Source organism: Chamaea fasciata, unplaced genomic scaffold (assembly GCF_029207755.1).
Source record: "Chamaea fasciata isolate MVZ Bird 193981 ecotype frontalis unplaced genomic scaffold, bChaFas1.0.hap1 SCAF_4, whole genome shotgun sequence".
Taxonomy (NCBI): Eukaryota; Metazoa; Chordata; class Aves; order Passeriformes; family Sylviidae; genus Chamaea; species Chamaea fasciata.
In genome coordinates, this window is record NW_027094089.1 from 61,650,879 (window position 1) to 61,795,057 (window position 144,179).

Sequence of the window (144,179 nt, forward strand, 5' to 3'; positions counted from 1 at the left end):
ACCTTCAACACCTATGGAACCCTATACTTAATTTACGAACTACAGACTTCTTTTTGAACTAAAAGGACAGGTCTTTTAGCATGGAGCTGTAGCTGGATTTTTAAGTTCTTACTGAACTGAGAAGAATCACTAGACACAAAATCAGCCCTATCCGCAGTGACAGAACCCGCTAGTCCTTCAGACACTTCAGATAAAAGGTTGGGTTTACAAATAGCAGAGAAATGACTGAGCCCAACTTACTTGCAACAAAACAATAACTCCACTCTACTAAACCCTTTTTCTTAAAATACCTCTGCCACATGAATATTCAGCAGATTTATGTAAAAGATTAGTTTTAAGTAGGAACACAACAACAGACACTCTGATCTAGACTGACTGAAACAAAATTTTGAATTAGAATATTTTTAATACACCAAGAAATTATTTGACTAATTTATTCTTTGCTTCACAGACACATTCTGACTTCCCTTTAAAGTAAATGGCATAGACATCAAGCCAGCCCTTTTTTTTTCCAATCTGGAATTACAAGACTGGATGAAACAAGGTTTCATATTTGTGGCTATTTTTACCCTGAAACCTGAGGGTATTACTTTGTATGTTAAAAAAAGAAGCCAACCAGTAATTGTTTTGTGGGACCAAATCAGCACCACTATACACGTGAAGGTGGTGTAGGAATATCTGAATTTATTGGCTCTGGTGTTCTTTCATAAAACCTGAGGACTACATCACACCGGAAGTTTTGGATTCCCTTAGTGAACCACTGACTCTTTTATTTTGTTGTGCATCAGCTGAAAAGCAGGATGTAACTTCTGAGTATGTCCTGCCATGATTCTCTGCAGCCTTGAAAGACATATCTTTTCCCCCTCTCACCAGTAAATAGGCAGCAGGAGTAATTGAAATGGGAAAAGAGAGAATGGTGTGTGGAAAAGAATATTTTGTATTCTAAAAACACTAATGCAGAGTTTTATATTAAAATAGAAAATACAGACTTATCACCATCCTATATGAGCTCCAACACTGTACAAAAATCTTAGTCTGCTACTGGGTACAGTTTTGTTCTATGTGACTAGAGCCAGTGTGAACCACACATAAGATATCTCTACATGGTCTCACAGTTTGCCCTTTATACCTTGACAAAGATTCAATCTATTCTCATGCTCTCCTTTAACCAGACTCAAGGATGAAAATAATTTCACAGCTTGTTTGCTTCCTATTTATAAGCATAAAACATCATGTCTTCCCATCTAATAAGCTAAAGGATCGAGTATATATATCAACTAGAGAATCCTTTTCACAAAAACACAACCAAATTTTTTTGTAATTTCTTCGATACTACATAAATTGATCACAAATCCCAGTGGCTTTGTATCTCCATATTCATGAAGCATCTTTTGATTTGTGATGTATTTGTTTTTGTGAATGCATGTGATTGTGCAGACTTGTGTATACAGAGGAAGAGAAAAAGTGGAACAACAGAGTCTCATATTTAAAAACATGGGTGTTCAATCCCACCTGGCTGAATCATATAGCCCCAGAAATGGACAGAGAGACTTGTAAGAAAGAAAATACACAAAATGGCTAAAGCACAACTTTGAATCAGAAAATATGGTGTCAATTTTACAACTAAGTTTGCATTTAATAAAATCAAACTGTTTAATAAAAGGAAGAAATATATGTTGCCTTATTTTTGTATAAAATTTTGGAACAAAAAGGAACTCAATCTGCAAGAAGAATGTTCCACCATTCCCTTATAATATGATTAAAAATTAAGGTCTTTTGGACTCTTAATTACAGAATTATCTCCAGGAGCATTTTTCTTTTTAAGAAATCAACAGAAATTTATTATTTAATTTAAATTTTTCTCCATGTCTTTACTTTGGGGTAAAAGCTACATTAATACATCTGTTTTCACAGATATACACATTTTCAAGCAGATGATCTAAATGAAGGTGATATTCCTTCCAGCAAGCTGTTTGCATTTATCAATGTCATGCCAATATTGCAGTGCATTTTAACACTATTTTTCAGACGCCAGTTGCAGTTTGCCATTTATACTAAGGAACAGAAGATATAAAATGCTGAAAGCAGAAGACAACAGCATTTCCTAGCATCTGATGCCCTTAAAGGTAACAGTTTAACCAGGCTGTTAACATGCATTTTGAATAATCATTTGGAACAGGGGAAAAAAATGAGGTTACTTTGGTTTGACTTCAATGGATCATGGCACAAACTGAAAATTTAACACCTCTGGATCAGGTTGTCTTCCCAACTCTTCAGGTTCACTGAATGTCCTGCCTGGGACAGTAGTTCTTATCTCATGCTGTTGGATATGTACATGTCTGTGTTTGGATGTAATTACATGTGTGCGTGTGTATAGATAGATAGATAGATAGATAGATAGATAGATAAAAAATTATATATTAATATAAATAAGTGAACGGGACCTGTTGAATGCATAGAGCCCTATAGTTAGCCCTGTACCTCATTCATTGAAAGTCTTTCATGTTTTCTGACTCAGGGAATGGGGACACACATCAGCTTGACTTATGCTATTAAACAAGGTAGGATAATGTGGCAGAGAAAGGTGATGAGGTTTATGGCTGTGCTGCAGCTGGCAGCCCACATTCAAGGAAAACCATTAGAAGACAACCATCCATTTATGGAGTCCAATACTCCATAAATGACCTGTTGCACTCCTAGGGCCTTCTGTGAATTGTCCGACAGCTTGGGATGGAAATAAATTGGAATAGAAGTAAACATGCTTCTCTCTCCTATTGTTTTCAAATGCAAGGGCAAAATACACCAGGCTTTGTTGAGCAATTTGCTTGTGGGGAGTTTCACTCAATTGAGAATTCTGAAGTTGTCTTGTGGTTTGGCTGGCTAGTTCAGAAAGAGACAACCAATACTCAAAACTTATTTAAAGATGTGTGGGACCTTGTCTGGACCATCTGACTGGTTCAACAGGAGCCCTATGTGAACCACTTAAAGAAAAATTATTTAGAACACATTCTTCTCTCTTCCCATAATATCTCAGACTAAGACAGACTTAAAGTTCAACAATCTGTGATTTTTTTTCTCCCTACTTTTGCTTGCCTTCTTTTTCCTCTCAGTGAAATTGATAGTTTAAGAAAAGAAAATGTACAACACTTTAATTTAAACTCCGCATTATTTCAAAATAAAAAATCTATTTACATAAATGGAGACTTGAGATAGGCATTCAGGGGACTTTATACATTCAGACACATCAGAATTTTTAACAAACACAGGCAAAATCAAACCCCTAATAAATAAAACCAAAACTGACAAAGCTTTACTACATTAATGAAATTAATTAAATACCTCTGCTCTTTTAGAGGAGCTGCACAGAAGTAACTGCTCTTCACTGCAGGTAGTACATTTCTCTGAAAATTAAATGCCATATTCTGAACTGATCTGCAAGACTTTAGAATTTGCCGTGCTAAATGCATGTAGGAAATACCTTAAATGTTTACCCACAACTTCCTTTTCTTAGAGAAGTGTTTCTCAGCTTTGTTGAGCTCAAGAAGGATCTGGAGAAAAGAATTGTGGTGAAGAGGAGAGGAGAGGAGAGGAGAGGAGAGGAGAGGAGAGGAGAGGAGAGGAGAGGAGAGGAGAGGAGAGGAGAGGAGAGGAGAGGAGAGGAGAGGAGAGGAGAGGAGAGGAGAGGAGAGGAGAGGAGAGGAGAGGAGAGGAGAGGAGAGGAGAGGAGAGGAGAGGAGAGGAGAGGAGAGGAGAGGAGAGGAGAGGAGAGGAGAGGAGAGGAGAGGAGAGGAGAGGAGAGGAGAGGAGAGGAGAGGAGAGGAGAGGAGAGGAGAGGAGAGGAGAGGAGAGGAGAGGAGAGGAGAGGAGAGGAGAGGAGAGGAGAGGAGAGGAGAGGAGAGGAGAGGAGAGGAGAGGAGAGGAGAGGAGAGGAGAGAGATGTCACTTGTAGATGTGAAAAGAATTGATAAAAGTCCTCTTGTATTGTCCCACTTTCAGAAGACTAATAATGTATCCCTTTCATCTATATGAAACACCTTATTCAAAAACAAAATATGGGAAATATAAGAATACTTACTTCAATGTATAATAATGCTAAATGCTGCATGTGCACCTCTATTCCTGTATGCCTTATGCTGCTTACTCTATGCTTTTTGGGGTTTATATGGGTGAGATTTGCAAACTATTTTATTGCAAAATCATTTAAGATATAATGGTTTCACTAATGAGATTCAGTCTGTTCCCAAAGTACAATCTACTGCCAGTTTTAGGGCATAGACACTCCTGAGTTATGCTCTAGGGTCATGTTGCATTGAGATTTTCTTCTGCATGGATGCTACTTAACTTGGATAGCTGAGCACCTGAGCATGCATAAGCACATTAACAGACAGTAAAACTACAGCAGAAAATGTGAGAGGTTGGGTAGAAAATGTCTTACTACCAAGTATTGAATTTATAATAGTAACTTATGAGTACCTGCGTACTTTTCATTGCTTTTGAACTCAGGCAGATTGATGGAAAATCCTTCTCGTGCAAAAGACATACACAAACCCAACCCAACAACAACAACAACAACAACAAAAAACAACAGAGACCCGAAACAATGAAACACAATCCCTCCCTGCCCGCACCATCCCTTCCACACCCAAGCAATGTACAATATTGTTCATTATTTCTCGTTTTCAAAAGGTATTGTCTAAGTGATGCTGGCTGCTCTCTCCCCAACAAGCAGAATTAACACTTTACCATGCTTTCTTACTGCTAAGTATTCATATACTTGAACTGTTAACCATGATTATTCTACTGTCTGTGTAATTATGATGTGGTTTTCTGCAATAGAAGGTATATCAGTATTTTAAAGGCAGTAATATGCAAGTGGAATTGAACAGGATAGATCTAATTCTTCCCTACCTTCATAACAACTTTTTACTAGGTGATGTCAATGATTATGAGCATACCAGTGTATCAGAATAGATGGATAGTTCCAAGACATGCCTTTTTGATTGGATGCTTCACGTGGACATCCACTTGAGGACTGAGTAGCTGATACATATTAGTGATAATTCTATGTTCATGTCAAATGGTGGAATTTATTATTTCATATTTTGGAAAATGGATATACTCTATTAAGAATCACAGTCATTACATGTTAGCTCCTCAGAATATAAACTGAGATTCCTGCATTGAATGTAGTAGAAGAGCAGTGTAAGTAGAAAAACAGAGAGGTGGACAACGCTGGGTGATCCAGACAGTTAATTAGTTTCTTCTTATACCGTGAGCAACTTTTAGTGTTTACAATCTTGCCTGATTACCCTCCACAGTTCTCCTCCCTATCATTACCATCACCATCCTTGCGCAGCAACTTCTTTCACATAATTTCTCCACTTCTCATTGAGTCCTAAAAGACGTATTTGTTAATTTCATTCCCACAAGAATATGCGACCCCAGAGTTTTCAGAGCATGGGGAAAGTTGGAAACAGTTGGAAACTTAATGCCTTTTTGCCACCGGTGCTGGAAGAGCATCTCCACAGATTTGCAGCTGTAGCACCCCAATGTATTACAGCATCTGCATTATAAAGAGACAGCAGGACAGGACAATCTGCTCCCATCTAGACTCCACCAGACTGAAACCTGAGGTCTGGAGTAGAAGGTTGATACAAGAGTAGCTCATACAATGTTTATAACCTCAGTAGGCAAGAACCTCTTCTAAAGGACTGAGAGGCAGAGGTATTACAGGGAACAGCTGCCAAACTCCAGCCAATTTTCATCTGAATCTGCTTCCTATGAGAGCCATGCTTTCACACACAATATTTCTGTACCACATCTGTACTTTAAAGATTCCTAAAGGCTGCTGCTTTCATACGTGGCGAACGGCTACAAGAGGGTAAAGGATAGGGCTTCATGCACCTTAGGAGCAGCAAGTTGCTGTGCCTAATCCTGAAATGCCAGAGCACTTGAAGCCATCTCTCCCTCTTAGACAATTCCTTTCTTTGTATAATGAAACTTCCATCAGCCATTTCAACGAAGGTTTTGAAAGCATCATCTCCACAAAAGCATTTGCCTCAATGCTTTTTCCCCTGTGATTTTAAGTCTAAGGGTCTTTGATGATCTGTAGATTCTTTCTAATGTTATTGACAGCTTAGGGGGGAAAAACCCTCCTATTAATCCTGTCAAAAGACTATACATATGGAATCAAATGAGGATAGAAAAGTTCTAATATTTTGCCAGGCAAGCAAAAATAGTATACTACAACTAGTCCACTGAAGTGCAGTGATTAACTCAACTAGTCCACTGAAATGCAGTGATTAACTACACATTTGTGGCAACCTTCCCTTTCAGGAAGCTCCAGAAAAGGGGCATAAAAATTCTACACTTGCATGGCATCACTGGTAAAAACGCATGTGTTTTGCACATGTATGTCACACACAACCTACTATTCTGTATGCATGGCCCTGATCTGGTGAAGTCTACACAAAGACATCTTTTTTTCAAGCAAGTATTGTCATGGATTTCAAAGGGACTATTTCCAGGAGTAAAACTTTGTCATGTGTGTTGTGACAGGATCAGGGAGCTGGTATGATCATGCACTCTCATATACTGTACAAAATATACACACACTGCTCCTTTAGTTTTCACCTCCTGCAATGGAGGCCTCATTCTGCTATGGGCTGAAGTGTGATACACTAGCAAGTGGTCTTTATTAAAAAGGTCATTGACACTGTCAAGCATCCTTTGAAAGGTGACATTGCACCTAGAAGGTTATCAGGCCAGAGCCACTAAGTCTACAACATTTTCTCTGTCAATATTGTAAACAGGTAATACATCTGACCTCTTTTTGGACTTAACAAAACACAGATGATTAAAGTTCTTCTGCTTCTCTTTTACCCTTCTGTCATCCATGTATACACTTTTCCCAAGCTTTGTCTTGAAGTACCCTGCAGAAGTAGAGAAGTTGAGAAAGAGCTACTTTAAGTACCACAGTAATGAATTCAAGTACACTTATTTATCATAAAGGGCTTCCCCATCTGTCTCTAAAGTATGCTCAAAAATGCTGTGTATTTGATAACATGAAAGCTGAGAATTTAACACATTTTAGTTTTAAGCACTCCATCTTGGCTAACTTTCTGTAAGATTGTACAACTGAATTTTGACTAAAGGAGCAGATTGGGGGCAGAGGGGGAAGTGCGTGTGGGGAGCGTGTGTGTGTGTGTGTGTGTGTGTGTGTGTGTGCGTGTGTGTGTGTGTGTGTGTGCGCATGCATGCATACATGCGTGTGTGTGGTCTCTTCCTAATTTATTTGCACTTCAACCCACTGGGATCAAGCTGCAATCCCTGTAGGCAAAAGAAGATTAGGGAAAGAGACTGACTGTTTTTTCCCAGACACAGAAGGGAAAGCAACTTCTCAAGTACCGCAAGTTTTTCTGGCCACTGTACAAATTGTTCCTTAGTATGGAGACTTTCCAAAAGACCTAATTAGCAACTCGCTACAAACATTTCTTTGCATTAGTTAATGATCCGGCTACACTTGTAAGCAAACAGTACCAACATATCTAATCAATGCAGAAAACCAACAGAATGCCTATTAAACATCTGGATGTAATTTTCTAGTTAGACTTAGAACAAAATGAAAACATATGCAGGTTTCTTTGATCTATGCCTCAACAAAGAAATTGCTGATAAAAAAAACCCCACACTGGCCAGTCAACGTGTCATTTTCATAAAGCCCGGTCATGTCTTTTCAAATGTTCCCAGTTTAATTTTTTTGGTTTCCTGCAATCTCTAATTTTACCATATTGTGTGAAGCCAAAAGGGATTCTTTGGATCTGATCCTATTTGAGGTTTTACTGCTGCATGATCTGCTACTGACTTGTTTTTCGCTGTGTTTTTTTTTGTTTGGTGTTTGTTTGTTTGGTGTTTTTTTTTTTAATTCAGCTCAGGGACTTTTTAAGGGTGAAGGAATGGGGGAAGTGAATACAGTCATGATGGTAAAATGACCTAGTGCAATTTTTTGAACATTCTTGCCTACAAAGAAAGCCACTAATTAAAAAGAAATCAAATTACTTAGAGGGTATGCAATGGCTATTAGCCAAAAGACAGCAAATAATTAGAAATGTAATTGCTTTACCCTGCTCACATCATCTGCACTTCACAAATAAATGAGTATTTTAGAAGTGATATTGTTTTGCATGCCCTTGTAATAATTATTATTCTTTCAACTGTATAGACAGTCACTAGAATACCACATGTACTGTATGACTCAGGGTTGTTTTTTTTTTTTTTGCTATTTCACCTGCACCACACTGGCATTAAGAACAAGCAAACCAAACCCCAAAACAAACAAATGAAATAGAACAACCCTTATGCGCAATAACACATGCATGTTTCTTTTTCAGTTGAAAATCCAGTGATCTATCTAAAACTTTCTAAGTATAAACTCTATTGTATTCTAGAATTGCTTTCTCCATTGACTAGCTCTCACTATATAGAGAGTAGAAGAGTGAAACAAATCACACTAAATTGTTTACTGCCCACCTGCAGCTAACACCTAGTGATTAATATCATCAACATCTTTATGTGCCAGTCTGCACAAACTTAAATATTGCTTGTATTGCACTGTGAACAGTGAAGGAAAAAAATTAACAGTGCATTAAACAGAACATCATACAATACATAGTTTCACTAAAGAATGGATTCTACAGCTGAAACCCTTTCAGTATATTTAACCTACATTTTGGACCCAAGAGTGGGTTTTTTTGGTTTGTGGGGTTTTTTTGTGTGTGTGGGGGTGGTTTTTTTTTTTTTTTTTTTTTTTTTTTTTTTTTTTTTTTTTCACTCAAAGCTCCAACTGCTTTCAGTGTGAATTTTCAGTACATAGCCAGTGTAGGATTAGGCCCCTTGCTTTATGAGGTAGGAAGATGACACTATAATTTTTACAGTAAAAAACAACTGATTTCAAACAACAGAGTAAAACAGATGACAACAGAACAGTTGAGGGGATTAATACTGAAAGAAATATATTTAATTTTGAAACATGAGACAGACATTTAAAAACAATTATTTTTAATCTAGTTGGAGAATTGTTTAGAGTATATACAGCATTGTAGCAAAATTAACTGGGGTATGAAATGCTACCTACTAGAATGCAACATGCTTAGCCATATTGTGCTGCCTTTCTGTGGTGTAAATAGTGAATATTGCCATGGAATAAGAATTTTCAGTTTCCTGGAATAAATCCAGATTTATACCCATTCAATAAAAAGAAATTTTTTAATGCTTTAGTGAGTCAATGATGATGCACTATAAATTAGTTAAACATCAGATCATGTTGGTTATTATTCCTGCTATGTAATGTCAGTAGGTCTCGTTTGAAAAAAATCCAGCACATTTGATTCTGCTTCTGCTTGTACAGCTCTTCTATCTCAAATATAATTGATAAGATTCAAAATGCCCTTAAGTGTTGAATTCTAGAATCAAAGAAGGTTAAAAGCACTTGCTAATAAGAACCAGGAAACCAGAGCTTTTCTCTTTCTGTTAAAACATGCCTTGGACGTCTTAACGTTGACAAACACAGGTAACGAGACATTTCAACTTTCATGTAGGTGAGCAATTAAGAAAAAACCAACCCCCTTTTGTTTATGTTCCAAAACACAGTGTTGTTTTAATGTCCTATCTATCAATATCTCATTAACAGCTTGTGCCAGCAAGTTAAGCAAAGTACCACATGAGTTAGGTAAGGGTTACATTATTATAGACTCCATAGCTACTAGGTACACACACAAAATATAAAATCATGGTTTGCATTTTTATGGCACCTTTCATCTGAAGATCTAAGTACTTTAATAAGCATTAAGTAATTAAGCTTTCCATTGCCATGAACAGAGCAGCAAGTTGGCTTGACCAAGACAACAAGAGAAGAGCTGGAAACAGAACACAAGATTTTTTGCTCTGCCTATGCAGGTGGAACACCAGATAAATTTTCACTCCTGTCCTGGGAGCCACAACCTATTAAAGCTCACTATCAAGGGTATTCTGCCTCATCTCTTAAAAAACCATTAAAAGCCCCCGTATTTATTTGTTTGTTCCCCAGGATGTATGCACATATGCACCATATACATAAACACACACATAAATGTACACACATAGGTACAGAAACCATGACATGCAGACATATGCATGGACACAGACAGGCACGGAGCCATAGATGTATCAGTGCTCACTGACAAAACTCCATAGTCATGAAGTCCAAACTTTTCACTGCAGAAGACTGAGACAGTTTCACTCCCTTTTGTGTCGGATCTTTATTAAGTAAAACTGGGAATACAGAATATTCTGAGAATAAAAATGGAAAATTATCACTGTCAGAGTAAAGCTTTACCTTGATATTGCAAACCATTGAATTTCCTACAAAATTTTTAACACAGACTGCTTTCTTTAGGATACAAGATAAAGCACAACACAATTCTAAGAAGCAATCTAGTAAAGGTTAGTGGAATTTTAAGTTAGAATTTTAAGAAAATGCAGACTACAACATTACCCTTACCATGTTTAAATAATGCGATTCAACATTCTAAGACCTCTTTTTACGTAGCACACAACTGAACACCAACAGCAAAACTGTGTTTAAAGGCACGGTTTTAAGCCCAAAGGTATTTCACAGTTCATTGTGGAATTCTGCTTTGAATAAGGTGCTTGCTAATAAAGAATATGCTTTGAGGTTTACTTCCCACTGCAAGCTATGTCACCATTTGTCATCTCCTCAGCAAGAACACATAGTCAGTGGAGTTTGTTTGACCCTCATCTATCTCAAGTGGGCCTATAGACCAAAGTTTTGACAGCTTTCCTCTACAGTTTTCCCCAAAGGACAACTTCCGTCTGATCAGAGGGTCATTCCAAACGACACAGCAGCCGGCCTGCCCTGAGCCCCGCAAGGATAAGCCGCGGGAGGGCTTATCCTTCCTCTCGACGTTTTCTGTGGCGCAGTGTCAGCAGGTGCCACGGCCCCGCCGCTGTCGTTTGGCCAAAGAGGCGAGGCCGTGCGCCCGACCTGCCCGGCGCGGTGCTACCGCGCGTCGCCGGGCGGTGCGGGGCTGGGCGGTGCGGGGCAGAGCGGACCGCGGTGCGGACAGTGCCAGGGCGCGGCGCGGAGAGCAACCCACACGGGACGACCGAACCCACCCCGCATCCGCGGTTCCGGCGGAGGCGGGGCGCGCGCAGGCGCCGCGCGTCCACTGTCGCAGCCCGCCCACCGGCTCAGCAGCCCCACGTTACTTTGATGGACAGCTCGGTCTCCCCGCTCTCCTTCTCGTCGACCTTCCCCGCCCCCCCGCGGCGCCGCGCGCCCCGCGCCCTCCCATTGGCCAGCTCCGAGCGCTCTCGCCGCTCCTCCACAAAAACCCTTCCCAGCGAAAGTCGAGAGGCGGCGCGACTGCGGCTCTCGCCATTGGCCCGCTGGGGTGCGGCGCGTCACGGGCCCACGTTGGCTGTGGAGCCGGCAATTGGGCCGCCGCCCCCCCTCGCGGCGGCGTAGGCGGGGCCGCACGGCTGGTTAGCCGGCGGAGTGTGAAACCGCGTGCTAATGTAAGCGGTGCGGGCGAGCTCGGTGTGTCCAGCTCGGCCACGGCCGCCCTCAAGTCCCACCGAGCGCCGCCTCGGCTTCCCCCTGCCCTTGGCGAACGCGGAGGGGACGAGGCAAAGGAAGCCAGCAGAGTTCCCGTCCGCTCGGGTTCGGATTTTTCAGCTGGGGAGAACTTTATTCCGGGTCGGCGAGGAGCGGCGGGCCACCGCGGAGCAGAGCGAGGATAAGGATGATGCAGTTGCTGATGTCGCCGCGATGTATCGCGCTCGGGGGGCTCTGGTGACACGCGCAGCTCCCAGATACGCGCCCGCCTGTTGGAGGCTGTAGTGGTGCCGCTGCACGAAGGAGCTTCCCGTCTGATTTAAACTTAAAACGGACGCTTTCATTTTTATTTTTTTTAAGCCTTCCCCAAGGGGGCTGGCTGCTTGGACGCTAAGGCCAGCGAACAGCTTGAGGGGTTTACTTTCTTTTTGTCCTAGGGACTTCTCTGCAACTAACGGAAGAGTCTGTGCTGCGTTTGTGGTACCCTTTCCCTCTGCCCTCCAGCGTTTCGTGCATATGCTATTGGAGCTGCTCCGATCGGGGACGGCTGTGCAAGAGCCCCCGCCCGCCTCCTTCCTCCTTCTCTTGCTCTCCTCCCTTGTTCATCGCTCTGTGTCTTGCTGGTGGTTTGACCCCTGCGCCGACGCCTGTGAGCAACGCGTCCCTCCCTGGAGACTTTCTTTCATCCCGTCGGCTTGCGACGGTCCCACCGCGGACACTACGACCTGCTCGCTCAGGCTGGATTTTCCCCTTTCGACAAGGCGCAGAAGTGGAGAGGATTCACCTCCGCTCGGGGTTTCCGGCCTTACAATCGCATCGATCACTTGCGAGTCCGTGAAGGGGATTATTCGCTCCCGCTCAGGGGCGGCTGTTGCCTCCCCCACGCGCCCCGTCCGATCCCGTCCCGCCGCGCCCGGGCGTTGCGGGCGCCGCACGCCGGTCGAAGCGCCGGCGAAGGAGCGCTGGTGATCGTCCCAAGAGCGGCCCGTCCGCCTTTCCCGGCCACCTTCAGCCCTCCTTGGAACGACAGCAACAAAGGACGCCGCGGTTGGGGGATGTCCCCACGGCGGGGTCACTGAGTCGCGCCTCGCCCCGCTGCTGCCCGCGGCGGCGGAGGGAAGGCGGCTGGCGGGTGTCGCCGCTCCTGTCCCCTTGGCGCACCGGGTGTGAAGCCGGGGCAGGGCGGAGAGTCTCGCTGCGAGAACTGCGCTGCGAGAGAGACACGCCGCGCCTGGAGCCATGTTCCCCCAGAGCCGGCACCCCGTAAGTACGGCTTGAACCGCGGATTCGGGGTGCGGGGCGAGGGCTGGGCGAGCCGGAGCGCACCTCCGGCTCGCTTGGTCGGCTGGAGCTGGGGGGAGGGAGAGGAAGGCACCCTCAAGTTCATTCCCTCCGCGGTGGAGCGGCTGATCCTGCCGGCCGGAGCGGCCTCCTGTACTTTTTGTCGCGTGGGCAACTTACTTGCCTTGGGAAGGACGGCGAGGCGTCGCCGCCGGGCCAGGCAGCATCCGCCTAACACAGCTCCCGGAATGGAGCAGGCTGTGCCTCCGCGACGGGGGTCGGCGGGGAGGAGCCGGCACGCCCCGCTTTCGTGTAGACGGCGGCGGCAGGAGCGGGTGGGTCGGAGCCGTAGCGCGGTCAACCTGGGCCCCGCCGCAGATGAGGGACGGAAAGGTGGGTAACAAGTGCTCAGCGACCCGGGGCGGGGCCGCTCTCTTCATCCCTCTGGCCCGGCCGCGATGGGCAGCGCCGTCTCCTTTTCCCCGCGGGGCGGCCGCGCAGTGTCTAAATGTGCATCTCTCTCCCGTGCCGCCACCGCGCCAGACTCCGCACCAGGCTGCGGGCCAGCCTTTCAAATTCACCATCCCGGAGTCGCTGGACCGCATCAAAGAAGAGTTCCAGTTCCTCCAGGCGCAGTACCACAGGTGAGGGCCGGCGGGTCGCCCCGGGACCGAGGACTAGCGCCCGGTCCCCGGTCGGGCACGGGGGGCTGCACCGAACGGGCGCGTCCAGGCGGTGGCGTGTGCCGTCGCGGCAGAGCCCCGCCGACGGACCCCGACGGGCCGGCGGCGGCAGCGCGGGCAGCCCCGGTCCGCGGTCGGGTACGGGCTTCCGGGGGGACTGGGCGCGTACAGGGAGACAGCTCTGCCCTGCCCTGCGCGGGCCCGTACTCCCCGGGCAGCTGCGAAAGCTGAACTATCGAAACTGGAGCGTTCAGCACCTCTGTGCGTTTGAAAAAACACCGTGTGTCTGGGGAACCCGTATGTGGAGGGGTCGTTTCAGTATATCAAGAGAAGACCTGCGCCAGTTCTGTGGCACAGTGCGTTAAGGAGGCTACTTCTCATGTTTGCTCATTTCTGTGTGGTGTTAATGCAAAAGTTAATAAAACTCTAGCGTCCTGTGATTAAGAGCCAGGGAGCACGGTTAAAACACACAAGTGCTTAGAGTAGCAACACAAAGTTTAGCAGAATCCAGTGAAATTGTGGGACGTGCTCCTCGTTGCCACTCTGCCCCTCAGACGTTCTTTGCGGATGTGTGCTTGCTCTTGAGGTTCCTTCAGAGATTTAGGGTACAGGTTCTTTCTGACCCTGGACATCTGGTGTTAAGGAGCATTAATCTTCCTTGATTTTGTACTTATGTACACCTGGAATATTTGGAGGGAAGTAAAAGCTTTACAGGTTTCCCAGTCAGAAATCGCTTGGGTTTAGTTATGCTTCCTCTTCCTTTACCTATAATTTAGTAGTTTTACAAAAAATCATTCACTTGCTTAAGCTATTTATTGCTTAATAAATACAATGTAAACATCCGGTTTTGTAGTTGTAAGTGAAAAATACCGTTTGCACTCTTAACTGTTCCAGAGGATGCTCACAAGTATCGTTAAAAAAATCGGTTTGATAGAAAACCAAGGAGACATTGAAGCTCTTCCTAAAAGTAGTCAGAATTATATCATTGTGATGCAAGTTTGTGCAAGTGCCAAATGCAGTTTATTTTTGTTTATGAAAACAAAAATGGAAGTTTGCTAGTAAGTGTTTGTCAGAATTACCAGTTTTCAAGCACTGGGCAAGGTAACATTTGTTTGAATATATTTAAGGTAAGAATTATACTCAAGTTTTAACTGTAAAAGTCAGTGATACTACTTGGCTGTCATTTACTAAATGCTGTATAGGAAGAAATGCCTCTATTTTTTCTTTTTTGCTCCTGAGAAGTACTTCAGGAAAATTCAGATCCTATTCTAACTTGTAAGTTGTAGCACTTAATAGCCGTTCTTTGTCAAAGTATGAAGAGTTGATATGTTTAGGTTCTGTAGACAGTTCAGGCCTCATAGAGCACCCGTGAAATGTTCTGTAAATTTCTTCTTTGGCCTTTTTATTTCAGGTATGAAATAAGTCTTTCTGTGTTGCAAGTTAGTTTTTGAGGTTTTTTTTTTTTTTAATTGGCAGCTTCTGTCAAAATACAAATAGGGAGGGTAGATGTCAAAAAAATGATATGTTACATTAAAACGTGATCTGTTTTGCAGCCTTAAATTGGAATGTGAGAAACTGGCAAGTGAAAAGACAGAAATGCAGAGGCATTATGTGATGGTAAGTATATTTGTTTTTATCTTTATTTCAATAAATATCTCCTAATACGGTGTAAGTCAGCATAAGAAAATAATGTATGCTCATTTTTTTGCAGTACTATGAAATGTCGTATGGATTAAACATTGAAATGCACAAACAGGTAAGACATTTTGTTTTCTAAGCCACAAAAATCTGCGGTCTGTCTGGTGCATTTAAATGTAACTGTGCTGTTTATACTCGGATGACTGTATCGTGTCTGAATCAATACCCTGATTTGTAGCCTGATTAGAAGACCTTTGCCTACCTCCTGTCAGATGAGGTGTAGATTAGGTTAAACAGCAATGCTTTTTTTGGTATTGGTCCTGAAAGACTGTGGCATAAATAGGAAAGGTCTTGTTATCTGTGGTTTTAAAAATGCAGTTCAGTACTTTACAAGTTTGGGTGTTTTTGCATTGGGTTTTTTTGTTTGTTTTGTTACTGATAGGGGCTCTGACATGTAGAACTGATCCTATGTCTGTGTAGCATGTGTAGTCATAGTTACTCAAATCCCTGCTTTATAAAGGTATGAGGAGATTAGTGATTTGGAAAGCTCTAGTTATGACTATGAGTTTGCAAGTTCCCATAAAATTCACACTTATGGCCAGTATAATGGTGAATAAAAAGAGTATTGAACTGGAACAAGACACTAAGGACCTCATGAGAGAAGAAAAGATAAATGATTGCACAGCCCAGAGGACCCTCAATTGAGTAGTCATTGTCTGCCAAATAAAGCATTAATGGCAGGGTGTAAGTATTCTGTAGATATGCTGACATTCACTTTTTCATCAAGATGCTAGTACAATAAGTCTTTCAGAAATCGATGGCCTCTTAAAAAAATTATCATTAGATGAAGTTGCACAGTTGGACACATTTCAAAGTGCAACAATACAATTCTTTCTTGATGTGTATGTGCTATTTCATCTAAAACTCTTGTTTCATTAAATTGAAGAGCATGGCTGACCGGCTAGGGCACAGTGAAGAAATTGATTAGTTCAGGCTTCAGATCTTCAGTATATTCAAAGACATTCATTAAGCGAGTGAATTACGGAGTTGAATTTTGCTTTTGTAACTCTGAACCCTTTGAATTTTTTTGTTGTTTTTGTTTTCCCCCAAAAATATCATAGTTGGTAAGGTGGCTTTGTAATTCTGTGATGGCTTTCTATCTGCAAAATGGGTAGGTATTCTTTAGAGCTTTGGAGGAATGCTTGTTTCAATTCAAAATGCCATTAAAAGCAGTTGTATTATGACCACCTTTTTTTAAAAATTATTTTTAAAATAATGCACCAAATAACCAGATGGAACAGCAAGCTTACTATTTGACTTGGTTCTGTACTGTAGCTTAACTAATTTTCTTGTGGCTTGTGTTTTAGAAGTTTTTCTGTGAGGTGACTTTTCATAGCTTTATGATTTTGAGATTTTTTTTCTTGTGTTTTTTCTCTTCAACTACTTCTTGGCATACTGTAACCTGTGATTAAGCCAGTATCTGTATAGGAAGCTCATTTGCTGCAAAGTAGATGATATTTTCAGGAGGTCTTTAAAGAGAATGTATGATTTCAGTTAGTGTACCAGGAATTAACTTTATCTAAAGTCAATTAAACCCACAGGATTTAAGTGGGTGAGAACTAAGGTTTCCACTTTGACCTTAACATATGTCTAAAAGGTTTAGTGTTCTGTATGTATGGCAATTAGAATTATGTACCCAGTAGGCAGTGATACTTCAGAAGCTTTTAAGATTTATGACCAAGCATTATATCTGCGTTAGTTGTAGTTGGGGAGGGTAGTGCACACTTGCTCTCTCTGTGTGCTGTTAAGAAAAGAATAGGCTTTTGAAGGTATAAATACCTTTCTCTGTATGTGAGTCTCAGATACTATGCTTTTAGATATTAAGTAATTCTAATTTCTGGTAAAAGTAGCACCTTCATGTTCAAGGCTATTGATTCAGATGCCTGCAGTGAGGGTGCCAAATGGTATTGCCGTTCAGTATGTAGGTGGCCTTAGATTACAGGAAGAAAAAAAAAAAAAGCCTAATAATAACATTGTTCTGAATTTCTACTGCTAACAATAAGTTAGGAGGAGGCTTTTGACAGATAGTAATCATAATTCTTATTAACTGGTGACGTCTACCCCCAAGGGTGTAGCCAGGCTCAAATTGATGCTTTTTGCTGGCTGATCACCAGCATGGCCTAAGTGCTCATTATGTTGTAGAAAGGGCCTTTGGAGCTCTCATTACGTTTGACAGGAATTCTCTCTAGGGGGAAACTGGGCATTAGCTAGACTCCTGACAGGCTGAAATTATTCCTGCTTTATGGCTTATAACCAAATGCTAGCAAGGCATCATCAGGGGACACGAAAAATTGTCATTTCTGACAACATCTTTGTAACTGGAAAACGCAGTGATGGGGAAACTTTCCAGTGAACAAGCTTTAACATTTTTAAGGTCTTCCTTCTATTTGGATCCTGTACTTGCTCTGTGTGAAACTCTTCAGACTGCTTGGGCTGCTGTTAGAAAAACAGAATGACACTGCAGCAGAGCTTACTTATGGAGTGTGATGTGTACATCACTGTTAAGGTACAGTCACTTAGATAAAATTAAGTACTTGCAGTTAGCCCGAATGTAAATGAATTTGAGTTCTTGTACGGATGGATTTGTGTCAGCAGTTCTGTCTTCATGTAATTTAGTAATCTGTTATAATTTAACTAAAATAAAGTTAATCAAGACTTGAATGTTATTATAAACAGACTTAAATGAAGTGAACTTTGCATACACAAACAGCTGTACTGGTAGAGCTTTTCGCTTGATTATGTTGCATTTGAGTCCAGAAAGGGCCATGGTAAGGCTTCCCTTCCCAAATCTAGCTTTGGCTCTTTGCAGTGTTGAACTGCATCATGTGTGCTTAAATCAAGGTGCTGCTGTGTTTCAACCTGCTGGCTGAATAGTGATCAGGAAATAATCTTTTTGACACATTTTTGTCCGGTTCAGATTTGGTTTTGTTTGTTTCCTTTTTTTTTTCTTTTTTTTTGGCGTTTTTAAACTTCTCTAAGTTGAGAATTCCAAATATTTTTTTTAGAGCATGTTTTATGTAAACACTTATACCATATTCTTAGAAACTATTTTAAGGTGAATAGTTACTGACCAAGTTTTGTATTCCTGAAACAGAAACAACCACCTGAGGATTTGTTTAGGTAGATGTGGGTTGATTTAGATGTTGTTTTCATATGTGTCAAAAGAGAATGAATAAGAACATTGTGTGGTCTTCAGTTTCTTTTCTGCGTTATACTGTCCAAGTGAGATTTTCCCCAGTGTGACATCTGTGGCTGGCAAGGCAGATGAATCAACTGCTAGTGCCAAGATGAAGAGTTGGTTGGCTGTTAAAAATCCTGTTGTACTTAGAATTGCTGCCTTTGGCTCCTAGGGCACTGTGTCTTTATTTTTGCCAGCTCTGCTTGTCATCTTCATAAGTCAGAAAATAAGGTTTCCTGTGCATTTAATGTCTAGATTGGTGAGGTGCAAGATTATCTTTTGTTCGTTGGCAGGCAGCTATCGGAAAAAAAAATGCATCAGTGCTGAACCAAGTGCTAGATTTATATACTACTACAGTGTCTGGGTTTCTGCTATCCCAACAGTTATGACAAGGTTTCCTTCTCTTTTGCATGGGTGTTTTTGATCTCTGTGACCTGCCTGGAGGCAGACCTGTCATTCAGTAGATTTCCTGTTGTGGAAAAGTATACAAACTCCAAAGCTGCATTATGTTAACCAGTTGTACAGGAGTTACATGTCTGTTTTATCCTGGACTGTTCTGTGGAATCATTTCTAATGCTCTGTGGCAAAGGACAAAGTCTTCTAATGATATCTCATTAGAACATCAATCTTCAGGAGAGGGTTAAACAGGAGGGAATTAAGGAGCTTAGTTAGCTCTCTGCAGCTCTTGAGTAGGATGGCTTTGCTGTTGAAAGGGATTTAAAGATAAATTAATTTTCTTCTTTTTTTCCTACATTTTAATTATTGGAATGAAAAACTCCTTAAGGTTTTGGTGGTGTGCAATGAATATTTCAAGAGCATTTCACAGCTGGCACAGCCACAAAAGACATGCAAAAATTGTTTTTTCTTTAAAAGAGAAAATGGTATGATTTTTGATTGTTACAGTATTTTTCTGGGAAAAAAGTGTACTTATTCTACAAATACTTGGTTTCTAAATGAGTACAATTGTGTCAGCAGCCTAGCCATTTCAACCACAAATAGAGTTGCCAGTTTGAAAGAGGGGAAAAGACTAGGGTAATTACCGACTTTTGAACCATGTTTCAAGCTCGAGGCCAACATTATTGTGAAGGAGTTATCTGACAGATTCAGGGCATTGTGAAGTACATCTCCATGTGGCTTTCATATAACCATGTGGTCAGAGACCGTCTATTTTGTCAGCTCCCCATATAACTTAATTCAAAAGTGTGTCACAGTGTAAACACTGTACGTACGGTGCCTGATCGTCTCTCATTTTAGATTTAGTCTGCCAGATTTCAGGTTCCTCACAGAGCCAAAGTGAGGAACAGTATTCCTACCAGCTATATTGTTAAACTTCCCTTGTATTGCTGGAGCTTGCATTGCCACATCTGTTGATGTACTTTGTGAACCTGTTCAGTTGAAGGGAGGGAAAAAAAAACCCGTCCTGGTAACTTTTGGGGTAGGGAGAAGAGTAAGAGGGGAGATGCTTTGTGAATGTGCAATATCCTTTCGTCACAACATATTCTATAGGGAAAGCTTAATGGTTTTCATCCTTCTGCTGGTCATTAGACTAAATCAGACTGAGCTTTTGAATTGCCTTTTGTCCCTCTCTACTGAAGTTTTTGCTGCAAAGGGCTAAAATTGCAGTGTCTCCTGTGCGAAATGGAAAATTAGGATCCTTTAGGCTTGATAGATCACCACTGGCATACAGTAAAAGCCTTTAAAATCAATTTGGCATGAACTGGCACTTACGAGAAGACTGAACAGTACCTACTTAAAAAATAATAACAGCTTTGAATGGAACTAATGAAATTACTTTTCTGCTTGGGCTAAGATTTAGGGATATCTAATGACAATTATGTATAACGCTACTGTTGTCGCTTTCTGCATCACACTTGTCAGTTGGATTCTTAAGTGTAAGTTTTTGAACAATAGTTGCTAACATAATTCCTCTCAGAATGGATAAAAGCAAAGGCAGGGAGAATTCATAATTTTATCGGCATTTAACTGTCAAAACAGCTAGTTTAATAGATTTGTCCTTATGATTACTTGGAGGCTATGGCTTTTAAAGTTCTTACAAGCTGGTTCCATAGTCAAGCTGAATTTCCAACCTATGTTCTTCTAAGTATCAAGTTTCTACTTAAAACAGTTTTCTGGAGGTAATATTGCACAACATGTTGGGGCAACACTTTCCAGTGTTTGACCTGCCCTTATTGTGAAGAATTTTATCCTTCACCAACTGGGAGTTTGCCTTTCCGCACTGGTAACCATTGTGTGCCTTTTGTTCTTCTATTGTGCACCTCCAAGAAGGAGCTGACATAGACCTCTCCATAATCACTTCTTTGTCAGAAATGAGGTCTCGTCTCACATTAATCCCCTTCTTGAAGCTGATCAAGCTGTTTTTCCCCTGATATGTGTGCTCTGATTGCCTGATCATGTTGCTGGTGACACTTAGAGACTTGCTCCAGTTTAACAACATCTTCCTTCTTGCCAGACAAGGGGAACAGAAGGGGAAATAATATCAAACAGCCAGCTGGTTACAGTCATTCTTCTGTGTCCTTGCATGCGGTGTAGCCTTCATCAGCACGTGAGTGTGGGGCCGATGCATATTCAGCTTGTTCTCTAGAGCCCTCCCCTGCAATGCTGCTTTCTAGTGTGTTTCCACCATTGCTGTGCTGTTGTGAGGAGAAAGTTGTTCCTGATTTAGGTCAACCTCCCACCTTTTTTTGCTTTGGACCTGGTTTCCACAGTCTTTATTTGATGGCCACTGCTTCTCAGGACAGAAGCTATTGATATCTAGCTGCGTTTTCAATGGAGTCAAAAATGTTATAGCTCTTGCAGCCCATCTTGTGTTGGCTCCTTTTCAGGTTGGGCAGTCCCAGTTCAAACAGTTGTGTAACCTTCTTCGATCACTTTCCTTGCTTTTCAGTCAATCTTTTTTAATTTTCAACTTAGACTTTTGGGATAAGGAGACTAGAACTATATGCAGTTCACAGGATGCTGGTGAACCACCTTTTTTTGTTTTCTGGATGTTTTTTGTTTGTTTTCTTAATTTTTATTTCTTCTTCAGTAACTTTTCCAAGCTTTTCCTTTTGACTGCCATGAAATGCTGAACTGCTGGAAACACCTTTCACATTTGAGTTCTTGCTCATTAATGGTAATTGTAAGTTCAGGAACCATCATTTTATGTGGCTAGGGATGTCTGCTCCTAGTGTGGGTAAATTTTGTTTATGTACAGTTGTTTCATTGCCCATTTACTCCTGTAATGTCTCTTTGCAATTCTTTAGCTGTTGCTTTTACTGTCTTATGGACAAAATGTATTTCTATTTCCTTGCAGCCTTTGTATTTACTTTTTTTCTAATTCTTTTATGGAGCTAGTTCTCTTATTTGCCGCTTGCTGTCTTTTCCAGGCTGTGCTGCTGATCATATTAGTAAAACAGATTGCAGTGGAGACCCCTGTGAAACTCCACCAGTGAACTGTTTCTGGCATAGTGCTGGAGGTGGCTGAAAAGTGGATTAGAGCTTGCTGAAATTGTATTTAATCTTAACTGAACTCTAGTTAAATGAGGTTAGACTTAAAAATTATTTCCTGAGATTGTCTCTTTTAAGAAAGAAACCCTAGTGCTACCTACACAAACAAACGAAAACCTCCAAAAAAACCAAAAACTTGAAATATTACAGCCCTGTGAAATAACGCTATAAGCCTTTTTTGATTCCAATTTCGCTTGAAAGTATTGTGATTCTATTTTCAAGTTAGAGATTGTAATACTGTTTCCATAGGTTTGTATGAATCTTGACAGCATCAAGGTGGGCTGTTCGGGTTTCTTTTGTTTTGAGTGTTGAGTCTTATTTCAGCTGTTAGCAAGCCTACTTAGAAGATACACTTTCTAGTTTGATGAAGTCAGTTCAGGAAATGATTTCATCAAACTGGATGAAATGATTTTTGGTGAGTGTCCCTGAACTTTTTTATAATGATAATATTCTGTGTCTAATGAGAAATTGCAGAGTGTATTAGATGAGTGTAGTTGCTAATTGGGGATTGGCTAAGTTGCTCCCATCTTTTTTTTATGTTCTTCAGAACATTTGCTCTTTGTGAACAAATTAGCACTGATGATTAAATTACAGATTAAAGTTCTTTGAGAGGTGTTAGGTAAGCTTTGTGTCAGGGCTGCCTGTCTGGAAGTACTTTGTACTTCTTACATGATCTGAAGAGCTAACTAGCCTTTTTGGCTAGGTGAAAACAAAACAGGAAACTTGGGCTAATTTATGTTTTGGTTTAAGACTACTTCATTTGTTTGGGTTTTTGGATTTTTTTTTTTTTTGTCCCCCTTCCCCAGCAACATGGATGTTCTCTTTTTTCTGTTTGGTCTTTATTTCTTTGTCTTGAAGCTTTTTGATGTTTGTGTAAACAGTTGGTCAAAGCAGCTTACTTTTAAGGTGACCAGTCACTGTATTGACAAGAACAGACACAATAGAAAACTGCATTAGGAGGCAAGCCGCTGGGATTTGCAGTAAATATATTACAGAACACAAGTGCATTGCCAATACTGCTTGTTTAGCAGTTTGCAAGGGCAATGGTCTTATGGATTTTTGAATTAGAAGGGAAGGACTGATCTTTCTGTGTGCTGGAACATCTAGTTGATGGCTGAGGATAAAATTGATTTAGAGAACAAGATGCTGCCATCTCTATTTGTGCCATTTTAAAGGCTTCTATGGATTAGCAAGCAAAAACAAAAGATAGCTTTCATTTTGGAGAATGGGAGCAGGAATGGGTATGCTTGCTGAGCTGCATCTTGATAAGATACTAAATCTATGAGAACCTGCTTTTGTTAGCTCAAGAAAAAGAAAGGGCATCTGAAACTGGGTGGGTTTTATGAACTGTGAAAATCTGCCTATTTATGGATTTGTTTTTTAGGTGTTCTAAATGCCCTTGAAATGCCATGCTCCCTGCTTCAAGGCATGATGATCTCAACTTTTAAGTATAGAAATTTGATTTAAGATGGGGAGGAGGCATGAAAACTCTACACTTTCTTGGGAAAAATGACTTCCAGGAAGATCATTCTTTTGTACTTTTGCTCCAACAAAAGTTTCTATTTACAAAAAGGTTTTTGTTTCATTAAAAAAAAAGGTAAAACATATGTCTTTAAGGTATAAGGGTGTGAAGTCATTCTGAATTTCTATTGTAACTGGTTATAAGATTTCCAGCCATTACATTTCAGACAGTCAACTTGGCTAGCTGTCTGTGGCCTCAAATGGTGACTATAAATTGTCAGTTAAACAAATGCAAAATTTTCAACAGGAGTTTTAGGTTGGTTCAGGTTGTTCCTTCAAACTGAAATATGAACTCTAATACCATGTCACTAGCAGGGACCTAGTACCTCCCTGTGTCCTGCTAGCAGGATCAGCTGTCATTGCTGATAGGATGCTTGTTATGTCTGTTAGCAAAGACTTCGACAGTAGTGGCAACCCTCAAGCTCTTCAGGTAGCAGATTGCTTTTATGTCCTTGCTGTTGAAGTGCTTCTTCAGTTACAATTTCAGTTTATTCTGTTGTAACTTCAGCTCTTTACTATGCATTTTCTTCACCCTGAATAAACAGAGCGAATCATTCCCCTGCCTTCCAGAACCATGCTGCATACCTCTAAAGTAGAGTGCTCATTCTCTGAATGGTGATGCCCAGCTGAAGTACAGTACTCCAGGGGAGGAAATGCCGTGCTGAGTAGCGTAGAAGGTTTGCTTAGAATATGGCTTACTGTGGTGGCAGCCTTTTCTGCAGCAGCTGGCTATTGACTTATGTTCAACTTCTGATCCTCTGTAACTGAGGGATTCATTCCTAAGGCCCATTATTTCCTTTTCCTTTATGTTCCTGTCTAGGCATGCTATGGGCCTTTATCCCTGTCCTTTTTACTTTTCAGTCCTTTTTTCCATTCACTGTAAAGTGAGTTCTGAAGCTATTCTCCAGCATATTCTGTCTTTCTCAGCTTGAAACTCTTTGCAAATTGAGGATTAGAGTAAATGAAGAGATCTTTATGCTTGTTAATGGGAAATAGTTAAAAATACTGGACCTATCATGAATGCAGAACTTCTTAGTTTCAAGAAAAACCCAACTGATTTTATCCATACATGGTTTTAATAATAAAGCACTTTTGTCCTGTTCCCATGAAGTTTTTGCTGTGCTGCTCCTGTTGTTCCTAATAATGCTATGACTGTCAGATTCTTAGCAAAGATGTTAACATCATCTGCCTCTCTTATCTGTAATTACTTCACCTTTTTGGACTTTGCATAATTCTGATGTTTTCTGCTGAAAAATATTTCTGAGCTGTGGTTTTTTTATCTGTTTCACTTCAATTTTTGTGGATAAGAGGCTTCTTAATGCCTAAAGTTGAGTAATTAAGATGGAGTTCTTTCATTTGCTGTTTTGTTAGGCACTGTCCGCTCACAGTTTCCTGTCCATTTGACTTTTGAGGTTCTGCAAGGTGTCCACTAGCTGCTCAGTGTTCATGAATGTGTTTTTTGTATTTCATCAGATCTAGTCAATATGAATATATTTTACTTGGAACCCTCCCTCACATTTCTTTGCTTTTTCTAATGTCTTGGAGTGGCTACCTGGAATAGGGGTAGACAAGATTAAGAGAATAAAAGTGGATATTTATTAAAGGCCTTCAATATGTGGACACCTTTGGCAGTCAGAAGTCTCTGAGAGGGGCTACACCCAAGATGGACTATGGTTGTGAGTTTTTCAGAGAGATGTAAGTTTGGTCCATTTACATATCAGGGGTTAATTGTCCAGTTACAGCTTCAGGTAATGAAGTCATATGCCTCCAGTTTGCTCCCCATGCCCCCCAGCTCACTTTTGTTTATACTTTTCAGCGCCTGAGGCAGTAGGGTGTCCTTGAGTTTCAGGCCTAGAGGAATTGTTTTGTCTGACCAAAATATAAAGACGGGAGCTAACACTCTGTATGGAGTTTAGAGTTATACACTAAAGCAGTAAAGGATTTGGAAAATATAAAAACTGAAATCCTAAGGCATCAGTTTAAGCTGCAGTGTTGACCTTACATAACTAGTAATTTATAATAAATAATTTGTAATGATTCTAATATAGTTGAGATGCATGCAACAAAGCATGGGCTTTCTGGCCTTCTTGATGTCCTTTGACCCTATCTTCTCTTTTCTAAATGAGAGGATCAAACCTGGCTATTCCAATCTGTAAGCAGAAGCTTTACTTTAGTTATTTCTTACTACTGGCATATATGCTCTTGTGCTGTATATGTTTATGCTGCCTCGCTGGATTTAACTTTCACTTCATGTATGCTTTCCTCTTTGTGTGAAGTCAGTGAAGAATCTGGGATTTAGTCTCTTGGCACAATTCCATCCTTTTCGTTTTTCTCTCTCTGTTCCACCTCCATGTGTAGATCTATTAACTGTCATCCATGTCCTTAATGTCATTTCAAAAAGAAAATGTCGTCTCTCCATAATGCCATTTGATCTCCCTCGTCAGTAGCAGGTCCTATGAAGCTGACCTTACCAGTTGGGATGTGCTTTTCTGAAGTTTTACCTGGTTTTCATTTCCTTCGTTTCCCAGTCATTATAAATTGCAGTGATTTCAGTCTTAATCAAATTTGTTTGTATTTGGACTGTTTCAATGCACTCTTGTGCACATCTAGAATGCAATTTAGATGGTCTTTTTGCTATTGTTTCTTTTTTGTAAGCAACAGAATATATTTAAAAAAATAATAAAATTGTAAAGAATTAACTGTCGCGTTCCCAGAGTTTTGCTGAAAGGTTTGCGAACCTTTTCCCCCACACAGTGAAAATATCCATTATGTTCACCTTCTTTGCAAATCCTGTGAGGGGTAGTTCCGCTAGTTACTATCAAAGGAGTTGTCAGTCCCTCTTAACTTGTTATTCATTAGTGAGTCACCTGATGGCACCTGAGGCATTGATATGAATGTTTAAATCGTTTTTCTGACTTGATAGATTTTTGAAACTGAGCTGTGAATATACTAACTATTTTTAAATGGTGAAACTACATTTAAAGTAGAGTAGTACATGTGACTTAGTTGGCGTGCTTAATTTGGTAGTTACTTCTAAGGTCTGATTGTAGCATAGTGATTAGTTCCCCTCCAATAATTCAGACCCTTGTCTTAATATTTCTCTTTTGTTGGATGGCATGCTTATTGTTCTAGTAAATAAATTCTAGTCCTACTGCTGTTACAATGTTACTTGAATGTTGATAAGGACAGAACCCTGACTGGGAGCTTTGTTATTGACTTGCGTAGTGTAAATGTATGTGCTTGGTTTGTGGAACTTTCTGCTGTAATTTTTTAGAAACTGTTATTCCAGGTACTTCCCAAGCTTTGTAAGAGATTTGCCTTTCTACTGCCATCCCAATCAAGTGGCTCAGTGTGACAAGTATTGAAAAGATATTTGCAGTAATTCCAACATGGCTAATGGGAGTGAGGGCAGAATAGGAAGTAAATTTAAAATAACATCCTAAACTGAATGAACAGCCATTGGTGCTTTTTCCTGGTAGGTGTGTAGCAGTTACAGATATACTTTTTATGCTCTTTTATCTTTCTGTTCTCTTTGTCTCCTCGTTTCTGTGTGGTGCTGTTGCTCAGTTGTCTAGAGTGAATCAAGTTCTTAGTGACCTTAAAGATAATACTGCAGATACTGGATACTTTTGGAGACCATGCTGCTTACAGTGTACCATAACAACTTGTTAAAAGTGTGGTCGGATGAGAAGAGGGGAACTCATTGATAGCTTATGTTTCTCCCAAAAACCTCTGCTCCCATCTTTGTTCTCCTGATACTTCGGGTTGTCCTACTGGATGCCTCCTGTGAGTTTGTTTAGCTCCCTGATGTAGTGGTCTACTAAGCTGGCCCTTTCCCACTTTGTATTATAGTAATGTTTTCTGCCTGACTAGTTGTTGAGATGTTTGGCAGGTCTCTAGATGTCTGCAGTATGGTTCAAAGAAATTGTGTCCCTGGAGGCAAAGGTGGCAAAGACCTCTTCTGGATTGGAGTCAGCCTTTGATTCGCTCAGCATCTCTTGGAATCTAAATAAAAGTGGGAACTCTGTGTCCTGGAAAACAGCTTGAAAGTAAAACAAAGCTGTGTGCTCACTTAAGAGATTTAAATACTTCTGTATGTATTTAAGGTTAGCTTAGGCTTGGAAACTAAACAATGGAACTAAAATTTAGATAAACACACCTTCTGTAGTTGTGAGTGCTTAAGCAACATGGGCTGAAGTTTGATTAAAGGAGAAATGTGGTAACTGCCCTCTTTAGCCAAGTTTAAGAAGAGTCTTGACATAGTGAAGATATTCAAAAGGAGCACTTTGACATCTTGACAAGAGATTCTTTGTTGCCAGTTGGCTTTGTTTCAACAGGATTTACAGCTGTAAATGGGATGGGCAGTTGTGTACAGTGGTTCATTGACAGTTACACAGAGGCTCTCTATTACTATAAAGCATTGAAATTACACATCTGAAATATATCCAGTCACTTTACAATTGAATAGGATCCAAATCTGTAATAGATATTTGGCAAGTGTAGCTGTTGTCTTGTGCATCATATGTAGCTTATGTTGAAAATGATGTGACCTTTCTGTAATTTAAACAAACATCTAAGAGAATCCAGATAAAAGTAATTTAAGTACTGAATTAAAGTCCTCTAATTTCACTTTGGAAACTATGTAGCATTCTGTGGCTTTATAACTTTGAATTTTTTATTATTTTAATATTTCTGCTACTTCCTCCTTTCCCCACTCCCACTTCCAATATGGTGGTGTTTTGGTTTTTTCATTGCTAAAGATTTTTCATCCCAGTCATCTGGGATTTTAATATCATCTTGTGGGTGACTGATCTCACAATTAAAATGTGGGGCAGAAGGAAAACTGTATTTGTGTATTATATGTCATGCTAAACTGAAGTTTATGCCCAAAGTACAGAGATTATTTCTATTGCTGTAATGAATGCTACCCACTTCTTCTTGTCAGATTGAATATCAAGTGTCTGTTGAGAATAAACCTTCCCATTCCTTCCTATTGGTGAGAGTATTAGTGATGACAGTGTTTATAATTTAAAATACAGTTGGAAGGCCGGCTTCCGCAGTTTGTCACAGGTTGGTTAATGTGGCAGTAGAGGGGAGATGGATGTGGCTACTTGTGCAAGTCTATTACTCAGGAGGCCTGTAAATTTGGTTGGCTGCTGCAGTTCTTCCAGAATCATTGGATTTGAGAGCAATAGAAAGATAAGATATCCAATTACCCAAATGATTTGCAGGGTTAGCCAACGTTGTCATGGAAACGCAAGTTGGAACAAATTAAATTTTAAGCAATAAAATAATCTTAAAGCACGTCTGGGAACAAGAAAATTTGGCAGTGGCACTTACCTGAATTTAATCTTAGCTTGACATGCTGTTGTTTGACATTGATATACTATGGGGGCCTAAACTTTTAAATGGCATGTTGCCTTTATTTTTTTATCTTCTGCGGCCATTGCCAAACTGGAATGTAGCACATTAATTTTAAATAAAAGGGCATTCATAATATATGCATATCTCTGTGCTCAACCTGGATTCAATAACTCATGAATAGCAAAGTTCACAGAATGCTAGCCTTAGTCATTTGAAGCTTTTGAGTGTTTAAGTTTTGAGATTTAATTAAAACTCCAACATCCCCTCATCCCCTGAATTCTTAGCAACAGAGATTTGGTGGTGCTAGAGTTTTGCTATAGCAAGTACTAACAAAGCATGCAGAAGGCTAAGCACAGTGAAACATGTCTTCTTCTGTAATTACTCTCTGAATATGTGTAGTTTCTGTTGTTTTTGAAGATCTTGATCACAAAAAGAATAAAAGCTATGTCATTTAAGTGCACTGATTGTTTCAATGATACTGTTGGAAAAATTAAAACACTAAATAGATATTAAACTGTAATACAAGACTAACATATACAGTGTCTTATGGTATTTCACAAGTCTTTGGGTATTTGTATGAGTTCTGGATTGCAGTACATATTAAAAAAGAATGGTCAAGCCTGTCCCATAAAGAGGGCTTTTATTCACGTGCCTTATAGACAGATGGAGATGAAAACTGGGCTGAGGTCAAGCCATTTGCAGTATTCTCATAGGCTTAGATTTTCTTCTCATCCCCACCATAGATAATCTCTAATGATTCAGTAATGACCAAAAGTGCAGCATTGACCTATCCTCCCCAGTGGATTACTGTGTTTCATGTTGTAAGTGGCAGGAAGTCCATTTTGTCCTTTCATGAGGGGTTCAGTGTTGTACTTGGCTTTCTAAGTCTTGAAAGTGTAAGGAGAGGCAGAGTGCTTAAGAATTACCTTCTAAATCTTTTGTGAATGTGTTTTAACAGTATATTCCTTTCTCTGCAGTAAAGGTTGATTCTCTCATTCTTTTGCTTGAAGGGCATGAATTAGGACATACTTCTTTGGTATTATCAAAACTTTGCAGGTTTTTGCATACTTTTAATCATATTGTTCCTAAGCTGCGTTTTTCTGAATTTATTATAAATTTTATTTTCAAAATTGGATCAAAATGATAGCATAAATAAAAATTTAATAAATAAGAATATATAAAGCCATCCTTCAGAACTGGTGATAGAGTGCTTTCAGTGCTGATCTAACTCTGTGATACTGGAAGTTCAGTGCAGGAAAGAGTAACAACCTTCTGACATAAAATGGACATTTTTAGCTAACCATTGCTTTGTAAAATAAAGTCTGGACAGTTTTTGATGAGTCTCAGCAATAATAATGGAGCAGCTGTTGCAGCACAAGTGACTGCTAAAACTAATGTGTTGTAAGATTTAATTTTTGTCCTAAATCAGCATGGATGGTATAGCTGAAGTTACTACTGGGATATGTATTGGTAGACACTGTTTGGTGCAAACCCAAAATTGCTCCTGTTGAAACCTCTGAAGCTGAAAGGGGGTTAACTAGTTCTCTTCAGAGGAAGTCTGTTCTTCACTCAGAAGTTAAACTGCTGGTTCCCACAAGCTGGGGCTTCTTACATTAGAACTGAAATACACATGAATATTTGTTATGCTATGAAATAGGATTTGGATACTTGTATTATATTTCCTTTTAATTTCATTTAAAAAATCTGTAGTTTTAAGGGAATTGTGGTGATTTAGGTATGATACCTTATGTGGAGCTTTGGAAAGTACAGGCTATCAAAATGCAAAATTATCTGGAATAGACTATTAGAAAACAGGTCAGTACTTTTCTTACAATGCAGAAGGGAAAAAAATCATTATACAGACAAGTTTAAGTCTGTAGTAAAATGCCTTATTTAAATGAGTATTATATTTAGTAAGTAGTCTGGCTGCTTTATTCTTTGTCATTATGTTAAGAATTCACTTTAACAAGTGAGCAAGACAAACTTAAGTACAAACACTTGAGTTTGGTAATGGTTAGGTCAAAACATTTAAGTCCTTAACTAAATGGAACAGAGGCAAAAAAATTACACAGGAGAAAAAAATCCATCAGCTCAGTTTTACCAAATGCAGCTGAATTCCTTCATGTTAATTTTTAATGATACTTCAGAAGGGAGGGTGGCACTTCAGTGAGGGGTCTGACAAGCTAGTCATTTGCAAATAAATCAAAAGACAATCATTACAGCAGCATGAACCAGTGAATGGTGTAGTTTTGTTATTCTTTGATGGGCCTCACAGTCAAGTTCTCTATTAAAAATGAATGTATTCAAGAGGCTCTGCATTAAGAACACGAACAATTAAGGGCACTTCAGATGCTTTGCTAAGAGCTGCCGTAGAGCTCAGAGGACCTTCATGAGAGATGCGGGCTTCTGTAGCCTGCTTTACCAAGGAGCCACAGGTCCTGGGCAATTAGTCGTGTTTCTCTATGTTTGAGCAGCTTTCTGCAAAGTTTCCTTTGTTTGTTCATCCTTAGGACCTCTGTATATGTCTCAAGATTAGCAGTCAGGTAATAGTTATGTTATATTCTAAGGCCTCTAGAAACAGGAGATACCTACCTTTATTTTAAGACTTTCAAATTCATGAGCCCCAGGTCTGGGGGCTTACTCTAATGATACCAGTTACTGATGTCTAGTCTTGATTAACAAAACTGTCTGTGACTCTTTCAGAAAGGGGTTTTACTTTCCAGAATGACTGTGTATACACTTGCAGGTACATGTGCATGCATATTTAAGGGTAATTCACCTTAAAAAGCAAACATACATTGTCTATTGGACTGTTGCATTTACATTTGAAGCAACAAATGTCTCTTTTTCTTAATTGTGAAAACAACCACTTGCAACTCTTGATCAGCAAAATTACATGAATTGTGCCTTAAAACCTAACTTTCACGACTTGCTAGACAACAAAAATATTTTTAACATTGTTTGTGAATGAAAATATTTTTTACTTAATATTAGAGGGCAGCAAACAGGAGGTGCATGAAATTGCATAGTAGATAAATAATTTTAAATATTTTAAACACGTGTGTGAAAACTCTTAGACAAACTACCTATTAAATGCAAGCAGATTTTTTGTGATTAATAGAATAGGCATTTCAGTTTTCAGTGTAGATATCTCTTAACTGGCACTTGTAATAACACCAAGAAATCTCAAAATAAACTTATTTCATGGCAGGTACATTTATGTTTATCTAGCACTGTTGAATGAAGGTTGCTGTTCATATATGGTCATCAATGATGCCTAGCTTTGGTAAAGACTGACTAAGAAGGATACACTTTTTTTTTTCTGTTCTGACACTAAATCAGGTGTGATAGTACTGAGACAATAATTTTAACAGAAGATTGGTGAGGAAAGGGGAAAAGTTGATTATTTTAGAAAAAGAATAATTTTTAGAAAATAAATTAAAGAAAACATCTAGCAAACAATCCACTTTCATTGGAAGGCAGTTATAACCTGATGCACATGAGACTGCATTCTTTTATCTTTCAGCTTGATGTCATGGATGCTATATTATTACAGTGTAGCTCAGATATTTGGGACAGAAAAATCTGATAATATGGACAACTTGCATGTTTCACAGACTCTACTAAAAATAGGATTGGATTTTGTTTCCTTATAGCAATGATAAGAATGTTTACCTCAGAATAGGGAGACTTTTGTGTACACCATACAGGCCAAAGAACTTTTCAGTAGACACTGAGTGAGTTCCTTATTTTATTCTTTCTCTATCCCCTCTTGTCACCAGCTATGATTCATAGTTGCCTGAAAACAAAGTTTATCCCATTGGTCTAGGCAAATAAGGCCTTGAATCTTGAACATCTTAGCTAAACATCAGCCAAACAGATTGCTGTGCAACAGAGTACATGTACTCTTTCCATGATGTACCCTGCTTTCTGGAGAGACATAACTAGTTATGTGGAAAAATGCCCATTAGTACATGTGTTTGGTTTTTTTTTTTTCCCTTTAACAGAGAAATGCCAACAGATTTGGTAACAGTTAAGTGTGACAGCCAGCGGTAGTTAAGCTGGTAACTTGTAATTGCTGACTTTGCTTTTATGCATGTATTACCAGTACTAAACATGGAATTATAGATGTTTTATGGTTGTGGCACAGACAGAATGGAAAAGACCACTGTGGTACTCCATGAAATTACAGCTGTTTCAGTTGAATAGTTTACCACCTTATTGCAAGGAGTAAAGATTTCCTGTAAAGCAACTGTCACTTCATTGCCCTTAGTTAAGGGGAACCTTTTAATTCTAGGAAGAAACCATCCCAGAACTTCCTTGGAAGCTTCTGCAAAACTTTATAGAGTGGGTGTGTCAAATATCAGGCTTTGGTCAGGTGGAGTGCTTCTTGTCAAGAGAGAAAAAGTGTTTCACAGGTCTAGATGTCACCATGAATTTTCCCTGTGTCTGTCAGAGGTTGGGAAGGAGGTGTTAAAACTTGCTAATTATACTTAGATCCCAAATCACCTGTCTCCTGAGATGTAAAACTAGAGGGTGGGTTTTCTATCCCAGTTGTTACGTGACTGATGTATAAAGATCACCATATCACAGTGTCTTCTTAAAAAACCTCAAAATTATGGGAAGATTCAGGAAAAGGTTTGGCAGAGAGTTAGCAGTTTTAGTCTGATTTAAGTGAGTTTATCTTTGCTCAGCTTTAATGTGTGTCATTTCATAGAAGACCTTAATGATTCACAGTAGTGACCACTTGTTTCTTGTGTCTTGAAACATAAAAAACCCCAACTAACCAAGAAATATCTTTATGGGTTGATTGTACGACAGAGATTGACAGGAACTGTGTAGTGTCTTTTACATAAGCTGTGTTCTTGTCTGGTTGCTGATTTTGGTTTTGTGCAGTTGTGCTACAGTGATTGAAATAGCTGTTTTTAAGGAAGACTGAGGAAATTGTATAGGGACCTTGAGGGTTAATTATAATAGTGGTTCTGAATTATGGGCAGATTAATAGGTCTGAAAGGGTGTAAACACAGGTAGCACTGAGTAATGAGAGAAAAAGATCCCTTTACTGCACCAGGAATCCAGTGTTTAAGTTGACATCCCAAAATGGGAGATACAGAAGTACAAGATAAATAAAACTGTTGGAAAGCGGGACTCAGACTCTTTGTCTTTCTGTATTCTCTGTTGATCTCAGTGAAGGATTGTTCTGTTCTTTACTGGTTCCTAATTGTTCTACCTTGTTCTCCTGCTGCTCATGGTTTCACAAATTCGCTGTTATAGACTATCACGTTTTCTGATCTGATTTTTTTTCCACATTTGCATTAATTTAATTATCTTTCAATATGAGTTTTAGAAGTCTGTACTTTTTTGTCTCCGTTCTTCCTCACTTCTGTTTTAGTATTTCGTTTGTATTCCCGATGGTACATTTGTCGTTTTACCTTCTAATAGGCAGATAAAATTGATCATGAAAGAAGCATTTTTCTTCTGTGCCTGTTGCCTTCATGTTATGCTGCTTGATAATTTGAGTAATAATAAATCTACCTTTTAAAAGGCTTCATCTTGAAGTAAATGGATTTCAAAAGAGATCTGCTTATTAATAAACTATATACAAGGACCAGATTTGTGTCTAAATGTGTATACAGATTAGGTACTTTAGACATGGCAGATGTCCTAGAATAGCTAACAAAATCTCTTTCTTTGTCTGGGCTTAATATATTAAGTATTTTTAGTTGTAGTAGTATGAAAAATGGGTAAATTTTTGTTACTTGCTTCACTGTCTGAACATAATACGATCCTGTATATTAGTTAATGTATGTCAAACCCCCTAAAATGGAGTTTTTCATCAAAATACTTTTCCTCTGTAGACAGAAATCGCGAAGAGATTGAATACAATTTGTGCACAAGTCATCCCATTTTTGTCTCAGGAAGTAAGTAAAACTGTTCAGCTGTTAAAGTGCACTTATGTTGTTTTTCTGTTTGCAAATTAGCTAGTTTTAAGATGTTAATTTTGTCACAATGCACAAGTGTAAGGAACATCTGTTGTAGCTGAAGTGTGCAAACCCCCTGCTAATTGATCTAACAAATCTGAGTTCAAACTAGTGACAATGGCTCAGCCTCATTCTTTGCCTGAGGCGAGTGGGAGTCTGTAAAATAATAGTGATACAAGAAAATGCTTTCATTTCTAATCATGGTGATTGTTTATTAGATATTCCGTTGTAAAATGTGCATCTAGTGAAATAAGCATGCTTATATTCTCTACATAATTTATATCAAAGGTGAAGTTTTTAGCTCATATACAAAACACTATTTAGGTTTGTAAACCTACATTTGGTCAGAATAACTGAGTTAAGCATGTTGTGGGCAGCTGGTGTTATGTTTTGAAACTTGGTATTTTCAAACACTAAATTTATACAAGGAGTATTTTTAATTCTTGATTTCAGTGGTCACTTTTCCCTGTTTGGATTTGCTATGTGGGCATAGAGTCTATAAATGTTAAAATTGAAACTAATGTGAAGTTGACATTATTATCCTGTCAGCTCAATTAAAAATGATAATTCATTTGCCAGAATACCAATAATGAAGGGATGTAGGGTAAGAGATAAGCTGGCTGCCTTCAGGTCTCTTCTTTCCTTTTGAACAGCTGAAAAATAGGGCATTGTTACCTTTTATCTGCATGAGATGTCTTGTAATGGGTAGTGTGGGCTTCTGCAGTCAAACTGGTTATTCAAGTATTTATGATCCTGGTTTGATATGGTGTGCTACTACGTTAACAAAGATTCCTCCTTTTACCCCGTCTTCTTTCAACAGCATCAGCAACAAGTGGCCCAAGCTGTAGAACGTGCCAAACAAGTGACCATGGCTGAATTGAATGCCATCATCGGGGTACGTGGCCTTCCAGGTCTACCTCCTACAGTGTGTATAACTTGCTTTCATATCTTTCTGCTTTGCTATTTTTTTAAATAAATGTAATGTTTTGATATCTAACACTGTTTTTATGCCCAGTGTTGCTGAAGTGTTTTTGGTTCACACAGATTTTAGCAGACAAAGGTAATAGTTCACTTTGTCAGAGCATAATTTTGTCCAGTAGTGCTGCATGTAACAAAACTTTTTCTCCAAGAAATAGAGTTTTAGGAGAGTTGCTTATTTATTTATGGGTATTGTATGTCAGTTGAGCTAGTTACTTTTTCCTGATGCTTTTTGTGACACTTGAGTTCTTGGAGCTTATACAGCTATTCATTCTTCTTTCTTTCCCTTTCTTGTGAATCTTTCATGAATTTTAAATTAGCAAGCTACTGAATAGAAACTTCACTTGCTTTTGAAGTAGTATTAATTGTCTGACACAGTGTTCTAATAGCCTTTCACCAAGGATGTGCTTTTAAATATGCTAAAAAAGTTAATACTACTTGCTTGTGACTGGTTGTCAATCACAAGTCATTTGCTTTGTATTAATGAACTTTTTGAACCATACATTCCTTCCACTGTATGCGTTCATTTCCCCTGCCACTAAGTCTGGAATATTTCTCATGGTTTCTGCCCTTCTGACTAAGTGAAAGAAGTTGCCGAAACAAGAACCTGTCCTTTCTGATTTTATTCATATGTGAGCGCCTTGAGCGGATTCAAATTACTCATTTATCAATTTATGTTAATTGCTTGTGAGAAGATGCCCTGCTGGTCTTTATAGTTCCCTCAGACACTTTGTAATGATAATTAGACATGCTGCTGTACGGATTAACAGTGCCATAGTCCAATGACGTCTACAGACAATGAAACCAGTTAATCCATCTGTGCTTAAAATTACATCCCAACTGGAGATGGAAAAAAAAAAAATTAGGAGTGAGGGAGGATTAAAAGAATGAGCCTCAGCTTGAAAATGCTCCTTTCATCAGTTTCTCAATTGCAAATCTGCAGTTGGTTTGCCTGTGGTAAGCTATTGGCAGTCAATTAGGTGAAATAAACTGGGAGGGTGACCTTCATTTCCTTTTAATAGCTTTTCCTCCCTGAAATGGGGAACTTCAGTGGATTTTCAGCTTAAATTTTATTCAAGCTGCTTTATTACACTTGACAGATTAGCTTTGCATAAACATACCCCCCTTCAAATCTATGCTGTTTTTCCTTCGAATCAAATTTTGATTGTTACTTAGTTGATTTGCTAATCACATCTTAGAAACCCACACAATTACATCTGTATTTGTCAGAGTCTCCTCTATGCTTTGCTTGTGTAATGAATTAGTTTATAAATACCTGATTTGATCTTTGAAATACACCACATGTACATTTGTGGTATTTGATTAGCAAAGATTAGAGAACTGTACTTGCATTTTTTAAAACAAATTGCATCTTAAGGATAAAAATGGTATGAAAAAACCCTTCATTATGAACTAGTTTTAACGAAGAGTTTATGCAATAAAAGGAAATGTGTTAAAACATATTTTAGAAGATTCTTACTTGCCTAAAAATAGTGCTACTTAGACAAACCAAATTTTGCTATCTCAGGCATATCATCTGCTTCTTTTTAAAGTCCGGACAGTACAGTCTTAAAAACTAGAGTATCTGCAAGTACCACTTGCAGTTAAGAACTTAAGGATTTTGGGGGGAGCAGGGAGGGAAGCTCTTTGGAAGCATGAATAGTAGGCTCTACTGTTCTTGTTTTATAATTACCTAAGATTTACCTGAAGAAATACTTTCATGTGTCCCATGAAAGACTTCTGAATGTTCCATACAAATCCAAAACTGTGAATGAGAAAATTAACATGCTGGGCACAAAATTTGTTTGACCACGTAGATGCATACATTTACATAATGCCAAAATTAGATGTATGTCCCAGTGATCTTTTACAGGCCTATTAATCAATAGTTACCTTGTGCCGCACAGTAAGTTTCATGCTCTGACATATGCTTGGTTTTGTTTGAAAGGGATGGTGTATGTCCTGGAAAATCTCAATAGCATAAACTCAGGCTGACAATTCAGTGGACCTTTGCTCCCCCTCACTGGGCACTCAGGGTGTCAAGCCCTTTCCCCAGAGGGGAGGACACGTCAGAAACTTGTCTGTTCCTACAAGCGGCAGCTGCACTGAGGGTGAGCACAGGCACAGTTTGATAGCAGCTGTCAGTATTGTTCAGGGGCCCGACTTAGTATAAAAAACTATGGAAGGGCCATGCTGCTAAAGTGCAATGTCTTTTAAGATAAGAAAAGATATAGTAATTTAATGGTTTAGACACCTGGTATGGGCATGAAAGATCATCAAACTTCTTTTCAGGGTGCAAATAGGATGGACCAATCTGTAGTCCAACAGTAGAAGATGCAATCAATGGGCTTCTGGTGTCACACTACCTAAAATACTTGCATATGATAATTCTTGAGGGTAGGAGAGAAATTTCATTTTCCTATCTGGTACTGGCTTGCCTGGTTTCTCTTGACTAAATAAAATTCGTATTTTTGCCAAGATTTGCCTTTTTTCACTGTCTTCCTTTCTGTCCTTAAGGGCCATGCCTTCCTGGCACCAGATGACTCAAGAGTTTCCCAATTGGCTTCCTTCAATTAGACAAATTCCTGTTTCTCCAGCGTGGTGTGTGAATTCTGGAAGGGAATAAAGACTTTTTAATTACTGGGAATAATGCTTTGCAATACAAAATTATTTTGAACTATATTTATTTTATACTTTTTATTTCCAGTTAAAAAGAAGGAGGCCTATTAGGAGACAAACCATGAGGATAGGGACTTATGGTCTCACAGGACTGGGATTTTTCAGAGAATTTGCCTACAAAATCAAAACCCGAGCTTTGGAATAAGTGTATATTAAGCATGTGCAAAACAGAATGAATAAATTGACACATTTTTTTAAGAAAGTAATATGGTTGGACTCAGTGAGCTTTCAAGCAGTGCTAATCCTCTGTGTTCATTAAAAATTCTTACTTCAGGAAAAAGCCTTGGATGATGTTTGGCTGTCAGCAGTGATACTCCTGGCCTTACACTTATCCTACATGTTCATGAAGGTTTTTACTTTCAGCCATGGGGTAGCAGTATGGCTAAACAATTTCCTTTAAATTTTTTTAAAATAGCACCATTTAATATTTATTAGAATAGAATGAATTAGCAATTTTGCTAGATAAATAATGAGCAAAGCAGAAACCCTAACTGAAAGGATAAGTGCCCCCATTAACTCGTTGGCATTCCTGCAGGCAGTGTCCACTTCTGCGGTTAAAGAAGAATCTAGACCATGGTATGAAAGAATTAGGTAGACTACTATGGTTTAACTTGAAGGGTTGTTTAGGCTTCTTTTTTGGTGGTTTTTTGGGGGGTTTTTGTGTTTTGTTTCATTGTTTGCTTGGTTTTTTGTGGGGTTGTTTTCGTGAGATATGTCTAGAAAATAAAAGGTTTGTGTTAGGGAGTATAAGGGGCAGTTAAATTGGTATGTGTAGGTGTGAACAATGCAAGATTACATTTACTTTCTAATCAATAAACTAGTTTTGTGAGTAGAATATGCATATAGCTGAGAAATACAAGCAGCAAACTGGAAACTTTCTTCAGCAATGTTTCAGCACTTCATTTTTGATGCATGATTTCGGCATACCACTGAGAAGCCAGGTCTGTCTTACTTTTCCTGTTGAGGTGGGTTGCAAATGTTTTAGTGAAATATATATCTTTTGGACTGACAGTGCTCCTGAGGCAGATTGAGTTGTTGGCCTCTGAGAGGCCTCTCCACTGTTGCATGAGGTGATTGGCTAAAGGATTAGCAAGATGTGGGATTATTTTTTCTCTCTTGGCTGTGGTTGCCAGCTATCTCTGGGATTGTAGTGTGTGAAGCTTAAGAGGATGAGGTTAACCTCTTGAGGGTTTACTCTTACGAGTGTGTAGTTAATCCTTAGAAAGCCTATAAATATCTAGGCTGTATGTTTCATTATAAAATAGAAATACAGACTAGAGCAGAAATGAATGCAGAATTTAGTGCAAGGGAAGAACTAAGCAGCTGTAGCATTACTTTAGATCCTTCTCAGCCATGATCTGCATTATATGCTGAGGGAGGGGAAATTGCCTAGTTCTTTTAAATTAAATAAAATGAGATCTAGCGAGCACAAGGCACTCTTCTCACTTTTAACATAAACTCCCAGTAACCCCAGGTCTAAATTGCTGAACTCTGGGAATAGGAGCTCTGTTGTGTAGCAACATCCTGGGATATTCTTCATATTTTAGAACACACAGAAATCTTGGTTTTATCGTAGGATTCATGGTAGCTACTTTTAGAATAAAAAGTCTCCCGTCTTAATTTACCAATTTAAAGTAGATAGCAAGGGAGGAAGGTATTTGTCAGCATGATAGTCAGTATTCTCAAAATACCAGTCCCCAAACAGTGGTCAGAATGTTACTGTTAGTGCCACTAAGCTTGGAGGAAAAATAAGGAAGTGGTATTGATGTGTATTGGTGATTTGACCTACTCAAAAGAGAAAATCTGGGAGAAGGTGTGCAAAATATGAAAGAGTGGTGTTAACCAAACTTGATTTAATCTTGACACCCCACCCCCACGCATCCACTCTCTGTGAACTGATGGGAAATGAAGAATCTTGGAGCAGCAATATAGAGGAAGATAGTATGTAAATAAGACAATTTTCTGCAGAAGAAGGTATTCTCAGTCATTCTGGAGAGGGCAAAATTGCGTCCGAAAGTCAAATGAAATTGAATTGCAGGCCAGATCTGCCTTGCTGTGCAAAGCTTCATGTGGGGTGGATGGAAAAAAGCTTAACCTTGTATCTTGCCCAAAAAGAAAAGCAAAAGGACTTCAGGTGGCTCTCATCAAGAACAAGTATCTAAACTACAAGTCAAAGGTGAGACCAAGTATGCAGTTACAAATTTGTGAAGCCTAAGAGCTTTCAGGAAGGGAGTGAAAGTATGACAGTTGAACAAAAATATTGTTAGCTAGTGCTAAAACCTGAAGATAAGCAGCTGAACTGTGAATGCAGAGTGAAGGTAGATTCTTATGAGATAGCCTGTGAGGTACCAAATGTGAGTTGATACCTCTTACTAGATTCCTTTTTACTGAGGATGTTGGGTGTACAGCATGTACACTTAAAATGCTGTAGATCTCAGCAGATGTTTGCAGCAGAGGTGAATGGTAAGTTTGGAAAAATGTGTGTGTGATACCAGTGAACAAAAGAAATTCTAACTGGAACATGTGGTTTCAGGAGGGGTCAGATAGAAGGATTTGATATTTTAGAGTTGATTGATTTGGTTTGGACTGGTTTAGAAAGAGTGATTTAGGTGGAACATTAGGGACTGAAGTTGGATACAAATGCTGGAAGAGTGCAGTTGAAAGCAAGAATTTGCAGAATGTGGTTGGAGCAGTATGTGTGTGTGTTCATATATGTAATTGGCACAGAGAGTAAGTAATTTATCCTAGAAGAAAGTATTACTGCCTCTAGGAAGTGATTCAACTCACTTCTCGATTCAAGTGCATGGGTAGAATAGCTTACCTTGTTTGAAGATAGTGATAAAGTGAATAATAGTCATAAAAAAAAGTTAGGTAAAAGGAGACAAAATGAAGAGATGTACATATTTTTTTCCCTTACAAATGTCTGCTTTGCTTTAATACATAGTGAGATTTGTGGGGGAATTGCAGTAGATGAAGAGTCAGTAGGGTGAGATAAAATGCAATGTAACCTTCAGCGCTTAGAAACTACTGGAAAGTAGTCGGAAATATGGTATATGGAGTATTTCCATATGATATGGAAATACGTTTGGAGGAGGAAGGAGTTGCATGGGAGAGGTGAATTGGTTGATGCAGACAAAAGAAAAATTCCAGTTGGACTGCATATGAGGAGAAATGAAATGTAAAGAAGTTAGTTGAGTAAGGGCAAAGGATGGTTATGTTCATGGACTTGTCCCATCCCAGCTTGAGTAGGAGTAGAGAAAGTTGTTGGGAGTTAGCATGTTGAATGATACAGAGTTGCAGGTTGGCCTACTTTACAATAGAAGTGCTGCAAAGAATGAACCATACAGATTTTGAGAAGGAAATGCTGATAAGCTGAGGTGACCAATTGCCACTGTGCGGATGGGAGTGATGTGGACTGTCCAGGCAAAATACACCTCTAAGTGGGTGCCAGTGTCAGCAGTGGAGCCACGGAGAGTAGGAAGGTGCAGAGGAAGATGCAGGTGGAAGAAGATACAGGGGGACACAAGTACTATTGTTCTGGGGTGACTTTATAATATTTGTACCCCATTCATCAGTTTAGCCCTAGAGGGACCCCATTTGGAGGTTTCCTCCCAAAATTTGCCCTAAACCAGGACAACTGTAAATATAAACATTTGAAATGTACAAGAAAGCAGCAACCTGCTTGCTGTGTTTTTCATGGATGAAGAGCAAGACAGGCTTGAGATAAGGACTGTGGGAGGACAAACAAGAAGCTTGCCTTCCTTACTTGTGCATAGAGAGAGACTAGCATAGGCAGTTAGGATAACTTCAGGAAATAGTAAAGGTGTGACAAAGACACAGTTTTCACAGTATTTTGCTGTAACTCTTCAATATGCTTAAGAGTTTGTTTCAATTGCAGAATTTGTTATCGAGTAACTGCATTATTTTTGAATTTTTCAGAGTACTTGATGAACTATCAAGATTGCTGTCTTGTATAATAGTTAATTGCCTGAACTTAATAACTCAACTGCCTGAAACAGTAATTTAGTACTATTTAGAAAGGTGCTGTCTAACTGACTCTTTAAATTGAGTACTTACAAGCAGCAGTAGAGAGGAAGTAAAAGCGAGAATTAGCAAAAGTGCTTAAATGCATGTTCAGAAATAATTATTGTTTGGTGGGTCTAAGTCATTATGGAATGTAGAGAAAATGCATAAGATTCTGATCCTGGCTTGGAACACTAAATAAAGATTGGTGTAATGCTTATGACTGTTATATTTATCATTTTTTGATGTCTCTGAAATGTTTTTTTGTGGTTAGTAGTAGCTGGGACGAAAGGATAGTGAGTATAATTTCAAATCCTCTATTTGAGTTCTGGATTTTAATTTACCAAAAAGCCTTGCTACTTAATAATTTGTCATGTTCAGCAAGAGTTAAATTTCTGGAGACTAAAAGAGCCTGGAAAGAAAATAAATACTTTTTTAAGATAATCATACGTCAGTAATAAAACCCTCTAGAGTAATATCTGTAAGTCATTTCCAAATTGGTGCATGCTTGTACTAGTTGTTTTTGGCAGCTGTGCTGTAGGACCGTGCTTTTGAAGTGTTGTTGGATGGTGGTGGTATGCTAACAGTAGCTAAAAAGGCAAATACATAGATTTGAGGTTAGAAGGTGAGTAATAGCAGGAATTTATGGTTACTGCAGAAATGAAATGTGCTGGCAGTTTCTGCAGAGCAGAAGCAGTGTGTGCTGACAGCTTCATTCTAGGGACTTCAGGCTTGCATCTGAGTCTTCAGAGAAGGCAGCACGTACTTGTCTAAAATTGAAGAAAAGCTTGTTCTTGAACTGACTTAGACTGATAGTGATAGAGGAATGTGAATGCTTTCAGAAAACCAGCCTTTGTCTTCTCCGGAGCAGGAGATTTTAGGGTCATCTTCTGTGACTTTTATTCTGTGGTTCTGAATTTGTTACTTTTTTTATAGAATCTGGGTAATCCTTTGGTGGAGACATGTTTTCCTGAGCGAGGATCATTTTTTCCTGTGGTGACTCTGACTCTACCCTTCCTGTCCTGTGGCATCTGTTTTTTACAAAGGCCTGTTTGGCTCTTCCACTGTGGCTGTCCTTTTCTCCTGGTTGCCTTCAGCTTTGCTTTGTATCCCTTATTTCTTCAGAATTAAGCTTAAGAAAAGAAAAAAACCCCATGATTTTATGTAGGTTTAAAACAAGGCAAATAACATAATTAATACAAGGGCCCTTAAAAAAAATGATCTTCTGATTAATTTCTATTTGGGTTTGTTGTTTCTTTTCTTTTGCTATGAAGTATTTGAGACAGGAATTATTCTTAAACAAGCCCTGGAGTACACATTTTTTTATTTGCACAAGCACACCGATGATCTATATTTTTACATAGAAGTATAAACAGTCACTATCTGTGTAGCATACACAGAACATTTATATATATACAGTATATATATAGTATATATATAGAATGTGCATATATAATATATAGTATATGTTGTATGTAATGATATATTAGTGATACATTAAGATGTAAAATATTGTGTATATGTCATATAGAATGTGGTGTGCTTGTGCATACATAAAAGCTTATACTAGCAAAAAGGCTTCTTTAGTTTGTGGGCTGCTTGTTTGTGTTGTTCTACTCATCCTTCAGTGGGTCTGCACGTGGTACAACCCACAGATTTTTTTGGTTGATTTGCATTGCCTAAGAGCATGGAGGAAGGAAGAAAACCCTTTTCTGTCGGCACAAGCCTTTGTGTTGGTGCAGCTAGAGTAGTGGAGTGTTAATGCACTTTGGGGAGAAGATGTCAGTGAACTGGAAGAATTCCATCTGCTGACCAATGCCCTGCATCCTCACTGCAGAGCTCTGCCTGCTTGCGGTGGGATGATCTGTAGACGCTCCACAGCGTAGAGAGTCTGTGAGAGCAGACCTACTCTGGTGAAAACACCAGTCCTGCTTGGCAGTGCTGTATAATTACTCCGTCGATGGTAGTGGGAAATACTGCCATTTAAGAGTCCTCACTAAAAATTTGTTGAATAGGTAATTGCTGATCACTTTACTGGGAAAACAGCTGATGGGTTTATTCACTGGGTGTGGTGGCAAATGATTTGGGTGGGGTCACCCACACCTGTCATTTACTGTTTACAAAAGTGATCTGAAGTGTATTATCTCTTATCTTTCTGATTCTGGTGCCTGGGCTTGCCCTGGAAGATTCCAAAAGGAAAGGCAGTGAAACCTGGCTATTTACAGTGAGACAGGAAGACACAGTGAAGATAAGAGATTTTGCTGCTCAGATTTGTACTAAGGGAGAAATTAGAGTCCTTTCTCCCTTGCAACATATAGTGATAATGTGGAAACTAATCAATGGTTAATAAGTTACCCTTGAATATTAATTTTTTAAATGCTTTTTGAATTTTATTGGGAAGCACTGAACACCTATTTTTAGTCCTGCAGGTGTAAAACTAACTACAGTATTAAAATTCAAGAGTGAGATCTCATGATTCAGAAAAAGTACTATGTGTGACTGGTACTGCCCACATGATTAAGAGCAGCCCAAGCCTTTCTGGCACTGGAAGACTTTTTTTTTTTTCTCTTCTCATTGAAAAAATTCAGAAATTCTCATAAAAGTGGTAAATATTTCAGAATGCAAGACGAAGAATACATGTACAGAATCAGAATCAAAGAATGGGTAAGGTTGAAAGGGACCACAGGGGTACATCTGGTCCAACCTCCCTGCTCAAGCCGAGTCATCCTAGAGCACATGGCACAGGATTGTGTCCAGATGGTTCTTGAATATCTCCCTTGAGGGAAACTCCAAAACCTTTCTTGGCAATTGTGCCAGTCCTCAGTCACCTGCGCAGTAAAGAATTTTTTCCTTGTGTTCAAGTGGAATTTCTTGTGCATCAGTTTGTGCCCACTGCCTCTTGTCCTATTGCTCAGCACCCCCGAGCAGAGCCTGGATCCATCACCATAACAGCCTCCCTTCAGATACTCACAAACATTGATGAGCACCCATCCGTCATCTGTTCTTGAGGCTGAACAGGCCCAGCTCTCTCAGCCTTTCCTCATGTATGACGTGCTGCATTTCCCTAATCACCTGAATAGCTCCACTAGGTGAAAGCTCAACTTGAGCTGAGTAGAAGGTCAAGATCACCCCCCTTGTCCTGCTGGCAGTGTTCTTCCTGATGCACCCCAGCGCACCATTGGCCTTTTTGCCCACCAGGACACACTGCTGACTCATGGACAGCTTGTTGTCCACTAGGACCCCAAGGTCCTTTTCCACAGAGCTGCTTTCCAGCAGATCATATCCCAGCCTGTGCTGGTGCTTGGGATAATTCCTCCCCAGTGCAGGACCCTGTATTTACCCTTGTCAGATTTCAGAGGGTTCCTCCCAGCCCATCTCCACCTTGTTGAGGCCCTTCTGAAAGGCTGCACCTTGAGGTGTTGGCCACTGCTACCAGCTCTGCATCATCAGTGACCTGCTGAGGAGGCATCTGTTCCTTTGTCCAAGTCACTGATGAACAAGTTAAAGAATACTGGGGTTATTCTGAACCTTGGGGTACAGGCTTCCAGCTAGGCTTCATGCTGTTTTGAAGTAGCTTTGTGGATTACTTTGAGCGTGTTGCTGGACCTTCTGTATCTTATTTTTCCTTTTAATAGTTAAAGTGATGCAAGAACTTACTGTACTTAGATGCATTTTATCAGTGGATCACTGAAATACAACTTCTGTCTTAGTTACCTTAGAGCTGAAAATAATTTGTGAAAAAAGGACTGTTTGGGGAATGTGTGCGGCAAGCTGCCTTTATCCCAGTATAGCATCAGTTTTCTGTTTTATGAGAGGCAATTTATGCAACCCTTTACTGCTTAAGAATGTTGTTGTGCAGTTGATACTTATTAGTGTGGTTTGTGTTGTCTGAACAAGCAAAAACAGGAAATGGGAAAAACTTTGAAGAGCTTTCTGTTTAAGAATTAACAGACTTAACTTAGATCTTCTTTCTGACTTGGATATTTGCTTTCTGACATAAATGCTCTTCCCAGTAAAGTTGTAGGGTTTCATTTGCTTTTTTTTGTGGGACTGTAAGATCAATATGAAGACTCCAAGACACTACCCTATACATCTCCTTTATTAAAGCATGAAAAAGGAACAGGATTTTACCCATGGCACACTGGGCCTTTAAATAATCATGCTACTGCCACACAAATTCTGTACGTGTGGAATACATAACTTTGAATAACTTTTGCCAATGTTGTCCTTTTATGGATTTAAATTTCTGTATTACAATAGCATTTCATGTGGTTTATTGATGGAAGAGACTTGCTGAAGACACTGTTCTTTGTGAAGGGACATCTCTTCCTACATTAGGCACTGTGGCTTGTTCACTTAAGGATAATTTTCAAACGATTTCTACAAACCCACATTCTTGGCTCATTAGCTAGACATGCAGTGGTGGGCACTTTAAATTTGTTTACTGTGTGAGTTTGAGTGTGAGTTTCTTCCTGTCATAATGAAGGATTTAGAAGACAAGGAAACAAGTAAAACAGATTGACCAAAATAAACAAATAATTCAAAGGAAGTAGTTAGGAAATTAAGAAATTATTATAGTACCTGACTGATTTTTCTAAAACCTGTTTGAACAGGGGAAACAACAGTAAGCAGTAAGAGTTAGCACATGGTCTAGTGGCAGGCCTGTCACTAGCAGGGGGGCTACGAAGATGATTAAGGAATTGGAGCATCTCACTTACGAGGAAAGGCTTACAGGCTTGGGCATGTTCAGCCTCAAGAAGAGATGACTGAGAGTAGTTCTCATGAGTGTCTGAATATCTGAAGGAATGGGATCAGATGATGGATCCAGGCTCTGCTCAGTGGTGCTGAGCAATAGGACAAGAGGCCACTTTCACAAACTGATGCACAGGAAGTTCCATTTGACTGTGAGGAAGAAATTCTTTACTTTGTGGGTGACCAAGAACTGGAATGGATCTGCCAGGGAGGTTGTGGAGTCTCCCTCACTGGAGATACTCAAGAACTACATGAACACAATCCTGTGCCATGTGCTCTGAGATGACCTGGCTTTAGCAGGGAGGTTGGATCAGATGTCCTTCTGCAGTCCCTTGAAGCCTCAGGCATTGTGTGATTCTGCTGCCTGTGAATCATAAAATTGATAAGGTTGGAAGAGACCACTGGAGGTCATCTGATCTGCTTGCCCTTGCTCAAACAGGACCACCTAGGGCCAGTTATGCAGGACCATGTCCATACATATACATGTCCATGTACATACAGCTTCTGAATGCGTTCAAGGATGAAAACTCCAAAGCTCTCTGGGTAGCCTGGGCAAGAGCTTGGTCAAAAAATGAGTGTGTTGTAATGTTCAAGAGGGACCTCCCATGTTTTAGTCTGCATCCATTGCCTCTTGTCTTGTGATTGGGCCATACAGTGATGGGCTATAAAGGTAAGGGACTGGGGTATGTCATCAGAGGAGAGGCTGAGAGACCTGGGACTATTTAGCCGTCTCTAGACATATTGTTGGATGCTCTTTGTCTTTGTTCATGTTTCTTGTAAGGAGAAAGCTAGAACAGGATGTAGTAATCCAGCTACATTTTCAACAGGGATAAGTGGAGAAGTATCCCCTAGAAGAAGCATTCCTCCCTCCCTACGCCTGCCGGCAAATACTTTGTCTAATGCAGCTCAAAATGCCATTCACCTGTTTTTCCACAAGGGAACATTGCTGCTGGCCCATGCGCAATTTGGTATGGAAGGACCTTTTCTGCAAATCTGCTTTCTAGCTGTGTGGATCCCAACATCTGTGAGTTTATGGGATTGTTCTGCATGGTGTAGGATGTTGCACTTGCCCTTGTTGAGGTGTCAGTGCAATGTTATGAGATTCCTGTGAGTACATTTTTCCAGCCTGTTGAGTTCTCTGTGAATGTTATTGCAGCGGTCTGGTGTATCAGCCACTCTTCACAGTTGTGTACTGTCAGCCAAAGAAAGCAAACTCAGACCTTAGTTTTGTAAATTGCTGCAGTAGTACTGAAGATTAAGGTAGAAATAGGTCAGAAGGAAGTGTCTTGTGGTGACTATCAACACTCTTAGTGTGATACTATCAAGGAAAAGGAAACATAGAAGCATTGTGTAATATATATATATATATATATATGTATATGTATATGTATATATATATATGTATATATATATATGTATGTATATGTATATATATTTAATAAAACACTTCGTATATAAAGATCACAGTAAGGTATTCCTGGAGCCTTCAGGCTGAACAACCTCAACTTTGTCTTTTTTCTTAGGAAAGGTGTTTCAGCCCTCTTGGATCGTTTTTGTGGGCCTTCTCTGAACCTGCTGGAGCAGGTTAATATCTTTCTTGTACTGTGGACCCCAGAGTAGGGCATGGTACTCCAGTAGGCATCTCGTGATGTAAAGGGAAGAAGAGGGACAGAATCACTTCCTTTGACCTGCTGGCCAAACTCTTTTGATGCATGCCAGGATACAGTTGGCATTCTGGGCTGCAGATGCAATAATTAAATGATTTATCTTGTAGCACCTGCCAGTCCTTTTCAGCAGGGCCATTCCCAAGCCCTTCATCCCCCAGTCTAGGAATTGTCACAGCTCAGGTGCCAGACATTGCATTTGGCATTGTGGAACTTCATGAGAACCTTATGAGATGGTCCCACTTCTCAGGCCTGTCAAAGTTTGTGTCAATGTCAGCCCTTCCCTCAAGTGGACCAATTGCACTGCACAGCTTGGTGTCATCTGCAAACTTGCAGGGGGCACAGGCGCTCCCCTTAACTGTGTTACTGATGAAAAGGTTGAGTAGTGTTGGTTACATTTTGCACTCATGAGGGACGCCACTACTTACCGTTTTCCACAGAGGTGTGAAGCCATTGCCTCTGTTCGGTTTAAAATTTCATTCAATCTGTAGATGCAGTCATCCATCCAGTTCCTCATCCATGTAATAATCCATCCCTCAATTCATTATTTCTTCGAGTGGCAAGAATTTTGTGAGAGGCAATATCAAAGACATGCCAGAAGTCTTAAGTAGATGGTATCTGTTACTCTTCCCATGTCCATGGATGCAGTCACTTTTGCAGAAGAATCACGGATATATTCTTCCACACATTTGTTATCCTGAAATGTGTTCTTCCCTGTAGCTGAAATACTCTTTGGAAATTACTCTTACAGAGATTTAAATGTAAGTGTTAGTTAATATCTTAGAGTCTATATTGAGTTTCCCCCCACCAAATTTGACTGCTGGAACTGTAGGTTGTGTATGCAGAGTTTTTGTTTTTTTTAGGATGAGGGAAAAAATGGGGTGTGACAGGAGCAACAGTCTTAAGTTACTTCCATTTTTATAAGGTTATATTTGCAATACTGGTTTTAAGAATATTTCTGAACAGTAAGGGAAAAGGTTTTTCCTTGGTCAACTACCTGCATGTGCTCATGCGGTGGCCCTCTTGTGTTAGTTGGCTGCAGATACTTGATGCAGGCTCTCACTTATGAAATTCAAGGAAGCAAATGAAAAACTGGATTATGTCCCTTTGGAAAGGAAGTGAATATGATAATGAAACTGAGCACAGTAATACGTGTTTGTCTCTCACGTCCTTCTGTCTGCTTGAGTTGGACAAAATCACATTTCTTCTGTTTCACAAAAGTTGACATGAAATAGCATCCTTTACATTTTAGCTCTCTAAATGACTTGTGTTTTCCAGATAGTTTTTCAGAACACCTCTGTGGAGCTTGGAGGCAACTGTTGATTGTATTACTGATGCTAGTGTTGATAAGATTTTGGAAAATTTTTTCTTTGTTTATTTTCAAGTGTTTATTTAGAAAAGCACCAGAGAAGACAACTATTGTAGTTTGGGACAAAGCATACCCTTTTTTTCCACTATTCATTTACAATCACATCTGAATTTTTAATTCAGTGTTTTTCAAGAGATACAGAAGAGTACATCATACATCTGTTTAAAAACAGAAAAATGCTCTTAAGTGCTTAATGATAAGGATTAAAAAACATATTTAAGTGAAAAATCTGTTAAAATCCAGTGCTTGAGATCTCAACAGAGTTTCTTTAGGTGAGGAGTGGGATTGTAGGAGCTAGTTGTCTATCTTTACGAGCATAGTGCCTAAGGGAGACCTGTCACTGTTTAATTACAAGAACTCTGGTTCACAGAGACATACTAACTCCGTCGTTTGAAGTCTTTGTCAGAGATTGAAAATGTAATTCCACATTTTAAGTCTTGATTAAAGATCTCTTCATAGCTGGACTTTGCTTAAAAAGTGGGAGAGAAAAGACTGTACTGCCTTTAAAATTGTTAGGAGGTGCTTGCTCGGAGATACTAATACTGGTTTTTATATGCCGAGTTTGGGGTATTTATGGTTTGGTTATGGAGACGCTGGGAAATAAAAATCTGAGGCAGTAAAACCTACATCTAAACAGTACAGTAATATGAGTTTGTAGTTCCTTTTCTCCCTTTGCAAATATGAAGAACTTCTGGGTTTGCGACAATGGTACATAAACTACTGATACTTTTAAAATCAGTGCTGTGACTAATTATCTTAGTGCAGTCACTTAAGTATGCATCATTGCACTCTACTCTACCTTCCCACTTTCCTCTCAAAGTGGACACAGCCTTTGCTCTGCAAGTAATGATAATAATTGGTACTAAGACAGACCTGTTACTCATCCTTTTTTGAGCACATTTCTTATGGCAGATGTCTAGTTTTTAATTAACTGCTAATGAATATGCCTAGTAGACCATGATACTGCTCCCAACCTACTCCATTTTATATCTCACTGCTGCTAAGTTCTTGAAAGGTTACAGAGCAGGCATTAGTGCCTTTGAAGTGATGGGAAAGTGACTATATGCATAACATAATTGTGTGTAGGATCTACTATGGCAAATGTTTAGTTACGAAATGCATCTGGCAAACATTGCTGTTATCTCTCTCCCTGGTCTTTATTTTCTTCCTTTGTGTGCAGCACATTTTATCCCTTCTACAAAGATAATACAATATGCTTTTAAAAATTGAAGTTTTTTAAATAAAAACAATATGAACTTCTGGTAAGGATCATCTTTATGGATGATCCCTCATCTCTTAGGGAGAACTTCAAACCTATAATGAATAAATAACATATAAGCAATAAATCAGTGTAATAAAGTCCTAAACAGCAATGAACATCAGATAATAAACATCAAATCATGACATAACATTGGTGGCTTAAAAGACCATCAGGATTTCAGTCTTAAGTCAGTTTCATGTAGTGCCATATTTAAAGATCTTTGTGTAGCATGCCTGTAAGTAACCATTTGCAAAGCTACAAAAACCTGCATAGCAGCTTTGCAGTGCACTTGCAGCTCTCATACCACACCTTGCCAATTGCTCCTCACTATCTGTGTGCAATACCACCAGCGAACACACAACTTTTACGCTTTCAGCTTCAGAACCTATTATAGAGCATTAATCTGTTCCTCTTATCACCGACTCTCATGATGCGTGGTTTGCAGGCTACAAACCAGAGCCAGGGAAGTGGCAGGTAATGTGCCCCTAACATTTCTTAAAACGTTAAACTATGCTTCCTGAAATCAAGTGGTTTAACTTGTTTGCTAATTAAACCAGGCAGGAGAGGGATGAATAAGGGTTATCTTTATACACTTCCCAAATGGTGGGGACAAGAATGGAAACAATTTAACTCCTGTTCCCTGTTTGGACCTTCCTGTGATCCTACTGCCAAACTAGCTAGTTTGAGCTTATTGTTGGAAAAGGGAGGAGGTTTTTCTCCATGAGACCAGTTTGGAAAGAATAAAACACTTTTTATTTTTAGGCAGTTGCTCACCAAAACTAAGTAACCTGGGGTGATACTGCACCTGTGGACAAGTAAGACTGGTGCCAACACTGCTGCACAATACTGCTGATTCATGTTGCCTCAGAGCTAGAGTGCAGATGACTGACCTGGCTGAAGTGGTCAGTGGGGAAGGAGGTGACTAAATTACCGTCTCTGAGAGAGGCTGCCAAAATATCAGGTTATCACCTGTTTTGAGGAAAAGTGCTGGAAACTACTGAAGTTGTGTTGAAGTCTGCGTGGAGAGGGATGTCATATTGTTCTTTAGAGGGAGGCTGGATCCAAAAAACAAACAAAACCCCCTAAACAAACCTCTGTAGTCCTGCCTGACCTTATAGTGCTCCTTACTTACTGATAGTTCTTCAGTTAAGTGAAGCTTCACTAGCAAAAACTGATTGATATTGTAGAAAGTGATTTACTGTGTTAACTACTTAAAATGAGTGATTCCTAATACTTCCTTCAAAATATTGCCTTTTGTGTTGTGGTAAATACATTAAATTAGAAAAATAAGAAGCTTTTACCTTGTTTTCTAAACATACTAAGGGTGGTGATCAGGTGTATGTTTTGGACTGTAGAGTAGCATGGCTTTTTATGCAGCACTCAAAAAAAAAATCCTGATACATGGTGTGAGAAAGACTTGGTAAATGTCTGGCTTTATGGAATTGACTAGTGGATTGGGGTAAATTTAAAGATCGTCTTGTATATCAAAATAAGTAAACGATTGCTGCATGACAGTTGGGACAGCAGAAAAGTGAAAAATTAGCAAGTGCAGTCCAGAATTCTTAAATGTCAGCCCCTGTGTCTGCATAATTTTATGAACAGCTAAAGGCAAGCCATGGAGTGGGGTTATGAGAAGTAAAAGTGTAGGACTTAAGTAGTTAATATATATAAATACTAATAAGTAAATTAATTCATATGCCAGTAGATGTTTTATAGGTATTGTTGACAGTTTGTCTTGAAAAGTCTTCACACCTAAAGATACAGATAAAATATTTCTGCATTATTTTGAGTTTTTTTGGAGTGATGGGGGAAGTATTGTAAGCTGCAGTCCAGGTACGATTTTGGTAGCTGCCAGCAGTACTGTAACATGTTTACATGCTATTACAGGACCACTAGCATTTACCTGGTCAAACTTGAGTTCATCCTGTTCAGATATATGTTTATTTGTCTCCTTTCTGACCCTATGAATTAGATGGCACTCTGGCTTTTTCCTGGTATATGCTTGGAGCAGAGGGATGGTGGGGAGTGGCGAAGGTGGAAAGGATTGTTCTGTCTTCTATTCATATACCCAGACACAAGGAAGCAGGAGAGAGAGAGGCAAAGTATTTGTTAACTTGGAGCAGATTATGGGAGCTGTGACTAATCTAAAGGTGCTTTTGAAGCTTCATTTTCTAAAAGAACCTGTGCTGAGGTTTTCAACAAATTAAATAGATAGCTGAACTTGGTAAATGTTAATAAAACCATGAAAGTTTTAACTAGAAAATATCTTAATATTTAAACTACGGGAAGACATTCTAATGGAAAAACTCTGTTTCTGAAATTGCGTACCGATTATTTTAGCAGGTTAGTTACAGGGTTGTATGTCTACTTGTGATTTTGATCTTGCAAGCTTCTTTTAAAACAGGAGGAGGTATTCATTAATACCATGTTTCTTGTTTAGAATTCTATGATGTCTAAAATACCTGGATTTTCAGCTCAACTTTGGTTCCTAAATAGAGTGTTAAGTCTTGAATAATGTCCCCTCTTCCTCTAAAAACCTTGGCCAGAATAAAATGCAAATTTAGTTTTAGTAAATATGAAATTCAGCATATCTTTATATTTTTTAATATTCAGGGTAGAAATACACTTACTTTCAAATTGAGGGAAGAGAGGGATATGAGTTTAAATCAGTCTTGCTGCTGGGACTTTTTTTTTCAGAGCTGTGATAAGGCTTTCTATAGAAAAGGAAAGGCGTTTGATTCTTCTACTGCTGTTCTTTGTTTCCAGAGATGCTGTGGCAGGCAGTAGCTGCCCAAAACAACTCATAGTTGCTTAACTTACTCGTTGAGCTGCAAAATAAGCTTTTTTGGGACATGAGCAGAATTTTCCTCTGACAGCATGATATAATGCAGTGTGTATAGTGCAGTGGGTAAAAGGGGAGGGGCTAGATTAAGAAGAAACGAATGTCAAAATCCACTATAGATTCTCAATAATTAACCAAACTATTGCCTTATCTTTCCCAAACTGTGTGCTACACGTTGTTCTTCTGGGGGTGATGGTACTGCTGGGAACAGCAGCAGCAGTTGCAGGCTCAGCATCTCTCCCATGGCCATGGACCTCCAGTGCCTCTAACACCGCATCCATCAGGACTTCAGCCTCCAGGAATCCCTCCACTTGGAAGCAGTGCTGGCCTTCTTGCCCTCTCCAGTGCTTTGGGTGGGCAGTCTCACTTGGCAATAAAAGATGACAAGAAGCATCACGATGCAGACCACCACAGAGGTGAGAGGCGTAGCAGGCCTGATTAGGACATTGTCAAATTTGCGCATTGCTGCAAATTATGTGCATCTCTTAAGAATTCAAGTTACATAGAATGAGAAAATTGTTGGCAAACTTTAAAATGTCTGCATATAAACCGCTGAAGCAAAATTCGGCTTGGACTTTTTCAATACTTTAAAGGGGATCACTAGGTGTCATCTGCTCTACACTTTGCAGGGCCTTTTGACATCCTGGTAAATGCTTAGTTGTAATAGCAGTGGCCTGCACCATATTGTGGAAAATTGTTAGACTGCATAATGGTGATTTTTTCAAAGAAAGTAATGTTGTGAAATGGGTGGATGGGAAGGTAGGGGGAACAAGAAGTTAAATTTTGAAGTGAATGCGTTCAAACAAAAGATTTAAATAATTGCATCTGTTACTTTAGTTTCATAAGCTTAAATTCTAGTACTCAGTTAAATATCAGGCAAAATTGCACCTGACTAATTTTGAAAAGAAAATTATTTATTCTGTCATGAAATAAAACCAGGCTTTGTGTATGGTTAAACTGTAAATCATGTTTACAAAATACTGTAATTTTCAGGAAATCACTGTATTAGGAATGTGCAATGACTTATATAAATAAAAGCCATTTTAAAACTGTTTGTGGCTTCTGTTCTAATTTTTTTCCCCCCTTTTTTATTTCCGTTCTTGCCTCTGTGTCTGAACGGGCATGTCTGTCCATTTCTTGGTTACTGCGGGAGCAGACAGGGAGCCAGGCACAGTAAGTACCAACATTCCTGCGAATGTTTCCATTTCCAGTAATGTAATAATCAGATGTTGTGCTGTTTGTCTGTTTTGTCTTCCTTTTAGTTATTTTCATGATACAAGACATATGTGTTTTCTGTTAAGATATGTCTTGGTTTGTGCAGAGCACCAGATCGTTTGTTTGATGGACTGTATGAAGGAGTTGTTTTTCTGAGCAGAATGCTTTTAGGTAAACTTGAATTTTAGTTTGCTTATTGGAGGCAGAAAGGGAGCATGAAGCTGCAAATCACAAAGAACATGGCAAAACAGCGTTTTTAGTACTGAGGTGTTTCAGTTTCTAGTATTTTAGGCTCAGATTTTTAGTCTGTAGGATTTTCAGGAATTATAGTTGGAGACCAGATAAGAAATTTCAATGTGAGAATTTTAAGTGTGTCAAGATGGTGTTTGGCCCTAGGAGGTTTTATTTAACTGTATTTCTTTAAGCTGTACTAATGTCGTTACTGCTTAATTTGTGCTTCAGGCGTAACTCCTACAGTTTTACTTTTTCCCTGTAGACATAAGCTGTAACAGAATTGGCCTTGTCGGAAAAAACCCTCTAAAAACCTACTTGCTGCTTTTCATGCTGTTTTGTTTTGAGTGATACTGCTGTATTTATCTGTTAGGCATGGTCATATGCAACTTAATGTCAATTCAAGTGACAAAGCTCATGCTTTTTGTTTATGTCAGAGGTGAATTTGGGCTCTATTTTGTTCCTTTTTTTCAGTTAGAAAAGATAAGAACTAGGAAAAGTTACTTGGCAGATAGTTGTACAGTAATAAACTTCTGACTTTTAGTGCTTCTTATTTAATATATATACAAGGCTTCCTTGACAGTTTTTACTGGAAACTATATGCATATCTTTTGCACAAGTGTTTTAATTTTAGATTACTAAGGAGGAAGCGTTCATTTCAGCTTGCTTACTGTTACTGACAGTGAATCTGCAGAAATAATTTTAAGCTGGGTTTTTATGAAGTCTCTGCCTTATTAGGGCCTTCTTGCTCTGTGGGGGACATACTTTGACAGCGGTTAGTTGACTGCAGGAATCCCTGGCTAGTGATTGCTCTGTGTTTGGATTTGGTTGCTGTGTTTCCTGTCCTTGCCGTGGTCCCTACTTCCCCCGCCCTGTCCGTCATGTCATTTGGTCAAGAGTTTGAATTTAAAATCAGATGCTTAGCATTGCGAAGTTTGGACTCTGAATTCATCTTGTATCTGAGAATAGTTCTTGCCTATGGTAGGAGAACTATCCAAAATCAAACCTGGCATTTCTGTTGTGGGAGAGTTGCAGGATCATTTGCTTAGTTTACTGTAGATGTAAATTCTACTTAAACTGTGTAAAATTGTTGCTGCAGTTGCTTCTGGATCCATATGTCTAACTGATGATTTCTTGCTTATTACCTGAAGCAGACTGTTTTTATGCTGGGTTTATCAGTAATTAACTTTTAAATAGTCTGGGGCTTTATATCATGAAGGAATTTTGCCATGTGGATATATTGAGTTTTGGATACTCCACTATGGTAATTCTAATTTCTTTTTGGTCTCAGTTTTGGCTAACACTGCACACCTAACTTGAACTTTATTAGCTGAATACAGGTGAACTTGAACTTAAAATTGTTTAAATACAGCATTACATCAAAATCTTGACTTAACAGTAAAGGACACCTTCAATGAAAGAGTAATTCAAGAGTTAAGTTCAACTCTGACTAAAGTGATCAGCTGGGAATTACGGGCTCTTCAAACCTCTCTAATTCTCTTGTATTTTTAATGGATTTTTTTTAATATAAAATATATTTTTTTAGGATAATAGGAAATGCGTCTCAAGTACACAAGGGATAGCAGCAGGTCTGTTTGGATATTATGTGTGGTTGAAATCACTTTATAACATCTGGATCATCAAGATAAAGTAAATTTGATTGTCAGAGTAACATTTTAGAAGTAATAGTGCTCCTAAAAATCTTGACAGGCATGCTTTCATCATCCAAGACACCAAACCCCATGCTGTTTGTAAGTTACCTAAATTCACTATAATGTTTGGTATTAGTGTGCAGTATGATTTCCATCAAATATGTCTAGCATGACCTTCAAGCCACTGTCAGTAGAAGCTAACAGTTTGAAATGTTGAAGTTTGAAAAGTTAAAATTCAGTACTTTTCTATGGGGTTTTAAATTGAGTTTTTGTGACATTACTTTGAGTTAAAGCATATTGTGACAAATTAGAGCATGTTAATTTTAAAATTAGATTGGAATTTTTTTTAGTCTCCTTAGATAAAAAAGTAATCACGAACTTTTATGTATTGTATGTCTAGAAATATACCCAAATTAGTGAAATTTTTGTAGTTATAAGTTAATATAATGGTATGGTTTAATTATTTTTTTCTTTTCACCAGTTTAGCTACTTCTGTTATATCTAAATAGCAAGGGTTACATTTTTCTTTTATATATTAGCTCAAGTTCCAGAAAGAAAACTGAAGAAAAGTTTTTTGGTAAATGCATGTTTGTGTAATGTGTAACTTATAAGTTAGTAATAGCATACTTGCTACACAAATGCTAAAACTATTTTGTTAGGTTTAAATTGCGTGCCTACATGGGTAACAGTTGGTGAGTTTTGGCTGATCTATATCTCTAACAGTCCCAAACCTGGGTTTGTTTGTTATTGTGCAAATGCAGGCATCCCTTCTAATGTGGCAAATTCTGGCTACAGGTCGTGAATCCAGGCAAAGGAAGCAAGTTTTGCAACTGAAACTGAAAGTTTTGAGAGATGTCAATAAAAAAGAACTTTGATGTCCATATTTTTTTTTTTTTTTTTTTTTTTAGGAAACATACTTGCAGCATTTTTCAAACTCGATGTAGGTGTTCATTTATCATTTGTCGTCCCGCTGTTCTAGTATCCTGTTTGGACAGCACTGAAATGCAAATGTTTTGATGCACTCTGTTTTCACAGTAGTAATTTTCAGACAGTGAAATCTTGCTTTATTGTGTGCTTAGCATTTGCATTAGTTGGTGTTTATCTTTTGTCCTCAGGAAAAATAGTGAGCTTGTGTTCTAAGACCTTGGAAGTATTCATAAATTTTCCCAGACATTTTTTTGCCTTCATTGTTAAGTGTTAATGTTGCTAGTGTTTTATAAAGCAAATGCTCTTTTCCTACAGTGGAAAAATATTCTGTGCCTTGAGCTCTCTATCCTATTCTTCATCTCCCAAGGAGAAAGGAGATGGGGGCATGAACAGTAGCTGAGCACTACTTTTTGGAAGATATTATGTGCGAGCTGTTTTTGTTTTGTGTTTTAATTCTTCTAATGGGGGGAGGAAATTCATAAAAGTTGTTCCATGGAAATTTAGGGTACTGCTCAGCATAGCACAAGTGTGGCTCCAAGCTACTGCAGATGTTGCTCATATGTAAGAACTGTGGGTTGCTATGTTGCAGTTTAGTTTGTAGCTGATAGAAGGCAGCATAAGTTGATGACAAAAGACAGTGGGATTGAGGTGGTCTGGTAAAAAATTTTATGAATACCTTGATTTTGACAAACAGTAACTCAAAAATACTGATCACCTCATTCCTTATTAATGCCTTCTGATTGTAAAATCAGTATAACTTAAAATGATGCTTGGAAAGAAGGTGAAGTCAAGTAGCTTTTCCATCAGGAGTAGTCTGACACAAAACCTACTGATGACTTAATAATTCAGCTTTTGGGTTCGTGACATGCGTGTTTGCAATAAGCATATTGAACAAGTTGAAGTTAATGATTCTAGAGTAGAATAGCTTTGAACCATGTGCACAGATGTAATGTAAGTACTGTTTTTTAATTGCTGTAATGATCACCATAAAGTTTGTTGTCAGTTCTGTGTATACTGTTCTGTATGAATTGTCTGTGCTGTATTATAAGTGAGATAATGGGATAAATAAGATACTGTGTGCTCTCAGCCTGTACTTCTGGCACACATAGTTGAGGTTTGGAAATGGTTCCTGTGGGTTACAGTATGGCAGTCAAGGAGGTGCATTTGAATAACGTGCATTATATTCCTAGATGGGGACCTGCCTTCTTCCTGTCCAACATGACTAGGTTTTTCTTTTGCATTTGCCTTCTGGTGGTTTCAATATTTAGCTTTTGCTGGCAGCGGAGTTGCTTTAGGATCACAAGTGGTCTGTTATATAGCATTTATGTGGTTTCGTAGTTCTGACAGGAAGCAGTGCTACATTAACCTTTTTATTTTCTTTTGGGACTTACATGAAGGAAAGGGTTTCATGTGAATAAAGCAAATGATTGAAAGAAAAGGAAAACATATAAAACTGATTTTGACCCCTTGCTCTGATCTAAGCTTCATGATTTGCAAATGTTGCATTGGTAATCCTTAGTAAACTGAACTCTTAAGTATGAAAGGAATATCCTCAGTCATGTATCTAGTCTGTTGAAATTAAGGCAAAATAAAACTTGGTGCCATGCAATTTTTCTTTAGGATATAAACTATGTATATATATATATATTTGCCCTTTTTGCGTAAGCTGATTATTATTGAAGATCTATCCCAACTGCAAATTTCTGTTTCTATTTTCTATTTATTGTGTATAAAAAAATAATGGCCACAATAAAAATTCCTGTCCTACCTTTGAAAATAAGTCAGTTGTTAGTAGACCTAGTAAGGAGAACTAAACAGATTACTCTTCTAAAGAGAAGATAAGGAGACTCTAATATCATGAAGCTTGTTGCTGCTGTCTTCTGGCTGGCCTTATTTGATAGTGGGTATGCAGCAAGTATAAGCTCTACCAGAGCTGAAATGAGGAAAAGTGGCTTTTAGTATGTGGTCCTCACTGTTCCCTGAACTTTAACATTACAAGGGTGAGAGAGATCAATAGGCCAAGGCTCTTATGATCATCTCTTCACTAGTTCTTGTTTGTATTTTCATTTATTTAATTTGTCCTTCAGTGTTCTGGATTTACCATTTGCACTACTTTGCAAATATTTTCACATATTTTCACATATTACATGTTACATATTACATATTTCGTAGTTTGAATTATGGTAGTAGTTTACAATAGCAAGCTGTTTTTTCCTTACCTCATTTTAGTCACAGTTGTTAGAACTTTCTTGAACTCGTATGGGAAACAAAACAGGGACTTTTTAATTTTTGAGTTTACTGATAAATTTTGCCATAAAAAGAGCACAATCTTAATTACGGTTTCTGATGCAGCTGTTGGGAAATGACCTGCTCTACAACAGCTTCTAGCATGCATACTCTGGTCACAGAGAACAGCAGTTTAAATTAATGTGGTAAGTTATAGAAAAGTGGTGTAAATATGACTATAGGGGATATGTTTTGCAGGATAGGCTTGTGATATAATTACGTGTTTGTGTGAGAAACCATCAGTCTTTTGGAGAAAAAACAAATCCAATAGTTTTTGTGTGGCGTTTAGGACACAGTGGGAGCAGGGATTTCCTCCGTTACATTTTACAGTTTTGAAATTCTGCAAGACAAACAATATAAAACAATGTCAGCTTTGTCTAGGTAGACTTAATTTAAAAAGAAAAAGAAAATCAGCTATTCTAGTTATGCCTGTAGGTTGTCAAATTTTGCAGGCTGTAACTCCAAATAGCAGGTTTGCTTAATTTTTTCCAGATGTTGCCTCTTTGCCACCATTTTGCTATTCACACTTTTTTTTTAGGAAATTAAAACAAGGAGCTGACTTTATTATCTTTGCTGCATTTGCTTTAATTGTTTTAATCTAAACTCTTCAGTAATTAAACAGGTATTTTTAATTATTTTTATTAAGGAAAGTATTTCTTAATTAAAAGACATTCTTCCTTAAGAGGAAAACATTTCTGGTCAAGTTTGGATTGACACCTTGCTTAAGGCATTTCTACTGCTTCTAAAGATGTTTCTACTGCCGCAAACATGATGGATTCAACATTAAAACGTTGAAAATTAGTTTGAATGGTTTTCAGAATAGTGAATCCCTGGGAGGAGATAAGGGGTTAAATTCCAAACGTATTTGTCAAGGCAATTAGTTCAATGATCCAACAAGCCCACCTTTTAGCTACAAAACATTTTGGTAAAGACATCATTTTGAGCCTCTTTATACTGAATTTCAGTAGACCCTCCTATATGCTTGATGTAAGCCCTTTGGCATTTGTTTAGCTTGAATAGTCATGAATAAAAGAGCTTAGAGTTGTCGTTAAAGTGCAGCTTCTGAATTAGGAAAAAGAGGATTCAGATTGCCTTATGTACCCTATTTCCTTGTCCTCCTTGGGGCTAAACATTTGTGTCTGAGCAAAACTACCTTGATGTCTTCAAGTTTCAAAGGGGAAGATATTCAGTGCACAGTTCACTGGCTATTTGTATATGTTTAAGATATATTACAAGTAAATACCTGTCTCTTGGGTAGATCTAAATATGTCCTTTGAGGGTTTACACTGAAATACATGTTGGTATTAGACTTCTCTCTTGAGAGAGTTAAGTGTATGCATGTAAACGCATGTTTACTTATATATTTATGTGAGCCTGTATTTATTTATCTAAGCATGTACTTGGCTTTTAAGATCTAGGCTTACCAGGACTTTGTGAAAAGAGATTTTTTTCTCTCGATCCATTCAGTATTGTTCACAGCATTAACACATCAGTGAACAAATTGCCCTCTTGCATATGCTAATCCTGCACTTAAAAGAACTCATTGTAACACATTTTAATGCTTTAGCTGGAACAGAGATGGAGATGGGAATCAGGAATCACAGGCATATCAAATTGTCATGTGACTGAAAAATGTCTGAAATGCTCTTTGGGTCAACAGTTTGTACTTAGCATAACTTAGCATGAATGAAAGCAGTCCATGTAGTTTGAGGAAGAGATTAGTCTTTGCTTTTGTCTTTTGTGTGCCTGTGTTTGCCTCAGTTTTTCAGATCAAGTCTGATTAGGCAACACTTTAGCCTTAATTTCACACTAGTAGTGAATGTTATGCTGGAAGTAAAAATATTTGATCTTTCTTTGCAATACATTTGTTGAAGGAATCCAATTGGAGTCTACTCCAGCTAACAGTTGATTACTGCATAATGGTATTCAGCAAATACTTGTTATTTTAGGTATTAAAGGCAAGCTGCTATTTATCTGTCCATACCTACAGGTGTGCATACCAAAGCCTCATCTATTTATGATGTTCTAAAAGTGACTGGTCAATCAGATTGTGTAGTAAATCTCTTTTATTATATGGAATCTGAATATTAAAAAAAAAAGAAAATCATTATTATTTGCTCATGAATAAACCACAAGCTGGCTTCTTCTAAACAATAAATTCAGTTGAATTAATTAGTTAAATAGATGGTAGCTGACAAGTGAAACTTCTGATAAGTTGAACAATGGAAAGTCAAGCTTCTTAGAATGCATGGTGTTGTACATGTTTGCCTGGAGGACTTTGTTTTGAATTAAATTGAATTAAAGATTAAGTAGGTATCACATTTCTAAAGCATCTATCACATCAATTTGAGTTTTTAAGAATATATGAAGGAATCCTATAAGGAATTTTTGATTTACCTTGTTTTTTGTCTCTACAGAGTAATTCTCTGTTGGTCCCCGACAGTCTACGAAGCACAGATAAACGCAGGAATGGCCCTGAATATGCCAATGACATCAAAAAGAGAAAGGTGGATGATAAGGATTCCAGCCACTATGTAAGCAAATCTGTGCCAAGGAAATGATTAATTTATTTGCACATACTGTGCTTGTATGAGGAGTAAAAGAGCTGTGAAGAATTAGGCAACTTCCCTGTGGCACATGAATGTATGTGCCAGAGAGTCACAAGATTCAGACGGTGGGAGAGCAGTGACTCAGTAGTTTGGGATATTGTGAAGTAATAGTTCTCAAAAGGAGTAGCTGTTTGGGATTTACGCATGCTCTGGGGCATTTTTCAGAGTTTGAGTGACATTCTTTCTTCTCTAGAAACTGCAGGTTTGTTTGAAATGTAGGATTTTGTTATTGAGAGGGGTTTGAAAAATTTTAATAAGTAGCTATTACTGTGCTGAGTTATAAATACCATTACAAATTGCATATGCTGTCAGGCTGTACCAACTTACTGAAGTTTACTTTTGGCTGAGAGGGTGATTTCAGGAGAAAGCAAATTGAAATACTGATAGTTCAGAGTTTTGTGTTCTGCATTTTTGACTAGCTTGCTTTTCGCTTGGTTTCAAAGAGACGCTTCAGTACAACAATGTATATGAACATCAGAAGGTTCACATAGGCTTTTGACTTCAAGTCTGTATACTCAGCCAAAACACAGGATAGCACTTGAACCGGAGACTAAGACTAGTGTGAGAGAGTACTGAAAAACAAAATGTAAATCTAATAGAACATAGTGTGCTTTGACATAGCAACAGTGTGGCAAATTGTCTGGTTTATGTGATTCAGATCACTAATTAGTTCTTGGTTACTAAAACCCAAGAGAAAATTAGGTGCCATTTTATTTTCTCAGTATTTGTTAGGATAATTTTAATTTCTCTCCACTTGAACAATATCTTTGAGCTGCTATTAGATATTTTAGTGCTGCTAATGGTTTTACAAGTTGTATTTCCACCACTTTCTAATAATAATGTTTTGATTACAGAAGGGTTTGGCAAACTTCCCAATGTTACTCTCTCAAATTTAAGGGTTTGGTACTCTATTGGCATTTTTCATTTTAAGTATTTGGAGATAAGGCATTCTTGAGCTATGCTTTATATATAAAATGGAAGAAAAAGCTTAACTTGCTTGTTTTTCTTGGGCTTCTACCATAAAGAAAAGGATGCTATTTCGCAATAGAAGCAGTTTTTAATCCACCTTTAAAATATGTTTCTGCCCACTGTTTGTTTGAAATGGATTTTACAGCTAAAGGTGGCATCAAAATAAAAAATGGAGTAAAGCAAGGATATTTGAAAGCTCCAGATTGATTCTAATCTTGAAGATGTTTTTTTCTTTTTTAAGGTCTGCCAATGAAGCAAATACAAAGTTGCTGATTTTGAGCTCATTTTAGATGAACCTCTTGTAGGGACAAGGAAATCTGCTTTTGTCAGAGGAGGAGTAAATGAGTTGTAGGACCTGTAGCTTTTGGAATAAGAATGAAAAGTGATGGGTTTTTTTTTCTCTTTTTAACTTTTGACTTGTTTTCATTTTAGTACCTATGTAGTTTCAGTGTGTGACTTTATTAGTGAGGAGAATCTTCTGATATTAGAAGTTACAGGTGATGCCTTTGATAATCCAAGGAAATTTATATTTATTAAGATGACAAAGTCAGTGATTAAACTTTGCTTTGCAACTGATTTAGCCCTCCTCCAGAGGGGCATTTCAAGCAAGCGCCCCTTCTCCCACCTATTCTCCCACTCTGGGTGCTTTGTACTTCTCAAGAGATGGAAGATAAACGGAGCTAAAGCTGTCATGTCCTTTGTTTGCACCTGTTGATTGGATAGCTTCCTTAGTAGCAAATACAGTGACTATTCTGTGTCCAGTGGTTCTCTTGGATCCCTACTATGTTTGTGTTATTTCTTGGAGCAGGATTCAGCTGTTAATAGAAGGGAAGGGTTGAAACAACCTGTTGGTTAGGGGGTTTTTTTCAGTTAGATTTTTGTGGTTTTGCAGGGTTTTTTGTTGGTTGGTTGGTTTGGGGTTTCTTGTTTGTTTAGTTTTGGGTGGCTTGAATTTGTTTTATTTTTTTAAAGCATTGTGGCCTGAAACAAGAGGAAGGATTTAGTGTTATGTGTGAAAGCTCAGACAATTTGAAAGCAAGAGATGGAGGACAATTGAGCAATCTTGTATGTCTGGTTTGTTTGCATAGAAGCCTTTTAATTAAAGTACTTTTATTGGAAATGTCAAACTTGTTCCCACAAAAATTTCAAGTTTTAACATTCACTTCTTTTCTTTGATTTTGAGCCAAGAGTTGCCTTCTGATTGAAACACTCTGAGGTACTGTGGAAATCTCTAGATTTCTGTGTATCAGAATGTGTCTGTTGGGGCATCCTGGCCTCTACTGGAGAGAGGGACCAGGAGGTACTACTGTAAGAGCAATCATTACTAGACCAGCTCAGGTGAACATCAATCTGTGGAACAGTCAAAATGCAGCGTGACAAGCTGCAGTAGAATATTTCTGTTTAGGAACATCCAAGTATTTTGCTTTTCTTGGGCAGAAATGTTGAAATGCCTTGGCATTTCTGAAGTTTTTTCTTCCCACAACTTTTGATTTCAAAACTTGCCTTTCTGAAAAAAGGGGGGAAATGGTGCTATCACTTTAAGGAAGATAATTCATCAAACATGCCAGAAAGTTCCATTTTCTTGAGATGTGTTTTTGGTGTTTTTCCAGGTATGCACAAGCAGTACTTTCTCTAAATTAATGCACGATTAGTGTATGAATAGAGTACATTTCTCTTTTAGGACTAGTGATAACACTGTTTATGATGGTAATAAGGAGGGGATTTGGACCATCACCATCACCATGGTGAGATCCCCAACTTTTAACTAGTTCTACCTTACTTGGGTTTTATTATTGTAGCAGAAATAAGGTGTTCTGTTTCTCTTTTAATTGTTCTCCCAATTGCTAATAACTTAATGAAAGGCTGTTAGCTTTTTGTTTAGGAAAACCAAAAAATGTCTGAGTAGATGCATGGTCTTTCTGTCTGGGCTCTTACTGTACTGATTGAAATGAACACTATATTTATTTATTTTTAATAGGACAGTGATGGGGACAAGAGTGACGATAACTTGGTTGTAGATGTATCCAATGAGGTAACTTTTTACATTTTTGTAGTCTTGACGTTTGCCCAAAGGTGAAAGGAAAAGTACATGTAGTTGTTAGAAGAAAAATAATCTTCTATGTGGATATGTTAAAATATTCACAGCTTCTCCTTTTTATCAGTCTGTGTCTTCCTCTGAGCTTTGTCTGGTTGCCTTCTCAGTTTTTCCTTCTGCTGCTTTGTCCAGGTCTCTTCCCTCTGCAGTTAACCTTCTGATACTTCACAGCTGCTCTGTAGTGCAGAGAGTTGTGGTGAAGTGCATGTGGAAGGCTGAGGTTTCCAAACTACTGTCTTTGAATGAAAAAGGAAGACATTACCTATGTTGTATTTCATAGTAAGATTGTTATTTTAAAAATTACCTTAAAAATTGTTTGTATTTTAATCTCCTACATTAAAGACATTTTCCAGAAATGTTTGTTTAGAATGAAGTTAGTTTAGATGATTTTCCAGGGATTATAGACACTTTTTTTTCTCCAGGGCTGAGATTTGGTAATGGCATCAAGGTAAAGGCATGGGTGCTCCCTTTTCTTCACCTTTTATTTCAAGTAACACACAGATTTAGGAAGCCTGAATATGGTAGTGAGGTTCTTCTAGTCTGTGAAAAGCACAGGGAGACAAGCTGGTAGAGAAGTGCCCTCGGTAGCTCCAGGTGCCCAAATGATGTCAGCCAAGTAGAAAAATGGGTGTCCAACTGGTGATTTTAGTAATCCTTTCAGAAGGTTGGCTTACAATGAAACCGCTTAATAATCAGTCTTACTGCCCTTTTGTGAGGTGTGATTTCTCCCTGGTTCTATTCTTATGAGCCAAAGGAGCATAGAAAACCTGCTTGATAGCATTGTAACTCATGGGGCTGGCTATTTAAAGTTAAAGAAAATGCAGAGAGTGTCTCTGGAGCAAAGAAAAATAATCACCTGAGAGGTGATTTCAGTTTTCCTGTAGATGTAAGTGGCAAGGCAATTACAGGTTGTGTTTAGAAAAATATGACAGTTATTATGGCATATAAAGATCCCTGTACGGGCCGCTTCACTTAAGAGTTGGGCTTGATGATCCATGTGGGTCTGTTCCAACTCAAAATATTCTGTGAAATCTGTGAAGGCATGCATCTATCTCTTCTTCTGAAGGTAGAGATGAGCAGGGTCTTTGTCACCTGAAAAAGGCTATTGAAATATTTATTGCGACAAGCAGAGAATGGAGACCATACATGATAAAAATAGTGTCAAGTTACCGCTGTTTCTGTTGGTTTTCCTTGCTCTTACCACGTTTTCTGCACTTGTTTTTGATTGTGCTTAGGGATGCTTTGCAAGCTCTGTGCTTGAAAACAATTTATGATAAAACGTAGTGTAAAATAAAAACAGATTACTTATTATATGACTTTACTGACTTCTCTAGGCTGATGAAGGGTTTTCAGCTTTTCTTCTGTAAAGATTATAAACATCTTTTGCACTTACTACTTAAATTCTCCTAGGTTTTTTTGTTTGTTTGTTTGTTTGTTTTTTTTGGTTTTGTTTTTTTTTTTTGTGGTTGTTTTTTTTGTTGTTTTTTTTTTTCCCCCCCATAGGCTCCTTAGTGGTGTTTGTGTACCAGTTTATGACACGGTTCTACGCTGTTCTTCCCTTCCCATTGTTTTAGGATCCTTCTTCCCCAAGGGCAAGTCCCACTCATTCACCACGTGAAAATGGTATAGATAAAAACCGCCTGCTGAAGAAGGATGCCTCCAGCAGTCCAGCATCTACAGCCTCTTCAGGAAGTTCCACTTCCCTCAAATCCAAAGAAATGGGTCTGGTAGGTCGCAGCCTGTGGTCCAGATAGTCTTCTTTCTTGTAAAATGTAACTCTCCACTCTTCTGCAACTACTTGTGGCACAAATTACCTGGCATTACACAGTTGAGGCTGAAATTGACCACTGTATTTCCAGATTTTTAAAGTATTGTTGAGCTTTCCTCCTCAGCAGGATTTTCTGCCTTGTTTTGATTTCTTGTATTGCCTACATTTCTACCAAACTAGTTGCAAATTTATTGCAAGGAACAAGAGTTGCTTAAGCATTGGTTTGGGGTTTTTTGGGAGCAGTAACTTAGGGTTTAACTTGGCTTGTATACAGTCACTAAGAAGTTCTTCAGGCTTTTGTTAAACACTTCTAAATAAGATGGTATTTCTTGGAGACTTTTTCTTGTAGGATCACTAATAATTTGATCTGATTCTCTGTAATTTTTGTGTCATGTCTTTTTGATACTATCAACTATGGTGGTATTTTGTTTTTGTAGTTAGATTTTCTGTGTCCAATAATTGAGATATTAATGATTTCAAACTAAAATAGTAATGCATACTGTATTTTCCTGAAGAAGAAAATGAGCTCAGGCATTCCTTTTTATTCCTTTAGGAAAAAATAACTTTCTGTGTTTCTTACTTTAATTTTGGCAGCAATCAAAAAGGTCAACATTTCTCTCTCACAAGTTAATGTTGTCAGCGTTGTGTGGATTTATGAAAATTGGCTGAGGGACTAGGTAGTAGGTGCCCAGCATACCAGCTGCTGTTGTGATAAACTGTATAGTATGGCCTGGATTAAAAATAATGCTCATTTAATTTGTTTAATGATACCAGCATGAAAAAGCAAGCACACCTGTTCTGAAATCCAGCACACCAACTCCTCGAGGTGATGTGCCAACCCCAGGCACTAGTGCAACTCCAGGACTCCGTCCAGGCCTTGGCAAACCTCCAACAATGGACCCTCTGGTTAACCAAGCTGGTAAATGCATTACCTCATGTGTTTTTATGGTTCCAAAATTAATCTGTTTTTACACATGTGGCTGTTAACTAAATATATTGCTTTGTTCTTGATATCAAAAGAGGGCTTGATGAGAAGCAGATGTTTGGATTATCAGAAGTTTGAATATCTTTCTGTCTTTAGTCTTTGTTTACTTTTGTCTTTATCTTTTTTTGCAAATAATCCAGAGACTGAATGCAATATATAAAGACTTCTCAGAAGTTTCTGGTACTTACTCTGCATGAAATCTTTTCTACAGTCTTTGTCTGAATCTACTAATATTTGCTGCAGTGCACAGCTTGACAAATACCGGGGGAAGTTTACTTTTGCTATTCAGGCTGGTACACACAGTTGCTTCAGACATTAACTGTGTAAACCATGTCTGTCAGCTTTACTGCTTAATTTGGAAAGAAGAGATTATTGTAAACAGGGGAATATTACAGAAATGGAAATAGGTAATGCCAGAAGAGATTGCTAGAAGTAATCATGAAGTTCAGACTTCAGTAGATCTTATTTGCACTGAAAAGAGCTGGTGGTACTGACAGATTATGGCAATGTTTCTTGACTGTGTGTGTGAGGGGAAGGTGAGGTGTTTTAGGGGAGTAAAAAAAAAGAACTTCTTTCCTGTATGCAGGGATACATAAATAAACCCACTTAATTTCGTTATTCTGTAGCTGCAGGTTTGCGGACACCACTGGCAGTACCAGGACCCTACCCTGCTCCGTTTGGAATGGTACCTCATGCTGGCATGAATGGAGAGTTAACCAGCCCAGGGGCAGCCTATGCCAGTCTGCACAATATGTCACCCCAGATGAGTGCTGCTGCTGCTGCAGCTGCTGTGGTTGCCTATGGAAGATCTCCTATGGTAGGCCATACGCTGTCATGCAATCTCAGTCCTGTGAGTTGTGGTTCACTGAGAAAAGCTCCACGCTTCATTTAGCACTGCAGAAGTCCCAACTCACAACAGTGCCAGAGGCTTGACTGCTTTCACTGCATGCTTCACTGCATGCTTCACTTTGCTGTGTGGCTGAAGAAACAAATTTGCACCTTGAAAACAAAGAATCTCAGGGTATTAATGTATGTTTGCTTTTTGTCCTTCACCTTCATCAGTGCTTTAACTGACGAACAAATGCCAAAAAAATATTTTTTTGCTGCTGTATATGAAAAAGTAGTTTTGGTAGACACAAAGTCTTTCACTGTAGCTGTGAACATCTGCTTTTTTGTTGCTGAACCACATTGATGTTCCATTTAGACATAACAAATTAATCTTGAAGCATGTACAAGTCTTTTTATCTGGGTCTCTGTCCCTGTATTTTGTTGGTTTCTTGGTGAAAATCAACCTGAGAAGTTGGTCAGCGCCTATTTTGGAGCTCTGAGATCAGGTGTGTTAAGAATAGTTGCGGTTGTGGGTGTACTAGGTAAATGGAACCCTGGTAGTTATAGTAGCTTGTCACACAAAATGACTTAGGGGCTTGATTCTGCAAACATGAGCTTGATGGCTGCCTTTTGCATAGACAAACTTACCTACTTGTAAATTTGCAAAATTGGATTTATGCTTGTCAAATTCTCATTATTGTTTGTATGACCACTTTTTTCAAAGTGGTAGGCAGGGCTTTTATGTGAAAATGCACAGATTTTAAATAGCCTACACCCTTCTTTTAATGCAATAACATTATTTATTCTAGCATAATGTTCAGAAGAAAAACTAAGGTTTTTCTGTCCAGAATTTCTGCTTGGATTATTTGATAAATGTACTTACTCAAGATATAAAAATTCAGCAGAATTGCAACATGTAAAGAGAATTTCATTTTTTTAAGCTGTGGACAAGCTTATTTGCACTCCACAATGTGTCTCTGTGAGAGATTTCAGCTGCTGTGCCCACACAGAAGGCTGTGGAGGCAGTGAGATCCTAGCTGGGGCCCAGAGGTACTTTCCAGCACCATTCTTTGCCAGCCTAAGTACCTGCTAGCTCTCTCAGGAGTCAAGAGCACCGGCATGGCTTGATGCTGACAGGAATTCTAATTTCAGGGCTAACGCAGGACTCCCCCTGCTAACCAGGACTGCTGAGTTATGCTCAGTTGTGTGAATGCATGATTAATTATTTTCTGCTTTCTTATGAGTGCTTCTATCAGAAGTATGCTTAGGGAAAATGTCTGGGTTTTGCCCCCCAGTGGAGGGCCATAGAGTTATCTGATACTGTGGGTAAAAGCCGCCTTTTGGTTAAATGCGTGTTATCTTGGGAGTGGAGAAAAGAAACTTGCTGAGAATAGGATGAAAAATTCCAAGTGTGAGATTAATTCACTTTTTGTTGTCAGGTTGGGTTTGATCCTCCTCCTCACATGAGAGTACCTGGAATCCCTCCAAACCTAGCAGGGATTCCTGGGGGTAAACCGTAAGTAATTTTTAACATTTTAGTAACATCTGCAATATTTAGAGGGAATGGAGTTATATTTGTCAGTGAACACGGATTTCAAGGGGGATAGTGTCTGGTTGTTTTTAAGAGGGTGTTTTAGACCTCTCCAAGTAGAACCTACAGCATAAAAGTTCTCAAATAGTAGTAGTCATATCCCAGTACAGGTGTGTGTATATACCTATTTCTAAGGAAAAGTTGTTGAAGGTTTTACTGTATGGTTTTTTTCGTTTCTTTTTTCCTGGGGGAAGTTAAGGGGACTACAAACTAAATGCTAATTAGTGGTAAAATGTGTTAGATAAAAATATATTGAAACTAAAATTTGCACTACACTGAGGATAAATTTGTAGTGCAAACTTGCAGATTCCTTGTCTGGCACTTGTTTTATCAGGCATGGAAGTCTGTAACTGATGAAGTGGGTATCTGGAGCAGTTACTTCAGCAACAGATTACGCACACCTTGCATAATAGAGCAAGCTATTTAGAACTTTTGTGTGAGTGCAGCTGGAGAGCAAAAGGATGATGACGCAGTTGTGGAGCGGGTGGTGCGTAGATGTAGAAGAGTTTCCACAATAAGTTCTTTTTATTTAAAAGTTTTGATTATTGGTGAAGCAGTTACAAAATAAAATACTTATGTGATATTGTGACTTACTGATGTTTCAATAAAATAAGTTTAGCAGCATACGTGAAATATTTCAGTAATCTGGCTTTGGTAGACCATTGACCGTGAACTTAACCACTGCCGTAGACTCCTGAGCATGTATGACCTCTGAAAATATGCAATTAATGTTTGGGTATTTTTGGACAAGTAGTCTGTGCAAAACTAAAAAACTAAAGTAGTCTGTGTTACTAACAGAGCAAATTTAACTCAGCTGTTTCTCTGGAGAGAATGGGGCAGAGAGAACTCTTAACAGTTTTTTAAACACTGTTAGAACCTGTTTGTTCACACTTGGCTTCTCTTTCAACAGGAACTTGCAGTTAGAGTAGTTTTCTCTACCTAGCTACTTACATAATTTTGAAACTTATTTAACATGTTGCATTTTCTGTGCAGGATGTTCCTGTTACATAATGTCTATTTGCCAATCTAAATTTAATTTTTTTATTTTGCAGTTTCAGGAAACATTTACTACTTTTAGGATGCTAAGTTGTCAGACAGGCTGTGGTGGAAGTTTTCTACTCAGTTATATCTGTTTGCTTTGATTTTGGACTGCTGTTAGTCATGTTAGTCTTGCAAACATCCTTGAAAGGCTACCAGATTACAGGCAACAAAGTGTGTATTTTCTTCTAATCTTTTCCTATGAGAATAGGAAAGCGGCGTGCCGACTTAGTTTGGAAAGCCATCCTGAATGTGTTTTTGTGGTTATCCACCATGCTGCTGGGAACAGGCTTAGCTATCTGTTGACAGTGTAAGAAACATGTTAAATCTTGGTTGTACTTAAAGTTGGTAGTATGTTGACAATATTAGTGAAGTGAGGGCGCAGTGAGTTGGTGTTGTGCATTAGATGTGGTGTATTTAAATTTAATGCAGTAAGAATCAGGCTTTATACTCAAAACTCAAAACTTGATGACTTTCATAGAATTTGGCATGCTTAAATAAAATACCTTTGAAAATTGCATAGTTGCGAAGTGGCTCTAAGTTTTTACTTCTAAATAACTGTATTCATAAGCTCTCAGTAACACATTTCATTATTAATGACTTGCAATATTTTATATTGTAATCTAGTGAAACCTGTTTTTGTTCAGTCAGAAATTTTCTGTGGCTGAGTTCTAGTTGTTACACTGTTCATGACAAAAGGATAGCATATGTATACTGCTCTACTTTGTATCCTGGTAAATTTCTGGGGGGGGAAGCTGTGTGGGGGCTGCTTTGGTTGTTTTAATGTTTTTACCACTTAATTCACACTGCTTCATGTGTTCTGCAATGTTTGGGCATTTTTGTGGTCCTGTTACTTGTACATTTCTTCTAAAACTACTTCTTTGCTTATCTTAGTGAGGCAAGCCTGAAATTCCATAAACTCATGGAATTGTCTTTCCATTGACAGCTATAGAATAATTTCATGTTTTAGTCTTGATTGTCTAGATGCTGTCTGCTGCCTGCAGCATTTACAAGTATCTGACTTACTTCAGGTTTTTCTCCTGTATTTTCTGTACAGAGCAGATACAATCGTGCAAAGTGGTGGAGTAGGCCTTGTTTATTTTCAAAGTCAGCCTTTTTCTTGAGTGCAGATACAGTGACACATGGAATTAGTTTTATTAGATGTGAAATTTTAGTGAGTCTTGTTGCAAGTGGTACAGAGAATTTTTGAATTTAACTATTGCATCCCCACTCATGTGTATGCTTTAGGGCTGCACATTTTTTATCAACAGTTATGCTTAGACTGTTTTTTTCACCCAAGAGAAAATTATGTTGCCTTCTTTCCAAAGGACACTTCTGGTGGCTGATGGCACCCAGTTTTTTTGACCCTTGTATGTTCTGAGATCTTTTAATGACCTGCTTGTTAGAAAAATGTGTAGCTTGTTAAAAACCCACTTGGACATGAACATGTGGTATCTGAGCCCTGAACTTTTTTGTTTGGATGCATTTAAATATGCCTGGAACTGTAAGTTTTTGGTGTATTGCTCTAATAATTTTTTATTTGCTTTGCATAGTCTTTCTAACAAGTACTTGACTTTTAGTATTCTGTAGTTGCTAAATTAACGTTCTTATGGATTTCTGGTTTATTTGAACCATGCCTTGTAATAGTTGGATTGTGGACTAAATAGGGTTTCAAGATTAGTGGTAAATTTATGTCCACAGTACTGCTTCCCTGGTATCTAAAATTCTGAATTTAAGGTAGTTTTGAGGACAGATTATTTCTTAGCATGTTTTCCTGGACGGTGAAAAGAGCTGAAAGTATGTGTTCCTCATTTTAGTTGGAAAGGGAAACTTTAGATGGCAAATGTTAAATCTTTCTTCTTCTACTTATAAGCTGACTTTCATTGTGATTTTGGATAAGTGTACTATGCTCTTGGAATTTCTTGATTTCAGTTCTGTTCTTCAGATCTTCATGCTTTTACTGTGAATGTACAGTGAGAGATATTGTAAAGGAAGGCTCATTTTACTGTATTAGAGGAGATTAATTGCTATGTGCATCCCTGCCATTTATCTCTAAATACACTTAGTTGGTGACATGTATGAAGATGAAAATTCAGTAATTTCTGTACAAACAACTCTATCCTTATTTCTTGGCATTTTTTTCTATACGATGAAGCAACACACTCAGATTCACTGTTTCTTGTGGTAATTACAATTAAAAATGAGCTGCAGTGCAAAGAAAAGCTGAAAGCAAAATGCAGTCATGAATGGAAGGAACATTTTGCTTTTGTGTTTAGCTGTTGGGGGTATTGTTGTGCTAGTTAAAGAAGTCTGCTTGAATTTAAGGGATAAAGTGGAAGTTTTTGAGGGTGTTTTTTTTTAAGGCACGGTGATTTAGTAGGCAGAAATTGTGTGCATTGGTACATCAATCTGAATATTTAGAGTCGCTGGCAGGTAGTTTAGTTAATCTGCTGCATTCTTGGGTAGTGAATTAATTATCTTGAACTCTCCTCAGCATGTCAGCTGATACTTGCTGTATACTAATTTGAAAACTGGAGAGTTAAGCTGAGAAACTGGTTTATGTTAGTATCATTTAACCATGTTGCTGTGCATAGGAGAGGTGCATGTTCTCAGTACTTACTGCTTTGACACACATGAGAGAAGTCTCTGGATGCAGTAATTCAGAAGACTTCCATTATTCAGAAATCATGTGACAGTATATTGTTTCTCAGAACTCTTCTAAGTAAAAGGCACAGAAATTTGTCTTGTTATTGTTCTTGTCATAATACTCAGTTAATGAAAAGTGTGTGTTTACGTATTACTCGATATGTGCTTAGCTTATTTTATATTAAATTTTCATTGCATTTTTATAAGATAATTTTCTTTGTTTATTGTTAGCCCAGCAGAAGGAAGGACTCTTCTTTGACCAAAGAGGGGTAATCATGGAATCCATGAGGGGATAGCCATCTTTTATACAGACATAATGCTCTGAGTGAGACAGAAAACTGCCTGTGTCTTGGTTTAGCACAGATGGTGGGGAGCAATTGGTGAAACCACCTCAGCTAGTCATGAGACTGAACAGCAGTTTCTGGCATACGTGGTCAGTTCTAAGAGAAAAATGGGTGGTCAAGTGGTGCTTGTTAAGAAATTTTGAGCTTTAGGGAACTCAATAATTTCCCAGATTTTGCTAGCTGTTGACTCTTTTGAGGTTAGATAATGAAAGTTTTTGTCATTTTTGAGAATTGAAGCCTGTGAGTATGTCTAGTTCATTAAAAATTGAGCCTTCTATAGGTGTGGAACTGTAATTACAGTCCTTCCCAGAAGCAGCAGGATCTCTCTCATGGTGACCTGATGAAGAGGAAGCCAAGGGCTGCAGCAGCTGAGCTGCAAATAGTCATTTGCACTGCTATCTCCAGCCCTGCATTCTTGTGGAGACAGACACTCTCCTTGTCCAGGGAGTGTCAGGAGTGTCAGTCTGGCAAAAGCATGTAAGCCTTTTCAAGGTTAAAAGGTATTGTGTCACAAAAGTTACACCATAATACCTAGCAGATACAAGTCACTGGACTACCATACCATAAGTATGCTGGCAGTGGGGATATTAGCATTATATGCCACATATCTTCAAGAAAACAGGAACATGTACTGTTTTAAGTGCTTGTCATGGCAGAGGAATTTGGCAAAGTGTAGCCATTTCTTTCTACAGTGGATTGCAGATAACTTGCACTGTTTAAAAATCTGTGCTGGCTTGTAAGAAACTATCACTGGGGTGTGTTAGTTAGCCATCAAAGTCAGTCATCCTGTGTCCTGATCAACCAGTCTTAGAAGCAAATGCTAAAAAAGAGTGTCTGCTTCTATGATTAGTATAGCCCCACTTTAAACACAGACATGCTGGTAAAATTCTACATGATTAGAATACACTGGTAGGCCTCTAATGTTTCAAAGCATAAGAGTCATTACAATTCTACAGTAAACAGGAAGTGCATGAGAAATATTTCTATTGTCTTCCTCACACCCCATCTCAGCAAGAACTGAGGAGCTCTGTGTGTGCACCTAAGCATTTCCAAACAAAAGTTATTTAGGTATTTTGAATTGAACAGAACATTTAAGCTGTAACCTTCAAATAAAAAAAAAAGTCACGGACAAGTAAATTATTCATCTTGGACATGCTGGAAAAAATTACCTAATATGTGCTTAATGTTTTGTTTCAGTCCATGATAAAAGCAAGGGCGGGCTGAAACTTCAAAGTTGTACAGTTTTGTGTACTCTTACTGCTAGCAAATACTCTGCAACTAACTTTGATCTGGAGCCCAGGATGGGTCCAAGCTTTTCAGTGTCTTAAATGCTATGACTCTTTTGTTGAATTCTGTAGATGAACCTGAGCAGTTCAGCCTCAGGCAGTCTTGTTGCCACTCCTGTTCTGCTTCCTCTCCCGTCCTGTGTCTGATCTGTTTAGTGAATAGCTACTTTGGGACAATCCTGTCTCTATTCTTCTTCACAGAGAGGAATGGGTTTCTAGTTTAGGCTTTATCATAACTGTAATTCTTCATACAAAAAGCCAGAAAGGATCCCATATCAAATACATATGATATTTTTTGATATTGATATTATTGATATTATTGATATTGATAATACAAAATATAAGCCTGTGTGCCTTGTGTACATGTAAGGGAGTGAACATTGCACTTCCTTTCTTATCTTACATTTCCCATTGCTGACATTTCTGTGACAAAAAAGATGTCATCGTTTGCACTTGCTCATCCTCTGTCTGTACACTCTGCGCAAGCTTTATGCTTATATGTCCAACCATGAAACTTGAATGAGACAGGAATTGCAAACATATGCACTTTTAATTTCTCCTCTGTTTAAGAGCAGTTGCTGTTAACCAGTTTTTACCCTTCACTTAAGAAAAAACTGGTACTGCGTGGGTTGACTGTTCTTTCATCCCTCCTCATACTCTTTCAGAGGAATTTCTTATGCCCAGGAGCAGTGCAGATTCAGTTGCACTGTGATGTCTGTTCCAGAACCAGGCATTTTCCTCGTTCCTTCATTTCAAACTGTGTGATACCTGGGAACATGTAATAAAATACCTTGAAAATATTAGCTTATTATTCAGAAGATTTAATAGAAACATCTATTTTTGGGTTTTTGGAAGATGGATGTGATACTAATACTTGAGCTGCAGTGACTGAAGATTTCTGAGGAAAAGAGTAGATTTGGAAAAGACAGGGAAGTTCTGAACAAAAGAATATATTAGAAAAAGTGTTTCAGTAGGGAGATGGCAGCTCATTTGTGAAAAAAATTACTCTCACCATTTTTTATCCACTTTGGCCTCTTGAAGGATGCTGTTGATGTAACAACAGCACCAAAAGCATGAGCTATGGGTGCACTTACAACAGAAGTAACAGAAAAGGAGCTCACTAGTCTAACAAAACCAGCCTTTTATAGTAGTATTTTCATTATTAGTTAAAATAAAGAAACAAAGAATCCCTCTTGCACCTGAAACCTTTTTTGGTTGGCATTTGTGCCCTTGTCCTTGAGTAGAGCTGACTTAAAACTTTTCAGTGACCACAGAAACATAATTTCATGTACTTTCCCTAAAGAGAGTTTTTATTTAGTGTTAGAATGTCACTTCCTGAACCCTCAGTTTCAATAAACTTGATATCATGCAATGAATACAAATAAAAGGTATTTCTGAAGTATCAAAAGTACCTGGAAGACTGACCCGTTCAGGTTCTTCAATGTACTTACTCAAGGAAACATAATTATGAGAAGATTATATCAGCTTTCTGATGAAATCTGTGTGCAACCACTCTGTGTGTTTCTGTATTCTGTTTAAAGCACTACTTACAGCTAGAAGGAGGGGTATATGAGCACAGCCAGTGGTGATGTTAAAGATGAGATGCAGGAATCAGGCAAAACTTTGGCTGGCTTGTGGTACTGCAAGGCAACAGGTGCAAGCCTCATGGAAGGATGAGAGTAGTGCCTGGTGAGGGACTGCTGCTGTAGGACTTGTGGTGATGAGACTTGGATCTGCTAGCTAGAAACCAGAGGCTGAAAGGTCTTTCTGATTATCTAAGTGGCTGAGGGATAGCAGCCATGACCTTGGTCTGTAAAGTCTGGAATTTAATCTGCTTCCTCATTACACAAATACTTTAGCTGAGGCAAACTGAAAATTTCTGTTGGAAATCCTTCTATCCTTCTGAGGTTTCACCTGCCTATATTATTTGGTACTGTTGCCCTGGTTTTTGTGAGATTATTGGCAAAGAAGTAAAATTAAAAATACTGTGTTATTCTTGCATTGTAGTTCTTTAATGGCTGATTTTTAAAATTGTTTTGTCTTCTCTCTTTCTCTTCCCCAAAAGAGCCTACTCCTTTCATGTTACTGCAGATGGTCAGATGCAGCCAGTTCCTTTCCCTCCGGATGCCCTCATTGGTCCAGGAATCCCTCGCCATGCCCGTCAGATCAACACCTTGAACCATGGGGAAGTTGTGTGTGCTGTTACCATCAGCAACCCCACGAGACACGTGTACACGGGTGGGAAGGGCTGTGTCAAGGTCTGGGACATCAGTCAGCCTGGCAACAAGAGCCCTGTCTCTCAGCTGGACTGCCTGGTAGGTGAACAAGAATTTATGCACAAGGGTAGCTTCTCCTTGAAGACTCAAAAAAAAAAAAAATATCTGTCCTTGTTTGGATTTTGCTCATATTAGGAGGAATTGGCAAGCAGATCTGTTTCCTGGTGTCCTTTTTTTCATGCATAACAGTCTTACAGAGATTAGTGCTGGTTGGTTTAGTGATAATTATCACTAATGGTCAAATAACAGATTAGATCAGATTTCTGAGTAGAACATGTATGTCATGTTTAGAATAAAATGTGATTTTTTTTTTTCCCCCTTTTTAGTTATACTGATGATTTTTGGGCATGAGTTTAAAAGGAATGTAGCTTGTCTTCTGCAGGTCTACAGAGAACCTTGCTAGGTCTTTCACTCACACAAGGAGCGAAAACCTCATTTTTGTAAGATTATAGCAGCCACATACTGAAATAATGTGACATAGTACCAAAGGTTACTTTAAGTTTGCAATGATTTTTGTTCATGATCCACTAGTTATACACGTAGGCTGGTTAGTTTCGCATGTGCGGGGTACAAAATGGACTGGGTGCCATAGTAAAGGTAGCTGAAAAGCTAACTCAAAAAAGGTAATGGCTCAATAAGAGATGCTTCTCACTAGAAGCAGCGTAGAGGTTTGTGCAGTGTTAACTGAGAAGACTTAATGTTGTCAAATACAGCAATGTGTATTGTAAATGAAAACTCTAGCTTCAGTGTTGATCCAATTAAATGTGGTGGGGGGGTGGGGTTTTTTACCCTTTATCCTTTCTTTACTGCTATCATTTTTTAATTGTCTAGTAGTAACAGTGAAGTTGAATAGGTATTCTGTTCTGTGGCAGGTATTGGTCTGGATGTAGAGCCTTCATTTTAGTTATGGAGCAGTAAAGACTGATTAAGTCAACATTTTCACTGCCCTGCTTTCTGCTTCTTTGTTGCAAATTTTAAAAAAATGTCATAGTAGGAATGCTGTTAACTAATTCTTGCAGTGTTTTTTTCTGTGTCTTGAGTTACAGATCTTAATCATCAATTTTGTAAAAAACTATTGCCAGTCAAGCAAGGTTACAACCTTAGGAATAAGGAAAGGTAGAAATGTCTTCTGTCACTAACGCCCCCTCAGTACCTTGCAAATCAACAATAGTATCGCAAATGAGAGATCAATGTGTAGAATAGGAATCACATTGGACAACAAAGGACCAACATACATAAGGAGCAACACAGGAATCCTTTATCTTTCAATTTTATTAATGTGAATGCAAAATAGTATTTAAAAGAAAAATGCAAAAATCTGAAGGGCGTGAAACTAGAACGACATTTTCATATAGGGCTGTTAAATGCCAAATGAAAGGTCATTTGCTTTAATGTTTCTATTGTTGGTGACATTCACTGATGGAGTACATTTGCAGAAAAGCAAGCTTACTTTGGCTCTGTTTTCATGTAACGAGATAGAAAACCTGCCATTTGTCACGTTTGAAACAGAGTAGATTGTAGCAACAGGAGTCTGCAGTTTTAATTTCTGGAGCTGGAGTTTCTAATAAGTAATGAGAAGCAGGTGTTTCCAACTTTTTAGGATCTGCTGGTTCGTCTTCAGTACTTTGGTAATGGAAAAAGTACCAAACTGTTAGAAACTTCGATGCAGTCAGAATTATATTAGTGGTCATTACTAGCAGGCATGTAACTGAGGTGATTTGTGTTGTACAGAACAGAGATAACTACATCCGCTCCTGCAAATTGCTGCCTGATGGATGCACCCTCATAGTTGGCGGGGAAGCCAGCACATTATCCATATGGGACCTGGCAGCTCCAACTCCTCGTATAAAAGCAGAGCTGACATCCTCAGCACCTGCTTGCTATGCTCTTGCTATCAGCCCTGATTCCAAGGTGTGCTTTTCTTGCTGCAGTGATGGGAACATTGCAGTGTGGGATCTGCACAATCAGACATTGGTCAGGTGAGTCGTTGTTTACAGAAAATTTTAATAGAAATTATTCTTTGGACAGCTGCATAAATATTTATCTGCTTGAATAGGGTTTATGACAGCAAAGTAAATAGTATCTCTTACTCAAAGGAGTGGTTTACACCCAAGTTAGGCAGAAATTAGTTTTGGTAGCTTCAGCCTAGTCTTGAAAGATGTGCTTTCAGGGTTGGTCCGTAAACTACTGTAATCAGCGTAAAAGCTCCTGTGGGTCTCTCTTATTTGGGATTGGTCTGCAGGTTTCTACAAGCAGCATTCTTGCTGGCTTGTTACTGATATGGACTGAACATGACTTCTAGAGAACACTTTGAGGTTTGTTCTTTTCCTTTGTCTTAAACCTTGTTAAGAAAAAAGAGTGTTTTAAGCTCTTATGTTGTGATTGTAAGTCGTAAGATTATTTTACAAAAATGGTTTGAAAGCATGGATCCTCTCAGTTTGTTAGGAAAGCACAGGGGCTTACTATAAGATAAATTTAGTTTATGCTTACCAAACTAGTAGTGTCTTAAAATATTTTCAGAAGAGTCTAATTTGGATCTCAGTTATGATACCTTGAACATTCTGAACACAAAAACTAAAGAATATGCTTAGTCTGCTGTGTTTCCATGAAACTTCTTGTGTATCCATAATTAGGTGAAAATTGCATGCAGAGAGTCATGTTACTGTGCATGCAAATTTTACTTCCTGTTGAACCTTTAGGTCAACAAATACAATTTTCGTTATATAAAGTTTTTGCTTTGTCATGTGCATGCTTAGTCCCTGTAAAGGTGCACTTGGCAACATCTCTACACATCTATGAATATCTTGCTGTTTAAATGTTTGCTGTATGTGTTCCCACCACTTGCATACTGATCTTGCTGGTTGATAACACATGGAATTTTGAGGCCAGAGCTACTAAACAAAACATGCCGTGTGACCTTTCTCTGACAGCTCGTGGTGATTCATACCCTTCGTTCCCAAGCTGGTTGTCTTTTCCCCACCCGCCCTCCACTGTTCACACTGAGGCATAGGACTTTGCTTAAGCTAATTGCTGATGAAAAATGCAGGAGCCTCAGAATGCTTTTTCCAAAGGATTAAGAAAAACTTGAGATGACCTTCTGGTTGCTGAAAGCTGCAAGTTGCTAATTAGAAGGTTATAAAACAAACCGCACTGTTTAGATTTTTCTAATCTCCTGCCACAGAGAATGCAACTTTGTGACTCAGCAATGCTTGTGTTTAACTGTCTGGATCTCTATCTGGATCCCTTTCTATTAGTATATCTGCTTGTTATTTATCTTCTTGACTTGCAGCCAAAGTAAAATACAGAGGCTGTTTTCTGAAATTGGAGGTTTTGTTCTCTGACTGCTTTGATTTAATCCAAGTTATCCTTAGTGGTTTTAACTGTAGTTACTGTGCTTTAATATTCTCACAAGTGGGTTTGGGTTTTTTGGAGTTTTTGTTGTTGTTTTCTTTTTTCAAAACCTGATAGGAACTATTTGACTTTATTCAGCTAGCCGTGATGCAGTTCATTCCTCTAGCACCTGGAAAATGTTTTTGTCATACTGGTATTTAATGCTCAGTGAGAGGGAGGGGCTGATTCTTGCTCATCGTCAGACACAGAACAGATGACACATGTACAGAGTCCAAAACTAACACCACAACAGTGTTTACCTTGAGCTCTGGCAGGAAATCATTATTCAATCTGGTTTGTTTTATCAGGCAATTTCAGGGCCACACAGATGGAGCCAGCTGTATTGACATTTCTAATGATGGTACCAAGCTCTGGACAGGAGGTTTGGATAATACTGTCAGATCCTGGGACTTGAGAGAAGGGAGACAGCTACAACAACATGACTTCACATCACAGGTAACTGGATTTTCCTACAGCTTGTGGTAATGTGTGGGGTGGGAAGGAAACCCTTAGGATCAAAGGTAAGACTGAGCCCAGTAGAACTGGCAGATTGTTCCCTCTCTTCCTTCTGGCTGCTCACAACACAATATTTTGAAGCCCTCTTATGTGCCTAGATTACAGAAGAAAATGAACAGCCTGACACCACTTTTTTCCTATTTTGCTAAGTTAATATGTGAAAACAGGGGTTATTTAATTACTTGAATTTTGAATTGCAGTTTTGCTATTGAACTATGTGAATCTGCCCTTCTCCTTCTGTCTCCCTCTCCCAAACAATTTTAACTGCAGAAAAAGTTACTGATAGGGAAAACAAAACTAAAAGGTGTAAATGTGGTTTGTTCTTCAGATATTTTCCCTTGGTTATTGTCCTACTGGTGAATGGCTAGCTGTGGGAATGGAGAGCAGCAATGTTGAAGTGCTCCATGTAAATAAACCAGACAAGTATCAACTGCACCTTCATGAGAGCTGTGTATTGTCACTCAAGTTTGCTTACTGTGGTAAGTTGCCCTGAACATAGAGCTGGAGGTCAGAGTTCTTAATTCACTTTTTGCTGATTAGTTATTTCATAGTCATTAGTTATTACATCTCAGTTTCTTAAGTAGTGCATAAATATCTCTGCTTTATGAATTCGAATGCACTTATCTACAAACAACCATCTGTTTGTCTAGAGGCTGCTGTGAGGATTGATTCATGTGTAAAAAACTATTTCTGTTTGAGGAGTTTAGGGATTTCCTAGCATGTAACACTCAGCTAATGTGCTGAGCATCCACAGTGATTGTAAGCAAAAGTACTGTGTTGTTTAGTAGTAAAAGCTTTTATAAGGGTAATTAGTTAACAGATTTCATTTATGTGAATTAGAAACTCAAAACTGGTCAGATGTCTCTTCCATGTTTCTGTAATCCTTCTGGTCTATATTCTAGGTAAATGGTTTGTGAGTACTGGGAAAGATAACCTTCTTAATGCATGGAGAACTCCTTATGGAGCCAGTATCTTCCAGGTGAGGATGATGTTGCTTTTAATGAAAAAAAATAAAACGTGCATAGTTCCAAGAGTGGATTCAGATATCTCCACATATGTGATCTACCTAAAATGAGATGATGAAACAAGGGTAAACAGATTTCTTTTTAATGATGCAATATGTTTCTATTTTTCTTCTAGTCCAAAGAATCTTCGTCAGTGCTTAGCTGTGACATCTCTGTGGATGATAAATACATAGTCACTGGCTCTGGAGATAAAAAGGCTACAGTCTATGAAGTTATCTACTGAAAAATATGATGGGGATATTCTTTTAGAGGTTGAACTGGGCCAAAATTGTTTGTAGAAGTGGAAAGGTTTTGAATTTTTGAAAGGAACAAAAGTGTTGAGGCTACAGACCTTGCCATGAAACTACTCTGATTTTTCAAAATAGAAGGCAACATGCAGCAACAAAGCATTGGCTACGTGGACCAGATGGAACACAGAGGCAAGATGGACAGATGTGGCCTAGGTTTTTGACATAATTTTTAAAAGCCAAGTCTACTGAAGAATGTTTGGAGCCTTTTATTGTTTTCTTTTTGTGACCTCATGCAAATTTTTCTCATTGCCTGAATACGGGGGATAAATACCTTTCTGTTCCTTGCAGTTCAAGTTGCATTCTGTCCTGTGTAGAGCAGCAGTGTCTCAGATGAACTTGTTTCCTGGTTTTGCATCTTGTGATATGTTTTTGTATTTTTGTTGAAGGTCAAACATTTGTATAAATTGTAAATATATTTAGTTTACTACAGTAAAGGCTTTAGTACCAACAACCAGTCTTCCCCCTTGCCCCCTTCCTGCTTGCCCTGCTTATTTAAAATTAAAATCTTTTTGGGGATATAAGTATCTTTTTAGGAGTAAAAGCGAACACTATGTATAGTTTGAAAATGGTGTCTTATTCTTTATAACTATTCTTAGACTCCTTTATCATACTTCAAAGTAGTTGATTTGACATACTAGGGTATCAAGTCCAGTAGATATTGTCTTGTTCTACAGAAACTTAAAGGCAGTTTTGTACTAATTATAGTGTAAATATAAAAATTGGACATTTCATAAAGCTGTGCAGTTTAAGTTTATTCTCATGTCCCATTTATATGTTCTTTGGCAGATACAGTAATACGTGCCTGATTATAACTCATTTGATCATTTCTCTAGAAGAGGAGGTGACTTACCTGTCCTTTTTCCCCCAGCTGAACAGAACTCATGTGAGACTGCATTTCAACTAAGTACATCAGATCCTTTATTCATTATTTGAGGATGTCTGTGATTAGATAAGCCAGATAAGTTGCATCCTTCATGTTCTACAGAGAAGTGGTAGTTAATGACCATTTCGTTTTTAATGTCTTGTCTATACCTAGATACTCAGGTAAATTTTACTAAATTACCAAAATTGTGAGTTTTACAGGGGATTGCTTAAAGATGTTAAATACTTGCAGGGTTGCAAGTGAAGTGAATTAACCTAAACTGAGTTAAACTTGCTTCTTAATTTCTTGTGAGAATATTGACAAAGCAATATTTTGATTTTTAGCTAATCCACTCTACAAATTAATTAGAATTAATTTTCCTGAGTGTCCCATGTTTCACAGGCCTGTAGACTCTATGTATTCATGCTGAGCAGTCTTTGAGTCCTTTCCATTGCCACATCACTGTGGCACAGCCATGAAGAGCCATGATAAGCAGCCAGTTACCAAAGCTATGCATCTTCAAGTTTTCTTGGTGTACTCCACAGCAATGGATGAAGAGAGGATGTGTTCACTTTATTTAACTAGTATTTTTTCAGTCTAATGTGTTCCACCATTGTGTGCTAGACAACAAACGTCGCTGTTGCACTGATGAGAACCATACATTTCCTACCTTCAGTAATTTGGTTAGAATTTTTGTTGCTAATGGAGAGTACAGATGAACAGAAGGATTTCTTTGAACAACTAATTTAGAGTACACAAACTGGCGGACAGAAGAAGAGCTGCTTTCTCATTTTGCTAGCATTTGACAATGGCCTATGTCCCTGCTCTTTCAAAGAGACGTAGCTAGGAAGAAACAAGCTTGAATGACAGATGCCTTGATTGGATAAGGAATTTTTCATCTGGGGGCAAATTTTATCTAAGTTTCTAGTCTGAAGAGACACAGGTTTTCCTTTTGATTTACATGACCATTCTACTGAAACCATTCTATAGCATCTAGAAGTGTAATAGCCGTAAAGTATTCACATTACATTTGAAATGTAAAATGTTACCCATTCAGGATAATCTGGTCTCCTAGACATTTAAAACTAGCATTCTACCAATATGTATCCGTGTATATCATCGTTGATTGCCTAGTTCTTAATTTGTATCTGTATGAAAATGACAGACTAGTTTAGATGCTGTTCATGTTGCTTTCAGACATGGTGGGGTAAAAAAGCAGAATCATCAGACTTTTCGAAGAATTAACTATATTTGCTACGCTGAAATACTGGGAAGTACTATGCCATTTTTAAAAAGGAAAGTTGTAAAACAAGAGTATTTATGAGATTACTTTTACACATTTCATATTGAAATTTTTCTGAACATATGGCTCTGGCAGTGATCATTGACTTTAGTAACACCAGCAAATTTGCTTTAGTTAGGACCTTTGGGATTTTTGCCGAATTGCTATCACCTTGGCTTTTTCTTTATAGGTGTCCTTTTCCTGTTCTCTGAAGTCAGTATCAGAGGAACCAAGAATACAAGTATTCTTACACATCCATATAAATTAAAAAAAAAAAAAAAAAACAAAAAAAAAAAAAAAAAAAAACAAAAAAAAAAACCAAAAAAAAACACCTACAAGTGGTCTGCTATATGTTGTGACATAGTGCTTGATAGTAAGATCATGTTCTTTTTAATCACAAGGTTCAAAATCATAGTATCAGGGAAATCTTAAAATACCTTGTTTTCTTGGCTTCTAGAATACAGAGGGTGTCAGGGAAGTTATGGAATCAGAAATTTATGCATGTGAATTAATTCAATCATATTTGTGTCATATATTTCTTGATCGTAATTAAGAAATGAATTCCTTTTTTTTCCCCTCCATTATATCTACTTTATGCCTTGGGTCTAAAAATTAGTGGATACATCTGAAAACTTCTGGATGCATCATCCATACTTACGGATGAGTAGTTGTCTCCATTTGTTGTTTCAGATTTCACTTAATGTTATTAAAGCATTGTGAGTTTTTCCATTTGTCAGATAGTAAAGCATATTCAGCTTGCAGATGTAATTTTTATGAAAAGATAGATCTGCTGAACTCCTAGCATGTCTGTCTATGCAATTCCCTAAAAGATGTAAAACTTGTGAAGCTTTAAAGTTTTGTAAGTTCTTGTAGCCCTGTGTAAAGTAGTGGGTGGAAATAATTGCTTATTGAATGAAAAAACAGACCAACCAAGATCAGCAGGAACAGAAAAGACACTGGGAAAACCATATGGGAAAAAGAAGTGCACCAGTAACTATTGTGTAGGTAATTAATTTGCGGGGGGGCGGAGGGGGGGAAGGCGGGGGGGCACGGGGGGGGTGGTGTCAATTCAATTGCAGTCTTAAAAGATTCCTTTGGTTAGCCCCTTTTTGGGACAGTCTTTGTGTGCTGGGTGGCCTTCAGTATTCAGAGATGTCTGAATGCCTGTCTGGTAAATGCTAGTGCTAGATAGAAGCAGGGAGTCCTTACAAGAGACATTTTGGATGTCAGTGAAAACAACTGATGAAGAGGGGATTTGTGGTAATACCAATTCGACTGAACAAAATCAGCTTTAATATGTATATTTTGTATATGCGCATTTGGCATAACCCTTCATAAATCGATTGTGCAGAAAGTCATGATACCATTCCACACAATGTATTTGTCAGTGTGTCAGACTTTCTTTTTTATTATAATTCCAAGCAACAATAGTTCCCCATGTTAGTCCACCAGACACTGGTGCCTGAGAGAGAAGTTTTATGTTCATTAGTTGATGAGGCTTTTGTTTCTTTAAAGGAGAGGGCACTAAATGCTCTATGATTTTCATAGACTGTTACAACAACTTATTTTTTAATGTAAACATCATTGCTGAATCTGTCATTAGTCTCATACATACTTCTGTGTATGAGTGATTGACCATAATTTTTGGGTCACTTTTTTGCTTGGTGATACAAGTAGAATTTCAGAAGCTTCCAAGTTACTCAACTAACTTTTAAGTCAGATTGACAAACTGATTTTTGGTTTTGGTTTATTTTTTGATAATTTTTTTGTTTGTAATTTTGTGGAATGACTGGCCCACTTTGGTGCCCATGGGATTATGTAGACTAGTTAGAATGGTATTTCATATTTTCTATTATATTGGTGCAATTTTGAGTTGATGGGGAAATTCCACCATTCTGTTAATTAAGAAAGGTGAATTTTGAAGTTTTGGGGTAAGGAGGAGTACTGACTTCTGATTTCGCACTACTGATAAAGCGTTTACCCCTTAAATCACTTCTCTGGATAATCTGGACTGACTCCAGCTCTGCTGTCTCCTTGAAGGTTTTGCTTCTTCTCCTGCCAGAAGTACACAGAAAGAATTTGAGAATGTAGGTCTATGTAAGGCTTCAATCAATTCATTCTGTCCTGCCAGACACACACATTTTATTACATAATGGGGAAGGTAAAGCAACTCTGAGTTGAACCTGACAAACACCAGAATGTAAGAGTTCATGACAGGAAATTCATGGACAGAATCACTTCAGTTAGAAAAGCCCTCAAAGATCTTCTAGTCCAACTTTGACTGAACATTTAAACTAAACCACAGCATTTTGTGCTGCGACCAGTCCATTTCTTGAACACGTGTGAGATGGGTGACTACCACCTCCCTGGGCAGCTTGCTCCAGTGCTTTACAACTTTGTCCATGAGAAAATTCTTCCCTGAGGTCCAACCTGAACCTCCCCTGACTCAGCTTGAAGCTGTGTCCTCTTGTCCTGTGGCTGAGAGGAGAGGCCAAGTGACACCCAACTTGGTACAACCTCATTTCAGGGAGTTGTAGAGAGATGAAGTCTTCCCTGAGCCTTTTTTCCAGGCGCCATCAGCCACTCCTTAAGACCTGTGCTCCAGACTCTTCTCACCAGCTCTTTCGCCGTCTCTGAACACACCTCAATGTCCTTGTCATGAGTGGTCTGAAACTGAACACAGGATTTGAGGTGCATCCTTCCCAGTGACAAGGACAGGGAAAATCCCAGCGCTAGTCCTGCTGGCCACACTATTGCTGGCACAAAGCAGGGTGCCATTGGCCACCTCAGCCACCTAGTCACAGTGCAGGACAAGAGAAAATGAGAACAGAAGCATATACATTTTAGGTGTAATCTAATGGGCGATCTACGCAATTTTCACCTGGAATGAGATTTCAGTGTGCAATTTCATTGACTTCTGTTTCTCTGTAAAATTGTTCAAATGTTTCTCCATAGTTATTCAAGGACGCTTGAGTTGTGTGTTTGAACTGGAAGTGGACATTTCTTTGATATCCATAAACATCTAATCATCTCATCCTAAGAGGAAAGGGAGTTAATCATAAGCAGTTCTCAACATTTACCACTACCTTTTATTTCTGTAGGTCAAGATCTGCTTCCAAGCAATTGATAATCCCATTTTCAGCAACATGCTCCCAAATGTCCCATTGCAACTTAAGTGCTTAGTGCAGTGTGGTAGATTTTGCTAGGGAAACCAGATGTGTAAGAACTGGGCGCTTGAAAAATCTGCCCTATGGGTCTGTCTTACTGACGTTTCTGAGAAATTTATCCAGAATTTTTGCTCAGCTATATAGGAGAGCTCAAACATTCACTAAAACATTTTCTAAATCAGCAAAAAGTGTGTTTTGAACACATTTTAAGCATGCGGGTGGGCTTGGGGTTTTTTTGGTTTGATTTGTGTTTTTTTACTAATCTCTGTTGATTTATTTCTTTTTTTCTTCTGACATCACTTTAAAAAGTATAAGTTAAATACAACAAGAAAACATGAAGGGATATTGAATGAATAGTAGTCTTCAGAGGGCAGAATGTTGTTGAAGATGCTGTATCTCAAAGCAAAGAACTTACTGCTTCTGTGATACATTAATTCTGAGAGAGCTGGATTTCTGTTCCCTTGAGGCTAAAGTGCTGCTCAGAAAGCTGAATACGAAAATCTTTCTGTTACGGGGATAAATGCTAGTTATCATTTTCAAATCCAAGCAGGGTTTTTGGTGGGGTTTGGGGTTCCCCCCCCCCCCCTATTTCTTAGATCTGGGTCTCACATTTCACTCTTAGAAGCTAAACAGTAGTCTGTCCTTTGTGGCTCTATGCTCTATTATGCATTAGTAAGAATTTAATTGCCTGTTAATGATAATATAGTATACAGGAAAATGTGATTGAATATTTTAGTGCATACCTGCATAATTATATTGGGCAGTATCTGCTGTAATGATTTCCCTTACTAAAGCAAGCACTCAGATATAAGCTGCATTATTCTATAACCATACTTTTATTGTTTATTGAATTCCTGGTTTGGCATAGTTGGCTCTTCGTAGAAAAATTCTGTGGTGGCTTCTGAGGTAAAACTTAAAATCACTAGATTTTTCCTGTCCTATTATTTCACATGTGATTTTGCCCATAATTTTAAAGTTATGTTGATTCATAGAAGAGATGCTGCAAGGAACACTAGTCATTTCTATTGTGTACAGCTTAGCAAGGATTGCCTTTGCTATGTTCACAACACAAAGGTATCTCTCAAACCCCGTTTCTGTCTATTTTCTACCAAAAATAAGTTTCAGGTGAAGGTAACAGATAGTATGGAGACTAAGAAATCAAACATACTGTTATCATTATCCCTTTTGTATACGCTGTCATTAACATAAAAAATGGAGATGATAGCCTGTAACTGCAAACAATAAATGCTGTTTTTCCTTCAAGCACTGATTTTAATGGCAGTTTAAAGAAGTTAACAAGCCAGAATGAAGGGGTCATAAATGAAAGTTAACCCATAGCAGTTGGAAACTGAGAAATCCTTGTTACTTTCCTGGTAGTGAGCCTAATTTGTTTAAAATAAAATCCATCTGCTCATTTCACAGTCTTTGTCACGCTTCCTTCAGCGATCCACAGTGGATTACCCCCTTACTTTAAAAACTGGCTGCAATTATGATAACTTATTTTGTGGTTTGTTGTAGCACAAAATTTGGCAGACCAATGAAGATGTCCTTTATTCTTAAAAGATAGTCAGCTATTGGGTTTTTTGGGGTTTTTTTTTTTTTTTTTTTTTTTTTTTTTTTTTTGGGGGGGGGATGGTGGTTTTTGTTTGTTTTTGTTTGTTTTTGTTTTTTGTTTGTTTTTGGGGGTTTTTTTGCAGTTGGACACAATTATTTTTTAATTAGATTTCAAATACATATGCAATCTGATGGCTTTGCAAATTCAAAGAATTTTCTAATGTTGATACATTACCCAAACACTGCTGTTAATTATGTAAATGTCCTTAATATCAGCCTGATATTTGCTTAGCATGCCATGCATGCAACAAAACTTTGGAGTGATTCAACTTTTGTGGCCACATTAAATTTACTTACTGGAATAAGTTTCCTTTTTCATACAGAAATCAGTTTACTACCATGCTCCTTTGTGGTTCCTCCTGAATATACATTAGGTCTCTAGAGATGTTTTAATGAGTTATACATACATAATGCTTCTAATTTGTCTCTGTCTTTCTGATTGTTAATTATGTGAGATGTGTATTTCTGACAGCAGTTGAGTGAATATTCACAAATATACAACATAATTGAATTTTTGAATGTGTCCTTCAAGAAGTTTATAGACTTGTATAGATAAATGATTGTTTTTCATTTGTCAAATTCAAGATTTTCAAGTCCTGATACTCTTGTATTTTTATCAGTGCATCTGTTTAAGGAAATGCTTCTGAATTTTGAATGGTTTTCATAGCTTTTTTATTTGTTTATGTAGAGACTCTTCTTTGTTGAGTACAAGTTATTGACCTGGTATTCTATTTATAATTCTTCCTGGTTCTTCAGTATTTTATCTAGCTGTAACTTATTAAAAACCACAAATATGAAATGGGGATATTAATGACAAGTGGTTTAAATGTGAGAGTTTCAAAATGCATGTTAGAATATTTCAACACTTTGTTCACTGTAATTTTGCATTTTTTCATTACTTAAGTAATTAAAAAAAATCCTTAGGGTTGAATTATAGTAAAATTTTATACATCTCAGTACCAGTTTTGTCTCCCAGTGGACAGCAATAATTTAGATGGGATTGTTTTTACTCTATCTAATTTATTCTTGGGCAAGGGGGAAGGGGAAAAATATTAACCTTGCAAATTTTGCTAATTATAGTAATTTCATTACTATTGTTTTTAATAACTTCCATGCCTTCAGAAATTTTTTCTTCTGTATTTTGAAGAAAACATACAGATATACAGGGTTCTGTAATAGAATGTGTTTACAGTATTTATCCCCTGGGTAAGCTACAACAGTAAGGGGAAGTACAGTGACAGATACCACTTGCAATACTTGCTAGTGCTATGTGCCTTTGAATCATTTTCTTTATTATTAATTTTTTTTTGTAATCTTAGGTGAGGTGAGCCACTTCAAATCAGTTTGATTTCTATCAAAGTGGATATAATAATACATTCTTAGAGCTTTACTGGCCTTACTGTTTTTAAATCTGCAGGGTAAATGGTTACATGGATGGTTTTGAACCGATTCAACTGTTCAGGTTTACTTCTTAGATTTCAAAATCTGCTATGGTAGAGGGAGAAATTACCAGTTATATGGGGGGGGGGGGGGGAAGTTTATGCTTTCATTTTGTACTGTATATCAGTGGGACTTTCTTACCACAGTAGGTGTGCTCACTAGTTTTAATGTTCCTATAGTTTACTCCATCTGTTTCATTTGAATTTAACTTACAAATTAACCTCTTTCTATAGGTGTCTGCTTTGTACCTTAACAAGTATTAAAGTAATCAAAATATCATTGTTTGACAGAGACACTGTATATTTCCCTGTTTCTGATGTGGATAGCGTTTAGCAGGGTTTGTCTAGTTAAAAGGCAGGTAAAATAGTAATCACACATGATCTGTGTCCGTCATTCATAGAAAAAGTGCAACAGTGATATGTGAGAGTAACAATTCGGAAGGAAAAGAATATGAAATTCAGATAGCAGCTTGAACGATTTACTGTTAGCATAGGGCCCAATAACACTACAAAGCTATAAAATGTCTTTCTGGATTGCCCAGTTAGGTGGCAGAGATGCAATTTGTCTTTTCTGAAGCCACCTGCTGCTAGCTAGCTCCATCTCCTGTCACAGCCTATTAGCTCCCCAAGAAAATTGGTGGGAAATTGCCTGCAGATTGTAGGAAATTGCACCTCCAGGCCCTGGAAAAAATGTAGGATAGCAAAACACTGATCCTCCCAGAGCAGCTATTAATACAGCAAAAGCTGACCTTTGGCATAGTGCGAAACGACTTTGCTGAATAAAGACTGTATTATGTGTGGTTGAAGGAGGGAAGGAATTATTATCCTAGCTAGCCTTGTAGTCAGCCTGTTCCAGGAAGCTTAAGCATTAGCAGTAGGTTTTGCTGCCCCCCAGCTCATTCCCATTGGAGGTTGGGAGACAACATGTTAGAGCCTTATACAAAAATTTCGTTGTACGGATGGGCAAAAGCCCATTATGTATTTAAATGATGTCAGTACATATCAAATTCAAAGGTTTAGTGACAAACCTGAAAGGTAATTTATGACGCTGATTGCAAAAAGTTATTAGGTGCCTCTGCTCAGTCGAGCCTTGGTCAGACTAGGAACACCTTTTTGGCTATTTCATTCTATTTGGATATACGTATTAGACATTTGATTTTGGAGCAGTTACAGTGAAAAGGAACTGATTTGTTCTGTAACTGTGAACTGTAAAATGTCATGGGATGTGTTACTTATCATAGATTTGAGCATTAAATTCCTTGCTGCTAGGAAGCTCACTTCTGTCATGTTTAAACCTATTCCCATGTGTTCTTTATGGTGTGATATACAATGAGTTTCATCATCTGTCATTTCTACTACAGCTCCCTTTCTAATTTTGTACTTTACCTCAGTTTTATAGGGCCTTTCAATAAAAGACTCAACTTTTTTTGTGAATTCTGAGAGAAGGGGTTATGTAAAGTTAGTCTGCAACATAAAAATAAATGCCAGCTTTTCTTTGAGGTTGCAGTTGTACTTAGTTGATTCAAAGCCTCCCGAGGAAGATGTGGTTGTGAGTCAGACTGGTGTATTGATCAGACGTTAGCATGAGGAGGGTGGCAGCAGCAGGAAGAAGTCATTTTGCAATCAAGAGCATTGCTGCTTTCAAACTCAGACAAGATCTCTTGGTAACTGGCAGCTGCCTAGGGATCTAAGTAAAACCAATAGGTTCATGTCCTGTTGTATTAGTATCCACTGTTGTAAATGAGCTAACAGGGCATACAAACACACTACTGATTAGAGAAAATTAGTGGCCTGCCTTATGGAGCTCAGGCAGAGGCACCAGGGAAAAAAAGGTATTGCACATAGTTCAAAGCACAGCTGAAGGGGATCAAGAGAACTTCACGTTGTGGGGCTCTCTGGATCACTTTTGAATTCTTATGGTCATGAATGCATACATATGTCAGTCTGAAATGCTAATTCATTGAGGCATTGTTTAAATTAGTTATTGCACCTTTTATGGAAATTATGCAGTGTAGTGCTGTGTGTTTTGTAAAACACAAATACAGGAACAGAAGAGCTGTGGTGCTTGGGCCTTTATTCTGTATTTACAATAGCTGTTCATCTTCTAAGGTATTACGTATTAATTGAATTCTCAAAATAAACCTTGTCATTTAGTAACAAACTGGGGCTTTTTTTATAGTTCATATGTTGGATGAGCAAAGAACATTTAGAGGACAGAGAAAATCTTCCCTATTTAAAGAATACAGAAAATCTGCCCTGTCTAGTCACTTAAATTTGCCTTCTCTTGTAAGAAACAGACAAACTAACTTGGGTGATAAAGTATTGAGAATTTTATTTCTTCTGGATGATGGCACTATGCACATTCTTACCTGCATGCATGCTCTGAGGCCAAGCCTATTATTCCTCACAGGGCAAGGAGGTAACAAATCATTCTGTATGAAAAGCAGAAGCTTTCTTTTCATAAATTCAAAGCTGCAAGCTCTTGCTTTCTTATGGGAAGAACCAAAATTCATACTGGGCTGTGAGGAATTTGGAGTGTACCAAAAGCTGCTGCGGACAGTTGGTTTAAAAGAGGACTGGCAGGGGGGAAAAAACAGCTCCTGACAAACCAGTTCTCGGCCAACACTTAATGACTGGAAAAGATGTGCAAACCCTAAATAGCATCCTTTATCTTGCAACAGTTGATGAGCTCCGGCAGAAGACAGCACACTAAACTGTGCTTGCTTCCTTTTTCTGTAGTTAGGTCAAAGAGAGTTTGTTGTCAATCTAAGTTCTGGTCAGACCATGTTTTTCATAATACATATTTACAGCCAATAACACATGAGAAAAACAAAATCCAAGTTCTTTAATCAGCCTGATTTTATTTTTAACTATGCCCTCCTAGGTAACACTTCTCTCTTGCCACTCTAGGAAAATGCAGCGCTTTTTTACCCAATTCTGTTCAAATTTCTAAGATTCCAAGTGCAGAACCATTAAATGGTTCTGATTTACTACAGTATGCTGGTGAACATGAATTTTTTTGCTAGTGTCATTTTTTCTAGCCCCAGCAAAATTTTTTACTTAATTTTTTTTCAACTATTAATTGTACCCGGAATCATATTCATGATCATTCATTAAAACAATTCACAACTTTTTTCAAGTTCTCCATCAATGGCATTTACTGATTACAATGAAAAAATTGCATCTTAGTATTCCTGAGCTCTATGATAACATCCTTTCTCCTGCATCCCATACCTTTCTTATACTAGCTGAGAGTAAACTGAGTCCCGACCACCATTTTCTCTTAAGAATGTGACACTGTGAAACAAAAAGTAGCAAAAAAGCTATTATTTCTATCAACTCTCCCAACATTTTAATTTTATATTCTATCAAAGATTCATCTTTCTGCTATAAAATGGCACTAAGAAGGCAGTTAGCATAACTACAGCCCTTCTAAAGGCTTTTCATGCTGGGATGGTGTAGGGTTAGGTTGAAGTAGGGTGGAAGGAATGAAGATGAAGAACAAAAACTCACTTTTGAATCCAAAAGTTAGGAGAGACCAGTGGCCTTCAAGACAGGGCTAGCAAAGGTTTGGAGGAGCAGAGGTGCTGGCAGACCCCTAGCAAAGCTGGGCATGGGAAGATGTTAATAACAGTGTGTACACAGGGTGGTAGCTGTAGCCTGGGCTTCTATCTTGCCCAAGCAGCCCCAGTGCTGCTGGTGATAGGGCTGGGGCTGGAGTGCTGGGCAAGGAGCTGAGGGATGGGGAGGTGCCGGAGAGGGACTAATGTTTAAGCCTGCTGAGGGAAGGGTTGCTGGGAGAAATTCAGGCTAGGAGAGTGTCAGCAGTGGGAAATGGATATCAAAAGACAGCATAAATCTCTTGTGGATGAGAATAAGCCCAAAAAATTCTAAATAAATAATTTAGAGCCCGGTCACCAAGTATATTTGGGGGTCTGGGCTTGTCCAAGGTGGTCCAGGGACAAGTGAAGAAAAAAACATGAGTAGTGAAAAGGTTTATGAGTGACACCAAGTTTTTGGCTGGTCATGGCTGCTTCTGCCTGGGATGTATCCACTAATTTAATAGTGAACTTCTCATCTCCCTCACCTCCCTGCAGCAAGCTGCGCTCTAGTGGATTCAAAGCACCCGAGGGGAAGAAATTGCACACCCTGGCTCTGCTGCCTTTCTCCAGCCAGGGCAAAGGACTTTATCTGGGGCTTGTTTACTGGAAAAGAAGGTAACCGTGGATTGGATTGGCAAAGAACATTGCTTTTCTGCCAGCAGGGAAGACTTTCCCATATACAGAAGAAATGGAGATACATTAGAAGTAGCATACTTGAGCAGCAATGAAGATGCAGCATCAAAAAGGTAAGCCAAGACTCTTTACTTGATTGAATATATTTGGGTGGAATATTACATTCGTTGAACCAAATATGGCAAAGTTGGAATACACTGTTGGTTGTCCTGAGTTTTTCTTAATACCCTCAAGAAAGAAGGTAGTGGAGCAAATAACCAAGCAAATGTTTATCTGCATGTTTGATAAGTTCCTTAGAAATGGTCTTATCCAACTAGGCAATGGCTACCAACTGGGTTAAAGTGTAATGTGCTTTTGGCAGAGACTTCAGCATTCTTGTTTGAAACAGCTTGCTTGCAATTGTTCTAATGAAAACAAGCTGTAAGTACCATCAGAAGTCTTCTCTGTTCCCAGGAAAACATCTTACTTGTAAGGAATTTCACCTTCCTGTTCAGGAGCACAATATCCAGAAAAGACTGAAAACACCCAGAACGTGTGATGATTATTAACCCTTGATCAGTCAAGCTGGAGACTTTGAAACCTGAATATAGAGCAAGAAAAAGAGGAGGTATTTGCCCAGATGAAGGCTCTGTCTTTTTTAGCATGACATAACTATAGTATGACACTACAAGCTCCTGTTTTGATGTAATACAGACCCCTGTCACAAAGTGCTGAACATTGTATGGCATTTACCTCCAAAAAAAAGAAGTCCTTTGATTATCTTACTGAAAATTCTTAGCTCTCTAATTTTTTTGAAATCTGGTAAATAATACAGAAAATCACAGATATTGTTCAAAATTATTGTAGCTTTTCTTGGTCTGCTGCCATAGAAATCCTTGAAAGTGGGTTTTATATTTATGTGAGTTGTTACTCTCATGATTACTGACAGAATAGTCTTCTGCCATGTTGCTTTGAAATGTTCCACAGTATGTACTATAGCAGTGTCTTCCCAACTACACTGCTTTTATAAGTCAAATACTTATAATAATAATTTCCCATGCTTTCATCCAAAGCCTGAAAATATGCCTCAAGCAAGTCATTCAATCAAAAGGAAAATTTTGCCAGCTATTTGACTGTCTGTCCAGCTCCTTGGGAGGTAGCTTGCTGCTACGCCAATGTGAAGAAATTCATATTACAAAAGCAAAATTAAAGAAAACAGAAATTAAACAATAAGACCAGCTTCAGCTCTGAGCAATTGTCTGAGTATCCCAGAGCAATCAACTTTTCCCTTCTAGAAGAATAGCTTTAATTTGATCTTACTTTCACTGATTTATTTTCGGCTTCAGTTTAGAGCTTTTACCAATTTATTTTCTGCTTCAGTTTTTGAGCTTTTTAAAGGAAGAGTTTCATTTTCCCAGTGTCTCTAATTGGAGATTTGAAGGACCTCTCTAACATCTGTAACTCTTCTACTCTTTTATCCTCCTTGATGATTGTTTGTATTTGGGTTGCATAGAAGCAAAATATCCAGTCCTGAGGAATCTGTGTGGTGTGTTGATTTGGGCTGCTGGACTGTTCTGCATGAATGGGTAAATTAGGACTAAGCCCTTTAGATGAAACTAGTTAAAATGGTTTTAAATCTCAAACTGCTGGGTGTTGGCAGCTTAGGAGGCCACAGTGGGTAGTATCTGGTTGTAATGGCAGAAAGCTTTTTTGTCGTTTCTGCTAGCTTTGCAATGAACATCATTTTGTGCAGTCAATATGTGCTTGATTTTCTGCTGCAGGTGGAGGGAGGTCATCTCATAACTACCAATTCAGGCATCCAGCGGGAAATTTATTGGGGAAAAAAACCACAACAAAACCACCACAACCAAACCAAAAAACTGACTGGAAAAAAGCCTTTCTTTTTAGCCCTACTTGATCCACCAAGGGGAGGATGACTCATTCACAGCCACTGTAGGTCTTCTCTATTATACATCTATGCCAGTCTTTGCTAAAATCTAGTTAATTTTCAGCCAATTCTCTTGTATTTGTCCCATAAAACTACCTCATTTTATTTAGTGTAGGCCACTATCTCCATATATTGTTCTTGGTCCCTAGTGTCTATTCATTACTTCAGTAAAATGAAGGAGGAAACATAATCCTTATGCTGATATTTGTCTTAAAGGCTTCTCACCTCCTGCCAGTTCCTTTCAAAACTGAGTTGCTTAAGACTTGTCCAGTTGTATTTTGCTTAACTCTGAGAATAGAGATACAAGAAGTTTTCTGGACAACATGTTTCAGATATTCACATTCTGGCTCCTCTGTTTTCTGGGGAGGATTTCTTGCTTGGTTTTTTGGGGGTTTTTTTTTGTAATGCTGTTGAAATAAGGACCAGATATAATATGCTGTGCAGACCAGAGAGATGTGCCTTGTCCTGTCCAGCAGAAATAGTTTGATGAGGAAAATGATTTGTGGACCACTCTTTCTCCTAAGTAGGGTTAAAAAATGGTAATTTTAACTCCTCCATGGTTATGACTCAGTCTTGAGTGGGCTGTAAAATCATGTCATGTTTTTTTTTTTCCTTTTTGTTATATGAAGAAGGAATTTTTATCTTAAAAATGCCATTGTGGTTTCCATCCTTGAGAACTGTTAAAACTCTTCTGTTAATCAATCACTCCCTCCCATGCAGCAGCTGAGATGACTTTACTTCAAACACAGCACTTGCATGCAGCATTGACTTTCTGGAGAAGGACTTATTCTCAGGTGAACTGCAAAGGCACTAGAAAGCTCTTATTGTGTTCAAGTTGTCCTAAAAGGTCTTTGTATAAATTGAGCAGTCACAGGAACATTGAAATGAACATGGAACACTGGAATGGTCTTGGCTAGTGATAATAATGCAAAGTGTGGATTCAAAAGGATAGCAGTCTTTTCATGGTCATCATCCTCTGGGCATGCTTAATGGAGAAGACCTGGGAGTACTCAGCTCTCCTGTTGGTGCTGTCAGATATGCATGTCCAAGATGCAGTATGAGGGACCAAAGGAGATCCTAAGAGAGCTTCTTTTCTGCTACTTATTAAGCTATCTCTAGCTTCCGCTATTGTAAAATCCATTGTGTTTTTGTCCAATTAGACACCATATACTCTACAATGGCATTGAGATGAACAGATTATATTTGCTAGTTGTCAAGTGTAAGTTAAAGTTCCTGTGATGCTAAAACACTCCCTTTCCAGTGTAATAAGTATAGAACAAAAACTATGTGAGGATATTGGTGGTAATGTAAAATGTGGCCTGCCAGATAAAACACAATTAATTATGTGGCTTGCAGACACAGGTAAGCAAATTGCCCCAGGAGATTCAAGGTTCACTGCAGTGCAAACAGAAATCAGGAGTGACCTGTTCTGTGTTTTCAAGACACAGTAAATACATTCTTCTTGCCACTGCTTACCTTTTGCTGGGTCAGGTATTTTAATACGCTATGAGATTCCCTCTTTGGGAAAAACTCCATGTCTCAACTTCCTGTCTTTCAAACAGGATCTCGTTTTGTTATCCTTGAAAATTTTAATTTAAGTGTGTTTGAAACTTCAATCTTTATTTAAGAAAATGGTTGTAAAATTCATGGGTTTAGCAGCTGGTAAATTCATCTCCCAAGTTCTAGGGCAGAAAGTTTAAAAATTTTTAGAGAGATAAGCCTGACCTGGGTATCAGTTGTATATAGTTTTGTTGTGCTTTGTGAAGAGCAAGTACATTGTGCTGAATGGAGATCTGGGCTACTTCACTAGCTGTTGAAGACTTTCTTCTAGTTCAGGATTTCTTTTGTGCTGTCTGTGTACTTTCATTTGTTGATTTCTGTGTTGTTATTTGCTAATCCTAATATAACAAGTACAGCTTGTCTGTTCCTCCTTTCAAGTGAGTAGGAACATACATCTACTTGGAGGAGAATGGAGAAAGTGATAAATTCAAAGAAGTTATTCTTGGCACATGTTGCACTCCTAGGAGCTCATGAATAACATTGATCTTATGGGCAGGTACTGTTTGTGTGTGTGTGCGCCTGTGTGTGCAAAATACTCATTTTAGACACTAATGACCTGATAACACTGACTTGGGTCCCTGTAGATGCTACTGGCTGAGTATATGTTATGACATCATAAAAAGAAAGAGCTATAATAGTGGCTGTCTGAAGGGAAGGAAGCTACCAAATAAGGCTTCCCTTGTTTGCCATTTGTCATGATGATTACCATTCAATCACACAATTTTGGAGCAAGTACCATGAGGCTTTCAAAATAGCCATGGAGCCTATCACAGATTACTGCTGTGCCAAAAATGATGTTCCTAGTCATATATGTGGAACTGGAGGAAGAAAAATACTCAGCAATCTGCCATAACTTAATCCAGATGGTCAAGTTTATGTTTTCTTTTAAATGCAAACTGTCTCAAGTGAATCCATTAGAACCATATTGTAGCTTACTTTTCTAGTATAATTTTAGCAGCTAGGTTAAAAAGCCTTGGTCTGCCAAAGTAATCTCAAGTGCCTGATTATTTTATTTTTGAAGGATTTAAACTATTCAACTAAACTTTTTCTTTCCCCCCTCTTTTTCTCATCTAGTTTTTCTTTCCCTTTTCTACTTTTTTAAGTACACCAGAGTACAACACTGAACTATTGGCTTAGGATATCTAGAGATAGCTAATACATTGTGTTTTGTCTGGAATTAATCTAGATGTTTGAATAATAGGGAGCTGTAATTGCAATGCATTCACCCAATGTTGCTGCCTTGTTTTTACCACGACTGCAGCAGTTTACTGAATAAGAAACATTGGTCCTTAAGATAGATTTTTTTTCCCATGCTTCCAGACTGTTTCTTCCTATACCTTTTTGTTATTCTGGATTATTTCCTTCTTAATTTATTTCAAAGATTTGCCAAAGGTACCCAAAATTTGGATACTTATTTAATTGTTTAATCAAAGTAAGCTAAAGCTGAAACAATTCTGAGAATCTAAATAAAATATTTTTATGTGAATTAATTCTGGTAGAATTAAATCTTTAAAGACACCCTAATAGCTACTACTAGCGGAGGAAAAAAATTCCATCTGAAAAAAGATGCCAAAAAATACCAAAGTATTAGCACCAATGCATGAGTATGCCTGCATTTTTTATCATATGTATTAGACAATTATTAAGCAGTCTTTTTGTTTTCTAAGATGCTTCCATCCCTGCAGTGAACTTGAACTTTAATATTCAGAGACTAGTGTTTGCACATGAGTCAGTGAAATGTAATGAACCATAGTAATGTTTGCACAGTGTTTGCTGTATCTGGAACAATGGGCTTACTTATTTTGCTGACATGCTACTTTCAGTATTGAAGTACTGTCCAGTAGGAATCAGCGTTCCACTAGTTGAAACAAGCATGCCAAAAAGGCATCTTGTGCTAAACACTATAGGATCTGCTTTAGAGTAAATTAAACCATCTGGCAGAAAGGTGAGGTGGTAGACCAGGTTAAGCACTGGAAGGTGGGGGGGGGGGGAGGGGTGTGTGGTTTTTTTAATGTTTTTTTTTGTTTGTTTTGGGGGGGTTTTTTGTGGTTTTGTGGTTTTTTGTTGTTTGTTTGTTTTTCTTTTTTTTTTGTTTCTTTTTATTTGGAGACAAAAGAAACGGAAGGAGTAGCTTTTTTATAACACAAGAGAAATGAGCACTGATGCTTGCAAGGTGTTTTTACTTGTGAAGTAGCAAAATATTCAAGGGAACATGCCAGTGTTGGTCCAAGAGAGAGTTGCACAACAAGGAATTGTGTAATGATATTCATATCCAGTCTGGGAAATTTTGTCTTCTGTGAGAATGCAGCAAGAGTCAGAGGTTGTAATCAAGATGCTTAGGCCTGTTCCAAAATCTTTACAAATGCATTTCAGATATCATGGGATAGAAGGCTCTGAGATGCTGCCAGGAGACCTAAGACCACAAGACAGACACCTTATATGGATTGCTGGAGTCATTACAGTAAGACACATTCCCAGAAGCATGTGGGATTCAAACTTCGGACTCACAATGGAAAGATGGAGGGGGTTTGGTAAGTTTTTGAGAACATACAGACATTCAAACTTGCAGAAATGCTGCCATTAACTGCAGTGAATCTGGAATTTCATCATGTTTTTCTATGCCATGTTTCTAAAAGCCAGGTCTGCCTGACAAAACAGCTGTACCTATTTTATTTTCAATATTTCTTCAGGGGTCTGTTGAAGACCTACAGGAAATATTCATAATTCCATTTTAGAGTTGTGCAAAAACACATGAGAAACTTTCTTCTTTTGCTGGATTTCTTTTTGTTGGTTTGTTTGTTTATCAGAAAAGGTAATGCTTTGTTGTGATGAATTACCTGAGGTGGTTTAAGCCTGTTTGAGCTCTTGTCAGCTCACCTACCTAAGCTTTCAGTAGCCCTTTTTGCTGGGGATGCCAGTATTTCCCAAGTCTCCTGGGAAACCTGAATCATAAAACAAGCTTATTTCCCTCTAGGCTCTACTTCTAATCTCAACAAATAATGATTTAAACACAAATTTTGGACAGAATTTGCAAAAACCAGTATGTCTTTTGATGAAGGATTTTCCTGACAAAACCCAAGGAGTCTTCCTCTAGGAAAGCTGCTGCTTTTAGAGGAACTGTCACCAAAAAGAAGCTGAATAAATTAGGTTTAGTGCATGCCAGAGGATAGCATGCCCGAAGTAGCATGAGTGCTTTTTTTCAGTTAATGGTCTTCAGTTTTCTACAATTCTGTTGTAAAACAACAGCTTAACAAAGACCATGACAGCACAGCTAGCACTTTTAACTTACAACTGTATGCTGTAGAACTTCGTCCTTCTGCTTTTTTTCTCTTCTGCCAAGAAAAAATCCTGAATAGGCAGAATAAGTGCTCCTTTAGTAGCAGTTCATTTGCCTAGCAATTTTATTCAAAAAACAGATGATTCAGTATGTGAAAGAAGGTTGGTAAGGATCTCTGTGAGAGGTTCTTGGAAGGGTAATCTCATTCCAAAAATCTAGGTGGCTGGAATTCCCTCCCCCTCCCCTTTAATACAAATCCTTAAATGTTAAGTCAGGCAGAAAATTAGTCTAGTCCACATTTATTTTACTGAATGTCAGTCAACTCCCACCTAATCTTTCAACATATATTTGTTCAATGGATCAACAGATTGTGTAAGCAGCATGACGGATGGGTTTAGAAATGTGTCTGCTTATGTTTGGTTTGTACTGAACCACTGACCATTTTGTGAGTGAATTCATCATAAATTACATCTCCAGGTTACTCAGTACAAGTGAGGAGGGGAAATCCTTGTTCTTACTGTGTTGAAAGGCATCTTCTACAGCTGTCAGTCTCCAGAATGGAAGCTGAATCACATCAGTACAACTTTAGCTCTGTTTTTTCAAAGATGGATGGGTATGGCTCTGCTTTCACAAAATTTTGCTAATTGCAACTCTACTGCTCTTTGAAGATAGCATAAGGCAAAGGCAAGAACTGTCATTGTGAATTAAATGTGTGCTAATTGGGGAACAATGATATGATAGGGATTGTGTATGTCATTTTAGGTGCATTTGACAAAACCACGGCTAAATAATGCCAGAAATATATAAGCTTTTTAAATAATGAAAATACATATTAAAATTTCCAAGGCTAAGTAATGCCAGGAATATATAAGCTTTTTAAATAATGAAAACACATATTAAAATTTCATTGTTATAACAAATGCAGAAATGACCTGATGGGTTGTATTTAGTAATATGTGAAACCTAGCTAGGTGGGTGCCATTCCAAGCATCAGAAGGAGTGTGGACTGTGTAAATACTTCGATTTACTCTTCCTAATCTGAAAATTGTGTTTAATATACTCATTATGTGAGTTCTGCTACAGTGGAAGATAAAGGAACAGGAGGAAGTTCCAGTATCAAATAGGAAGAGCTTGCCTGAAAACGGCCAAGGAGTAGGAGACATGGAAATTACCAGAGTCTGCCATGCACCCCTTCTAAGAGGCCAGAAAGCCAAAATACAGCATCTTCCACTTTTGGTGATTGTGTTGGCTTTGAGCCACTGCCTACCCAGACAGCATAGGCCTGTGGCACAAAGCTTCCTTATCCCTATGCATCCCTTCACAGGCTTGGGTAAGGGCTTAAAAAGGGAGAAAATATGAATAAAGGGTCACCCCTATTGTTGCCATCCATCCTCATTTCCATCTAAAGTTATGGCTTTGAAAATAATTTTGAACATGAAAGAGGCTTGCCTTATCCTATCTATATTTCTGGAGGCAGTGAGTCCCAGATGTGACTCCCTGGAGGCTGCCTCAAGCTTTAGTTAAACAGGTTTGAACTAGAACCTAATGGCTTTGGAAAAGAATGACAGTGGGAAGAGAGCCAGAGAAGAAGACAGAGGACTAAGTTTCTTTATTCAGGCAGTGGGGAGAAACTGAAGAGGAGTGATGTTGTCCACTTTGCTCTTTTAGATGGTTATGTTCTCATGAAGGCAAGTTTTTGATTCATGTGGGGTTTTTGTGGGATTTATGTTATCCTCTTTTTTTAGTCTCTTGTGCATTGCAACATTTTAGTCTCTTGTCCATTGAGAATTTTTAGGATTGGTAGAAAATGATTGAATTTTTTGTTGTTTGTAAGGCTAGACTTCAATGGAAAGCATGCACTGAATGTTTTTTTAGAAGAAAGCACAGGGAAAAATATTTTTGACAAACAAAGTGCACATAATTATGTTTTAATTATGTTTTAATTTAATTCTTTTATTTTGCAATGAAGAGTACATTTGTCATTTTTCTGTGGAATAATATTTCCCACTCTCAGTTCAGCAGAAAAATAATTTCTTATTGATCATGCCTAATAGGATCTGAAGAACCTGATAAGTAAAAAAAGTGAGGATGAAACAGCCTTGACATTATGAAGAAGAAACTAAGAATGCAAAACTAAGCGTATCTATAGAACAAGAACAGAAACAAAAATGAAGCTTTTAACTGAAAGAGTACCATAAATGCTACCCTGTGAACTTGAACACACTTTTTCTTAACCATCATCCTCTAAGAAAAAAAATCTAACATCCATTCAGTGTAGTAATGCCTGGAGTTTCACTTTGTAACTTAACTTATTGTATTTCTTTTATAAAGGTCGTAATACTGACTGGAATTTCCCTACCCTCTTCTGTCTTGCTAAGATGTGGGGGGCTTTAGAAACTGCTTCTAGAATACAGTATTTTCCAAATATTGGCACAGGGAATAAGATGGCTGTGAATGCCTGTGTTTGCTGAAATAAATAATCCTACACTGGCCTTGTGAATACTTTTGTTGTTTTTTCCACTCCCTTTTAAAAAAAAAATATATAAAGTTGAGTGGGATGGTTTGAGTACCCCCTTACGTACCATTAAAGGTTTCAAGTATCACATTCTTGCTTTTATCTTTTGTTTATTTTCAGCTCTTCCTCTAAACAATACAGAGTTACTTTGTTAGCCAAAAATTATGGTATTATTGCCAGTTTCTTCTTTTTGAAAAAATCAATTACAATAATAAATCAAAACAAAAAGCCCTTCACCTTCAGGAACAAATGCATAAACTTACCAATGCATAAATAAAAATATCAATAGGTATCTTTAGTACTTTTTTTACAGCTACTGCTTAATATAAAATACTGAATACCTTGTCTACAAATATAAGTGTGATTTAGTGAATGATTCCACTTTGTCCATGCCCCTGTGTGTATATACCCTAAATATCAAGGTTGTGACAGAATTGCTTGGAAATTAAAATTCATAATTTTCTCTCAGTGTGCATTATTTGTCAGGCCAGCAAACTGAAAACTGTAGTACAAGTAATATATTAATCTGTTCATTTGAAAAGTAATTCCTTTATAAGTGTGTATTTTTTTCTATATCACTGTCTAACTAGATAATTTATTTGTTGTTGTAATGGTTAATTACAGAAATTCAGTTAGAATATCTGCTGCCCCTCTACCAATAAAAAGCGAGTTCCTGTTTGTAACTAAGTCTAAATGAAAATCCAATTTCTTTTCAAGAATCGTGTTAAATTTTCCACAGAAAATCTATTTTTTTTCTGAAAATATAATTTCTTCTGTTCTCAGATGCTGCAGTCTTCTGTATCCTTAGGTTCCTCTTTTTCCTAGCTCTCAAAATTCCTGACTGGGTTTCATAGTGGGGGGTGCTGGAAGGAATACAACCACTCTGAATACAAGTAATGCATCACAAGAGAACATGGGCTAACTGGGCAGATTTATCAACAAGAAGAATATGGACGTGAAATCTTCAAACTAGAAGACCCAAATGATATGATTATGAAACATATTTTTAAAACTTTGGTTTTGTTCCTTGAAAGTTTATCTCCATCTTGCTCCTTTCTTCATAACTGAGTAATTTTAAATAGGAAATGTAAGTCCTCTTTTGGGGCGCAAAGTTGCTGTGCAAGTCCAACAATTCAAAAGTAGATCTCAAAATGGTTTTCATTCTGAGTGCTGTACTCAATGTATGCAAATTACAATTTAGTCTCATTCCAGTTACTTTAGAACCATATCATATGACTGAAGTAGCATGAATCCACTAGAGTCGAAATAGATTCAGAGAGGACAAACAGCAGAAAACTTACGGTTTGTCACACTGATCCCTTTGCCAACGTTGCCAAATGTTTAGTTGTCGCTGAGACAGAAGATGTGGTGCTGAGGCACACACAGGTGTAAACAGTGTTAATGTTGCAGTCCTCTCTGAGATGCTTTCTGAGCAGTCTTAAAACATGTCAGACATACACAGATTCAGAGATGCTTAAGCATGGTCCTCTATGCATGTTATGCATTTGCTTCCTTCTGCAAGTAACCAAGAAATTCAGGTTTGGATATATAGCTCTGTTTCACAGATTTCTCTTTCTTGAAACCTGTAGTTGGAATTTTGTTTATTCAACTCACAGACTTCTTCTTCAAAAGAGGACTTACATTTCCCATTTAAAATTACTCAGTTATGAAGAAAGGAGCAAGATGGAGATAAACTTTCAAGGAACAAAACCAAAATTTTAAAAATATGTTTTAAAATAAATATTTTCTAAAACTTTTGGCTCCTTAAAACTAGGAGTTTGCTATTTTTGCCACCTGGTTTCTAAACTACCTTTGTTTTATTCTATCAAAAAGATGTTTGAACATGTTTGGTTTTTTTTTTTTTTTCTGTCTGCTGCTTATCCTGCTTTTTATCAATGTTAGAGACTGTGGAATTAGTAAAAAAAGCTTCAGTGTTCTTTCGTGAAGGAAGATATGGTACAGCACAGCAGAGTGGAGTGGCTGGCTAAGAGCCAGCTTGTTTTCAATCATCTTCTAAAGAAATACATTGCAGTTTTAGATGGTTACTGACATTTTCATATGGAAGCATGTTTTGATTAGAGTATTTCTTTGCTTTTCAAGTATAAATTGGGAAGGTTTTGAGTGGTTTCAGCAGCAGGATCTGGCTTGAATAGAGTCTCAAAATATGGCACTGGAGTGTGCTAAAACAGAAAAAGCACTCCTGGTGAAATGTCAACTGAGAATACATTTTAGGAGAAGACGAGCCTGTGGAAGTGAAGTCTTCCAAGGTGCCTTGTGCCTTGCCCTTACTCTTTTGCAGCATCTGGGATTCAAGATCCATAGCATGGCATGGAAACCCTAGTCTTTGGACACGTCTCCAGGTTGTATCTGAAGCTGTGCTGGCAGGCAGGGAGAGACCATTCTGGCTCAGGATATTACTGACCCCTGTTTAAGTCATCAGGAATGGCTTTCCTGAGCAACCTCTTGCAGGCTTTTTAACCACACTGTCTCTCACTCTTAGTTGTCTGCTTAATGGCATGTTGCTTACCATCTTCAGTATTGTGCTTGAGATTCATATATAAAATTCCATGTAAAAGCTAGGTAGCACTAATCTATAGTGGCAGCTTGTTAAGATATGGTTTCAGTGATGCATTTGTAACCACTCTAACATAAGATAAATGTGACAAGTGCTAATTCCAAACACCCACAATACTGAAACTGAGAACAGCTTAGCTAAAGCACTTTGAATTTCCTAAGGACATCTGAGGTCTATGGTTACAACATCTCAGTCAGTTTTTACCTGAGCATCTCAGGTTGCTTTTACCTGAAAAATGAAAACTTTACATTAAAGATTCAAGATTAAATGAAAAATGCTTATTTCAAAAGAGATTAGGGCAGAAATGCTATGCATATGTTTGAAATCTGTAAACATTTCTTATTCTCCAGACAAAGTGAAGGAAATTGTAGGGTAAGAATAGGTTGTTCTCCCCATGGGAAAAGAAAATAAGCATCAAGACCTATGCATTAGCACAACTTCATTTGTGAGCGTCCCTTTTAATGAGATTTTCCTGAGTCTGTGTCATGGACACAAGAGATCCTAATGTGAAGAGGAAGCCAATCTGAAGGAGGAAAACTGTTCTTCAGACAACATGTTATCAGAATTATGTCTTTTTTTGGTTTGGGCGGGAAGTTCTGTACACAATAGTGCTAAAAGATGGCCAGCATCAGTGTCCATTGAAAGCAATGACAATTGCAGGGATTTGGAAATTTTCATTTAAAAATGAGAGAGACAGAAAAAGCAAAATTGCATCATTTTCAAATTACTTTTGCCTATGGGATTTCCATGTGGAAGATGTTAAAATAATGAAAACCCTCATGTCAAATTAGAAGAAAGTGCAAGATGTCAACAACAACCTGAGGAATCACTGAACAAACAAATAGCTTGCTAGTAGTAGTGACTCCAAGAAGATGAAAGGCCCTTGTGTGACAGACAGTAAAAAGTGCTTGGGGTGGTGGTAATATTGTGCAGCTGCAGAACAAGCATGGGATGGTGACAAAGAGAAAGACAAAAGGTGTGTAAGCAGTCTGCAAACCATGAGACAGGGTCTCAGCCATACTATGTTGAATTTGGAGGTTTAAACCATGGCTTGTGTATAACTGTTGTAAAGTAGTACAGAGAAAGCTCTTTCACACAGCAAAAGAAGGAAGCTTATAATGGGGATGTGTATGTTTTATCATGTGGTGCTCATTTGGAACAGTGGAACTGTGAAGAAAGAGGGATTTCTTTCCCATCATAAATCTCATACACTGATATTTTTCATCTCCCAGCAAGAACAATGTAAGAAGCTTCACTAAAAGGACAGTGATTATGGTATCTTTTCCATTGTTCTTTCTCAGTTATTATATTGTGAGGTATTTTTCCAGAAACTATTTTTCTCTGTAGATATTTAGACATACTAAAAGTTTCTGGGTTCCAGATCACAAACAATTAAAAGTTGTCTATGTAGACAATAACTGCAAAGCAGCAGGGAGAGAGATAATGAACCTTTATCTTATTTGACAAAATTTCACTTAGCCTTGAAATAGATTATTTATCTCTCTCTTTCTGTGTCTTTTCCTCTTTTTTTTTTTTTTTTTTTTTTTTTTTTCTTTTTTTTTTTTTCTTTTTTTTCCCTCCAGCTCTTAACCCCTGAAAATATCCTAAAAATGATGGGGTTTTTTATTAGAGAAAAAAAAATTTCCTTTGCTTTTTTATTTTTCTTACTTCTGAAGTATGTGATGCAGTTATTCTGTATACTTGGAGCAATTTTCCCTGACACTCCAGCTACATCTTCCTTTGGGTTTTGTTCCTTTATGTGAGATATGGTTCCCTTATTGAAGTTATAATGAGCTTATCTTCATGAATCAATAGAGATCAGCCATGCTAAACTCTCCGCATTAAAGTTCACCCAAGAGTGACACTATTCAGTGTAACCCAATGTTTAGATGAAATATCTCCTTATTATACAAACCGAGTGCAATAATAAGTATGTAAAAGTGACAGATCTACTAGTATAATTTACTTATTTTTATCATAGAGTCATAGAATATCTTAAGTTGGAAGGGTCCTTAAAGATCATCTAGTTCCAAATCCCCTTTCATGGGTACAGACACCTTCCACCAGACCGGGTTGTTCGAAGCTCCATCCAGTCTGGCCTTAAACATTTCCAGGGATGAGACATCCACTTCTTTTGGCAACTTGTTCCAGTGCGTCACCATCCTTACAGTAAAGAATTTGTTCCTAATATCTGATCTAAACCTACTCGCTTTCAGTGTGAAGCCATTCCTCTTTGTCCTGTTACACTGTACGCTCTTAAAAAAAGCCTGGCTTTCTTGGTACTGGAAGGCCACAATTAAGTCACACTGAAGTCTTCTTTTCTCCAGGCTGAACAATCCCATTTGTCTCAGCCTTTTCTCACAGGAGAGGTGTTCCATCCATCTAATCATCTTGGTGGCCTCCTCTGCACTCATTCCAGTAGGTCCATGTCATTCCTTTGCTGGGGATCCCAAAGCTGGATGCAGCACTTCAGGTGGTGGGTAGTGTGGCTGTAATGTTAGCGTTAGAGATAGGTGGTATGGTGATTGGCTCTCACAGATGAGGAATGAATATTATGTGTGTTAAATAAGCTTTGCTTAATAAGGTTTAAAGTTCTTTTGGTGTGTGACTCTGTTGCAGGTTTCTTTTGGACCCCTTTTTGTCCCCCCTTTAATCCTCTCTTCTCCCCTCTGTATTGTTGTCACCAGACAACCCTGGTGGTCAAGGTTGTCAGACACATGTGGGGAGGGCATGTATGTGCCCCTTGCCAGAGGCAGCTGGGAATGGGGGAAGCTTGTCACTGGAGGTCTTGGCATGACAACACCTCACCTCCAATCAAGTTGCAAGAAGGTCTCCACCAATGGACGGCAAAGCAGAGTCAACTGGCAGACTTTGGGATGGGCCAGGGATATATAAGGAAAATGTCTGTATATGTATGACTGTTTATGAATATGTATTTGGCTGATGCCACAACAGGAGCTACCATTTTGTGGAAGAGCTTCTGGAGGCCAGCCATGCTTCCAACCGCTGTCTCTCTTGCTTTGTGAATTTTTTATTTGTTCTCAATAAAACTTTCATAACTCATTCCCACTTGGAGTCTGAGCCATATATAACAGTCAGGCAGTGAAAGCTAATCTGACTGCAGCCCTGTTTGCTGACAAAAAGTTATTTAACTGTAGTCCTTGAATTTCTGTGCACAAGTATGCCTGTCTGTGTGCAGGAAAAGTGATATAGCTGTAAACCCATGGCCAACATGGTTTCTAAGTGAGAGAGAGGGAGGGAAGCTCTGGGGCAGTCAGTTCCTCAGGCTGCATGGAAAGAGGAGTACTGATGAGTCATGTCTAGGCAAGGATGAAATGTGTGTATCTCCCTCCTCAAACATGGATTTATTTTTATTGTTTGAGGCTTTGCAATAATCTTGATCTCTCTCCTTTTGGCATGGCTTGTACCTCTGAGTAATGCCCATCACAGACATATGATCATAAACACCAAAATTATCTTATGACTGAATCTAGTTAGCCCTGAATCTTCTCATCTTCCCACTCATATCCACCACTGGATGTAAATCAGCTTAGTGCCAGCTGGCAGCTGTCTTGTCCCCTCTTAGATGCACAATGTACAGCAGCAGTGGAGCAGCATAATTCTTCTCTTTTGCAGAAAAAAACCTGGGACCAGAGTATGTAAATGCGTGTCTCTGCCTCATAGCAAGGTGATCCCATGCATGAGGTGACTGCTGCCAAAAACGCCCCTTCTCAAGTTTAGTTTGATTGCATCAGATTTTTGTTAGTAGCTGTGGAAAGTCTTGAGGAAGAGTGCCCTCTTTGTCCCAAGGGGGAATCAGCAGTACAGCCAGATGAGCTAGATATTTCATTCTTCTGAGAGCTGAGCTATGCAAATTATCTGCAACAACCCTTGGTTGTGATGGTGCTACTGGCAGATCCAGTGCTAGCTGCCTGAGCTGCAGCTGGTGCTGCTACTGGCCTTCCTTGAGCCAACTTGCCAAAATCTGCCTCTGCATTTGCACTCAGGGTGACAGGTTGACAGGTCAACAGGTCTCAGCACCCTTGCATAAGGCACCTACTCATGTCTTAGCTCCCTTCACCATTCAGGCAGCCTTTAGAAGGAAGTAAAGAATATGCCAAGGGTGTGGTCTGACCACTAGTTAAAATTCTAATGTTGAGAACACCAAATGGACCCATGGGTGAATACAGGAAAATAATTTGCACAGAAAATACTCTTCCATTATGTTCCTTATGTTATGATAATAATTTGTCTACCTCAGACATAAGACGGTAAAACTGGTCCAAAAGTCAAAATTCTAGCTTTCTGAAACAAGAACTAGATATTCCAAACTTTCTTACAGAAAAGAAAAGTATCTTCAGGCTGGGGATTAGGCCTTTTCTTTTTTTCTTTTTCTCAGGGTATTTTTCTTCCCATTTGCTGCCCTGGAGATGATGAATGGACAGTATTTAGAGATAAAAAACATGACTGGGCATCTTCAAATTCCACTGAGATGGTCCTGGTGGTGGAGGGGGGAAGGGGTATGGTTGTGGCAGTCTCTTAGCTGGGGAGTGAGCTCTCTGGCTGGGGGATTTCTCTTGGGAAGTGCAGCAATACCATGAGATGTTGGGGTCTATCCAAGACTTGGCTGGGGGTCAGGCGCTAGGCTTAGCACTTTCTCCTCTCCACAATCAGAGGGGAGAGCAGCCATGTGTGCTGTGGGAAGCGGGTGCCTGTCCTTCCCTTGACAGGGCTGAGTTGTGGTTTGATTCTGGGGTCTGTCTATTTCTTTTTTCTGTTTCTACTGGCTGCCGACATCAAGTGCTACTCGATTGGACCTGCCTGCCTTCACCATTGCTGCCAGTTGCCAGTGAGTGATGCCAAGGTCCATTGCTGCCCAATTAGACCTGCCTGCCCCTGCTGTTTCCTGCCACTGCTCTGGGGTCTTTTGCTACACTTAGCTCAACTTCTCCCCACGACTGGCCCCTGCAGTTTCCTGCCAAAGAAGAGCTGCACTGAGGTTTTCACTACTCTTCAGTTTGACCCATCCCCAGGGGTCCATCTGACTGCTGTTCCTGCTGCTGTTGCCGGGGTTATTGCTACACTTTGATTTGCTGCCCCTGGGCCTGTTTGCCTCTGCTGTTCCAACCCATTGCTCCAAAGTTCCTGCTACAGTCCAGCTCGTCACCCAGAACGGCACTGAGACCGGCTGCTCCCCGTGAGTTTCACAAGTGAAGCCATCTCCCCTCGCCTGAGCTGCCATCACCGCGTGAGGGAGCCGCGCCACAGCGCCCCCTGCAGGCGCGGGGAATCACCGCCCCTGCCCTGCCCTGCCCTGCCCTGCCCACGGGCAGCCACCAGCACCCCCTGCCGGCTGTGGCCAGAACCGCCCCAATCAGGAAAGCGCTGGAAGAGCGGGAAGAGACTTCAGTGGGATTTCTGCTCTTTAGTTGTGTTGGCACGGTCGTAGTGTGTTTGCCTGGCTATGCATACACACACTAGTAAAGAACTGGTATTCGCTTTCCCACATCTTTTTCCGAAAGGCCCTCATTTCAAAGTTTTAATGATTTGGAGGAAAAGAGGTCATATTTTTCCATCTCTGAAAGGAAGATTTTGGTCAGTAGATTCAGACAGAATTCAAGGGGTCTTAAGGCTGGGAGGTCCATTCTCCAGTTCTTTGGGTAGATACTGAGAAGAATTCAGAAATGGCTATCAGTTTTAATAAGTGGCAAGAAAAATTTTAGGTCTTTGGCTATTTCATGGAGCAGAAAATTATTCTGGAAATTTCTGAACTAGACCTACCATGCAGTCTTTATTCAGAAAATATCCCAAACAGTGCAGATACTCATGAAAAATAATGTACTTGAATATGATGAATACTCAACATAAAGATATATGGCATGTTACATTTTTTAAGACAAGATTTAGGCCTGTCCCTGATATGCAAATTATGAGCAGGATTAGAGTTAGAATTAAAATTAATTACACTTATTTTAAGCGGTGATAACGCACCCTTGGGGATGGTAATGTCAGAGAATTAAACCTCACTTCTTATCTGAGCTTTTTTGCTATCCTTATTTATACTTCTTCACTTCAGTTGTAGTACTAGAAAATAACTCATGTGGTGAGGTATGGCCTTTGTGTTTGGTTGTAGCACAGGGTGATCAGTTTTACAGGATGCCATGTAGAAATACCAAGCCAATACAATGTCAGCCAGCTACTAGAGATGGGGAAAAGGCTAAGGCTTGTAATCCTTTCTTTGCCTCAGTCTGTAATAGTTAGGGTACCCAAGCCCCCAAGCTGGAAGACAGGGATAGTGAGCAAAAGGCCACATAGTCCAGAAGAAAATGGTCAGCAACCTTCTTGCCCAGTACATACTCCCAAATCTATGGAGCCAGAATAGATTCACATGAGGGTACTAAGGGAGCTGGTGAAAGCGCTCACTGAGTCCTGCTCATGTGGATGTGTCTACATGGACTTCAGTAAAGTCGTTGATACAGTTTCCTGCAGTACTGTCCTGGAGAAACAGGCTTCTCATGGCTTAGATCAGTGCACTCTTCCCTGAGTTAAAAACCCCCTGGCCCAGAGAGGATTGGTGAATGGTGCCATCCTGTTGGTGGCCAGTCACCAGTGGGGTTTCCAAGAGCTCAGTGTTGGGGCCAGTTCTATTTAACATCTTTATCAACAACCTGGATGAGTCCCCCTTCAGTCAGCTTGCAGATGACACAAAGTTGTGTGGGAGTGTTGATCTGCTGTAGTGTAGGAAGGCCCTGGAGAGGGATCTGGACTGAGGCTGAGAACAGTATGAGGTTCAACAAGGCAAGTGGGGGGTCTTGGACTTCAGTCACAACAACCCCAGGCAGCCCTACAGACTTGGGGCAGAGTGGCTGAAAAGCTGCCAGGGGAAAAGGACCTGGGGGTGGTCGTTGACAGCAGTTGAACATGATCCAGTGTGTGCCCATGTGGCCAAAAATGTCAGTAGCCATCCTGGTTTGTCTTAAGAATTATGTGGCTAAAAGGACTAGGGAAGGGTTTGTTACTCTGTACTCAGCACTGGTGAGGTCACACCTTGAATCCTGTGTCCAGTTAAGAGTCTCTCATGACAAGAAAGACATTGAGGTGGTGAAGTGTGTTCAGAGCAGAACAACTGAGCTGGTGAAGGGTCTGGAGCACAAGCCCTATGAGGAGTGGCTGAGGGATCTGGGATTGTTTAGTCTGGAGAAAAGGAGACGGACATGAGAGCTTATCACTCTCTAAAACTACCTAAGAGGGTGTAGTGAGGTGGTGGCTGGTCTCTTCTCTCAAGTAGGTAGGAAGCAACTAGAGATGATGGAGCCAAGTTGCCCCAGGGACATTTTAAACTGGATATCAGGAAAAGTTCCTTCACAGAAAGGGTTGTCAAGCAATAGAACAGGCTGTCCAGGTAGGTGGCTGAGTTACCATCCCTGGAGGTATTTAAAAGACTTACAGACATGGTGCTTAGGAGCATGGTATAGTGGTGGACTTGGTAGTGCTGGCATAATAGTTGAACATGGCGATCTTAAAGGTTTTTCTAACCTGAAGAATTCTATGTTGTATATATGTACTGGTGGATATTTCTGAGCAACACAAGAAGGGGCTTGGTGTACTGCTGAATCATCTGAAGCACCAAGAATGAATTATAACATTGAAATTATATTTACCAGTTGCTGAAGGCATTCTGAGGAAAGACAATATTTATAGATAGTTGATCATACAACCATGAAAGCTAGAGACAGAAAAAGTAGTAAGAATATTCCTACTGCTATAGAATTATCTTTTTCCTTTGGCAGATGTGGCTGACTAGCCCCTCTTTTCCCAAAACCTAATAAGCCTTTCATTCAGCTAGCATGCGAGAACTAAACCAAGTAATAAAAATATACATTTGAGATCAGTTTTTAGAACTAAATTAAGTTTCTCTACCTTACCATACACAAGTACACTTACAATTTATATTGTGGTGCATTGTCTCTGAATTACATGATTCTGTAGTTCTGTAATATAGTAATTTTTATTGTAAATGGTCATTGAATTTGTAATCTGGTGGATTCTTAGGTAATGGGCTATAGGTATCTGAGATGACAGCTTTCTTTAGTTAGGGCTACCAGTATTTGTTGTTTTACTGAATTTCATATCAGTTAAATTAGGAGAATGAAGTAGATGAAGAGACAATATTCATTATGGATTAAAAAGCCCACACAAAGCCAAGAGTGAATCTGAGTGATGCTGGTATCGTTTTGCTGGATGGAAAAGAAGCCTTAAGAGTGATTGAGACAAAAAGAACAGTCAGACATCTAATGCATTCATTCACACTTGCTGATATTTGTTGTTAAATCCTATAAAGGACGTCAGGTGTCATTTTGCTGGAGGCACAGACCTGTCTGAGTATATTTAAATTTTGAGGATCAGATTTTAGATTTTTTTTCAGTGACTAAAATGTGAATGATTTTGTACCTGGAGCTGTAATTTTTAATGAGTAGGAGGAACAAGAAATTTGTATGTGTTGCTGATGTTGCAAGAATAGCTGTTTTTAAAAATTCACAACTCTATATATTCTCCATTTACACACACGATTATTTAAACGGCCAACAAATAATGACAACCATGAAACCATAGTCAAGTACATAGTGATACAGAAGAAAGCAAAATAGTAACCTTCATCCTCCTACAAACAATGCAACTGTAATACTTATTGTGACTAGATATTTAATACTGCAAATGAATATTTCTGTCCTGGCAGATGTTTTTGATTGCACACCTTTCTAGTCACCACCAGTGAACTAACATCTTGGATAGGCAGAAGATCAAAGATCTCTCACTAAAGGCTAACACCTGAAATCCTGTTTTGACAAGGTGTTGTGATGCCATGTTCTGTCCAATCCCTCTTTCCTGTCTCTCATCCCAGGAGACCTCTCAGCTGTGCAAGCCGTTGTAGTGTATTGGAACCAGAGAAGTTTCTGCAGGTTACATAGATTATCTGTTAGGCCTGTTTTATGCTATTCTCTCTTGCATTTTATGATATTCTCTCTTGCATTCCCTCACTTTTTTTATGCCCTAGAAGGACTCTGTTAGTATTTCTATTTGCATTCAGGTGAGAGGAACTGTTGGTGTGCTTCTTGCAGTTTAACTTTCAGTAATGGAGTATACACGCATGAGAACTTAAGACCCATTTAAATTGTAGTAAAAAAAAAAAAGTATTAATTAAATCTTTAAAGATTTCTATTACTAGTTTTCTTTTCTTTTGAGGATAAGCAGAAATGGTCCATTGTGTAGGGCAAAAGCAAATTTAATTTTGTAAGTGGAGCTTCAGAATTTTTTTTAAATAACAGGGTTGTTGTACTTCTCTGCCTGGTGAAATTCATTATCTTTCCCAAAAAAGAATGAGAGAGAGCTAATCACATTAGATAGGAAGGTATGATAGCTTAAGCCAAAACCCTTTTTGCACTGAGAACTATGAATAACGTGGCAGCATTACCTACAGGTGATCCTGTCATTTCTTATAATCTTCTGCTTCCCACTAACAGATATAAGAGACAATGCTGGTTTTAGTGCCTTGTGAATCTAAGTTTGTCTTCTGACTTACAATATAACATCTTAGGGGTGAAAAAAAAAAGTGATTGTTTTGGGATTTGATGTCTAGTGGACCTAGGAAGGCAAATAAGAGTATCTGCTAAACCAGATTCTCAAATCCTTCAGCAGAGGGCTTTTAACAGGCCTTTACTGCTCATTCAGCATTGAATAATCCTGTTTTTCCACCCACTTGGATGTTTATCACTCCATATAGCAGTAGACTTTGCAGAAACATTATATATGCTGAACAATGCCTTGTGATACCACAGTAGCTGTAGAGAAGGAGAAAATGAGGTCTTTAAACTTGAAGGTGAGGTATTGCATGCTTTTTCTCTTCTCCATAAACTTGGCTATTTAACAGATGCACATCCTATCTAGCAAACATGAATCAGACATACTTGGCCTGAGGAACAGCAAGGGTGGTCACAAAAAAAAATGTGCTTGCATCTGTGTATCTCATTCTTTGCAGAGGACTTTCTTAAGCACAAGAAAGCATCAAACCTTGAGAATGTTGTCCAACTGAGCAGTGAACTGATTGTGTGAACATGCTTAGTACCCCTGTGATTTGAGGCAGATGGAGGACTCATCACTTTAGCATTTTTCAGGATGGCTTGTAAATTTCTTCTGGCAATTGCTCAAGTGAACGCATCTTAAAAATTGGGCATTTATGTCACTTAAGAGATTTTAAGAAAGTCTACCAACATGGTGATAATCAGCAGGAGCTGTGCTGTCATTCAGATCTGTGCCATGCAAACCACCTTCCCCAGGGACAGTCTGTTCTAAAGAGGCACATCAGAAACCTGTTGATAAAAAGAGCACTGAACTTTCTTATGGTACAAATGGTTAATGGTTATTTAATATCAATTATACTATGCCAGATCAACTAGGAGAATTTGGACTGAGAGAAAGACTGTGTTTTATGTAAGGGGACTTTTTGCTATGACACATTACAGGAGTTGCTGTAGAAGGGTGAAGAGGACTCTTCTTTCTCACTTTTGCTGTGAAGAACATCCTACATTTTATACGACCAGATTTGCGTAGTACAGAGGTGAAATATGTTATCGCTTTTTTCTGGGTTATCGTTGCCAGAAAGTGAGATGACTCACAAACTGAAACTATTTTTGCCAAAAGAGTCAGCTGAATATGTGAAGTTGTTCATTCTAATCCCTTTTCAGAAACTTGATAGATGGACAGTAATGCACTGGCAGGAATCCTTGGTAATTAGTATAAAGAAATGAAACCCTCTACTTTATTCTGTAATGTTAGGACTTGCAATATTTCATGCTTTACAATATTTAGAGTGATTGCCTAAATACAGTATCTACCGTATAAGTTATTCCCAATATCGAAACTGTAACTCTTGGCAAAATCTGAAATGTAAAAGTTCGTATCTTTTTAAAGCAAGAAGGAACAGTTAGACCATATATCTTAATAGGCACCAAATGAGACACTGGTGTTCTCAGCTTTTTCTATACAGTTTATTTTATCCTTAAATATCCTAGAAGTTTAGAAGGGCAAGAAGATAAATGATCATGAATTGATGTTTTTCATAAAAGCAGCACAGCAATCATTTGCTTGAAGGGATACTGCTTTAAAGCCTGTCTGTAACTGTAAGTGGATGTGAATTTATGTTGACTGTAAATAAATTTTGCCAGAATAATGACCTACTGAGACAGTTTTATATTATTCTGTAAATTACTGTACATGTAAGTTGTCTGATACAGCAGCTAAAACAGGTTCAACACCAAATCACATCCTTAAGAAATTTCTAAATATATTAATATTTAAATTACTAGAAGTCTACTGTTGTTTTTATTTCTTTTCTGTAGGAACATATTTATGTTGGTTACACTTGTCTAATTGTCATGCAAATCTAGGAAGATAAGTTTCAAATGGAGACATGACAGAATAGAAGTTAGATATATTGCGCAGTGGTGTACAGAGATGACAGTGGAATTTTTTGCTTCTCTATAAAAAAAAATTATCTGTCCCAAGTGATGTGATAATGTTTGCTGCAGAAAGTATCTTCTGCTGCAAGAACTAATCAAAATTTCTGTTTTCCCCAACTTAAAATGAATCTAGTTTCAGTGTCATTATTATGTGTTAGGTTACTAGTTAATACCAGCTCTCAATCCCCTACACTCCTTCCTGTTTTAAAATCTACTGGAGTGAGATCAGACTGTGCTTTCTGCAAACATTTTGCTTTCGTTGGTCCTGCTATATTTACTAGAAAACTAAAACCCTCACTTTAATTCTGGCAGTTGGTTGATTCTGACCTTACGTTACAGTACCTGATAATTTCACTAGTAAATATGATTACCATGTAATGGGAAGATGAGAATCCGTCCATGTCTTATATTGCTCTCGAGAAGACAAGGTGCCGAGTAAACTCCTACAACAAACCTTTGTTCTCAGAAGTATTATAGTGCTCTGAGTGGACAACCTATGCAATGCAGGGTATGCTCTGGAATTTATGAATGGCAATGTAAGTTAGGGTATAAGAGACTCTGGTCCTTTTCCAGGTGTCTTGATAGATAGGCAAAATATAGATATTTTTTCCTCCACACCATAAACTGCAAACCCAGCTGCATAATATACACAATCAAATGCCAAGGACCTAATAAGATTTTGCTTTCCAGAAATATAAATAATTTAATCAGATTAATGACATTGTTCTACCTGAGGGATTCTATAATTAGTAGATTATTGAAGCAGCACACAAGTTATCTACCATTAGCACCTGGAGGAATTCCTGTTGTCTTAAAAAATGGAATCAAATTATATGAATATTCCTGTCATCCAATCTGTAAAGATAATAAGCCTCTGGCATTTTGTAAGCTATATAAATCCATGGATTTCACATTAAATATTTAAAGCACAGGAGGTGTTATTTGTTAGAATACTGATAAAAATAGTTCAGCCATTACAGCTGCATTTCCCATTTGGTAAATCCCTCTTTGTTTGATTTGCTTTCAAGCCTTTTTAATTTGCTGGGGGTTTTTGGGTTTTGGGTTTGGTGGTTTTGTTTTTGTGTTGGTTTTTTTTTTTTTTTAAATTTTATTTTATTGTTATTTGGAGGTGTGTTCTGGACTTTGTATGATAACTCAAAATATTTTTTCAGACATTTTACCCTTTTGATAGAGAGAGAGCACATTCAAACCAGGGCTATAAACACATGTGAAGCAGGAAGATTTTTTCTGAATACCAAAGAAATACTGCTTGAAATACATTGAAAAGAGTGCCTTTCTTCTGAATATATTTACAAAGCAGGAGTTTATTCTTTGATGTGTGCTCCATTCTAAGAATTTGTTTGGGATAATACTGAAGATGGAACTCATCAAGGTCAAATATACATTTACATATCATAATGAGGGTGTAAAAGAATTCTTGAATAATAGAGGCAATGGGGGAGATGGTTGGTGTCCTAACAGACATCAGAAATTAACAGAGGATTTTAAAAATGATAAAAATATGATGACTATTTGTCTGAAAGTGACCTTTTAACAGTTTCAGTCATCTGGCAATTTAAAGTGAAAAACTTTGTTGATAAAAGTCTCTCTGTTTTTAATGGATTGCCATGTCAGGCTGGAGCTGCAGTCAGGATAACTGATGACCTTTGACGTCCTTAGAATAAAGTATGATTTGTGTGCAAGAGATGATAATGCAGTTAAAAAGATTTATGTAATAGTTCTTCAAATGCTCAAGGAATTAACACAGGGTCATAAATTAGCAGGATTTACAAGTAAGAAATTACTTTCCTGGGAGAGCCCTTTTCATCCCATATGGTTTTGCCTACAGGCACTTGCTGATGTTTAAATGAAGAGATACCTGATGAACCCCCCAGGCAGCTGTGGAATTACAGGGACACCTGTGTTGTTAACAATCCATCCACGTTTAATAGCAGCCAGATACTTCCCCTGTAGAGAAGTGAGCTTCTACTTGTAGGACATGTGTCATAACCTTGTCACAAAGTATTTTTAGACCTCAGGCTAAAGGACAAGCTAAAAGCTACTTTTACCCTTTTTCACTTCATGGGTGGCCTAAGTAAATCCTTTCTAGATTTTCTAAAGTGTATTAGCACTCCACAGGACTTGTCCCTATCAACGCATAGACATTTCTTTAGCCCACAAAAAATCCCATACAAAATTTTAACAGTGCTGTTCAGGAGATGCTTGACACCTATGTAACAAATGCTTGATCATTTTTGGTATTACCACTACTGTTAGTAGCTATTTTTCAGTGTTTAACAAGAAAGATATAGATCTTCAAGGACAAGAAAGAAAAGGGCTTCAGTAATGGTATCTGAGCTGTATTGGTACTTTCGGGAGAAGAATTACACCCATCTCCTCACCACAGTCTTAGCAAAGAAAAAAAAAAAGAAAAATTAAAGAAGGGTGTGTCTTTCCCTTCTGGCCCTCACCCCCCACATTTTAGCTGGAAACCACTCTGCAATCATTTCACAGCTTCTTTCACTGAGGAAATTTGTCTTAGAGAATGCACTGATTTTCTAGTGAGCACAGCCACATGAAAGCCTAAGGCTTTAAATGTTCTGAAGTCTGAGAATTATGTTTTGTGTTTTTTAGCAGACAAGAGATACAGCCATTATTTGAGAGGTCTAGATTGATATTCTCTATTAACTGCATTTACTAACATACTTCAAAACATGTATCATTCTACCTTTTTTTCTTTATTCTGCCTATTTAAGAATAATATTGTGCATGACCCTACCTCTCACCCTCCTGCCTAAAGAGCACTACAGAAACTACTATAATCTCTCAACCAAACTTAATTCACCTTTTCATGCATTTACAAATTATTTGTAAAAAAAAAAAAAAAAAAAAAAAAAAAAAAAAAAAAAAAGTGAAAAAATCACCTTTTGCTTTCATAAGCTATAATTTACTTCTCCTGGGTCAGCAGGATGTCTAATGCAAATGTGGAAGAGTGTGAAGACCATGAATCCTGATGGTTTTGGATGCTGATAATATACAACTTATTTCTTGCTACAAAGCCTGAAATTTTGCATCTGGAAAAAAAAAAATTGAGGGCTAATTTAAAGGAATATATGTATCTCATTAAAACTTATTTCAAACCTGATACAGAGAGGATGAAGTTTGGGGAATGCCAGGTATTTAATCAGGACAAATTAGACTACACCATTTTATCAATGCTTCTCATTGCAATTAAATAAGCTTTGGAGGCATCAGTGAAATGGGCTCTGATTATCTGTCTTAGTTCATTCCTACACCAATTGGGCTTATTTTCATACTGGTTAAATAAACCACTCTTGTTACCTCTACAGCTTTCATGCAATTACTGGTTTTCTTTTCTTCCAGTTAGCCAAAGATTGTGATAAGGTATTTCACACTGTTCTCCTACTCTGATTTCTAAAACTTCTAATCCTCATTTAAGACTTTTCAGACTTTATAGGAGAAAGTCAGTTAATTACTATGCTGTGGCTATTTGTTTGTATCTGCACACAAGGATGTATTTTTATATTCCCTTTTTTCCTAAATTTTGTCTGAGCAAGTATGACAGTCTGATTATTGAAAAAGAGACCAGATTGCCACCTGGCCTTTTTGGAATATCTGTTTTTGGAGCAACAAATTTGTTGAGAAAACTATCCTCAAAAGTAGTTGTAACTTCAGGTACAAAATCAGGCTCCAATCTCCAGTCGTCTAGGCATCCCATTTCCTGTCAGTAGCAGCTGCTCTCACTCACCCTGACGAAGATACACGGATACAGCACCACGTGCATGTGATGTGTGTAATGTTGTAACTATGTTATCAAGCTGATTCAGGGCTGGGGGGGCAAGTAAACTGTGATGCCACTTTCAGACATTAGTTTGTACCCCATCACTTAGCTGTGATGCAATAGTTTGCAATTTATTTGAGTCTGGACTGCTGGCTTTGGCCTGGGCTCAGTGCTAGCTGGAGTCTGTTAGAAATTATTGGGGGAGAGAGGGCTGATGCTTCTCAGCAGCACAGTCACATGTGTGGCCATCCCATGTAGTTTGTTGCTGGGCATAGAAGTGGTGTCTGTATTTTCTCTTCAGCTGTTGAACAGTTGAAGCCTGTTGTTGATCCAAGTCCCTGGCATCTGTTCCTGACCTTTGACTTGTATCTTGGCTCTGGCTCACAACCCTTGGATCATATCCTGGCTCTGGGTCCTGTCTCTTGGCAGCTTGTTTGGTTCCTGTCTTTGGCTTCAGCCTTGGCTTTTATTCCGGCCCTGGCTCAAGACCCTTGGCTGTTAGGTGAGTTCCAGGATTTCAGTGTTTATCCTTGTTCCAGGCTTCAGTCTGAATTGGCTATGCCCTTGTCACCTGCAATGAATGGTCTGCAAACATTTAGTAACACTGGGATTGTGTACAAGAGAAGAAAATGTAATTGTTGAGGAAATTTGTCTCTGGATATCCACACTGCATTGTCTGTCCCTGATATTCACCAGAATGAGGTCTTGCAAGGAAAGAGATGCTCTTCTTATTTAAGTTGAAAATTGACAAATATTTTTCCCTTGTTCTTTGAAGCGTGTCAACACACCCAGTCTAAATGCTGGTTTACATATATAGGAAAGGTTCATGTATATAGAGAAGCTGGAAATGAGTACTTTTGGTGTCCTGGAGTATATACTTGGACTGTAAGCATTTTCTAAAAAGCAGACATACTGTAAAAAGAAACATCCAACCAACCAAAAAAAAAAAAAAAAAAACCAACCCAAAAAAAACCAAAACAAAAAACCACCAAAATAATTTAAAAACCACCAAAAACATAGAAACGATTCTGTAAGATTCACTCTTGAATTGTCCAAGCTTTGGTTTTTTGATCCAGAAGACAGTAAGAGAAACAGTGAAGAGGACGTTTTTGATAGAGAGGACAACTTCTGTATCTCAAAAATTTTTTTAAAAAAAATTTTTTGTTAGTGAGATGTGAGATTTCACCTTAGAAGACTAGATCATGTGGACCTGGATCTTAATCTGACCTGAGTCTGAACAAATGATAAGCTATGATAAAATGCTGGTCTTCAGGGAATAGACTTGCAAACTAATGTGTTGCCAGCCAGGAGTCAAGGACATGCAATAGCAAATAACAAATGCTTAAGGAAAATGGACAATACTGACAAATAGCTACGTACTGGAGTTTTTTCAGTGCCTGTCTGCAGAGTAAGTTCTGATTTTGATTTCTATTTGTATATCAGCATGACTTCACATTCTGAGGTCACCCAAATCAGGAATAGCCTAATCAAACTGTCATCTTCCAGACCACTCTAGATCTCATTTTCAAATGTACAATACACAGCACAGCTGATAGTTATGTTGGAGATTTTTCTCGAAAGACCAAAACAAACAATCAAAATTAGAACACCACAACCCCAACCAAAATGCATAGGCTGATAAGGTTGTGGATGAAACAGTAGAAAGAAGGAGAGGAAAGGAAGAATTTGGTGAGTGGGAGATATGAGAGAGGCTATAACTTCCTGAGAGCGTACTAAGCTTGGCAAATCTTTCAGGAGGGCAGCAGACAAAGGGTATGGGAGATGGAAGATAGCACAAGAATGATCTGGAGGGTTAAAACAACAGGAGACACTAGGCTTGCATGTAGACATTAGAAAGAAGACAGTTTTCTCACAGGAAGAAATTAGTGCATGGATTTAATTACTGTTCAGGACGGCACTGAGAGTTTGAGTTGTGTTAGATAGAAAAATTGGTGGAAAAGGTGGCTGATTTGTAGGATAGAGGTTACTTCTTCCCATGCCAAAAATTAATTCTGTTAAGCTCAAACCCCTCTGGACTATGGAAACTTTATTTGCTTTTCCTTGTCTGCAACTGGAGCCTGTTTTAACAGGAGTTACTATTAAACACTTGAACCTAGACTGATTGTGTTTGTTTTCTCTGTCATTCCTATCATACTTATTGACCACATCAACAAGCAAGCTGCTTTCAAGTCTGATTTTTGTAACAGTACTCCCTCCTAATATAACATTTTCCTACCTTTTACTGTACCTATTCTTTTTGCTCATTTCCAGCATCTTGTCCCTGTAGATTTTCCTGTAATTCTCCAACCTCTTAGTAACAGGATTTGTTGTCCTATGATGAATGTCTTGTTGGCTTAAGTCTTCTTTACTGGATTTTTTAAAGAGTGATAGCCTTGTATCAGTCTACTAAGCAGAACTCTGGTAGATGCCTGAATATATGTTAGGGTAAAAGCAGGCAAGGGCAAGTGCAGTGTTGTACGTCTTTTTGGATAGGGGTAATTAAGCATCTGTCTCTGAGTGGAGATCTCAGACTTGCAACTCAAGGAGCTGGAACTCAGATGATGAGCTGTATACAGTTCTTAGTTGTCTAATAAAGTGCATTCCTGCTTAATTCAAAGTCACATTCCAGATTGCACAACAGATGTGCCCTTATGTAACCTCTTATAAATGTCCAACACAGCAAGTCATCTTGCACTCATTGTGTGGCAGTAAGGTATTGTCTTCTTCATAGCTGCAGACTCAGCCTCTCTAAGATTCAGCCATTCTCAGTGGTTGTAGCCAACTGTCTTTTAGAGGAAGACACAGGGGAAAAATAGCAGTAATGGTGAGTCTTATTTCAGTCTTGTCACTCTTGTTGGGAATTACGTAATTGCCTAGACATAAGACCTGGACTGGAAATCAAGTTGCACCAACCAATTAGGACTACATACTGCAGCCTTCTGGCTGGTTTTATGCTGAGCTGCTTTGTTTTTTGTTTGGGAATGTTGCTTATGTTGATGGTTTAGGATATAGCAGTGGAAGAACTAAAAGACTTAATCCCTTTGAATCATTGGTTGCATTTGAGAAACCAATTCAGTGGCTTTACAACTGGATTTGACTTCTAGCTTCTTTCACACCACGAGATCCAAGCCCTTTGCCAGCTCTGTTAGGTCCAAATAATGTTTCTTGGGATGCTCATAAACCTCACTCAAATCACTTCTACACCCTTGTTCCTGCTTTCCTCTCTCCATCCTGTCCCATGCATGCAATGTATTTTATCAAGTCTCCATCAAATCTACCAGTCTTTTCTCCTTAGTCATTGTTGCCTACTGTTTTCCCTCTTGCTTTCACATGCCTGGTCATTTTCTCACCAAAATCAAGGCACTTCCCTGTAAATTAAAGAGCTGCAGCACACTGTGTCCTTGTAAGAAGGGCAATACTGCAAGGGCAAGTGTCACAGAATGAACTCTGAAGTTAATATAGTTCAAAACCCGTACTCAAAGCAGTGGAGTCCTTCCCCCAACTGGGATTAATCCTGCAGATCAGTCAGTTGTCTGTACCTGACAGGTACCAGGTTTGCCCACTTATAAGCCACTAAATTTAGCATTTATCTTCAACAGATAGAAGTTTTTAAGATTAAAATCTTACAGTACTGGGCTTGTATTTGGCTTAGTAGCATTTCAATACCAAATTGTGCTGACTGTTATCAATCCTACTTTTCCTCAAAAATCACCTTGGCCAAAATGTTATGCTTAACAGCATCTGTTAGCTTAGCAGAATTTTGTATGTTCCTGTTATATCTCCTGTTCCTGTTTGGTGTGTTCCTGTTATATCCTATATATATGTATCCTGTTATAACATTATGTCTTCTACTCTATCTGTTTTTGTTTACTTCTTTTAGCAAGGAAACTCAAAAAAGCTAATTGTTTTACAAGAAGTCTACACATTTAAAAATAATTATTACTTCAATATTGCTACAAATTATGTTACCATACCAAAATTTGCAGTCCACAAAACAGTAAAGGGCATGCTTGGGAAGAGTCTGGGGTCAACCATTAGACTGTTATTTTTTCATAAAATAGTTTTTCCTGAGAGTGTAAAAACCTGTGCGTCTTTGGTTTTAAACAATTTACTGGAAGAAATGCAACCAACATATCATCCAGTTATGTATATATTAACACCAGCTGCCTTTGTAATTTGAACTGCCTGGATTAATCAAGCAGCTACCTGATTAAAAATTGGACTACAAATGAGCGAGTAAATACTTAGCTGTTTTGAACAAGTCAATTTGGGGGGTTTGTGTCAGCACTCTTGCTGGTTTTTTGGCAGCTATATTAACGAGAAGCTTTTCTTTCGCTGTTCAAATAAAAGCAAAACAGCCTTTGAATTTTGAACTCAGAAATTCCACTCATCTGCCTAATGTTCTTTTTTTAATTAGAAGGATACACATATGACTTAATTAATCAAACCTGTCTTAGGGAATTATGTATTTATTAATGGTTTCTGCACTCAAACACATTATTAAGGGATTTGTGCTAAGTACCTGACATAAAACAGCCTAATTTTGCTTGCTTTGCCTAATGTATTGAGAAACGGCTTGATGATCAGATTTCAAAACATTCATGCTAAGAACTAATGTCCTATTTAGAATGTTTAAAAATGCAGCAATTTGGCAACTGAGTACTCTACTGGGTTGTATTTAAAATTAAGTCAGTGCAGACAAAAAATGAAAAGGATGGAACTTTTTTGACCATTGTGAAGATAGAAGAAATTAAAATAAGAAAGATTGCTTTGCTTTAGGCTTTTTTCCCTTCTATTTTTTTCCTTTCATTTTTTTAGTAGAAATTAAGTGGAATAAACATATACTTTTATCTATTCATCAAGAAATGGAATCTGTGATTGGTTTTTGGTTTTCAGCATGCACCTTTGAGTTCAAGAAACATTTCTTCAGTCCTGCTTCATGACATTCCACATTACCTGGAGTATGAGAACACTTCTCCTGCAAGTGCTTAACTTCAGTAATACTCCTGTGTCTCATCCTATGTAGGGACTGACTATGCCCTTTTTGTGTGTATGTACCATTGCAGTGCCTCATCTATAGAGGAGTAACAGATGCTTGTCTTTAACAAAAGACAAGCCATTTGGAAACCATTAAGATTTGTTTAAGAGAGTGACGCAGATGAATACACACTTTCACACTAATCTATATGAAGGTAAACAGCAAACCTTTTCAGAAAGAAGAACTTATGCTGATATGGTTAGAAATAAGATATCACCATATAAGGAAAATTTCAATCTTTACAGACTGTCTCTCAGCAAGGCAAGCTGGCTTCTATCCATTTGGGTCTGGGTCTGAGTCTGAGTATGTTCAGTTCTTTGGGGCACTGTGTTTTACCCTCCTCAACATCCTGCCTGAGACAAAGACACTATGTTATCTCATTTTCATTCTGCTGATCAAGGACAGCCAAATTTGCTTTAACTGGTCCTTCTCTCAGCAGCAGTTTTCTAGGCACTGTAAGCTGCAGTTCACCTGCCTGGGAAAATGTGAAGGATCCCAGTAGAAAGAACAATTATTACGCTATGTAGCCCCAAGGAACCGTGCAAAACACCCTCCACTTTCTAAAGCTTTAGTCTTCTCAGTGTTTTAAAATATTTTAAATTCTATGTATTTAAGATTTGGGATTATCTCACACCACTCCCTTCTCCACTCCCCTGCTTTTCATTCTTACACTGGACCAGCAATTCTTTACTCCATTGTCTAAAATAATGGGTGAGTGCCCTTCATTGTAACCTTAGGCCTGTTTGTCTCTTTTTGTGTGACTTACTGAAAAGTTCACCTGGAACTCCCAGGCAGTGACTGCTAACATTTGTCCAATGGTATTTGGGGTGAATAGAAGCTAATCCTGACTCAATCTTCTTTGTTAGTTCAGTTAAGTCTACAGGAAAGAGGCACAATGAGTTTGAAAGGAGTTTAAGTCCCACATGTGTACTTTAGGTTTCATAAAGTGCGCATGGACAGTTTCTCCAAATTTAAACGAAAGCTTGAAAAAGACATAGTTAATTTTGAAGAAACAGGAAAGTGCCTCTGTGGTGTATGGAAAGGAGAACAGGAAAGGGAAAGAAAGAGAAAATTGAATTATTTTCTAAAGGTTAAGCCAGGCATTTTGAATTAATGTTGAAGTCTCATTTCCTCCTCTCTGATGGTCTGCCTGTCACTGAAGAGGATTAAAGCTATGTGGGATCTGAATTCATGTAAATGTTAATGTGTTGACCTTATCCTGCTTACTTCATTCTTCTGCTTCCCATGGTAGTAAGATTCATACTCACACCCTACTCTTTAAAATGGACTTCTCTTCCATGTCATCCCGGTTCTGCAAAGAAAAAAATCAGGATGAATCCTGGCAAGGTGTAGAGATGTTTGATGAGCTGTGCTTGATTTATTTCCAATCTTTGAAAATGCTGTTTATTTGTCTTTTTTTTCCCCCTCGCTTTTAACTACTAGTCTACAACTATTTCATTTCCCTTTTTAAATTCATGAGATTTCTTATACAAAGTTAGTGAGGAACTTGGTACAGAATTCCACTAAGAATCTCACACTCAAGGCATGCTAGTCTAGAACAAAGTGCTGCTTTGACAGTTTCCTTGTCAAAGGAATGCAGTTTTCTGACAGTACTGGTATGATGCATCTGTAATTTGCATTTTGAGCAATGATTTGTGACTACTTTAACAGTAAAGGCATAGAAATGTCGGACTCCACTTTTTTTTGTCGAAAATGATAGTTTTAATCTGGAGGCAATTTCAAGAGCTTATTGCCAGAGGCTGCACAATGTTTCACAAACAGTAGATATGTAATTTAGACTTTCACAGCCAGAAAAATTATGTTAGGATTAACTAAAATATGGGACCATAATTCCTTTAGTTTCAATCATCAGAAATTATTTTGAAGATGTCTGCTTAGAAGACTAGAAAAATTGTGAGCTATGATACACAGTGATTGTTTATAAATTAAAGTTGGTTTCTTCTATTATAAAAATGCATTATACTACTAGAATAATTGATTCAATATGCTTCTAGACTATAATTTTAGTAATGGAAAACAAGATATATTAGCATGTTGCCTGGACATTAAAAGTCTAATTAAAATAAAAGTGACATATAATAGACTCAAGAATTTTTGGAAGCAGGTGTGGGGGAAGGGATTTACAATCAGTGTGAGAATTCACAGAAGACAAATATTGACAAAATTATCAAAATTTAATGAATTTGTAAAATAATCACAGATTGGAGTTGTTTACTTTGGAAAAGAAAACAGTATTGAATAGCCCATTCAAAACAGATATATGGTAAACATGAGAGAACCGTAGAGCAGCAGCAGTTAATGTAGTAGGCAGGAAAAGTGGATTTGCTGTATTGGAAGTAAATGATCCATAAATTGCAAGGAAATTATAAAAGTTCTTGTCTCAAATGGGTTTTCAGTAGGTTTGCAATGTATCGTACACAGGTCAAAACAATTTTTTCTTACCCTAGATATACTTAAAGGTTTGACTTATGTCGTCCGAATCTTGAGACTTAGCATTATTTGTCCTTTTTTTCCTCATGAGCTGCTGGTTGTCCTTGCAGAAATCATCCATTGGTTGGCTGTCTCCAGACACGCTGATACATTCTTTGCTGCTCAACCAAGCCAGATACGTCCTCAGGTTGTACCACAGCTGTTTCTCAATCTATGCTCCTGTTGGTGTTAGGTTTTTTTTGTTGTGGTTTCTTTGTTTGTTTGTTTATTTTTTCTCCCCACAGTGGGTTTAGTAGTGTGTGTACTAAGTACTTGTACTGCATCTTGGCATTCTTCCTAGGATCACACTGCCTTAGGTACTAGAAAGTGCTCACAAGCCCTGCATGCAGTCTGAATGCAACTTAGATTTTGGCGACAGTTTCTGCTACTTTTTTTTAGATGATTTAGGTAACAGTGCTCTGCATTCAAGATTTTACTAGGCAACAGTAAGTGGGTCTGTGGCAGATCAAAGGTCTTGGTCTTGTTACAGAATAGCTGAATCTTTAGACTGTTCATGTTAAGTAGTAAGCTGCTTGTGCCTTTTCATCAAATGTTTTAACTCCAAGTACTGTATTTGGACATACGTTTAGCTGGGTTTGCCCATATTAGAAGCACACATATTAGAGCACATATATTACTACACTGCTGTGGGGTTTGTTTTCCTCAAAGATCTGCTAAACTGTCCCATATTTGTATGTTCACAACATGTTGTAAGGCATGGTGCATGTTCCTAAATAACCTTGTGGACTGTCTGTTGGCTGAAATTGAAACTTCAGCAGGGCATTTATCCCACCAGGAGCACTAGTGTCTGATGCAGCTTTTAACCCAGGACGTCTCATTTTTCCGCAAGAAAAGACCACATTTGTGCAGTGTGTACCAGGCCTCCATAGCTCCCATCACAGAGAACCTCCAGACACAGTCTTGTGGCATCCATTGCAGTTTTCTAAGGGGGGAAGCAAAACTAGGGGAAAGTGTTTAATGATTTCAACTGTTTCACTAGGGGCCGCAGCCCCTGAACACAGCCAGCCTTCCTTCCTTCCTTCCTTCCTTCCTTCCTTCCTTCCTTCCTTCCTTCCTTCCTTCCTTCCTTCCTTCCTTCCTTCCTTCCTTCCTCCCTTCCTCCCTTCCTCCCTTCCTCCCTCCCTTCCTCCCTTCCTCCCTTCCTCCCTTCCTCCCTTCCTCCCTTCCTCCCTTCCTCCCTTCCTCCCTTCCTCCCTCCCTCCCTCCCTCCCTCCCTCCCTCCCTCCCTCCCTCCCTCCCTCCCTCCCTCCCTCCCTCCCTCCCTCCCTCCCCCTCCCCCCCCTCCCCCCCTCCCCCCCTCCCCCCCTCCCCCCCCTCCCCCCCCTCCCCCCCTCCCTCCCCCCCTCCCTCCCTCCCTCCCTCCCTCCCTCCCTCCCTCCCTCCCTCCCTCCCTTCCTTCCTTCCTTCCTTCCTTCCTTCCTTCCTTCCTTCCTTCCTTCCTTCCTTCCTTCCTTCCTTCCTTCCTTCCTTCCTTCCTTCCTTCCTTCCTTCCTTCCTTCCTTCCTTCCTTCCTTCCTTCCTTCCTTCCTTCCTTCCTTCCTTCCTTCCTTCCTTCCTTCCTTCCTTCCTTCCTTCCTTCCTTCCTTCCTTCCTTCCTTCCTTCCTTCCTTCCTTCCTTCCTTCCTTCCTTCCTTCCTTCCTTCCTTCCTTCCTTCCTTCCTTCCTTCCTTCCTTCCTTCCTTCCTTCCTTCCTTCCTTCCTTCCTTCCTTCCTTCCTTCCTTCCTTCCTTCCTTCCTTCCTTCCTTCCTTCCTTCCTTCCTTCCTTCCTTCCTTCCTTCCTTCCTTCCTTCCTTCCTTCCTTCCTTCCTTCCTTGGAGCCAATATCTGGCTCTTGTTTCCGACTTTCAGCTGCAGCCATCCAAATTCATCTCTGCAATAAAGTCCGGACATTTGTGGCAGCAGTTGGGAGCAGGGAATGAAAACCAGAGCTTTGAGGCACACCAGCTCTCTATCTAGTGGTCTGAAGCCTTGCTGTGCAGTACACTCCCAGGCTCAGAGGGCAGCTGCCTCTGACTTCACAGTCCTCCTCGGGCTAGCACTGCTCCTGGCTTACTCTGCTGTGTGGTGGGGAGCACAGCCTACTCTTATACTCACAGTCAGGGGGTTCATCAGTCTTGGAATGAAGAGGCAATGATTTCATCAGAGCATCATTCTGTTTGGCCTTAGGGAAAGGTATTTTCACTGCTGCATGCAAAAGTACAAACAGAAGGGTAAATAAGATGTGTGGCTCACTAGATGTGCTGGCAGTTTCACAGGGCTGAGTGCAGACAGAGCCTGCAGACCAGGAGTCCACCAAGACCCACAGCTAAGCACTCCTCCCCTCAGCTTCCAAGCACACAGGAGAGATGGGGTCAACAAAAGCACTGCTTCCTTTTTGTGAAGGTTATGGTGTGTGAAATTTGTGCATGCTGAATTTGCTTTATGGGCAGAAATTCAAGCACTGCTGCTCTTTCCCTGAGTCTAACTGCTGGATGAACTGTGAAGCCCCCGGCTTCAAATCCTTCCTAAGTATACCTCCAGGTACATCTTTCAACAAATATAAATTGGCCAATTAAAAAAAAACAAAACTCCAACATGTGTGGAGTATTTTTATTTTTTTCTTTTTTCTAGGCAGCAATTAGTTTTTGCATGTGTGTGTACAAATACAATCATGCTGGTGGCTACCATTGGAAACCCCCCATTCTTTTCTGCTGGAAAGGCCTGAGTGGCCCAAGTGAAACTAAAAGAGCTTCAGAAATTGGTGGGGCTGTAAATCCATACACTTGCTCTTCTCTGCCTCCATCACCAAAGAAGACTGTGAAGTATTTTATAGGCTTCTACAGATCTTGTAAATTTCAAGGCACTTGGACAGAAATGCTTGCTATTGATATCCCATACACTTTGCCTGTATTATGTGGATTAGGGAAGTATATTTTTTTAAAAGACTTTTAAATAGTGTTATCATTTTAGCAGGTAATAATAATAGTCTAGGTTTGCTCATAAAGGGAAGATAGATAAAAAGTTGAGACAAGTGAGTTTCCAACGTATGAAAGATGGATGGCCTGTCTCTGAACCTTTAGATGAGGTTCAATGGCTGTAAGTGGGTGTCAGACTTGCATAAGTGCATAGTACTGAATTGCTAATCAGACCTGAATTATGAAAATGTCACTGAACTCAAACAATCAGTGCAAGATTTGAAGCCTTGGATTATTATGCTTTTTTCTCCCAGTGGCTTCTCTTTGTGAACTGTGACTTACATTACTTTTTCTGCATCCTTGCCAGTGAAACTTTCAAATGGAAGAATAGTAAAAGCTTTGTAGAACGTAGTGCTTTCCTAGTGCACAAGTATCGTTGCTCATATTGAGAAAATGGATACTCTGACTACAGGTGTTTGTGGAAATAAAAGAGTGGTAAAGACATCTGACTAAAAACTAAATGTGACTAAATTGAGTGGTTCTTCATTCTAAAGTTGATAGTTGCAAAAAATATTGAATGATATTCAGCTGAAGTTACCATAAAGACTACAGCACAAGATGCTGTTAATTGTTATGAGCAACTAAATTGTTTACCTTTTTTTTCTGTAAAAGAAAAAAAATAATCTGTTTTGTTTTAAATGCACTTATATTAGGTTCAGATTTCACAGTATGTCATTACATCAAACCAGTTTTCATCTGAGTGAGCAAATTTCAAAGCTTTTCAGTAGTATTTTGAATTACTTTTAGCTATTGATGGAAAATTTTTGCTTGAGAATCCATTACAAATCTTAGAGCAGCTGTTAAGGATGTTTCGTCTCCTCACATGCTAAAATGTTCTTTAAGTGAAATGTGTGATTAAATTTATATGTCCTCTCATGCCCTTCACAGGGAAAAATACCAATTTAGTGCACACACACATGTTCTTCTGGAAACCTTCTGCAAATGCTAAATTGTCTCTTTACTGTAATGAAACAAAGTTATTGTATACCTTACTTGTTGTTGCTGTTGTTGAAGGAAACACTTGGTTAAATTGCCAGGACTTGATGGAGGAAGAAACAGCTGCTTTTCTGTGCACTATGAAATTTGCCTCTTAACTTCCTGATATACTTGGCAAGTCTTTTAAATCAATGTTAAATAGGAAAACATCCTGATCAGCTGAAAAGCCTTGTGTTCTGAAAGACATTTATAAAATAACTCCTGACTATTTCACAAATAACTGCATTCTGCATTTGCTGGAAATGTGTACCATATGTTTCCTTGGGGATTAAGCTTTTACCTTTAGATACTGCAAAGCAAATAGAATTGCTTTGAATAAAAGGCACAGAGAAACAGAGAATCTGGGTACCACAACAGCTTTCACAAAAAGCGTGTTTTCTGGAAATACAGAATTTTTCACACGATGAGCATGGAACAAGGAATAGGAATCACTGCAGGATGCCAGTAGTGGGCTGGAACTCAGACTGCAACAAACTCAGAGGATCTAAATAGCTCCACTCTGAAGATGCTTTCCAACAACACAGCTGCCAAGAACATTTTCATTTTACAGAAAAGTCAATTGGCAAGAATAGGTTAATTTTCTTCTCAGGTTAGAGGCAGGCAAACTTCCTGACTTGTGAAGCACACCATAGCTGCAGACCCAGGCCTCTTCATTCCAAGTCTGCTACCATCACTCACTGATGCATCAGACTGGGACTTTCTTGCCCATTCCTTCTGCTGATAAACCTCTTCTATTTCTCCTCTCAGCTCCCTTTTGCTCTATCGTTATTAACTTGTAGGAGTAACAGAAAAAGTGGAAGTAAGTGATGATTTCACACTTGGCTGTTATGCTGTGGCAAAGTTGTCAGGCTGAGGCTCTAAACCTTAAAATTTCTGCCATGCTGTTGCACACTGTATGTGCACTTGCAAAAGGGATGATGAAAGACTGTGAACAATCCTGGGATGGTATTCTGGCCATTTCACCATTTCAGGTTTTTGTTAAACTGATCTTCCAGGCTTTCTGCCAATTGAAAATTTGAAATAAAAATCTAAATTGCCTAATTGAGAGAATGAGAAGAACACTCAACTGTTTCCTCATCAGTTTGTCTTATAGGTAGATGGTGACATGGTGGGACATGTGCTGTACAAACTTGAATGACCGGGCCACAGAATGATGTAGTTTGAAAAAATAAAAGCATAAACTTATTTTCTCTCTTTTTTGATGCAATGTAATTATGCAAAATATATTTATTTCATAGAAATATTCCTCAATGGAGTTATTTTTACAATTTTATTAACTGAGCCACTAATTGCTAAATTGTCACAAAATTAGGACATTTTGGCAGCCTTCTCTCAGGAAGTGGCACTATATTCATGAGTTGTAGAGTTAGGGCACAAACCAGTGACTAGATGTCGAAGTAAATTTAGGTATCTTGCATCTCTCTATATTGATTTTATTTAATTTTGTGATATTCATGTGAGTAAGGAGAGAAGAAGGGAGAAGAAATCTCTCTTGAGATGTTCTTGATGCCTGCCATTGGTTTTGATGTAGTCTTTGCAAAGAAACCCTTTAGGTAAGTGAAAGCACTGACTGTATTACTCATCAATACAGTCTAGAAAACTGAATGTGTAGTGACATTATTGTGGATATTACACTTTTAATTGAGAACAGTACGAAATTCTGCATGTAGTTATCATGATAAAAGGCTTCAGATAGACAAAATCTGTTGATCTATAGGATGAATTTTTAAAAAGTGCATAGGCATCTGTTTATCTGGACATTTTCTGTAAGACCTTAGCATAACTGAATTCTGGATATCCCTCATCCTTTCCATCCTAAAGTTTGATTTTAAAAAGGAATAATTTATCTTCCAATAAAATCTTTACAGGGTTAAAAAAAAAAAAAAAAAAAAAAAAAAAAAAAAAAAAAGAAAAAAAAAAAAAGGCATTGCTTCTCTCCCTGTTGGACTAAAGTTATTTCGAGCATTGAGTGTTTCATTACCTCAACCTGACATTTGAGTACTTCAAGAAGAGAAATATTCTGGCAGAATCACAAGCACAGTTGGTTCTCAGTAACATGTTGTATTTGTGATAAGTGATTCTCAAGCATGCCAGTGTACAATCTCAATCACCATAAAAGTGAGTAAAGAAGACAAAGGGAGGTTCGTAGCACTTGTTTCACAGTACAATTTTTGTGTAGTCAAAAGATGCGTACATTCTCCAATCACCAGCAAAAAATCTAAATTATTTATTCTTTGTTTTATTAACAATACAGGTCTTCTGGAGATAGCAGAAGGGGATGTGATAATTGTGCTTCTTTTTGCTCAGTTAGAGCCATCTATTTCTTTGAGAGCTGTTTTAGGCAAAAAATACCTTTTCACACGTGCCACACTGACCCCTTCACTGCTCAAGGGCTAAATAATATTATCTTAGATGGAGAGTAAAATTCCTGTGGGGTATTTTCTGGCATATCTCTGTGGAAATTATTGAATAGCTAGAGAATTATGTTAATAAACATATAATCTTACTGTTCAAAAAGTAAATTATATATTCATAAGGAGCTCATACCTCTTATGCTGAAACTTACTACAAAACTAAACCATTTCCATTTTTCCAAAAATAATTTTTAAAAGCCTTAAAACACCTTTAAATTATACCTTTGACCTTCAACTATTTTATAAATAATGGTAATCCTTCGGGTTCTTAAAGAGATTTCTAACTTTTTTCTGAAGATGGGAAAACTAAAGTTGAAGCATATTACATTCTTTCAAAAAGAAAAATAGTGAAAAAAAAGGTATTTGAATCTGAGTTTTTGACATCCCCTTGAATAAGATCCTTCCTTAAATGTTTGTATTAAACTCAGCATTCCAGAAGGTGCTCCCATTTCTGTGCTACTACTTAATGTAGGACTAAAATAGGGTTATGGCTGGAATAGGATCTTTGGCCCTCCTAAAATCAGGAAAGTTGAGCCAGTGGTTGGCAATTGTTTGGTACACCTGGACTCAAGTCCTCTGTTAGTTGGCTTTCTCAGAAAGATCTTCAGTACCTGTGAAGGGATATAAGTAGATCTTGGCATCAGATCCAAAAGTGTGATTCACAATTCCATGCATAACTGTTTAGTCATCTTTTATTTTTTGGCAGTGAACTGTTACTTCCTTAAAGATGTGCCAAAAAAGGTTTTCTCTTGTTAGTGCAGAGGTGATCAGTGCCTGAGTTTTGTTTGGTATTCAAGGTAAAATTCCTCCAGTTTCCACGCTTTTCTCCCTAGGCACCCTGTCCCGTAGAACCTGGTCAAGCATGCATGTTTTCCAGCCATCTGAAGCAAACCTATGCAGTTGAACTTCACATACAGCATGTTGCAATTGCAGTCCTAGTCCAGGGCCATGAGCAAGGTGCTCATGACCCTTCCCCCGGGGTTCCCAAGTGTTCTTGGCACCCACCAGACAATCGGGATAGGAAAAACAAGACTGGCTCGGCTTACTGCTCTGAGTATCAAATTTATTAACAAAACAGAAAGAGAGCTCAACTTGAAGGCTGGGACAAAGGCCTTACAGTGACTTATAAACCGGGGAGGTCTCAGGGGAGGGTACAAATCCTTAGCCAATCAGGTACACACTTCGGGGAGGATCATAATGTGGGATTTACAGTGCAATGACCAATGGGGAACACAAAGGGTGGGGAATAATTTGAACCAGCCCCTGGGGTGTCCGAGAATAGGAGCTTTCCAAAGTGGGAGGGACTAGCACAGGGTAGGATTGACACATGGGTGGCACAATCAGGAACACAGGCTGGATCCAAAGGGCGAATGACAGCTGTATAAAGGAATGCAGTAAGGACTAAACCAGCCACTCAAAGGAGCAGGGGGAGTACAGAATAAACCATCTGAGGGATTAGAATCAGGAAAAAACGCATGAACACAATGGCCATCTCTCCCTCTCCATCTTTCCCTGCTCTTCACCTTTCTGCATTGGACCAAGTGTAGTGTATAGTATATGGAGTGAAAGGCTTGAGTGTTAGTTTCTGCTCTCACAGACAGAGCTATTTGCATATTTTGAATTTGAATTATTATAGAAATATTAATATTTATAGCTCAACTGTTACTAAATAGAACTGCTATTTCATGAATATGGTCTTGCTGTTTTGGAAAACTTACTTGCATGAGGCTGTTCATAAATTTGTGACATTTACTGTTACAATCAGAATAATGCTGAATGCCTCACTGACTTTTAGTCATTCACATTTCTCTATGATAACTCTGTTTGGAGGGGATTTATTCATTAATCTGGGCAGCTTACTGATTTTAAACTGTTTTTTGTTTCGTGTTCTGGACATTAATTGCTGGTGGCTTCACTTCAGTGAACTCTCATCTGTATTTTAGTTTTGCTGCCTGCTTTGTGTTGGATTGGTCTTATTGTGAGCACAAATTTACTGTCAAACAATTCTTTTTATTGGCAGTTATCTACAAATAGCACGGAAACCATGTCAAACTCATTTCACTGAAAGAAGAAAAATTGTTGCAGTTCATCCTTTCTTGTTTGTCATTTAGCTCACAGAATGTATTAAGAGAAACTTACATTTGGCTTGGTTTGGAATATTTTTTTTAAATCAAAAATAAATAACATCAAACATGTTTTAAATGGAACATTTTCCTAGCATCTGGGAAATGTCTTCTCTTCATTATCATTATAAACAGTTTTATGTATTTCTGTTTCACTAGATCACACAAAGGTTGATTGTAACTATTTCCAACTATTGATGATTGAAAAAAATAGCTGAGAGAGTTATTATAGCAAATCAAGGTACTTTATATGCAATGTTCTTGCAACTCAGAGTGGGATTTCAGTTGAGCTTATTTCCATTCTTCTTGAAGTCCTATTCAACTTCTTTTCTCATCAGAAGAATCTGGCCCAATTTCTAGTATCTGAAAGAAAATAGAAGAGATTCTACTAGTTCAGGAATCATCATAAATTATCTTCTTAGGAGTAAAGTGAGAAAAATGATGGGAAAGCAATTGCAAGACATTTTTGAACACCTTCAGCTCATTTCACTGCTTCCAAAACTGAATTCTTCACAGTGATGTAATGGTGATTCAAAATTTAGGAAGATGAAATTGTAGATTCCCTGGGTACAAAGAGGACAGAGTCACCCAAGAAATCAGAGGTTACTGAAGAAATAATACTGGATGAATGAACATTGATCTATGAGGTTTGCTAAAATCATGAGGCAGCTTGAGGTACCAAGTTAGTCCAAGTCAATATGCTGTGTGTATGTCCTGAGTGACATAATGGAGGACTCACTCTTGCATGGGGTCAATAGTTTTCTTCTATTCTCCCTATACTTATGTACATCCATTTGTCAATCGGAATTGTGCAGTTTTCAGATTTTAATTTAGGAATTTTGTCAGTCTCTTACTAGATTTGTACAGTTTCCCTGCTAATGGATGTCAACATAAGAGAAATATTTCCCTTTTTCATACTTTGCAGAGATTCTTGGTTATAGTCCCTGATAGAAATAAGTCCTAAATATGATTAAATTTGAATCATAATCTGTATTGCAGAGAGGCTAAGCCTTCATCCAGGTTGGGTCAAATGCTAAAAGCTAGACATTTTTCTTTTTGCTATTGTGGATTCTCCAGGAAACTGATTTTCCACTCCTGGTAAAAGTTTAATATTCAGACGTGGATGATCCTTAGAATCAATCATGTTCACTGCCCATCCAGAGAAAATCTGTGTCCACAATAATGTATTATTACAGATAACAGTCCTGATCCTGAAGGACAAAGCACTATATCTTAAGGAAAGAAAAAAATTCCGTTATATGCAAGCTTCAAATGTATTTTTGTAGATTTTCTGTTCAAACTATGGCTGTGTGTCATTGCTTCTGGAAAATTAAATTTAGGTAAGTTTTCCTGAAAATAACTGGGCTGTGAATATTACTCATTATGCAAAGAACTGTAAATGCAGAAAAATGAAACCAAGTAATGTAAAATCCAAATATCATTTATGGGGCAACTCTTATGTAGTTGGTTACTACATTCAGATTGGAATGTTTTAGGGAGGAACCTCAGGGGAAAAAAATCACACTTTGCTCATGGGTTGAGCCTGCAGTGTGAACATAAGTACTTTCCAGATAACCTTCACACTCCACTCCACATCCCAAGGTAAAAGTTCTCCATGACCTTTCAACTTTTTATCAAGGACTGAAGAAATATTCCTCTCAGTGTCTGAAAAGGCTGTAAATAATTGGTTCTACTTTTAACATCTATCTCTGAATCAGTATCAAAATATAATTTTGTATTGCAAAGAAAAGAAGCAAAGAACCCAAGCTGACATAGTCCTTGAACACCTTCTTAGCCTTCTTAGCTTTATTTAACAAAGCAATAATTATTTTATGATGCCCCTTTCCTGCAAATTTAATTTTTATTTTCTTTTATCCATTGTTTAGAGATTGAAAAATGTCAGCCCCATGCATTCTGATTTCCTGCACTTTGCAAGCCTTGTATTTAGCTCTTGGCAATATAATAGAAGCAATGCCAGGATACCATGACCCTGTAAATAAATTCCAGGATAACAGATTTGGGGCCTCTCTTTAAATTAAAGATGGACTAAACAGGATTTTGGGTTACAAATATATTAATGAGATTGTATTGTTTCTCCTCCAGTTTTAATTGCCTTAAAAATATGCCCCCTGAGATAAATTTTTGGATAATTAAAAATTTTTATGCAGTAGCAAACCATAGTTTTACTTGCTTCAGTGAAGGGATTTCAAAATCTTAGGGGTTCTTGCCCTTTTGAAAGAAAAACTATTGAGAATTATTAGATTTTCATACCATTTTCTCTTGTAGAATAAAAATGATTACAATTGTAATTTTTTTCCTCATCTTTATTGTTGAAACAGCAGCAGTTGGGAATTTGTGGGTCCAGTGTTCAAAAGATACATTTAACATTTATGTGCAAAAAATATTTGTTTTTTAATCTCACAGGATGCAGGATTCACTGTCTAAGTAAGCATATCTCTGCATGCCAACTGCAATCACATTCTTGCTGGTCTACACATGTCTCCTTTAGTAGCCTCCTGCCTGTATCCATTTCAGCAGTTTCCAGTGAATAAAGATACAATTTATTTCTGCAGGTCAAATAATCCTTAGCAGTTGGAAAAGTCTAAGGGAACAGTGCACTGCTTATTTGGCTGATTGCATCCAAATAGAAATCAAAACTGTAAGTTATATTCTAAAATCAAGTGCACAGAGGCAAGATTTTCCAGGCAGTATGATTGGTTATTTGCATGTTTCCTTCCTTTTGCCTTGTAGGAAGGTGTTTTGTCTTCAGATGAAATAAGCAAGGGCTAAACTAATTAACTAACCAGCAGTGATCTACAGTCTCGGCACCTCACATTCCTGAAGATTTATCCCATTTTGAATACACTGCCATTTCCCTCTAGGGAAATAAAGATTGCTGCCTATTAAAGATGTGGACAGAAAAAGGCACCTTCACTGGAGACAGCCTGTACAAGAAAATAATACTGTAATCATTCCCTCCAATCAGCTGAAAAGGATTAAATCTTCTGCGTCTAAAGTAATCTTCCAATTGAGCCTTGGGGAAGAATAATTCATGATTAGGGAGAAGGCTGGTCTAGCAAATGTGAACATTATGTCCGTTACTTAAACACACTTCCTGGGCTGACTGCTAATGTACCCAGGGGACCTTGCAGCAGCAGCAACTGATAGGAGCTATGAAATAGGCCGACAAGGACAAGAAGTATTATCATCTGCATTCAACAGCACTACATAGACTTTACCTCTGTTAAATCACTGCCTTTGGTAAATAGCCCAGATAACTCATTTTAATAGAAGAATTCTTCTCTTCTTTATGTGTATTAAACAACAGACTCCTATGAGCTGTGGCAGTGTATTGATTCCTGGGAAAGGCAGCGTGAATACCAATTCTGTAATTTATGCTGTTTTGTGGCTCTGGCTGTATTTGTTATGCATAGTGTATTAAACATTCAATAGCTCAATTTAATCTTTGCAGCCAAATTGCACAGCATATCATGCCAGATAGTGGTTGTTTCATATACACAGCCCATCTGCTTCCTGTTCTATAATTCATTCAGCAGGCAAAGTTTCTGGCAGCCTCAGGCTACCATACATATATATGTATGTGTGTATATATATGTGTGTGTGTGTATCTGCACACACACACACACACACACACACACACACACACACACAGAGACACAGTCATGCATGCAAACTTTCCTAAGGGTAAACACTCCTTCATTTTTTGGTGTTACTTTATGACTGAAGAAACCCACTAAAATTGTCACAAAAAGTTGTTTCTTTGAAAGGTGTCTTCTTAATTTTAAAGGAATTGTGGAGGTAGGATTTCAAACTTCAGCTCTGTGAGTGTTTTTAGAGGATAGTTGTAATTCAAACTTAAGCTAAACCAAAACAAAGCACTCCTTTTCATCCAGGAAAAATAGTTCTTTCCAAATAGCTCTAAGAGGCACACTTATCCTAAGGATAGGTTTATACTGAAGCCCTAACCTATACTCTGGCTGTTTCAGTT

General features: G+C 38.5%; 1 protein-coding gene across 4 annotated transcripts; it reads left to right on the forward strand.

The window, feature by feature from the left end:
* The first annotated feature begins 11,539 nt into the window (after nucleotides 1–11,539).
* Nucleotides 11,540–87,520, forward strand: TLE1 (TLE family member 1, transcriptional corepressor). 4 transcript variants are annotated; one of them, XM_066181774.1, is made up of 20 exons: nucleotides 11,540–12,877; nucleotides 13,439–13,539; nucleotides 15,132–15,195; nucleotides 15,290–15,334; nucleotides 34,705–34,767; nucleotides 35,648–35,752; nucleotides 54,607–54,811; nucleotides 55,552–55,568; nucleotides 63,124–63,240; nucleotides 66,263–66,316; nucleotides 67,954–68,106; nucleotides 68,922–69,066; nucleotides 69,759–69,949; nucleotides 71,400–71,476; nucleotides 78,931–79,180; nucleotides 80,873–81,120; nucleotides 82,840–82,987; nucleotides 83,376–83,526; nucleotides 83,950–84,026; nucleotides 84,188–87,520. In XM_066181774.1, the coding sequence occupies exons 1-20, from the start codon at nucleotides 12,854–12,856 to the stop codon at nucleotides 84,293–84,295; spliced, it is 2,343 nt and encodes a 780-aa protein (XP_066037871.1). In that variant the 5' UTR covers nucleotides 11,540–12,853; the 3' UTR covers nucleotides 84,296–87,520. The 4 variants fall into 4 exon arrangements, with proteins under 4 accessions (XP_066037871.1, XP_066037872.1, XP_066037874.1 ...); XM_066181775.1 differs by having other exon boundaries at nucleotides 35,648–35,722; XM_066181777.1 differs by having other exon boundaries at nucleotides 35,648–35,722; nucleotides 69,765–69,949.
* The last annotated feature ends 56,659 nt before the right edge of the window (nucleotides 87,521–144,179 follow it).

Coding starts and splice junctions, on each gene's coding strand:
- TLE1 (XM_066181774.1), top strand. CDS start 12,854: ATGTTCCCCCAGAGCCGGCACCCC. Junction 12,878..13,438: donor TCCCCCAGAGCCGGCACCCC/GTAAGTACGGCT, acceptor CCACCGCGCCAG/ACTCCGCACCAGGCTGCGGG. Junction 81,121..82,839: donor CACAATCAGACATTGGTCAG/GTGAGTCGTTGT, acceptor TTGTTTTATCAG/GCAATTTCAGGGCCACACAG.